At 33.9% G+C, this 144,179-nt stretch overlaps 7 protein-coding genes and 4 pseudogenes across 9 annotated transcripts in view; all 11 read right to left on the reverse strand.

The window, feature by feature from the left end:
- Positions 1–3,296: 3,296 nt before the first annotated feature.
- Positions 3,297–5,410, reverse strand: LOC105780697 (uncharacterized). The gene is made up of 3 exons (XM_012605176.2): positions 5,138–5,410; positions 4,916–5,004; positions 3,297–3,715 (listed from the first exon to the last, which is right to left on the reverse strand). Exons 1-3 carry the CDS (start codon positions 5,298–5,300, stop codon positions 3,587–3,589), a joined length of 381 nt encoding a protein of 126 aa, XP_012460630.1. The 5' UTR covers positions 5,301–5,410; the 3' UTR covers positions 3,297–3,586.
- A 941-nt stretch (positions 5,411–6,351) lies between these two features.
- LOC105780897 (G-type lectin S-receptor-like serine/threonine-protein kinase LECRK1) lies at positions 6,352–8,987 on the reverse strand. Its single transcript, XM_012605427.2, has one exon. The coding sequence runs from the start codon at positions 8,931–8,933 to the stop codon at positions 6,516–6,518; it is 2,418 nt and encodes an 805-aa protein (XP_012460881.2). The 5' UTR covers positions 8,934–8,987; the 3' UTR covers positions 6,352–6,515.
- Positions 8,988–10,912: 1,925 nt separating this feature from the next.
- Positions 10,913–13,598, reverse strand: LOC105779917 (G-type lectin S-receptor-like serine/threonine-protein kinase LECRK1). Its single transcript, XM_012603915.2, has one exon. It carries the CDS (start codon positions 13,439–13,441, stop codon positions 11,066–11,068), a length of 2,376 nt encoding a protein of 791 aa, XP_012459369.2. The 5' UTR covers positions 13,442–13,598; the 3' UTR covers positions 10,913–11,065.
- Positions 13,599–18,042: 4,444 nt separating this feature from the next.
- Positions 18,043–21,791, reverse strand: LOC105779919 (autophagy-related protein 13b-like; annotated as a pseudogene).
- Positions 21,792–22,571: 780 nt separating this feature from the next.
- Positions 22,572–118,593, reverse strand: LOC105779916 (G-type lectin S-receptor-like serine/threonine-protein kinase LECRK1). Of its 3 annotated transcripts, none has more exons than XM_052629736.1 (2): positions 117,276–118,593; positions 22,572–23,900 (listed from the first exon to the last, which is right to left on the reverse strand). In XM_052629736.1, the coding sequence occupies exons 1-2, from the start codon at positions 118,566–118,568 to the stop codon at positions 22,764–22,766; spliced, it is 2,430 nt and encodes an 809-aa protein (XP_052485696.1). In that variant the 5' UTR covers positions 118,569–118,593; the 3' UTR covers positions 22,572–22,763. The 3 variants fall into 3 exon arrangements, with proteins under 3 accessions (XP_052485696.1, XP_012458598.1, XP_012459368.2); XM_012603144.2 differs by having other exon boundaries at positions 22,572–22,732; positions 116,106–118,593; XM_012603914.2 differs by lacking the exon at positions 117,276–118,593 and adding an exon at positions 25,425–25,588 and having other exon boundaries at positions 22,572–25,250.
- On the reverse strand, positions 70,836–73,635 carry LOC105779406 (G-type lectin S-receptor-like serine/threonine-protein kinase LECRK1; annotated as a pseudogene).
- Positions 79,082–81,784, reverse strand: LOC105779410 (G-type lectin S-receptor-like serine/threonine-protein kinase LECRK4; annotated as a pseudogene).
- On the reverse strand, positions 109,599–114,714 carry LOC105779411 (autophagy-related protein 13b-like; annotated as a pseudogene).
- Positions 118,594–119,493: 900 nt separating the features above from the next.
- LOC105779407 (G-type lectin S-receptor-like serine/threonine-protein kinase LECRK1) lies at positions 119,494–122,065 on the reverse strand. Its single transcript, XM_012603145.2, has one exon. The coding sequence runs from the start codon at positions 121,969–121,971 to the stop codon at positions 119,587–119,589; it is 2,385 nt and encodes a 794-aa protein (XP_012458599.1). The 5' UTR covers positions 121,972–122,065; the 3' UTR covers positions 119,494–119,586.
- Positions 122,066–139,455: 17,390 nt separating this feature from the next.
- Positions 139,456–139,902, reverse strand: LOC128040603 (G-type lectin S-receptor-like serine/threonine-protein kinase LECRK2). The gene has a single exon (XM_052629740.1). It carries the CDS (start codon positions 139,895–139,897, stop codon positions 139,490–139,492), a length of 408 nt encoding a protein of 135 aa, XP_052485700.1. The 5' UTR covers positions 139,898–139,902; the 3' UTR covers positions 139,456–139,489.
- Positions 139,903–142,842: 2,940 nt separating this feature from the next.
- The window catches only part of LOC105779408 (G-type lectin S-receptor-like serine/threonine-protein kinase LECRK4), a 3,251-nt gene continuing 1,914 nt past the window's right edge, over positions 142,843–144,179 (reverse strand). Inside the window, exons 1-2 of the mRNA XM_012603146.2 lie at positions 143,388–144,179; positions 142,843–142,907 (exon numbers count right to left, since the gene is read on the reverse strand). The exon at positions 143,388–144,179 is cut by the window's right edge and continues 1,914 nt beyond it. Coding sequence (XP_012458600.2) covers positions 142,843–142,907; positions 143,388–144,179 — 857 coding nt within the window. The remainder of the gene's footprint in view (positions 142,908–143,387) is intronic.

Raw genomic sequence — 144,179 nt, forward strand, 5'->3', positions numbered from 1 at the left:
TTTTCAAAAGAAATTAATCGAATCGAAATATTTTAGTTTTAACTGAAATTTATATGTTTTGTTTTTATTAAAATAAGTATAAAATATATAAAAAATTGATAATATTCATTTGATCGAATTAACCGAATTAGTAATAGCCTAATACATATAATAAATAATATTATTTATTAAATTCGATTAATTCGGTTACCTGAGTTCGAACCGAATTAACCGTTAACTGAATTTTCAAAAAAAATTTAATTGATCTTCAACCGAACTAGATCAATTAACCGATAAATTAATCGAATTAAATTAATTTGATCGATTAATTCGATTTTAACTGAAATTTGAACACCTTTAATCATACCAACACGATCCCATAACTATACCTAAAAAAAATTTCTCCACCCATTTGTCAAAAGAAAAAAAAAGTGGTCCTATCAAAGTAAATTATAAATATTATTTTAATTTATTATCCTTCCAATTACAATTGATTTACTATTCACATATGGTTGATATACTAATAGTATAAATTTATCAATTTTGAATGAAACTTGAAAGTGAATGTTCTCAAAAATTAATAAAAATATTTATAAATTAAAATTTTATTTTATTTTAATAATTTTAAATATAATTATTATTGTCTATTATAATAAAATATGCAACTTCGACTCATATCATATGGTCTTGAGAAAAAATTTTCAAAACAATAAATACTGATAAAATTATATTTTATCTATTTATTCTCAAGTAAAATTAATAAGTGAAGAGAAATTATCAAAATAAGATGAAAAATTCAAAAAAATTGATATATTTCAAAATCTCAAAAAAAACTTTATTTTATTTTACTTTGGAAAATTGTATTTTAATTTTGATTCTAATTTATTTAAAATTTATTTTGACAAATTTTTATTTTTATTTTTTACTTATGTTTTAAATTCTAAAAATATAATTGATTTATGCTTATCCTAAAATTTTTAATTAAAATAATGTTATTAACTAAAAACATTAAAATTTGAGATTAAAAATTATTAACAATAAAATATTTATCATGAACATTTCAAAATAATGTAAATAAGAATAATTATTTTTATCTATTAAAAAGTTTTACTTTTTATGGTTTTATATATTATGAATTAATTAATCTAAATTTATAATAATTGATTATATTTATTTCAAAATTATTTATGATAATTATTACTTTTATAATTAATTTAAACCAATTAAATAACTTATCTAACTTTGATTTAATTTTATTTTAAAATTAATAAATTAGACTTTATTGACTTTAATAATCAACTCTAAATCATGCAAGTAGCTTAATTTTAAACTTATCTAATTCAAAACAAATCCTTATATTAAATGAAAATTGAATGATTAAACAAGAAATAATCATAACCCAATATGACCTAAACCTAAAATGATCCACGAGAATTACTCATTGGTTACAATGGTATTACATTTATACATCGATTGAAATGGTTGTTTGATTAATTGTATAATTCATTAAATTGGATCAATGATTATATAATTGATGTCATAATTATTCAATAATGTTAGTAGTTAGAAGAGTGTATAATTGATCAATACTTTTAAATTAATACAAAATTTGAAATTAAACATCGGTGGTCCAAAGTTTTACTATATTTCACTATATGATAATGAACTTCAAATATGTATACTCAATGTTGTGTTTATATGGACCAATTCAATTATGGATTACTGATTATACAATGAATTGTACAATTGATCAATATTTTAAAAATACTTATACACTACAATGTCATTACCTTCATTCATAGATCCATTCAATTAGATCAATAATTATACAATTAGTGTCATAACTCATTAAATTACGTTACTAATTAGAGAAATGTACAATTGATAAATTCTCTTCAAATTACTACACCTCAATGTTAGTACATTCGTATATAGACCCAGTTTAATTGGTCTAATGTCATAATCATTCCATTACGTTAGTAGTTAGAGTAATGGATAATTGATGTATATTTTAAACTGATCAAAAACTTAAAGTTAAACATCGGAGGTCTGAAGCTTTGATATATTTCACTATATGATATTTCAATATATAATATTGAATTCCAAAGATTGTAGTCAGACTCTAAATTAAATGAATTAAAAATTAATTATAGAAACTCTAAATGATGAGGGACTAAAACAATAATTTTCTAAAACGTTTTAGCGTATCCTAAAACTCATCTTTTCTCCCGGTCGCTCATTCTTCTCTCTCTCTCAACTCTTTGTATTCCTTCAATTTCCTTATTTCATCAAGACTGCCCTACCATCTTATGGCTTCGCCCTTTTATTTTCGTTTTCATTGAAAACTCAACCCATCTCTCAGCAAAAAAGTAGAATTAATTAGAAATTTTAAACAATGTAAAATTCATGCATGTTAGAAGAAAGACTACTTGCGCACCCATGCCTTTCTTTGTCTGCCTACAACAACTAAATTGATAGAAAAGTATTTTTCTTTTATATTTTACATTTTAGGAATAAATATTGAATTGACTGAATTTGTAAAATTGGTGGTTAAATTTGTTAAAAAATTAGAATGAAGACCAAATTAATAAATTTGTAAACATTGAGAAGCTAAATTTGTTATTATGTCAATAAAAAATATTTTCGTTGGTGATTTAATGAATGAGTGATCGAAATATTAAAATTCAATAATGTTTGCGAATAAAATAAAAAATTTAAAACTAGCTGACTAAAATAGACACACACCATAATTAGTTTATTTTTTATTAAACTATTTTTTGTCGAGGATTATCTAAACTACTTTTTCTTTTTGAGTATATCTGTCAATAAATAAGATGTCTTGATTTAATCATATACCAACACATGATAGAAAAATCATAACAACATGATAGAAAAATTTCAAAAACATCCATTTTTTAATCAGATAGTTTACCTTTTTTTTTTTCCTTCTTTTTGGCATTTCCATCCATCAACTATTAACTATCGATAAGGGTTTGAATAGACGGTGAGGTGCAGTGCATTTAATTTATCTTTTGTTTTATGTTACAATATTGTTATAGTATCTAATCTCACCGCCACTACTATTTTTACACTAATCACAAGTAAACGCACCGTCCATTCAAACCTACCCTTAATTATATAAGCAACACATGACAAAAAATCCACGTAAACACCATCTATTGGTCGAATGTTGAGTGAAGTTGATCAAACATTGACCCACGTTGAATGGGCGTTGACCAGCATTCATCGATAAACTTTTAATTGAATTTTCTAAATATATATACTCGAATTATTTGTAGTTTAGCGTAGCCTCAAGATCAAATCAATGATAGATGACTTCTCCTTTTCTTATTCGTAATACATGTACCTCAGTCCCAGTGAAGGTTGTCAACGATTGTGTAGACACAATTTATCATCATGCATCATGATTGCCACTACTATCCTGATTAGATGACTGTTTTACAAGCGAAACGAGCCATAAGGCAACTCCCACTATTTGAGTTTTACGAGAATTCTCAAGTTGAATCAAGGAAGCAACCAAGTATCATCCCTGGCTTGAACTAACCATCTTACAATAACTAGCACTTCACAAGGTGTCTCTCCATCGCTAGCACTTGGATGCTTTGTTCAAAGCATCAAATACACTCTGTAGAGTGATCTCCTCAACAACTACCACCTTATCTCTTGATTTAGAGCCTGAACCTATTGAAACTTGCCTTCTTTTCACCCCTAAAACCTGCCATATGGGAACAATTACAAGTATTAAGAAGAATGAAAAGGGAGACAGTGCATTGAAAAAGAGCAAAATACTTCATGGAGAAATATAATATGAAGTTTTTGGTTAACAGCGTCTAAATGACTCCAGATTTCTATGACAACCATCATCCATGACAAAAAGTTGCACTTCATATGACTATCCACTCCAGTGAAGATGCGTACATATTATTATAAGAATCAGGGATGGAAACATGGGCACATTTTCTAAAACCAGTTAATCATTCAACAAATTCAATTTAAAGAACATAGTGTGTGAACTATTTAGAAGTTAACTGCTATGAGGAAGAAGAAAAGGATGCATACTTTGTATAATCATATAAGCAGTAAAGATGAACATATACAGACTAATTTTCCGAGAAGAATAAAAGCTCACAGTCACAATCATCAATGGCATCCAAGTAAACATATCCTGGGTATTTGGGCAGATTCATGGATCTATATTACCTAATGTAGTTCCGGACCAATATTTTAATCTCATTCGTGGTCTAATTAGTCCAATACTTGTTTCCTCAGTGCTACAAACCTTTTTCCAAGCCAAGATATTTACACACTCTTCTCATCCTGCACTAAATGAACTGTGATGGACACAACGAATGACACATGTGACGCCTACACAAAATGAATGTACACTAAATAATTCAAAAACTAAAAGTTGCTGATCTTTCCTATCATTGATAGGATGATTACAGTGGAAGCCTAATGGAACTGGAAGTTTTAGGTGAAACCCTTGAATTCAGGGATGCAAGCAATATAGCAGGCAAATGCTCCTAGAACAGTAAGCAGATTTTGGTATTAAGCCAATAGAACTTTTTTCTCAGGGAATAGTTCTTTCTCCCTGATATTTTAGCAATAGGAAACTTAGAGAAGGAGGCTGAGTGATTTCTAATTGGGTAGGTACAATTCAAGGTTTCCTAATAAATTGGTTCATTTTCTTAAAATAAGAATTCAATCTCACCAAATTATGACTATAGCAATGTAATGTTAGCTACCTAGTTGGAAAATGAGTTTCATATTTGGAGTCAATAGAGGAGATAAAAAAAAAGTTACAAATTTATATTGATATTTAACAAGATATTCATGCAAAGAAACCGAACTGAATTCCTGGAAAAAAAATCAATGAAGCAAAAAACTTGAGGAAAAAAAGAAGCAAAGAACAGACCGAGCTGATATAATCAAGGAGTGCAGCGTTAGCTTCACCATCTTTGGCAGGCGCATCAATCTGGACCCCTACAGAGTCGTCGCTGAAATCTGGGCTGACCCCAAAGTTTTAAAGAAAAGAAAAGAAAAAACCCATTAAGGTAAAGAATAGGGATCGTGAATGATAACAAACTTAAGGATGTTCAATAGAAAATAGTGGGGAAAAAGAGAGAGAGTAGCGGACCGGTGATGGAGGAAGATTTCGCGCCGGGTTTGGCGTGGATGGTGATGGCAACAGACGAAGGAGGAACCGAGCGGATTGAAGATGGGAACTTGGAGTCATTTTCAGAGGGCTGCGATGATTCAGCTTTCTGGGTTTTGGCTTTTCCCTTCTTTGCTGGAGCCATTGATCTTTTCCTTCAATTCGAGAATAAAGCCATAGATCATAAGCACCAAGGGAAGCAAAGGAGAAGAACGGGTCTCCTCCAACCAAACGGGTGGGTTTGGCGGATTCGGATCGAATTATCTTTGGATTTGTTTTATTTTGGGTTGGGAGCACACCTGTTGATGGGCTGAGGCTTTTTGTATGAATTATTTTGGATTTTATTTGATTTGGGTCAAATAGTTTTGAAATTTTGTAATAATTAATTTTTTTTAATTTTTCAAGGTATCTATCGGATCGAGCTCAGTAATTAATTTTTCACATTTTGTAGACTCATTAAGAGGGTAGGTTCTGGTCACGAGTTTTGAAGTTGCTCTATATCCAAAAGGGTATAATAATTTAATGTTTCCATTGAGTATTAGCTTATTATATTAGTAATTTATCCCTTTTTATTTTAATTTAATTATAATGATTAATTATATTTTAAATAATAAAAAATAAATTTATAAATATAAAAATTAACATATATTTAATTAAATATAAAAGTATATAATAATTTAAAATTTCCTATTGAATATTAATATATTGTATTCATAATTTATTCCATAAGGCCAAACCTTGAGTAGAATTATTTTCTAGCTTAGATGAAACTCAATTAGGCCCAAAAATGTTTTGGTCTATGTATAAAGGCCCAGACTAGAGCCTACCAACTCAAAAGTTTGTTATGTGACAAAATGACCCATTAGTCCAATAGGTCACTATCCAATTATCTGATGGTAGTCCATTAGGCCGGGTTAGGGTCGTAAACCCGCCCTTATATGTGGCCATTAGTGTATATCAATATTGTATTTGCTTTTGTAGTATTTACATGGAGCTACTGTATAAACTTATCTACTGTAGGCAAGTAATAGTTTTACGAATATTACATAAACTCATCAACTGGATACTGCGATACTGCTTCTTACAATTGGATAATCTATTCCTGTAGGTAAATTCTTCATACTTTGTGTTTAATAATCATACTTAAATCACCATTTCATTAATATATGGTTGAGTAATAATAATGCAACTGAATATTCATAATAACAAACATAATGCAACTGAATATTCATACTAAGAAACCAGTACATAATCCCAAGCATATCATAGGAGGACACTACAGGAATCATTTTACATATTTTATTGACAACTTACACATATACTTTGAGTGAAATGATTGATTGTTGGATCATCACTTGAATTAGATGAAGCAAGCAGTTGAACATGGAGGAATACATATATCAGTGATCCCTTCCAGCATCATCACTACAGTCTTGATGGAAGGACAAAGAGCTGGTTCATCTTGAATACACCAAAGTGCCACCATCACCATTCTTTCCAAGCTTCTTTTATCCACTTCTTCACCAACCATTAGCTTATCCAACTCCTTTTCAACCAAACATCCATACACCATAGTTGATAGAAGGATCTCCTCTGGTTTTGATACATTGGGGTCCAAGTTCCGTCGGCAAAACAGAGTCTCCAACAGCACAACTCCGTAACTGTAAATGTCAACCTTCACTGATATTGGAGTATTTTTCTGCCACTCTGGTGCCACGTATCCTCTAGTTCCCCTTGCGCCTGTGAAGGTCCTTGTTTGATCTCCCATCAACAGTTTTGCCATCCCAAAGTCCGAAATTTTAGCTCTCCATAAATCATCCATCAATATGTTTTGCGGCTTTATATCACAGTGAATGATTGGAGTCTCACACTCATCATGCAAATAGAGGATTCCTCTAGCAACATCCAGGGCTATTCTTGTTCTTTCATCCCAATCTGGGGGATTTGTTGACTTGAAAAGTAGATCTGCAAGGGAGCCATTGCCCATGTACTCATACACCAATAGCCTCTTGGAATCCTGAACACAGTATCCCAAAAGTCGAACTAAATTCTTGTGGTGAGCTCTACCAGTTGCTCGCATTTCTGCTTGGAACTCTTTTTCACCTTCTTCCACTAACTTCTCCAGTCGCTTCACTGCAATCAACTGTCTTCCTCTGTTTAAAGACCCTTTGTAGACTGCTCCAAAGGATCCTTTACCCAATTCTTCTTTAAACCCATTTGTTGCTCTCTTTAGTTCTTTGTAAGAAAACAATGTCAACGTAAGCTCTTCCGTTAGGCCCAAATTTCCAAGTTCCAACAGCCTTTTGTATCTTAGAACTCGAAATTTATAAATGTATACACCAGAGATTGTAAGCAAAGCACATGAACATGCAACAAAACTGAGAGTTAAAAGAAGTAGTAGCACCGTCGTATTTTTCCGTTTGATTAGGACTTTGGGTAGCTTTAATTCAGAGAGAACAGTGTCGTCGTCTGCTTCAAGGCTTTTGATTCCCACCTTCAATAAAACTATAGAAATCTCTCCGGCACCAGGATCTCGTAGCAAATACCTGAGTGGAAGCTTTTGTTTCCTGCAAATCCCATTCTCGAACTGTGCTGCCTCACAATTGCAGTCTTCCAAACATGTTCGGCTGCACGCATCCTTGGACAGTTGCTCTTTACTGTAAAATATGCCCGTAGTCCATACAATACCTTGCATTGAAGTCATGTTATAAAAGGGTATATTGGCCTTCCCTCCTTTACAGTGTGCTTCAGAATAATTTCTCTTGCAGCCGAGCTTGTTCTGAAGAGGATCAATAAAATCAGTCCCGGGAAGGCATGCACAGTAGGGTTGATAATCATTAAATGTGCAATAGCTGTTGAAACCACAAAAACCTTTAACTTTACAGGAATTTAACACCGCCCTCAACAGTAGATAAGTGTGAAACCCACCATTTTGCTCAAACAGATGAGCATATAACCGGAAATTCCCATCAACATCAAGGCTTGCACTGAAAACAGTACTGTTGTTGTTGCTGCTGCTTTCGTTGTAGTCATTGTATGTCGGCTCTTTAGAAAAGCAACGATTAATTTTGTCGTAGATGGACGAATTATCGTTGTTGATGAGTTCGAGGAGGCCTGTGGCGTTAAGAAAAAGGCTGAGCGACAAGTTCTTCCCAAAAGTATCTGTGCTCCAATAGGCATTTGGAGGAGAATCTTCGAACTCTAGAGGGTATAGAACGAGATTCCCATCTCTTTGCATGGTAAGATGAAACCTTCCAGGTGAGTGATCATTCTCTGATGAACTGGAGATCAACTTGTGATTAGTTAATAAAGTCTGACCTCCTAAAAGGGTATCAGTAGGATTATCGAAACTCTCCCAAATGGTATGATTGTCTTTGTTGTAGAGCACAAAATTGCCTGAATCTAGCATGGAGGCAGAGAAGACACTGACATCCGAATTGTTTGGATTAGCAATAAATTTCTTTTCTCCGCTCACAGTGATCGAAAGAAGCACACCTTTGCCATTTAATATCAGAGTTGCATTCGAAGTGAGCGGCGGCTCATTACGATTTGCTGTCCATACAACTTTGTTATCGTTCTTTCGTCTGCCGTCTAACCAAACTCCAACAGAAAGGCCACCGTTTTGACTGTAAAAGCCAAATGCAAAGCGACCAGAAGGAGAACGCCACGGGATGGATTGAGTGGCCGAGGAAAGCGAAGATCCCAGCGAAATGATGCTGCTTGACTGCTTCACGCAGAGAGAAGAAAGGAGCAAGAGAAAAGCCCACACCGAAGCCATGGGAAATATGGTGTTTCTCTCTTCTATTTTGCAAGTGATGACGAAATAATAAATGGCTGAAGTCGAAAAGATAATAAAAATTTAAAAATATCAACAAATTATTTAATTGGAATTTGAAAGGCTGAATTTTTAGAAAACAACAAAAAGCAAACGCAAAGGAGGAAATTGAATATAGGCTAAATTAGACAGGGCGAATAGGACTGACCCAAAAAGTTTGGAAAATTTTTGGTAAAAATAAAGGTTTCTAAAATAGGTTTGGACAAAATGATAATGATAAATTTTTAAAAGGATCGGGTCTTAGGTAAGTTTTTCAACTCAGGCCCAATTCGGCCCGAATTTGCATAAGAAAAATTGTTGTTGTTTTATTATTATTTTGCTATAAGTTCGCTATTATATTACTACTATTTTGTTGTTAATATTTAAATATTGTATAAATTTTGTTTCATTGTTAATTTTACTATTTTTTTAAAGGCATTTACTTGTGAAGTTGTATATATCTTAGTGTTATTTAAGCATAAATATTTTTTAATGTATTTTTAATTTGTTGGTAAACAATTATTTTAATATTTTTAAAGTATTTGATGTATTATATTTTTTAAATTTATTTTTATATAAAAATTATATAAAAGATTTTAATATGGGTAGATCGAGCCCAAACCTAGACTTTTTGCCTCGGTTCGGCCCGACCCATGATCAGCTTTAGACTAAATCAATAATTCTAATAGGATTAATTTTAAAAAGACTTAAAAGGATATTATAATTTTTTATGGAAACCAATTTGGTGCTAAATAAAGAGGATGATCATATGAGTATGATTGTACACTTGTCACATGAAAGATGAAAAGTGTGTGTTTCAAACCTCTATTTTTCCACCAACATGCTGATGAGTGTAGGGTTAAGTTTGCAACCCCCAAGTATACGAGACGTATGCAAGAATCTCACCTTTTACAAGTAACCATGAATTTAGGTGATCGGAGACGCTACCAAATTATGTATGATCCCCTCCAAAACACAATCATCCACCTATTTATAATAACAAAAAAATATTTTAAAATATTAAAAAAATTAATTTTAACTTAATTAAAAATAACTAAATTTAAAATTTCGTCTTACCATTATTACTTGAGTGACGGAAATGTGCTTGTTGTCGAAATGAATTAGGGAGGTTGCTATTTCGTGAAAATTTAATCCGAACAAATAAAATACGGAATAATTAAAAAAAACTAAGATTTTTAAATGAGAATATCAAAAAATTTAGAAGAAAAGCTTGAGAAATTTGAGAGAATTAAGAGAATTGAAGGAATAGGATGTGAGTGAAAAAATAAAATAGGGGGTATTTATAGTGAAAAAATTTTATCGTTGCCCTCTTTTAAATTTTCTTACCGTTGCTCGACCAACTTTCAAAAAGTCGTTGGAGTATCTAGTTGGGGGAAAGTGCGCTTAGTTGACACACTTTCTATCCAATTTACAGGAAAGTGCGACCAGTTATGCGAACTTTCCTGCCAACTGTGTAGAAAGTACGCCCAATTGGACACATTTTTCATTCCTCTTTCCAAAAAAATAGTTTATTTTCCTAATTTTTCAAAAATCCAGCTTAAAAGGCCAATTTAAAAAATAAATTAGCATATATGGCTAATTTAGCCCCAATTTTGTTTTGTTGGTTAGGAGAGAGATTTAAACTTTTTAAGTATTCAAGTTTAAGTTTTATCATATACGATTGGACATGTGATCATCAATTTTATCATTTGTTAATTATAATTTTACTTCTATAGTTACACACCAACAATTTGATTGAATTATTTCATAATAATATTTGTTAGCATTTCTTAATAGGAATGACATTTTAATTATTTATTAAAAGTCAATTAGACATCAATTCATTTAAATAAATATGAAATCAAAAGAAAAAATTTTAAGGCAAGAATGAATTTTTTTTCGGTGAAGAGCTGCCCCATATATACAGATTTTGAAGGCAAGAAAATTAACACTATTATTTTTTAACTACTGAAATTTTATTTTTTAGAATTAAACTCTCTTATCTTACATAATTGCATTACATTAAAGAAAAGAAAAATAAGCACATCATCATGCATCACATGAAAAGCAAAATTAAAGTAAATACTAAATCAAAGTTATAACAGAAGTGATGGAGATGGAGGGACTGGTATAGTCATTGTTCCTTCCAGCATAAAGATGACATTTTTCATCAATGGACGCAAATTGGGATCATCTTGAATGCACCAAAGCCCTACCTTCACAAATCTTTCCACCATTTTCATGTCCACTTCTTCTTCACCTTCCACAAGCTTATTCAATTCTCCGCCAATAAAGCAACTGTATACCCATGTAGAAAGCAGTATCTCATCTGCACTACAAACTTGTACTTCTATGTTGCTTCTGCAACATATGATCTCCAATAGTATCACCCCGAAACTGTATACATCAACTTTTACCGACACCAATCCACTGCTTTGCCATTCAGGTGCCGAGTACCATGCAGTCCCTTTGGTCCTAGGGGTACTGCATGTTTGATTAGTCCTCAATAGCTTTGCCAACCCAAAATCTGAAATCTTTGCAGTCAATGAATCATCCAAGAGTATGTTATGGGGCTTGAGGTTGCAATGGATGATACACACCTCACACTCTTCATGTAAATAAAAGATACCTTTAGCTACGTCCAATGCAATTCGGGCTCTCTCTTTCCACACTGGGCGTTTATTCATGTTGAACAGAAAGTTTGCCAGTGAGCCATTGCCCAAGTATTCATAAACGAGGAGCTTCCTTGAACCTTCCACACAAAAACCAAGCAATCGGACTAAGTTCCTGTGATTAGTTCTTCCAATGACTGTCATCTCGGTTCGAATCTGATCTGTTTCTCCTTCGTTAACTTTCGCCAGTCTTTTAATGGCAATAGTTTTACTTTTACCATCCCGCAAAATTCCTTTATAAACTGTTCCAAATGAACCTTTTCCTAACTCATCTTGGAAACCATTTGTTGCTTCATCTAGCTCATCGAAAGTGAATGATCGTAGCGTAAACTGCTCGGTTAATCCTGAACTTTTATTTTCTAAAAGCTTCTCATAATTTTGGACTCGGTGCTTGTATAACAAGAAGCTACCTATTGCAATCACAAAACACAAGCTTGCAACGGAACCCAAACTTAAGCCCATGGTTAAAATGAGGCTTTGGTTTCCTTCGCTTATCAATATTTGACTTGTTTCGGGTGGGTGGCTAATGGTGCTACCCAGAATCAACTTGATGAAGGCTGTGGTTGTTATATTTCCATGTCTTTTACCATATTTGAGCGGTAGCATATACATGCTGCAGCATTTTCGGTTAGAATAGAGAACTCCGCCACAGGAGCAATCCTCCTGGCAAGATTTCTTACAGTCTTCCTTTTCCAAGTTTTGCTTGACAGAATAAGGATCACCAGCCCAATCAATATTGTCTAAGGTAGTGATGTTGTAATGTATCACTAGATCTTTCCTTGCCACGCACTCATCTATAGTGAAATTCTGAGAGCAGCCCAGGGATTTGGTATTCTCGTCGATAAATGTGAAACCAGGATAGCAGTAGCACTCAGTATCCTTACCCCTGCTGGAGCAGTAGCTGTTCAACCCACATTGACCTTTAGCATCACATTCATCATTCAGAATCTGCCACTTGTGTGAGATAGTATTGCGTTCGAGTTGATGCGAGTACAATCTGAAATTTCCATCAGGATCAAGGGTTGCTCTGTAGATAATCATTGTTTCGTTCCCAGTTGCGGAGAGGTTTGCCAAAACTTTTTCTTGGTGGAATTTTGGTGATGAATACATTGCTAGAACGCCTCTCTCATTGAGATTCAACACAGAAAAATACCAACCATTAGTCATAGTGGCCCAGTATGCATCACTAGGATCAAGTTCAGCAGGATTATTTGCATAGGCTACAAGGTTACCATCATCCTGCATTCTCAACAAATATGGCCCAGATGAATGGTTTGACCTTGACACACTGGAAATCAACTGGTTATGAGAACCGCTTAAATTCTGGCCTCCTAATATTGTGTCCGTTGGAAAATTAAAGCTCTCCCAAACAACAGTCCTGTTCTGGTAGAGCATGAAATTCCCGGTGTCCAACATAGAAGCTGAATCAACAGATACCGACCCGGCCAGATTCGCAATTTTTTCCACACCGTCCTCAGTCCGAAGAAGCAAACTGCCTTGTGTTGTGAATTCCAAAGTAGCATTTGAGGAGACAGTCGGATCATCTCGATTTGCAGTCCAGACAATGGTGTTTTCTGGCCGGCCAACAAGCCAGATTCCAACCGCATATCCATTGCCTTGGCGATAGAAACCAAATTGGAAATACCCTGAAGATGAGGGCCATGAACGAGGGTGTTTTCCGGCATAAAGTGAAGAACCTGGTCGGATGATGTTCGACTCGTTTCCTTGAGCTATAATAATAACATGTAAAGAAAGGAGAAGGAATAGAAAGAGAATATCTGACTGTAGTAAATGAGCCATAGTTAGGGTTGGTGATGTAAGGAGACGAGCAAACGAGTTAGAGAGCAAACGGGAACACTGTTGCTAGACGAAACCAAATGTACTCCGACTATTAGAGCTTAGCTCTTTTTTTTTTTTTTTAAATCTTTTTTTTCAAAACAAAAGTATTTTTACTTTTTCTCACTTTCAGACGTATCCAAATGTTTGTCGTAATACGCTTGTCATTGATCGGTTTGTATGAAATCTATACGAGATTAATATATAAATAATTAAGAAGGATTTCTTTTTTTAAATTACCATAAAAACACTTATATTAAAAGTAAAATTGTGTTTTATCATTTTACTCAAAAGAATAAGTAAATTAATTTTATACATTATGTCAAAAATAAATTAGTTAAAATGAAATAATTTACTTACTGTTAGGATCGACCCGATTAAACAACAAGTAAAAAAATAGCGGAATAAATTTAAAATGGAAAAACCCCTCTAAAAGAGGATAAAAAATCACAGGCAAAGATAATTTTACTATAATGGCAAAAGAGTGAAGAGTACAAAAGATGAAGATAAAAATTAAACCACGAAAACTCGAAAAAAAACCCTCAAAATGTAAACAAATAAATGTGTTATGAGGTTCTAATATCTAATGTGTGTATTTCTAATGTTGTAAAAGAGTCTATTTATAGGCTAAATTCATAGGTTAAATAATAATAAAATAATCTAAACTAATCGGTGTTTGATTGAAACAAATAAATGAGTTTAACTAGAAGATTATTTCTCAAATTTGACTAAAATAGGAATCATACTTAACACTTAGTTTTTACAAAAAATAAAAATTGAATCCAACATAAATAAAATAAATGGTTCGTACATTTTCATTTTGAAATTTATAATATATATATATATATATATATATATATATATATATAATATGCACATTTTCATTTTCAATGTGCAATTCAAGCATGAACTTTGATTTAGTATAATTATATATATTAAGTTTTAATTGTAGTCAAAATGTATGATTGTGATTCAATATACATATTTAAAGAAATAAATAATTGTAGTTGTAATTCAAAGTTTGTATGTCACATTTAACCAAAATTTATATGCAATTTAGATCATCACTTGAATTAGATGAAGGAAGCAGTTGGACATGGAGGAATAAATATATCAGTGATCCCTTCCAGCATCATCACTACAGTCTTGATAGAAGGACGAAGAGAATTTGCGGGATTGGTTTGAAGTCATCATTCAACTAATTATAAAAAATAAAAATAAAAATATTTTGATATAAGCTTAAATGATGTACTAAAAAAGCTAGATTATAGTTGTGTTTAATTCAAGTGTTTTTAATTTATAAAATCTATGGTATTTATGAATAAAAAATTCTGGGTTTATTATTTTAAGAATATAGTTGTTAATTTTTGGATTTAAATATTTAAGTTTAGTTGTTATTATTGTTAAAATTTCTTTTATTAAATTCTTTGATGTAATACAAATAAGGTTAGAAATATTGATTAGAATGTTTTTAGAAATATAAAATGATTTTTTGTTGAAATAGTGTTGATCTCAAGGATAAAAATAGAGGAACCAAATTAAATTATGTCAAAAATTAAAATATATAAATTAAATCTCAAATGTTAGTATAGTTTATAATGTCAAAAAAGTAATGTAATCCTAACTAAAATAAGACTTTTAGGATATTCAAATTTACAAATGTTTTAATGATACTAACTGTTATTATAAAATGTACTAACTAAATATGTTATAAATTTAAAAATAGAGATTAAATTTAGAGACTAAGACTAAGATTTAATTATTTTTAAAATGTAAAAAAGAAAAAGGAAGGAAAGAAAGAAAGGTGGACCTTTCTCATCTTCCACTATGTATGCTAGCATGTTCATTACCTTAATGGTTGTGAGCACATAGTCATTTATTTTCTGCAATTTGAAAGTTATAGTTTTTGGTTTTATTATCATGTTCATAAATTGTAAATTGAAAGAAATAAAGCGATATTTTTGTTGATTAAAATAAAAACAATTCCATTGAAGTCTTGGTCAAGTCCTCGCACCTATGCAAGGCTAAATCCGTGGTACACTTGGAACCGCTTTTTTTTTTTTTTTTGGTGAGAATTATTATTTGGTAAATTAACGATAGATTTTTTTTTCTTTTACAAATAGGATCAGGAATTCCTCTATTTATGATTTAGTCACTCAACTTTAAAATGTTACAAAATGATCATTGAACTATTCGAAAGTTTTCATTTAACTCATTAGGTTGCTATATGATCTTCTCTATTTGAATCGTCTACTCTAATCGAAAGCTCTCACTCTTCTTCTCTTTTACAACTTAGTTTCTTTTCATAAAATAACTTTGAATATCACGAATCTGCAAACCGAAATCTAAACAACTTGGTTCTTTGATATTTAACATTGATCATCAAATCGACTTAAATCTAATGTATGTTCTTATACTTAGTAATGGGTACTGACCCACCGTACCAATCGTCAATTTGTCACTTGGAAACTCGCTAGCCGGTCATTTAAAAAAAAAAACTTAACAACCTAGTGACTTAAATAAAAACTTTCGAATAGTTCAATGACAATATTTTTTTAACTTTTTGAAGTTGAGTGACTAAAATATAAACTTACTAAAATAAACTTGGATAAACTATATATATATTCAAATGAATCTAGATATCCTGTTGTCTAAGTTCATTTTAGATGTGTATTTTAATATATTTTTTAAATTCCAAATACTTTTAGAATTTTTAAAATTTCATACTTTAACCACCAAGAGTATGATAGCTTTACGTTAGATAATAGATAAATGGATGCATGGCAACAACTGTGTTGTCCTTGACAAAATTTCATCTTAATGTCTTAAATGAAATCAAGATCTTCTAAAGAGAACTAACAGCAATCATTAAGAGAAAACAAGACTTGTTCGTATAGTACAAAATCTCTTTAGAAATTTATGATTTAAAAAATCGTATGCCTATAATTTTAAAAAGAAAATTATAATTTTAGAAAGTAAATTATAAATTTCAAGATTTATAAAGAAATTTTTGAATTTTTTTTAAATTATTTATAAAATTATTGTTAAGAGTTAATGTGTCACGACATCATTCTAGTGAGGGGTTAATGACCATTATTCACCTTTTAAAAATTAGTTGACCCAAATGTTAATTTACCAAACAAAAAACTATTCCTTTGGCTGGAAGCTTTCATTCCGATGAAATAGAAAGAAACCAACACATTTGGCCTTCTACTCCACTTGCCAAGAAAAGTCTTGGTCAAGTCCACCTACACGCTTTTCAATAGTGACGTTGGTAATTTCCATGAAATAAGACAAGAAGAAATATGTGATCATTATTTCCTTGGAGACTTACGGATTGTGTGTCACCCATTTGGAAAGAAGTGAGGCCGAGCTGGAGCAAGAATAGCACGCGTTGATGGAGGTAAAACAGTGGAGTTGCAAGACGTGCAATTAGGGACAATATTTGTGATCCTTGAGGCATTACGGTGGGAATTTTCAAAGATAATGTTAATATTTTGGCTCATATATTACACGGTGCAAAGAAAAAAAAAACATTTCATTTGGAACTTAAATACGTTTATATAGGATATTAAAGCAAATTAATTGACAAAGAAATGGGATCAATGCAACATGCATTCGGTTAAGGGTTTGATTTTATTCTATTACTTTTCATTCATTACTATCCAATGTATATTTAATCATTAATTATAAGTTTGATTTTTACATTTATCAATGGATCTTACACATTTAAAGAATGGATAAAAACATAACTGCGAATCTTTACCTTTTAAGCAAGTGTCAGAGATGAGCATCAGGTATATATTTACATTTCCTTCTTAATGCCAGCTTGATTCGGTAGACGAAACAAAACAAATTTATAATAATTATTTTAATCAACTTTCAAATTAATTATTATTTCGGAAAAAATTAATTAAATGATAACATATTTGATAAAAACCCAAATTCAAATGTTAAAAAAGATGGAAGGCTAAAATAGATTCTTATTTTTTTTTTTATAATGTTGGAGGATCAAATAAGTGCTGTAGGATTTGGATATGAATTCCATGACTCATTTTCGATTAATGATCCTGCTTAAGTCAATGGTTAAAGGATTTTCTTGAGGGAACATTTTGAGCTAACAATTGCAGTAAAGAGAATGTCAAATGTTCAAATTACCTTTAGAACTTTTGGATTTCTTCACCCATGGTAATTTCATGGAACCTCAAAAACGTGAAGTAGGGGGAATAGATGAACTTAGGGAGAAATAAAGACGAAAAAAATCCAACTCTGATAGCCCACATATGAAAATCTCCATTATCTATAATCCCAACATCTCAATTTCAAAAGCTCCTAGAAACTAAAATAAATATTTAAGTTATTCCCTAAATCTAAATATCATTAGAATACCAAACATAACCCTATATAATAATTATAAATACGAAGCTAACTAGTAGAAATTAGTATATGAATACTTTGTTCATGTGTACATCTGAGTATGCCATAAAATAAATCAAAGTGACAAAATGATGTTTGATCCTTCAAGCAGTTTGTTGTGTCTGGTATTACAGGAAAGCAACACAGACTGATAAAGTTCCATGTTTTAATAAAGGATTATCAGAGTTATTACAAATGCAACTGACACAAGCCATTCGACTACATTTTGTTGTAGTTTTAGAGGTAACTCAAGAAACTGAACAAATCAAATTAGTGACAAGCAAGAAGGATGCATAGAACGTTGCTGCAACCACCATATCCTTTAGTCATTAACAAATCATTCTTAATCAACCATCTTTGTTTTTTGGCCTCCTCTTAATCACCCATCTTTATATTAATTTAATTTACTCACCAATCAAAAGAAAAAAAGTAAGACAGCTGTTGTTTCAGCTGCCTCAAACATAAGGGCCAAGTCATACACAGAAATTGGCCCCAATCCTACCACGTGACCTGAAGACATGTTCCTGCAGTTCTACATTGTTAATAACTATGTTAAAATTGAAGATACCAAAACAACTATGATTCATTCACTGATACTGGTTGCGCATTACAAGAAACAACTGAAGTATGATTAGCAGTTACCACCGCTTGCTGCAAAATTCAACTGGCACAAGAAACTTCAGCATGGTTATACAATCCAACTTCATATCTACTAAACATTTTCAAGTTAACCAGCCAGGCTGTCTTTCTGAAAACTAGAAAACAAATTTTGCAGACTACCTGATATATCTAAATTTATAATGCCGTGAAGTTTCTTACTTTCTTTCACAAAACTGGAAAGCAAAGTTTAATTGGCAACTCTCCATAGATTGATAGACCACTACTTATCCCAATCCCTGAAACAGATATTTCACTACAGGTACTACCTGGACTAGGTATTGAACATGCTTAATGCCAGCCAGGGTGGCTTGCTCAAAAATAGAAAACAAACTTTATTTGGAAACTCTTCATAACTGATATATCCCGATTCTTGAACCAGAAATGCCACTACTTAGACTCCTAGCAGCAAGGTATTGAAGTTTCTAATGCACAATCTCTTTGCTTAAAAATGATTATTCAGTTTCCTAGAAAGTACATCAATTGCTAACATCCAGTCTTATGAGATCAGAACTAGTTCAAGACAAAATTCAAAAAGAAAAGGCAATTATTAGTCTTACCATACACATGATGGCTTGCTTACATGACCTTTAGCAAATTACTCCAGGGTAAGTTAAAGCAACCAAATTAAGTCCTGAGAAAATTATGTTAATACAAAAAAAAAAAAAAAAATGATGCCACATTTTCAAATACACAAGAACAATTAATTAAGTGTCAAATCCTCAAGAAATCTGGATAAAAATAACTTCGAAGTTAAAAAGAAAAATATGTAAATTAATTGTATGAGCTATTGACAAATGATGCAAAAAGGGTTAATCTAAAAAATACAATTTATATGAGGAGTTCTGTGCATTACCTGCTACCAGCGTCCGTATCATCATACTCCACATCAAATGGACAAGGAAACTCAGAGTCATCAAAATCATCTTGTATAGACCTACTGGAGCTTCTGAAAAATGAAATTCTGGGTGAGTTCACTCCAGAATATTTCTGACCGTCTCCTTTCCCGAAAGAGAACAGCTATAAGATACAAAACGATAGTAAATTCCAAGGAGAAAAACAAGATAGGGTTGGAATCACAAATCATACCAATGAGGCATATATGAAATACCTTCTCGATAGTTGCGCCAGGTTTCATGGGACCCATATTATTATCAGTCCAAGAACTATCAGCTCTTGAAACTTTAAGGGGAGGAGATGGTGGCAAATTTTGCTTGCAGGAATGCAGGGGAACCAGCAAGCTTACAGACAGGTATGTTAACATGAGCACTTTCGGAACGTAAAAGAGCTTTTGACAGATGACCCCCAGGAATGCGGATGGGCGGGGATGGGGAAGGGGAAGGGGAAGCAGAAAAATTTGGGGAAGGCCAATACTCATCAAAGTTTGTATTCTTCTTATGAGGTAGAGATGCCCCAGGAGGATGAGGAGGTAAGCTCATAGGTGGCGGCACGCACGGCGAGAGCTTGGGTTAGAAACCAAAGCATGTGATTCTGAATGTGTTGGGGATGGTGAGAGAGAAACTGAAGGCGGTCAATGGGCTGTGACACAGGAAGAGAAGGAAATCTTCTTAGTGGGTCTGTCAATGGGCTTCCAACATAATCTGGTATAAATTGAGGGGACATAGGGGTTGATGACTGGGAGCTTGTATCTGAGATTGATGAACGGTACAAAACTGAAAGGCAAAGCCTTCCACAAGAAGTATCCACAGGGGTGAACCAAAATGGCTGCATTTCAGCCTCGTCTTTCTGAGTGAAAGATTTATCAGAAGAGGATACCCTAGGAAGAAGCTTAAAAGCACGGATTTGACCAGATGAATTGAGATCACGAAAAATCTTGTACGCAGGTAAAAGCCTAAAGGTCACATATAAGGACCTCAACAGCAATAACAATTTCTTATATAATGCACTCAAATTATTACTACTTGACCTTCTACTCCCTGAACTGCAATCCCTACCCTTTCTACTTTCATGCTGCACGAACCACCTTTCTATAACCTTCTCACCTTTTGCCTCACAGCCTGATTCTTCTTGATCAGAATTCCAGAAAAATGAATTCTTATCTTTTGATGAAGAATGCTTAACAAGATCAGGTTTGGGGGAAAAGGTCACAGGATCCCAATCAAGTGGCTTCTGCTCCAAGATAACATCAATCACTACCGGCTCAAAATTACTCTGGCGACAAAGATAAAAATTTTCTAGTTCTGAAGGGCACTCCCTAAATTGAACCATTTATCTCTTGGTCTCACACCTGAGAAAGATGATGGGGACGAAGATGGAGATGACATAATTTGTTCACCAATATAATTTCGCGATGACACATAAGGAGACCTCGATTCAAGTATAATTAGAAGACTCTTATAGAAGAATTCAGTGATGATTTGTTCCATTTTTGCGGCTTCAGTGTGAGTATTGCTATGAGATGATGCCATATTATAAAATTTACAAAAAAAAAAAAAGAAGAAGAAGAAGCTAAAAGTGGAACAATCAAACCCTTTTAAGGGAAACTGAAAATTCGAACTTGAAACACCCGTGCAGATAGTTTCACTGCAAGTAGAAAAGCCATAAATAACAATCAGAAGCTCATTCATAAGGGGAAGAAAAAACCCAGTAAGAAACAACTCAAAAAGAACTAAATTAACCAACGAATAGCAATTCAAGTAGCGAAAAACAGTATCTAAAAGAAGCAGCTATACAAATATTATATTAAATATAAACTATATAAATTACAGGGGAAACCCATTAAATAGAACAGTTCAGACTCTTGCTTCTTCATAACTACCTAGGCAAACACGTTTGGGTGCATACGCATAGGTCTTTTTCATTTCTTTTTCTTATTTTTGCCTTTTGGGTTTTTCTCCTCTTCATCCATCTTACTTTTTCCCATGCAAAAATTGAATAACAGACGAAGGAGGCAACAGACGAAGGAGGAACCGAGCGGATTGAAGATGGGAACTTGAAGTCACTTTCAGAGGGCTGCGATGATTCAGCTTTCTGGGTTTTGACTTTTCCCTTCTTTGCTGGAGCCATTTAACTTTTCCTTCAACTCGAGAATAAAGCCATAGATCAGAAGCACAAAAGGAAGCAATGCAGAAGAACGGGTCTCCTTCAACCAAACGGGTGGGTTTGGCGGATTCGGATCGAATTATCTTTGGATTTATATTGTTCTGGGTTGGGAGCACACCTATTGATGGGCTGAGTTTTTCTGTATGAATTATTTTATCCATTTTGGATATTAATTGATTTGGGTCAAATAGTTAAATAATTTTGAAATTTTGGAATAATTATTTTTAAAATTTCTCATTGTATCTATTAGATCAAGTCTAGTAATTAATTTTTCGTATTTTGTAGGCTCATTAAGAAGATAAATGTTGGTCACGAGTTTTGAACTCACTCCATACCCAAAAGGGTATAATAGTTTAATGTTTCTATTGAGTATTAACTTATTATATTACTAATTTATCCCTTTTATTTTATTTTAATTATAACTATTAATTTTATTTTAAAATAATAAAAATAAATTTTAAAATTTAACGATTAACATTTATTTAATTAAATATAAAAGTATATAATAATTTATATTTTCCTATTGAGTATTAATATATTGTATTTATAATTTATTCCATTTTATAAGGCCAAGCTTTGAGTACTAGCTTAAATGAAACTCAATTAGGCCTGAAAATTGTTGTTCTATGTATAAAGGCCCAGACTAGAGACTACCAACTCAAAAGTTTTTTATGTGACAAAATAACCCATTAGTCCAATTGGTCACTATCCAATTATCTTATGGTAGTACATTAGGCCGGGTTAGGGTCGTAAACCCACCCTTATATGTGGCCATTAGTATATATATCAATATTGTATTTGCTTTTGTACTATTTAAGTCGAGCTACTATATAAACTCATCTACTGTAGGCAAGTAATAGTTTTCCACATATTACATAAACTCATCAACTGGCTACTGCAATACTGCTTCTTACGATTGGATAATCAGTAACTGTAAGTAAATTCTTTATACTTCGTGTTTAATGATCATACTTAAAATCACCATTTCATTAATATATGATTGAGTAATAATAATGCAACTGAATATTCATACTAACAAACCAGTACATAACCCAAGCCTATTATAGGAGGACACTACAGGAAGCATTTTACATATTTTATTGACAACATACACATATACTTTTGAGTGAAATGATTGATTGTTGGATCATCACTTGATGAAGGAAGCAGTTGGACATGGAGGAATACATATATCAGTGATCCCTTCCAGCATCATTACTACAGTCTTGATGGAAGGACGAAGAGCTGGTTCATCTTGAATACACCAAAGTGCCACCATCACCATTCTTTCCAAGCTTCTTTTATCCACTTCTTCACCAAGCATTAGCTTATCCAACTCCTTTTCAACCAAACATCTATACACCATACTTGATAGAATGACCTCCTCTGGTTTTGATACATTGGTTTCCAAGTTCCGTCGGCAAAACACAGTCTCCAACAGCACAACTCCGTAACTGTAAATGTCAGCCTTCACTGATATTGGAGTATTTTTCTGCCACTCTGGTGCCATGTATCCTCTAGTTCCCCTTACGCCTGTGAAGGTCCTTGTTTGATCTCCCATCAACAGTTTTGCCAGCCCAAAGTCCGAAATTTTAGCTCTCCATAAATCATCCATCAATATGTTTTGCGGCTTTATATCACAGTGAATGATTGGAGTCTCACACTCATCATGCAAATAGAGGATTCCTCTAGCAACATCCAGGGCTATTCTTGTTCTTTCATCCCAATCTGGGGGCTTTGTTGACTTGAAAAGTAGATCTGCAAGGGAGCCATTGCCCATGTACTCATACACCAATAGTCTCTTGGAATCCTCAACACAGTATCCCAAAAGTCGAACTAAATTCTTGTGGTGAGCTCTACCAATTGCTCGCATTTCTGCTTGGAACTCTTTTTCACCTTCTTCCACTAACTTCTCGAGTCTCTTCACAGCAATCAACTGTCTTCCTCTGTCTAAAGACCCTTTGTAGACTGCTCCAAAGGATCCTTTACCCAACTCTTCTTTAAACCCATTTGTTGCTCTCTTTAGTTCTTTGTATGAAAACAATGTCAACGTAAGCTCTTCCGTTAGGCCCAAATTTCCAAGTTCCAACAGCCTTTTGTACCTTAGAACTCGAAATTTATAAATGTATACACCAGAGATTGTAAGCAAAGCACATGAACATGCAACAAGACTGAAAGTTAAAAGAAGAATTAGCACCGTCTTATTTTTCCGTTTGATTAGGACTTTGGGTGGCTTTAATTCAGAGGGAACAGTGCCGTTGTCTGCTTCAAGGCTTATGATTCCCACCTTCAATAAAACTGTAGAATTCACTTGGGCATCAGTCTCTCGTAGCAAATACCTGAGTGGAAGCTTTTGTTTCCTGCAAATCCCATTCTCGAACTGTGCTGCCTCACAATTGCAGTCTTCCAAACATGTTCGGCTGCACGCATCCTTGGACAATAGCTCTTTACTGTAAAATCTGCCCGTAGTCCATACAATACCTTGCATTGAAGTGATGTTATAAAAGGGTATGTTGGCCTTCCCTCCTTTACAGTGTGCTTCAGAATAATTTCTCTTGCAGCCGAGGTTGTTCTGAAGAGGATCAATAAAATCAGTCCCGGGAAGGCATGCACAGTAAGGTTGGTTATCATTAAATGTGCAATAGCTGTTGAAACCACAAAAGCCTTTAACTTTACAGGAATTTAACAACGCACTCAACAGTGGATAAGTCTGAAACCCACCATTTCGCTGAAACAGATAAGCATATAACCGGAAATTCCCATCAACATCAAGGCTTGCACTGAAAACAGTACTGTTGTTGTTGTTGATGCTGCTTTCGTTGTAGTCATTGTAGGTTGGCTCTGGAAAAAAGGAACGATTAATTGTGTCGTAGATGGACGAATCATCGTTGTTGATGAGTTCGAGGAGGCCTGTGGCGCTAAGAAAAAGGCGGAGCGACAAGTTCATTCCAAAAGTTTTTGTGCTCCAATAGGCAGTTATAGGGGAATCTTCGGACTGTAGAGGGTATAGAACGAGATTCCCATCTAGTTGCATACTTAGATGAAACCTTCCAGGTGAGTGATCATTCTCTGACGAACTGGAGATCAACTCGTGATTAGTTAATAGAGTCTGACCACCTAAAAGGGTATCTGTAGGATGCTCGAAACTCTCCCAAATGGTATGATTGTCTTTGTCGTAGAGCACAAAATTGCCTGAATCTAGCATGGAGGCAGAGAAGACACTGACAGCCGAATTGTTTGGATTAGCAATAAATTTCTTTTCTCCGCTCACAGCGATCGAAAGAAGCACACCTTTGTCATTTAATATCAGAGTCACATTCGAAGTGAGCGGCGGATCATCACGATTCGCTGTCCATACAACTTTGTTATCGTTCTTTCCTCTGCCATCTAACCAAACTCCAACAGAAAGGCCACCGCCTTGACTGTAAAAGCCAAATGCAAAGCGACCAGAAGGCGAACGCCATGGGATGGATTGAGTGGCCGAGGAAAGCGAAGATCCCAGCGAAATGATGCTGCTTGACTGCTTCACGCAGAGAGAAGAAAGGAGCAAGAGAAGAGCCCACACGCAAGCCATGGGAAATATGGTGTTTCTCTCTTCTATTTTGTGAGTGATGACGAAATAATAAATGGCTGAAGTCTAAAAGATAATAAAAATTTAAAAATATCAATAATTTATTTAATTGGAATTAGAAAGTGAACTTTTAGAAAATAACAAAAAGTAGATGCAAATGGAGAAAATCTGCAATTTTAGTACGATTTAAACAAAATTTTATCAAAAGAAAAGAACATAATATAAGAGAAAAGTATCAACCAGTTTTGGGCATTGAGCTAGGAACCTCAGTAGTCATAACGTTCCTAAAAAATCCTTTATTCGACAGCCATTTTCATAGTTAAACTTGCCGTACCATTTGTAACCCTGTTCTACCTCAAGATATGATTCATACGAAAGTCCTCCATCGGCTGCAAATAATTCTTCACTATTTTCCCTAATAAACTTTGATCCAGAGTTTAACCATTTAAAAAATTAATCATATTTATGCAGTTCATATCAAGGACAACCTTACTAACACCCTTCTCTTATGCTAGCTTAAGGCCCTCAAGAGCCCACCATAGCTCATCTTCAAACACACGACAGACCCCTACCTTGCAAGAGAACCCCTAAGTCATCATCCAACACTATTACTGGCCACTCTTTGATCGTGACAACTGACGAATTATCACACACAATCGCATCAATATTCACCTTGACCCACCTTCCTTCATGCACCTCCCACCTCACTCCCTCGCCTCCTCTGTTTGCATTCACTAACTCCTGTCGATGTGACCACCCAATCGCACTAACATCGTCAGCAAACCAAAAACACTATTGCAACAACTTCTCCTCAAAATCCGGGCTTTTTACAGATATAAGTTAAAAAAAATTTAATATTAAAATAGGTTGTCAGATGAATTAATTATCAAAATGGTATGTTTTTTTTAATGGAGCTTATCTGACAGAAGCCAATAAATATTTTATATTATTTTTTTTTGTTTTGAATAAATATTAATTTTTATTTTTATTAAAAATATTTAAATATAAATACGGGTCAAAATACGGTCAATAGGTCAAAATACGAGTGAGAAATGAGTTTTCGAGTGGCGTCTGTCAGATAGGCGCCACTAATTGCGCCTCATAGGGAGGCGCCAATGGCCATGGCAGTTTACTAAATTATTTAAAAAGTTTAATTAAGATATTGTGATTTTTTTTGTTATTAATTATTAATTATAAATTATTTATGTTTAGCGTTTATAGTTTTGGATTAGTATTTTGTATGAATATTATAATTTTTTTGCTTTTTATAATTATTTTAAAATTAATTTGTTAGTAATTTAGGATTATGTTATAAATTTTTGTGTTTGTAATTATTTTAAAATTAATTTATTAGTAATTTAGGATTAAGTTATAAATTGTGGTTTTTTTTATTTTGGTTTTTAATTATTTAAAAAAAATTATATAATTATGGTTTTTTTTTTTATTTTGCAATTTCAAATTAGATTAACTGCAACAAATTATAGACAAATTTGTGATTCAATCCTCTTAACATGTAATGAACTACATATCAATTTCTACCCGATTGAGACGATTGTCCAACATGGTAGTTTAGGAGCGGGCATTTACTCCGATTATGACTGGCTAATTTGTATACGCCACACAGCTTCCCGTCGGATTTCTCCCTAATGTCTATTTCGTTATGGATTCTGAATGATTGTGGACCACCTTTCAGGTTCCTACGCAATCTTTTGTCTGGGACAAGCTCGAAGGTCATCGGAGGTACCTCCCAAGTAGATAAGTAAGGAAGCACGGGGAACTCGTTTTCCCATACACGCAACGTGCGTTTGATGGTGTACACTTCATCGATAAATTGTTCTACATTGAGCCCAACTTTAGCACAAGCTGCCACGACATGTGCACATGGATAATGAAGTGTTTGAAACCTCTTGCAGTTTCACCGTCTGTTTCAGATATCAACTCGTAGGACCTAGGTGGTATACTGGGTCGACGACCGATGGTCTCTGTAACTCGAAACGTTTCATTATGTCGTGAATATATTTCTACTGTCATCGACCTCGCTATTCGACAGTTTGCAACCATTACATCCCTAACATCTTCGACAAAGACGTGTCCCGCCTCTATCTGGTTGACTTGTTGCTGACCCATTCTTGGCATCAAGGTAGCCAACCTGTAGAACGTAGCTGAGAAGACAGGTGAAATTGGAAGATGCCGTGTTTTTAATAACACAGTGTTGATCCCTTCCACCAAGTTTGTAGTCATTTGAATATAACGAAAGCCGTCGTCAAAACTTTGAGCCCATTGCCACGGCTCCATGGTACCCAACCACTGCCGAAAAGCTGTGTTGGTTTGACCCTTTATGTCACTCTCAAGTCGGGCCATTCTTTGACAAAAAATGTTTGGCTTTAGCTCGTGTGCTGCATATGTATTAAGAAAATATAAGTTACAGTATTGCTCTAAAATATTAAAACTTATATTAAAAAGATAAGGTAATTCTTTACCCATTTTCACAACTTGTCTCTTCCAGTCTGCATTCTTATAATCTTGCTGGAAGTTAGTCACAATGTGCCGAATGTAGTAAACAGATCTTCATGGTACACCGGAACTACTAATGGCTGCAATTAATCATTTCCCTCTATCGGAGATGATGCAAATATTATCGTTGCTAATAACATAATTCTGCAGGTTTGTAAGGAAGAACTCCCACGATTTCATGTTCTCCTTATCGACGATGGCAAATGCTATCGGAATCACATTCCTGTTGCCGTCTTGAGCAACCGCAAGAAGTAGGATCTGTGTGTATTTTCCATATAGCCAGGTTCCATCTACTTGCACAAACGGTTTGCAGTGGGGAAATGCAGGCACACATTTATCAAACGTCCAGAACATCCGATGAAATTTTTTTTCTCGATTATAGTTGGTTATCCGGCCCGTAATAAGGTCATTTTTGTAACTCAATGACAATCCCTGGCACGTGTTCCCTCATAGCGGCTATCCATCGCTGTAACTTATTGTACGATGCATCGAAATCTCCGTACAATTGCTCCATTGCCATCTGTTTAGCTATCCATGCCTTCCGGTATGATACTTGATACTGGAATCGTGCTTGTATTTCGACAATCAGTACCAAAATTTTAATGGTCGGCATGTCTTTCACCATTGGCATGATGCATGCATAGATAGTTTTGGAGTCAAGTTTTTGATAATCTTCTGTCATACGTGTTGAAATGCATGTGTGAGGCCCAACAAATTTTTGTATCTCCCACATCTGCGACTTCTGGATAAATGCAGCTTATATCCGCCAATTGCAGCCTTCTGCCGACCTCCAACATTCTCCAATATATAATGTTGGTTTAGACTCGACGACTTTGTAGTCTATTGATATATTCATGCTATACTGCTTAATGGCAAATATGCATTCTTCCTTACTTTCAAATCTCTGGCCCACGAACAACTCCTTTGGATCAGAATATACGGCCATTTGATGAGCAGGTAGTATTTTAGGGTACTCTGAAAACTCAGCTTCCCGCGCTGCATCGGGTCTATTCGAGACATGTGTGCCCCAGGATTATTGTGTATCACAATACGACGAATCTGGTTTCCAACAGAAGATGCGTTAACGTTTCCATCCTCATTCACACCTTCGTCGTCAATATCATCCGGGACCTCGTCCACGTCGGGATCACTCACACTATCAACTTCGTGATCAACAGGATCACTACTATAGTATACATCATCACCAACCACATCAGTCTTTGGTGCAGCATTAAGATCAATATCGATCCCGTGTATAGTTGATTGACTATCAACATACGATACTGGAACCACCATACATGGCGCTTGAACTCCATTTTCTTCACCTAATGGAGTGGGATCTTCAGTTGCCTCCACACCGGCTAACTTAGCAAATAACTGAATCGGTGCATTTTGGTTGCTCCGAGTCCCACAATAAAGAGCGACCATTGTCTCCACGTCTTCATCGTCTACAAGTTCCATTTCGGTAAATTTTATTGGATCTGTCGAAATTGGAAACTTGTAGAAAAGTTTTGATATCCTTCTCCCACAACGTCTATAAATTTTTCACTAATTTTTTTCCTTCATAACATCAAACGAGATATTTCTATTAAATCTCATTACTACTTGTTTGCGACATTCAAAAATACATCCCACGGTTGTTGTCAAAATTTCTCCATCGAAATAAACACATACAAAAAACTAATTTTCCATCTTCAATACTAGATCTGTTAAAAAATTTTTAAAATTCTTAAAACAGTTTCGAAATGCAAAAAATTTACATAAAATTTCTAATTCAAAAATTTTCATTCAGAAGCTAACAAAATTAATAACCTAACAAAATAACTTTTAAATAATAAAATTACTAACAAGACTCTACATTCTATTTAATAAGAAATAAACCAAAATACCTTATCCTTTTTCTTGTTTTCCTTTCTTTTTTTCTTCTTTCTATCTTCTTATATCCATTCCTTTGCTCAAATTTATGTCTGTGTTTCGGGGGTATATATAAGGAAAAAATAACTAGCTATGGGCCCCCACCATTGGCGCCTCTCAACATGGCACAACTAGTGGCGCCTGTCAGATAGGCTCCACCATTGGCGCCTCTGAGATAGGCGCAACTACTCTATATCTATACGGGTCATGTACTGACCCGGGAAAAATTAATAATATTTTATTAAAAAAATTTAATATAAAATATTAATTGGCGCCTGTCAGATAGACGCCATTAAATATATATATATATATATATATATAATATTTATTAGCGCCTCTCAAATAGGCGCCATTAAAAAAAACAACCTATTTTAATAATTAATCTATCTGACAATCTATTTCAGTATTAAATATTTTTTTTAACTTATATCTGTAAAAAAAACCCTCAAAATCCTCATAAAAAATTCTATTACGTCGATTCCATCGTCCCCAACAACTAACCCCCAAAAGCACTTCCCAATTATCGCTTACCATGGGAAAAGAATCAGGCCTAGACATATTAATAACAATCCAATCCTTTAGATTCAATGTTAGAAACTTAGTAAGTTTTGAAGACTGAACGACAGCCGATCATATGGTGACTGCCCGAAAGCAAAGCCGCAGCCCATGATCCACATCTTCCACCCACCATCAAAAGAATACCATCACTTTTTGTGGAAACCGATTTTAGTCGCTAATATTATCATTGTACTTACATGATTAGACATCGACAATTTGATTGAATCCTGTAATAATATTTATTAAATTTTTAAATAAAAACAACATTTTAGTTATTTACTAAAATTTATTGGACACCAATCCACTTAAATAAATATTAAATCAACAAAAGACACTTTTTTTTAAGACTAGAATGGAAGTTTTTGTGAAGAAACACCTAAATATTTTTGAAGGTAAGAAAATTAACACTACTATTTTTTTAACTACTGAAATTTTATTTTTTAGAATTAAACTCTTTTATCTTACATAATTACATGACATTAAAGAAAAGGAAAATAAGCACATCATCATGCATTACATGGAAAGCAAAATTAAAGTAAATATTAAATCAAAGTTATAACAGAAGTGATGGAGATGGAGGGACAGGTATAGTCATTGTTCCTTCCAGCATCAAGATCACATTTTTCATCAGTGGACGCAAATTGGGATCATCTTGAATGCACCAAAGCCCCACCTTCACAAATCTTTCCACCATTTTCATGTCCACTTCTTCTTCACCTTCCACAAGCTTATTCAATTCTCCCCCAATAAAGCAATTGTATACCCATGTAGAAAGTAGTATCTCATCTGCACTACAAACTTGTACTTCTATGTTGCTTCTGCAACATATGATCTCCAATAGTATCACTCCGAAACTGTATACATCAACTTTTACCGACACCAATCCACTGCTTTGCCATTCAGGTGCCGAGTACCATGCTGCCCCTTTGGTCCCAGGAGTACTGCATGTTTGATTAGGCCTCAATAGCTTTGCCAATCCAAAGTCTGAAATCTTTGCAGTCAATGAATCATCCAAGAGTATGTTATGGGGCTTGAGGTTGCAATGGATGATACACCCCTCACACTCTTCATGTAAATAAAGGATACCTTTAGCTACGTCCAATGCAATTCGGGCTCTCTCTTTCCACACTGGGCGTTTATTCATGTTGAACAGAAAGTATGCCAGTGAGCCATTGCCCAAGTATTCATAAACGAGGAGCTTCCTTGAACCTTCCACACAAAAACCAAGCAATCGGACCAAGTTCCTGTGATTAGTTCTTCCAATGACTGTCATCTCGGTTCGAATCTGATCTGTTTCTCCTGCGTTAACTTTCTTCAGTCTTTTAACGGCAATAGTTTTACTTTTACCATCCCCTGGCAAAATTCCTTTATAAACTGTTCCAAATGAACCTTTACCTAACTCATCTTGAAAACCATGTGTTGCTTCATCTAGCTCATCGAAAGTGAATGATCGTAGCGTAAACTGCTCGGTTAATACTGAACTTTTATTTTCTAAAAGCTTCTCATAATTTTGGACTCGGTGCCTGTATAACAGGAAGCTACATATTGCAATCACAAAACACAAGCTTGTAACGGAACCCAAACTTAAGCCCATAGTTAAAACGAGGCTTTGGTTTCCTTCGCTTATCAATATTTGACTTGTTTCAGGTGGGGGGCTAATGGTGCTACCCAGGATAAACTTGATGAAGGCTGTGGTTGTTATATTTCCATGTCTTTTACCATATTTGAGCGGTAGCCTATACATCCTGCAGCTTTTTGTGTCAGAATAGAGAACTCCGCCACAGGAGCAGTCCTCCTGGCAAGCTTTCTTACAGTCTTCCTTCTCCAAGTTAGGCTTCACAGAATAAGGATCACCAGCCCAATACATATTGTCTAAGGTAGTGATGTTGTAGTGTATCACTAGATCTTTCCTTGCCACGCACCCATCTATTGTGAAATTCTGAGAGCAGCCCAGGGATTTGGTATTCTCGTCGATAAATGTGAAACCAGGATAGCAATAGCACTCAGTATCCTTACCCCTGCTGGAGCAGTAGCTGTTCAACCCACATTGACCTTTAGCATCACATTCATCATTCAGAATCTGCCACTTGTGTGAGATAGTATTGCGTTCGAGTTGATGCGAGTACAATCTGAAATTTCCATCAGGATCAAGGGTTGCTCTGTAGATAATCATTGTTTCGTTCCCAGTTGCGGAGAGGTTTGCCAAAACTTTTTCTTGGTGGAATTTTGGTGATGAATACATTGCTAGAACGCCTCTTTCATTGAGATTCAACACAGAAAAATACCAACCATTAGTCATAGTGGCCCAGTATGCATCACTAGGATCAAGTTCAGCAGGATTATTTGCATAGGCTACAAGGTTACCATCATCCTGCATTCTCAACAAATATGGCCCAGATGAATGGTTTGACCTTGACACATTGGAAATCAACATGTTATGAGAACCGCTTAAATTCTGGCCTCCTAATATTGTGTCCGTTGGAAAATTAAAGCTCTCCCAAACAACAGTCCTGTTCTGGTAGAGCATGAAATTCCCGGTGTCCGACATAGAAGCTGCATCAACAGATACTGACATGGTCAGATTCGCAATGATTTTTTCCATGCCGTCCTCAGTCCGAAGAAGCAACCTGCCTTGTGTTGTGAATTCCAAAGTAGCATTTGAGGAGACAGGCGGATCATCTCGATTTGCGGTCCAGACAGTGGTGTTTTCTGACCGGCCAACAAGCCAGATTCCGACCGAATATCCATTGCCTTGCGGATAGAAACCAAATCGGAAATACCCTGAAGATGAGGGCCATGAACTAGGGTGTTTTCCGGCATAAAGTGAAGAAGCTGGTTGGATGATGCTCGACTCGTTTTCTTGAGCTATAATAATAACATGTAAAGAAAGGAGGAGTACAAGGAGAATATCTGACTTTCGTAAATGAGCCATAGTTACGTTTGGTGATGTAAGGAGATGAGTAAACAAGTTAAAGAGAAAATTGGAAAGCTAAGCTCTAATAGTCACAGAACATTTGGATTCGTCCAGCAACAGTGTTCCAATTTGCTCTTTAACTCGTTTATTCGTCTCCTTACATCACCAAACCTAACTATGACTCATTTACTACAGTCAGATATTCTCTTTCTATTCATTCTCCTTTCTTTACATCACCAAACCTAGCTATGGCTGTTATGCGGCTGTTAACCTGACACAGATTTCACTATGATACCAATATAGCGTGCGTTTGGATGGGTGAACAGTCCAATGCGATGTGTTTAGTTTACTTTTTATCTTTTATTATCGTATATCTAATTTTATTTTATTGTCATTTTAATTTTATACTTAATATAAGTAAATACACCGCCTACTTAAACTTACTCTAAAATCTTGACATGACTTCATTGAATTCACATTTTATTTTTTATATTAAAAATAGTCTTTGGGAACGGGTGAATTTGTAATAAAAAAAAACCCTTTCTTATTAATAAATCCTCCCCTCCAAAAAGAAATTAAACCCTTTCTTAGAGAATGGATCAATTAAGTTTTTTAACTAACAATTTTAAAATAATATATTTCTTAAATAAAGTCTTTAGTTTTGTTGAAAATAATATATTTTTGGGTGACAATTGTACCGAAAAATTATCAATAAAAGCCCCTTTATTTTCAAAATTATCGAAATGGGTCAGCTCCTAAATTAATTACCGGAATGGGCCAATTTTCTCCAAAATGAGTCCACGTCAGCGTTTTGTCAGGGGATAAAGCAGGAAAATGCTTCCTGAAGGAAACACTTTGTCCACATGGATAGAAAACGCGTCCTTGAGGGTGCGCTTTGTGTCCACGTGCACAAAGCGCTTCCTTGAGGAAGCGTTTTCTCCATTTTTTAGGCTTAGGGTTTTCTACAATTAGAGTTAGGGTTTTAAGATTTTGGGGTTTTTAGATTTTACGGTTTTAAGGAAAAAAATTAAATAAATAAGGGTTTAGGGGTTTTTAATTAAAATAATTATAAATTTTAGAAAATTAGTTTATGATTTTTAAGGAAAAAATCAAATAAATTAGGGTTTAGGGTTACTTGAGTAAATTAATTATAAATTTTAAAGAAATCAAATTAGGGTTTAGTGTTTAGGGTTTTAAGAAAAATTAAATAAATTAGGGTTTAGGGTTACTTGAGTAAATTAATTATAAAATTTTAAAAAATTAGATTAGGGTTTAGTGTTTAGAGTTTTTAAGGAAAAATAAAATAAATTAGGATTTGGGGTTTAGGGTTACTTAATTAAATTATTTGTTAATTTAAAAAAGCTTCCACATGGACGCTCTTTTGCTACAGTAGTTCCTAAAAAATAATTTTAAGAAGACGTTTCTGAGCAAATAGTGTCAAAAACGCTTTAAGTAGGATGCATTGTCAACAAAAGTACTGAAAGAAGCTCCCACGTGGACGCTCTTTTGCTACAGTAATTTCTGAAAAAATAATTTTGAGAAGATGTTTCTGAGCAAATAGTGTCAAAAATGCTTCAAGCAGGATGCAATGGCAGCAAAAGTACTGAAAGAAGCTCCCACATGGACGCTCTTTTGCTACAGTAGTTTCTATTTGGCCTGAGGCTATAAATGAGCCAAATTTTTTTCTCAGGTTGCATAGGTTACAGCAAAAAAAAAATAGAGAGGCTAAGAAGGATGGAAATTGAAGATGAGTGAACGTATTAGTGCTGTTATTTACTATGATGGTGAGGTTCGTCACACCGAGAACGGTGTTGTTTTTTTTACCAGATATTACAGTGCGACTGGTTTTAACCAGAACATAGATTTGACAGAACTTCGTAAAATAATTAGGCGTAAAATATTCAGAACGACGCCAATGAAAGTTTTGTCTATTAGGTGTAATAGCCCAATTTTACCCGGGCCCAATACCAAACCAAATAAATAAAATAAGAGTCCAAAATTACAGTCCATTACAAGTCCAATTTTAAAACATCAAGCCCAAATAAAAAAAACCCTAATGGCCCGATAAGCCCAATAGCCTAAACACACTTTCAGGAAAAAAAAAAGAAACCCTAGCCCCCTAGTGCCACCGCTCCTCCCACGTCAGCACGCTGCCACCGCCACATGCGCACCAGGCTCCCTCACGCGTCTGACGCCCTCTGCCACCACCTGCAACATGCAAGCAAAAGAGGACAACGAAAAAAAAAAAGAAATGGAAGCAAACAAAAGAAAAAGAACAAAAACGAATCATGAATTTCGGCTATAAAAGCCCGAGCATCATCTTTGTAATTTTTTCGGTTACACACTAATTCTGAATACAAAAAGGAGTTTGAAACAGAGAAAATCAAGGTCTTTTTATATATATTTATTTTTATTCGAAATAATAAATAATATAAAATATAAAATAAATAAAGGAGCGAGATTTGTTACCTTTGTGGCCGTAGTCGGAGGTTTCCCCGGTGTTGAGGGTGATTGAGCCAGTGGGCTCGCCGAATCCCCACCGGCAGTAATGGGAAACTGAAAAGTCCCTTTTTTTTTTCCTTTTCTCTTCTTTTTTTCGAACTTTAAGGGTCTTTTGGGTTATTTTAACTCTAAATCCGGGCTCTACTCGAAAAGAGGAGCGAAAGGGGCGGCTTTGGCTTTTTTTGGCCACCGCGGATGGTGGTGCCATTGTCGGCGATCGGCGGCCGGCACGGTGGCCGATGGCCAGACCCCTGGCTAGATTTTGGGAAGGGAAAAGGGGCTTGAGAGAATTCTATTTTGTTTTTTTAGAGAGAAGGGAAAAAAGAAGGATTTTTAAAAATATTTGGCCTTTATAGCAACATGAAACGGCGTCGTTTTGAGGAGTGAGCTTAGAGGCCAAAACGACGTCGTTTAGGCTTCAGACCCGAAAACCGACCTGTTTTCCCTCAGGATCTGTGTGTTTCTGCAGTAAAGGGGCTATTTGCGCAATAGGTCCCTCTATTTGTTTGACGTGGTGCAATTTGACCCCATTTGTTCCTTTTATTTTAGCTGCATAATTTTCAGTTTGTTTGATTTTAGTCCGCGCTGAAATACTGCGCATGAGGGCTGGAAATATTGCCCGGTCGATCTTTCATTCCTTAAGCGCGCTCTATTTCAGTCCCTAGTAGCCCATTTTTTTTATTTATTTTCAATTTGAACCCCAAATTCTGGATCGATTTCAGTATCATCCTTAGTATATTTAATTTATTTGTTTATTTTATTTAAAAAAACTCTTTTACTATTATTTGTTTTAAGGTTTTATTTATCATTTATTCTAAACTGTTTTACTTAATATTTGTTTAAAAGTTTTTATTATATTATTTATTTTAAACTATTATATATGTTTTTATTATATTATTTATTTTAAACTATTATTTATTTGTTTTAAGGAAAATTGTTTTATATTTTTTTCTTTTCTTGATTATTTACTTTAAACTATTGTATTATTATTCATTCTAAGTTTTTATATATCATTTATTAGAAATCTTTTATCATTTATTGTTCTCGTAAATTATTTATTTAGACTATTATTTACGTGAAATTGTTTTCTATATTATTTTGCTTCGTTTACTTTGATTATTAATATTGGTATTTTTAAAATGATGCATGTTGTGTGGTTATTATCATTATGTGTACCATAACTTGTTTATTTATTCTCATATTATTGCCACTCATTAGCGTAACATTTTATTCACAAATTGTTATTTTATGTTCTATGTTATCGTTCCATTTCATTGCATCATTTAAAAAGTTTCGTTCGATTTGTAAATACCATAATAAACCGTTCTATTTTGTCACAAATAAAACAAATGCACCTCGTTCAAGTATTGTACTTGCAATTACTCAAAAAAGGAAAAGTTTTAAAATAAGGCAATATTTCGTGTTTTGGAGATTTGAGAAATTATACCCTAACTTACGGGGTTTTAATTTTCTTGTTGAACCTAAATAGAAAAATATCCTTCTAATTTTCAAAGTTTACGAAATTCCAATAAAAGTTAAAGGCTAGCTTATTCTCGAGGGTTCCAAGTGTCGTGTCCTAACTTACAGGATGTGACATTTATTATCTCGAGACGAGAGGTCTTTGACATTCGTTTCGATTTAATTCAAGCGTTTTTAAAATTAACATCATTAAAAAAAGGAATCATATTTTAAAATCTTTTTCAAAATTTTAACTTTCGACATTAAGACATTAAGTAATCAACTAGGTACCAATTTTGGGCGTATCGAGGGTGCTAATCCTTCGTCATGCGTAATCGACTCCCGAACCCGTCTTATGAATTTTGTAGACCAAAAATTATCGTTTTAGTAAATTTAAACTTTTATTAAAATGGTTAAATTATGAGGTGATCCGATCACACCTAAATAAAAAGGATTGGTGGCGACTCCCCTTTTTTCGTTTTCATTTTCAAGATAAAAGTAGACCCTTTTTTACAAAAAAAAATGGTTTCGACACTAGGTATCGATTTTTGATGTTTGATGCTGGAAATACGTACTAGGGAACGGCATCAACTTCTAGTTGTTGGCAATCTACAAACAATTGGGGATGTTATGAAATGCCTAGAAAAAGGGATGATGTATTCCCTACGACGTCCACCGGTGAGGGACCTCGTACGTTGCAGATGATGGTGGGTTAGAAGATGAGTCTGATGTAGATCCACCTCGAGAGCCTAGCCCTGATAGTGCAGAAGTTGTATTATTTTTTGAACCGGAGCATATTCCAACCGAACCTGAAGATGTTGAAAGGTGTTTAGATGAAGAAGAAGATCCACGATTCAGGGCATACTCGCCTCCAGCCCACATGCATAATGTCGATCTATCTGCAGATGATGCGTTGGAGTTTCCAGATCTACAACACAAAATGCGTGATCGTACAAGTTCATTATTGGATTCGGGTGAATTTGAAGTTGGTTAGGAGTTTTCCAATAAGTATAGTTTTCTTGGTGCATTGAAACAACATATCATCAATAATGGCGTTAACTACCACGTGGTTAAATCCAAATCTGATAAGTTTGAGGTGAAGTGTGTAGTGTAAGATGGTACATGTTCATGGAAAATCTATGCCTCGTTGAGGAAAAGGACAAGTTTGTGGGAGATAAAAAAGTACAAAGGTCTACATATATGTGCTACAGGTATAGTATTTAGGGTTTTTGAATAATACTGTTATTATGTAATATTGTATTATTTAATGTACTTCGTTGACAGGTATTTCACAAGATCATCCCAAGATGGATTCAGCTATGTTAGCTAGCTTAATACTACCCACGATGAAGGCAGATCCTAGGACTTCAGTGTCGGTCTTAATTGCCAATATTCGTAGCCAAATGGGGTACACGCCCTCTTACCTCAAGGCTTGGATAGTTAAGCAGAAGGCGTTGGAGAAGATGCATAGTGGGTGGGACGCTTCATATAATGAAATATGGCAGTGGTGTCAAGTGCTAGAGAGATACGTCCCAGGTTGCATAACAGACCTTGAAACGAAACGTGCGTACTACAACGACTGATTGTTCTATTGATGCCAAGTGTTCAAACGTCTGTTATGGACCTTTAAGCAATGCCGAGACGTAATTCTATAGTACAAGCCATTGGTACAAATTGACAGTACCTTTATGTTTGGTAGATATACCCATCGACTATTGCTAGCAGTGGAACAGGATGGTAGTAGGAGAATTCTTCCAATTGCGTTTGCAATAACACCGGGAGAGTCAGCTGATGACTAGAATTTTTTTCTATCTAGGTTAAGGAGACATGTGTGCCCCCAACCTGATATCTGTGTTATTTCAGATCGGGGCACCGAAATACTAGCTGCTATTGAGCGACAGGAAAGCCTATGGCAGCGCACACACCATCGGTATTGCCTAAGGCACGTTGCTTCCAACTACTATAGGCAATATCCATCTAAAAGTGAATAACGACAAGTGACCAACATGGGTATTTAGTCTCTATTAATATAATTATCTTTTGTCATTTTGAATTTATTCTAAATGAAAGAGTGGTATGTAATATTCGCTATAAATTTATATTGGCAGGGTATGAAATAAGTAAAAACCGTTTTCATGAGATGTTGGCAATTTTGCGTTCAGTTAACGACGAAGGCGCAGACTACCTCTGTAACATACCTTTCGAACAATGGAAACAAGCATACGACAGCGGCCTACAATATGGTCATATGACCTCAATCCTAGCTGAATGCATAAATTATGTTCTAAAAAAAATGGGTCATTTACCGATAACATCGATTGTGCGAGAGATATATTTTCGTTTAGCAGTGCTATTTCCAAAGCGAGCAGCGAGTTATGCAAGCCAAATACAGGGAGCCCATGTATGGTGCAGGAAGGGATTGCAAGAAATTAACAAGGCGAATGCGCGAGTGAACACCATGCACACAGTGTGTCACGATCGAGACAACTTATGGTTTCGTTTGACGGAGTTTGACAGACCGCACCAAGGTATTACTAGCGGGCAATATCGTGTACACTTGAAAAATAGGACTTGCGACTATGGGATGTTTGACGCACTTCATTATCCATGCGCTCATGTAATTGCAATTTGTCAGAATCTCCGTCTGGATCCCATGAGCTATGTCGACGAAGTGTACAAATTAGAATACATGTATAACATCTAGAGACACGTATTCCCACCAGTCTCAGATGAACGTAAGTGGCCGTCTGTATCGTTTGCTCCCTTTAAGTTGTTATCGGATAGAGAATTGCATCGCAAACCAAAGGGTCGACCTTGCTCGACTAGAATACGTAACAATATGGATATCCGAGAAACAACCAATCAACAAAACTTGTGCGGATGGTGTAGGAACCCAGACTATACAAGTAGATCATGTCCAAATCGCAATAGTTGATAGTTGTTGTAAAAAACTATGTTGTATTATTTATATTTTATTAAATGAAATAATATAAAAATATTCAAAATATTGCCTTATTTAAAAGAATTTCTATTTTTATTAAAAATATAAAAGTAAATTACAATTACTTTATTCAAAACAACCTTTTATTTTATTACATGAAATAAAATAAAAATATTTAAAATGTTTGTACAAATATATTAAAATAAAAATCAATGTTCGTGCCCACCGAATTCAGTGCCACATGGAGGTCATCAACGGTTACGCGCTGGATTCTTGGATTTAAAGGGCCACGTCGTTCCCTTTGGACACGCAATTGTCGCCGCCTCTCCTCTTCCGACAGTAAATATGGCTTGCCATGGATCCTATACTATGACATGTATTCCAGTAGGTATATAATCATACTGATCTTCCCACATTTGGATATAGTGTGACCAGAATCTCGGCCTGTAACACCCCTTACCCATGTTCCTTACCAAAACAGAGTATGAAGTATTACTAGAACTCAAATACTTATAAATTTTTTTTATAAAAATTTCGGCAGCATTTCTGCTTATTTTTACATAAAACCCCCTGTAAATTTCCAAAGACAACTTCAAATAACTTCAATATTTCCAACCAATTACAATTATATAATCAGACATAATTTATCCATTAATAAACACCAACATATTGAACCGAACATTACTATATATACATATTTATACCACAATACATAAAGTCATCTATACATGCCATGTTTCAAAAGTGTTGATTGCCAAAATACCTCAAAAAGTTGATGACAGTGTGGATGATTTTAAACTTCGTTCAAATTCCGAGCTGGCTGATGTCACTATAATCAGGGGAAAAATAAAGATGAGTAAGCATATAGCTTAGTAAGTAAACATATGACAAATAAATAAATTTCTCACAAGATTACATAGTGACATAATTTTTATCACACATAAATTTCATTGTTTGTTCAATTTCAAGCAAACTGTTTTTCTGCGTCATGGTCACTAATTTATTTTTATCTGGAGTTACAAGGCTCCAAATTGAATTCCGTAAATTTTCCCCAAAACTAGACTCATATATCTTTCCACCATAAAATTTTTAGAATTTTTAGTTTATCCAATTAGTACAGTTTATTCTCTAAATATTACCTTATTTCAGTGCCTAACAATTCTGACCTCTCCTTACTAAAATTCACTTAACTATCTGTAAAAAATTCAAACAATGTTCTTGTTTGTTTCTATTAAAAAAAGAATCACCAAGGAGTTCAAGCATGTAAATTTCAAGCCATAATAAGTTTTTTACAATTTTTGGTGATTTTCCGAAGTTGAAACAGGGGATTTCGAAATCAATCTAATCCTGTCTCAATAAAATTTAAATATCCCCAAATACAGAACTCTTTTGCTTGCTATGTTTCTTTCATACAAAAATAGACTTATTCAGATTCAATTTCATATATTATCCAGCCTCTAATTTTTTTTCCACCATTTATGGTGATTTTTCAAATTTGCCCAACTGTTATTATACAAAACAGTTTTATATTTAAATTTGTTCTTTTGAAGTTTTGGTATTTCCTTTCACCTTACACATGGGTTGATTAAGTATCAAACCCAATATTCCTCACATAACCTTGTCCACCATATATAAATATTCACCTTTCCAGTTTCCCATTGAACACTCGGAATGTTATCCGTTATCGATGGATTCAGCACTTAGCAACCACCAGTGATTCGGGGAATCAGCACTTAGCAACCCCTTTCACATTCAAAAATACGGTGGAATCAGCACTTAGCAACCACCAATGAATCGGGGAATCAACACTTAGCAACCCCTTTCACATTTAAGATACGGTGGGATCAGCACTTAGCAACCACCAATGATTCGGGGAATCAGCACATAGCAACCCCTTTCACATTTAAGATACGGTGGGATCAGCACTTAACAACCACCAATGGTTCGGGGAATCAGCACTTAGCAACCCCTTGGGGGAATCAGCACTCAGCAACCCCCTTTATATTCAATATACTCCGGCTTAATCCGAGTGTTCAACCGGAAACCTCGTTTTTCAATACTTTGCCACCTTTCCCAACTTAACCACATTTTTAGGATCTATGCCAAATATTTATTCTATGTTCAATTAAATCTCAACATATATTAAATCATAACAAAATAATACATTAATTCACATGTTTACTTACCTCGGTGCAAAATATCGTAATTTTGCAATTTACTCCACAACCTTCTCTTTTCCCCGTTTGAGATTATCTTCTCGTATTTCTTGATCTATAATAAAAAATTTAACTCATTTAATGTTCACATTTATTAAAATAGTCCTCCACTCAACTTTTTGAAAAATTACAATTTTACCCCCAAAATTTTGCATATTTCCATTTTCATCCCTAGGCTCGAAAATTAAATTTCACACCTTATTCTTATGTTTTACAACATTCTGAACACTTTTCCCTTCTATGGCAACATCAAATTCTCACTCTAACATACACTTATGAACAATAAATATTTTTACCGATTATGTCAATTTACCCGTTTTTACTTAAAATCGCTTAGCAAAAGTTGTTTAACATAATTTGTAGCTCCATATTCTACCATAAAACAGTAAAATAAACATATTTCACCTATGGGTATTTTTCCAAATATGCACCCTAACATGAATTAATGGTAGAATAAGCTAAACCGAGCTACGAGGATATCAAAAATGAGAAGAACATTAAAAACGGGGCTAGGATGCACTTACTATGAGCTTGAGAAAGTGAAGAAACCCTAGCTATGGTGTCTTCCAAGTTTCGGTAGCAACTTATGGAGAAGATGATGATTTTTTGCCATCTTTTTCCCTTTTTATTCTTTTTATTACCAAATGACTAAAATGCCTCCATTTAAAAAAATCTATTTCACCCATTTCTTATGTCTATTTTTGTCCATCAATTAACTAATGGTCTAAATACCATATAAGGACCCCCAATTTATAATTTCATAACAATTAGACACTTCTAACATGTAGAAATCAACTTTTGCACTTTTTACAATTCAGTCCTTTTGACTAAATTGAGTGCCCAAACGTCGAAATTTTCGAACGAAATTTTTACAAAGTTTTTCTATGAAATTGTAGACCATAAAAATATAATGACAATAATGTTTTCCCTCGTTGGATTTGTGGTCCCGAAACCACTGTTCCGACTAGGCCCAGAATCGGGCTGTTACACGGCCAATCTGCATGCAATTGTCATAAGTCGATTCTGTGATGATCATCCAACACCTCAGGTGCCGCAGGAATCGGTTGTCAAAATCCAAATTATCGTAGTACTCTGTCTGACTGGTGCATCTTCACGACCACAAAGTTGACCAATGAGACATTCACAAGCCAAGCGTTCGGATTTTGCAAGTATTCATCCAAAATTACTACCTGAATTGCCGGATCCTCGTATGGTGTCCATTGAAACTATATGAACATGATGGAAATATTAGTTATATACATAATACTAAATACTAAATACTAAATACTAAATACGAATTGATTATCTCATTATGTATATGTATTTTATTTAATACTTACTTCTGCTTCCGACCATTGGTCTAATAGAAGCCGTATATCTTCAAGAGAGGTAGGTAATCAAACATAACTTGCCGAATGGTTCCACCTAATTAGATAAATTTTTAGCATATGATTATATTTTAAATATACGTAATAATTGTAAAATCTAATATAAAATTTACCTCGTTATGAGTGGGAATGTATAGGGTGGACCACTCGAAGACGTAAAAATAGAAAGTGAAACCGTGTCCATGATTGCAGTAGTGATAGGCAACCTCCGATTTTCTCTTTATTTGGTCACGTCACCCCGTACATCTCTCGGTACAATGTTGCCAACACGACAGACCCCAACTAAATTCACCAGCTGTTCTAAAATCAACGAGTTTCAGCAGCCATCTCAGATGTACAAGGTTTCGTGACAAGTCCGGCACCATATAAACTCCAATTATCTCAAGAATATATGCCTAAGCATATCATATTCTTTCTAGTTCGGTAGAACCATCATTCAGCTCCAGGAATGTGTCTCGTAACCTACCTATCTCGATCCGACCTCCGTTAACATTATCCAGAATAGCACCCAAAACTCGTAGCATACCGTTCCCCAATCACCAGATTGAACAGACCCGGTGACTGCGTACCCGTCCACCTGCAATCCTAATTGCAAATTTACGTCTTCTAACGTGATAGTACACTCTCCACATGGAAGATGGAATGTGTGCGTCTCGGTCTCCACCTCTTTATCAATGCACTAATGAGTTTTGGGTCCAACTTGCACCCTTGGCCTATCGTCGCCACGTGCCAAAAACCCGCTTCCCGCAGGTAATTCTCTATCAACGGTGATGGAGGACCAGGCATATTACGGATATAGCATTGCAATATCCGATCTACAAACTTTTATAAGAAATAATAAAATAAAAATTATTTAAAATTGCATAAATGAAAAAAATCTTAAATAATATTTAAAAATTAAATTTAGCACTTACCATTTTCATTTGTTCGACGGATATGTGTTTATCATCGAGACGATTAATTCTCCGGCCATTGCTAACACGATCAAGTTTTTTTATTTAAAAAAATAAATCCAAAAAAATAAAATTAGAGCTTTTAAAAAAAAATTAAACAGAGCTTTGAGAGGAATTTGAGAGAAATTTGAGAGAAATTTGGGAGAATATTGAAAGATTGAAGATGGAAATGATTTAAGTGTGAAAAAAAAAAGAAAGGGGGGTTTTATAGTTTTTTTTTTTTACCATCGGAGGATTACCAATGGTAAAAAAAATAGCCGTTGGTACTGTAGCAGACACGAGGAAAACGCTTCCTTAAGGAAGTGCTTTGTCCACGTGGACACAAAGCGCGCCCTAAAGGACGCGTTTTCTATCCATGTGGACGCGTTTTCTGTCCACATGGACAAAGCGCTTCCTTGAGGAAGTGTTTTCCTGCTTTATCCCCTGACAACGCGCTGACGTGGACACATTCTTGGGGGAAATGGCCCATTTCGATAATTAATTCAGGACCTGGCCCATTTCGGTAATTTTAAAAATAAAGGGACTTTTATTGGTAATTTGCCCCAATTGCACATAGTAAAAGAGAAAAAAGAGACCGCCATTCTATGTTTGACAGTGACAAAATAATTATAACACTAATTTTATGATAACAAATGAAAATTTAAGGCAAAATACTAATAACAGCCCATGTTTTAAAAAATTACTAAAATGGGCCCGGTAAAAAATTAATTACCGAAATAACCCCGAAAACGCATCTACGTTAGCGCGTTGTCAGGTGACGAGGCAGGAAAACACTTCCTCAAGGAAGCGCTTTGTCCACGTGGACAGAAAGCGCGTCCTTGCCCGCGCGTGATCAATACCAACGGCTACTTTTTGACTGTTGGTGACCCCCCAACGGTAAAAAAAACTATAAAACCCCCTTCTATTTTTTTCACACCTAAATCCTTTCTCTCAATTTCTCTCCAATATTCTCTCAAATTCCTCTAAAAAAAACTTTAATTTTTTAATTATTTTTAAAAAATATTTAGTTTTATTTTTTTTGATTTTTTTTAAATCATAAAAATTTGATCGTGTTAGCAATGGCCAGAAAATTAATTCGTCTCGATAACAATCACATATCCGTTGAACAAATGAAAATGGTAAGTGTTAAATTTAATTTTTAAAAATTATTTAAGATTTTTTTGATTTATGCAATTTTAAATAATTTTTATTTTATTATTTCTTATAAAAGTCTATAGATCGGATATTGCAATGCTATATTCGTAATATGCATGGTCCTCCATCACCGTTGGTAGAGAATTACCTATGGGAAGCAGGTTTTTGGCACGTGGCGACGGTAGACTAGGGATGCAAGTTGGACCCAAAACTTATCAGTGCGTTGATTGAGAGGTAGAGACCCGAGATGCACACATTCAATCTTCCATGTGGAGAGTGTACTATTACTTTGGAAGACGTAAATTTGCAATTGGGATTGCCGGTGATGTGTACGCAACATCGGGTCTGCTCAACTGTGATTGGGGAGCGGACTGACGAGCTTTGGGTGCTATTCCGGATAATATTAACAGAGGTCGGATTGAGATGGGCAGGCTACGAGACACATTTCCGGAGCCGAATGATAATTCTACCGAACTAGAAAGAATCTGATATGCTCGGGCAAACATTCCTCAGATAATTGGAGGTTATCTGATACCGGACTTGTCACGGAGCCTTGTACATCTGAGATGGCTGCTAAAACTCGTTGATTTTAGAGCAGCTGTTGAATTTAGTCGGGGGTCTACCATGTAGGCAACATTGTACCGGAAGATGTGCGGGGTGACGCGACCGAATAAAATGAAAATTGGAGGTTGCCTATCACTACTGCAGTCATGGGCACGGTTTCGCTTTCCACTTTTACGTCCTCAAGTGGACCACCAATATACATTCGCACTCATAACGAGGTAAATTTTATATTATATTTTACAATTATTACGTAGATTTAAAATATAATCGTATGCTAAAAATTTATTTAATTAGGTGGAACTATTCGGCAAGTTATGTTGGATTACCTACCTTTCTTGAAGATATACGGCTTCTATTAGACCAACTGTCGGAAGCACAAGTAAGTATTAAATCAAATAGATATTTCCATCATGAGATAGTCGATTGGTATTTGGTATTTAGTATTTAGTATTATGTATATAACTAATATTTCCATCATGTTCATATAGTTCCAATGGACACCATACAAGGATCCGGCAATTCGAGCTGTAATTCCGGATGAGTATTTCCAAAATCCAAACGCTTGGTATGTAAAAGTCTCATTGGTCAACTTTGCGACCGTGGAGATACACCAGTCGGACAGAGTATTACAACAATTTGGATTATGACAACCGATTCCCGTGGCACCTGAGGTGTTGGATGATCATCACAAAATCGACCTATGGCAATTGCATACGGTTTGACCGAGATTCTGGTCACACTACATCCAAATATAGGAAGATCAATATGATTATATACCTACTTGAGAACCGATCATCCTTCTAGAGTTAGCGTGCGTGCCAGAATACATGCAATGGTTTAGAATCCATGGCAAGCCGTATTTACTGTCGACAGAGGAAAGGCAGCAGAAATTACGTGTTCAAAGGGAACGACGTGGCCCTTTAAATCCAAGAAGAAGGGATGACGACGTAGGTCTATCACAATCACACGGCCCATCACCAGGCCCAGCAACAGCATCCACACAGTCACCAGCCTAACACTTCAACTGACGACACCCACAGCACAACCTTTTCAGATGATGCCAGGTGCGTATCCTAGCCCTTTTATTTATCCTAACCCTTATATGTTTCCTTTTTTTAGTCCTATGACAGGTTAAAGTTCATGGTCCGGTTCATCTCCATTTTCGATTACGCCGAGTGGGCCACCGATGTATAGGCCACCGTCGCACGAGGGATCGTAGGAGGGGCCGTCGGGGAGCTCTTCTTTTTACCAATCCCCATCACCATATGGGTTTCAAACAGCTTTGCCGTTGGTGATGCAAACACCTCCACAATCACTATTCTCTCAAGGTGGCTCATCATCCCAACACCGACAACCATATCCCCTACCGGAGGAACCAGAATCCCCGTGGGAACAACCATAACCCCCACCGGAAGCTAGACAAATGAGGAATCCAGCGCGTAACCATCGATGGCCACCATGTGGCACTGAATTCGGTGGGCACGGAGATTGATTTTTATTTTAATATATTTGTACAAATATTTTGAATATTTTGATATTATTTGATGTAATAAAATAGAAATTCTTCTATATTATTTCATGTAATAAAATAGAAATTTACATTTACATTTTTAATATAATAGAAATTCTTTTAAATAACACAATATTTTGAATATTTCTATATTATTTCATTTAATAAAATAAAACATTGTTTTGAATAAAGTATTTGTAATTTACTTTATTATTTTTAATAAAATAGATTTTCTTTTAAATAAGTCAGTATTCTGAATATTTCTATATTATTTGATTTAAAAAATATAAATAATACAAAGTTTTTTACAATAACGTTCAACTATTGTGATTTGGGCATGATCGGCATGAATGGCCTAGGTTCCTACACCATCCGCACAACGTCTGTTGACTGGCTGTTTCTCGAATATCCATATTGTTACGTATTCTTGTCGAGCAAGATCGACCCTTTGGTTTGCGACGCAATTCTCTATCCGGTAACAGCTTAAAGGGAGCAAGCAATACAGACAGCCACTTACGTTCATCTGGGATCAGTTGGAATACGTGTCTCCAGACGTTGTACATGTTTTCTAATTTGTACACTTCGTCGACATAACTTATCGAATTCAGACGGAGATTATGACAAGCTACAATTACATGAGCGCATGGATAACGAAGTGCGTCAAACATCCCACAGTCGCAAGTCCTATTTCGCAAGTGTACACGATATTGCCTGCCAATAACACCTTGGTGCGGTCTGTCAAACTCTGTCACGCGAAACCATAAGTTGTCTCGATCGCAAACCCCGGGCTCTTGAGGTGGATCCACATTGGAGTCATCTTCTAACCCACCATCATCTGCAACGTACGAGGTCTCCTCACCGGTGGACATCGTAGGGAGTATATTATCCATTCTTCTGGGCATTTCATAACGTCCCCAATTGAATGTAGATTGCCAACCACTAGAAGTTGATGCCGTTCCCCAGTACGTATTTCCAGCATCAAACATCGACCTACCGTGGTGCATGTCCTATCCACTAACAGGGTGTCAAACAAGGGTTGTGTATACCATACCGCTGCCAAACATGGGTTGTTTCGTGTTTTGTAACCCACTAACCGAGTGTCAGGCAGGAGTCGTGTATACCTCTCGAACAGCAGTCGCAAGTGCATCATTTGGCGATGTAAATTGTACATATAACTCAATATAGTGTGCTCCACTAGCGAGATGTGTCTATACCATTGCCTCCAAGCTACGAGCACATTTTATGTCGAACGAGTCATATGTCACCGGATCAACAGAAGAACAAAACCGATACGTAATAGATAAAACTTTCATTGACGTCGTTTCTAATATTTTACGCCTAATTCTTTTATGAAGTTCTATCAAATCTATGTTCTGGTTAAAAACCAGTCGCACTGTATTCTCCGATAAAAAAATAACACCGTTCTCAGTGTGACGAACCTCACCATCATAGTAAATAACAACACTAATACATTCACTCATCTTCAATTTCTATCCTTCTTAGGCTCTCTAATTTTTTTTGCTGTAACTTATGCAATCTGAGAAAAAATTTTGCCTCATTTATAGCCTCAGGCCAAACAGGAGCTACTGTAGCAAAAGCTCGTCCACGGGGGAGCTTCTTTCAATACTTTTGCTGACAAAGCATCCTACTTAAAGCGTTTTTGACACTATTTACTCAGAAACGTCTACTCGAAATTATTTTTTCAGGAGCTACTGTAGTAAAAGCGCGTCCACGTGGGAGCTTTTTTCAATACTTTTGCTGACAATGCATCCTGCTTAAAGCGTTTTTGACACTATTTGCTCAGAAACGTCTCCTCGAATTTATTTTTTCAGGAGCTACTGTAGCAAAAGAGCGTCCACGTGGGAGCTTTTCTCAATTAACAAATAATTTAATTAAGTAATCCTAAACCCCAAACCCTAATTTATTTGAGTTTTTCCTTAAAAACCTTAAACACTAAACCCTAATCTAATTTTTTTAAAATTTATAATTAATTTACTTAAATAACCCTAAACCCTAACTTATTTGATTTTTCCTTAAAACCCTTAACACTAAACCTTAATCTAATTTTTAAAATTTTTTAATTAATTTACTCAAGTAACCCTAAACCCTAATTTAATTGATTTTTCTTTAAAAACCATAAAGCGAAACCCTAATCTAATTTTGAAAAATTTATAATTAATTTAATTAAGAAACCCTAAACCCTAATCCCTTATTTATTTAATTTTTTCTTTAAAAACCTAAACCTAAAAACCCAAAAACCCAAACCCTAAACCCAAAACCCAAAACCCTGACAACGCGTTGACGTGGACGCGTTTTCGGGGAAATAGAGTAATTCCAGTAATTAATTTTTTACCTGACCTATTTTAGTAAATTTTAAAAAAAAGGGCTTTTATTTGTATATTACCCGAAAATTTATACAAGTCAAAGCAACAAAAGAAGAAAAGATAATCAACCACCCCAAGAAAAAAATAAAGGTAAATGGTCCTACAAGTTGAAATTTTCTCTAAAAAATATTAATTATCTTCATTAGGCGTGTTGACTAATTAATCTCACCATTAATTATTACCACATTAATATGGTTGTTAATCAACCATCATGATATTGACATAGCAGTTCAATTTAACAAAAAAATATTAAAATTCAAATTGAAAATGAATATAGATAAATAGACATCTAAATTTATTTAAATATGGACATCTTTTATCCATGTTTCATTATAATTTGTAGGCATAATTCTTTTAAAATATAAAAATAAAAGAAATTATTAGAACATGGTAAAAATTATTTTAAAAATGGAAATGGTGATTCTTGCTTTTTTTTTTCTATCTCACAGTAGATAAATATAAATTTTTATAGTTCTTGCTATAGAAATTTTTTATCTAATTTACTAATTATAGTGTTGGCATTTGATATACTTTTAGGGACATTTTTTCAACCAGTTTGTTAACTCTAATACAAAATGTAAAGATGCAATGTTGAGAACCTAATGTGTTGACTTGATGATCAAAGTGTTTACTGCCGCAGGTATGGTCTGGGTTTGAATCGTGTTAGTCGCGTTGCTATTAGGACTTTACTCTCTTCTTGTAATTCACCAAAATAGAAATATAATGTTGAAAAACACTAACTAAACTAACAACTTAAAAGCCTATCATTCCCATATCTTCCTAAAATATCCCTAAGCTCTGTAGAATTTCCTTTGGACGACTCTAAACTATGTGTCATATTGTACTGTTTTGCCTACTTTATTGAAATCTTAATAATATCCATAAAATTTCAAGATATGCCTTAATGACAACAAGTTACTATTCTTCCAAGATCGTTATTTTAACCTACTGTTAAACTTATGTACGGCGACTTGGCCAAGATTTTGCATACAAAGTGAAAGTCCAAATGAGGTAGGTTTCTTTCTATATCACCTCATAAATTTAAAATCATAAAACTTATTAAAAATTATAATTTTTTAAAAATATTTTTAAAAATTTTAAAAAATAATTAAATGTTAATGTGTTATCCACTTGGTAATCCACATATATGCAATGTCAACAATGTTAAATAAATGTTAACATTTCCATTCATTTTTGGGTGACTTGACAAAAAAAAAAACCGCAAGTTCAAGTGTTAAAAAAGACGAAAAATAAATGAAGAGCTACAATGACTTCTTTTGTAAAGTTGGAAGGCCCAAAAAATTATTATGCCTAAATTTAATTCTCAATGTTTATATATTTTATTAATTTTAGTCTTATTTTTTAGCTAAATTTGGTCATTAATATTTCAAAAAGAGTTAACTCACTTTTTTTAACAAAAATATTGACTAAAACATTAACTTTTGTAACAATATTGGTATGGCAACCTGCATGACAATCCATGTGTACTACATGCTAACATAACAATATTTATCTTATATGTTACATCAACAAATAATTTAAAATTTATAAAATATTAAACAAATTAAAATTAAAGAATATAAAAGTTCATAAAATTTTAAAAATAGTATGAAGTACCGTGAATTGCCATATAATCTACAATGTTTAAAATTTAATGTTTTAGTCAGTTTTTCCATTAAAAAACAATTCAACTCTTTTGAAAGATTGATGGTCAAATTTTACTCTTTTAAAAGGTTGAAGGTCAAATTTAGTTTAAAAATAAAATAAGGGTCAAATTGACAAAAGAAATATAAAATATAAATGTTAAAGGCTAAGTTTTTTTAAGTTCAATACCAATGAAGTTTGGGTAATTGGGTTAATAAATACTTTAAGGTCATGGATTTAATATTGCTTTAAAATATCATTTGGTACCTAAGTTTGAATTTAATATTTAATTTGACACTTGAGGTTTTTTTTTTCAATTTGGTACTAGAATTTGGCTTCAATGTCCAATTTGGTACCTAAGCCAAATATCATGTGGCCCAACTAATATTTGGCATGTGTGCTCTAGTAAAAAAGAAAATAGGCACTTAATTGGGACATAAAAAGCTCAAATACTAAAATGAAAATTGAAGCCAAATTAAGGTACTTAACCAGGACAAAAAAATGTAACATCCCGTACTCAGCCCAATTGTCAAACCCAAGTAACAGGAAGCTACATCAAACATCAAAGCTTTACACATATACCAAGACTGCCTTTGATGTCGCGACACACTACTGGGGCTGAATCAGGAATCGAGCATACTGTCTTCAGTATCGCGACACAAGCACTAGATGTTGCGACACCGACTAAATTACACAGGTATCAATACATATGTCCTAGTTATCGATACCTCTGCATAATTCAACAAAAATAACATCAAACTAGAACATCTAACATACCAACTAATCATGCATTTATAAGCTCAAAGTTTAGCATCAAAATGATCCGGAAATACAACTCAAAGCATCAACAATAGTTTAAGCTAAGTAATACCAATAAACCAATGTCAAACGTCTATAAATTCTGTGAGTAGCAAGTCCAAGTAATCATCCCAAAACATCATGGCAGCATTCAAGCAACAAGTCTACTACATTGCCTTATTCCCACAGTTCAGAATAATACTATAATTCACCTACTCAAATGCTAAACTACTTAGATTAGTCCATTGGAAAATATTTCGCACCGCTCACACCGCAATGCTTAACAGCCTGCAAAGGTTTAAAAAGGAGTGGATGAGCTTAAACAAGCTCAGTGAATGATCAGAATAACTATTACGCAAACATGTCATCATGCATTAACAAAGCATTCATATAGCCCAATTACAACATTTCCAACTTTAGCGTCATATTACTTAATCATGCATTATTCAAATGGTCGTTTACATAGAAGTCACAAACTCATTTAAGCTTATATCACATCACACATAATCACATTTAATGATAATTTGGCACTTGAGCTATGAAACATAAAAGTGGGCTCTATCACCATACATCGGATACATAGATCTCCAACACACCAAATGACTCGTAGAGTTGAACATATCCCAAAAGTGAAGCATATAGCTAAAACTCTCCAACACACCAACATATCCCAGTGAATGGAGCTTAGCTCACATTCCCTTATCTCTTCTAAAATGTCCCAGGCCTTAACACCCCCAAAACACAACATATATAGGTGAGTACTCACAATCCTATGGCATGTCAACTATATCCAACGATCTCAAAAATCACAAGGCCAAAATATTCGTTATTAAACACACATATTACTTACCATTTTTTGCACTTTTCACCACATATTCACATTATAAACACAACATAATCACTGTTATTTGGCACGTATAACATGCCCACAATCAACTCTTTCACAATAACCATCATAAGCTTATTTCACATGTTATAATATCATATCTTAATCCACAAATTCACAACACACAATCACATATTAAATCAATAGTATGAGAAAGCTTACACTCGGAATTTAGAGTAGAGGTTTAGGCTACTTCTAAATTCCCAATTAACGCAATTAATCGTGTCTACAAGTAGCGATTCCAAACACTCACCATTCACGCTTTCACCTAGACGCCGAAAGCTCAAACTATCTTTTCCTTACCTTTCTCTTTACTCGTAGAAGGTCTTAACGATTCCAAAGCTTCAACCAAATAATTCACACAACAACACAATCAACATTCAGCCAAGGACTCACCAAAATTATCTAAAAACATAGGCCTAAGCTAAATTCTCTTGAAATCGAAACTTTCGACATAACAAACTTGAAATTAAAATATCTTAATCTTTACTCATTCACATTACTTATAATCGATTTTAATAATCTAATTATATATTTAAGAATAATTCCCAACCTTCAAACTACTCAAAACTATGCAAATTCATGGATCCAAAATTTTGACATATAATGGAATTTTGGTGTATGACAAAAAAAACTCAAGTATGAAATTAAAAAAAAGTACGTACTAAAGTGAAAATCAAATCCAAACTTAGATACCAAATTGAGACAAAAAAAATTGAGGTGCCAAATTGAACATTGAAGCCAAAATAAAGTATCAAATAGTATATTTATCATTTATGACTTGTTTGGTTTCTCATGTAAGAACATGAGGAAAAGACTCATTTATTCTATATGTATTACAATAGTTAGACATAAAATAAAGAATAGCTAGTGCAAATTTACACTTGAAATTAGAAAGATGAGTAAAAACTCTAGTAAAAAAAATGCATCTTCAAAATAAGCAGAAAATTTTCCTTTTTTCTCGAAACAAGCCATGTGAGTGGCTAAAAATTACCAATTGAAATTAGTCTATCACTAACTCATATAGTAAAACATGGTGAAGTACCCTGGGCTTCCAACGAGTTTCAAATTTGAGAAAGCACTTGGGTATTCCACTTTTTCATAAAAGGGTCACCAAAGATACATTCCGCTTTATTGTTGAGAAAGTTCGTGAGCAGTTAATGGATGGGATGTTAGAGTTATTTCGTTACCGAATTGTGTTATGCTTGCTAAGTCAGTGTTATTCTCAATCTCTTCTTATTACATGCGAATTACTAAGATCCCTATAGACATTTGTATGGAAATCGAGAACATTGTTAGAAGCTTTATTTGAGGGGGTATTGATTCGAAGAAGCCAACTCCTGTGTCTTGGAACCCATGTTGCCAAAACCCTATGAGCATGAGGTTTAGGCATTCGAAAATTGAATGTGAATAACCATTCTTTCCTAATGAAATTAGGCTTCACAATTTTGACCAACAAATAAGCTTTATGGGTTCGAATTTTGCAATCTAAATATAACATGGTGGAAACATGTCCAGCCAGTATTAATCAACCAGTTGCTTCTCATGTTTGGCAGTCCATTGCAAGGGTTTGAGATGATATTATGTGCAACATTCATTCATCAATTGGCAATGGGTGTAGCACTAAATTTTGGAAGGATGTTTAGGGTACTTGTCTATATCATGGGGTTAGAACTTTAGTTTCGCAATCTATGCGACCTTAGGTGATTTCTTTTCTTCAAATTTGCCTAAGTCAACCAATCTCTCACAAAGTGAGAATTCTTGATAAAATTCTCCAACGCACTGAAAATAAAGTGGAAGCAACTCAAAACAAAAAAGTAACAAAAAAATAGAAAAGTCACAAGAAAGAAAAAGCACGTCAAGTGTTTGAGTAAATGCTCTCAATAGTATTCAATTACTATGAAGAATTACAATTGAGTGATTAAAAATGAGGGGGGAGGCCTCTATTTATATTTAAACTCCCCAAAATCCCATGGTACAAATTAAATTACATTGACGATCAAGATTACAGCCTACTTAAAATTGAGATTCTTAAAGGTTTTACACAATCCCTTAATATTACATAATCAAGTTTTATCGAATTACACATCTTATAAGATTACTTGTCATATTTACCAAGGTAACTAATTTTCATTAAGTGTTTCACTAGACTACCAATGCTTCAAGTATATAGGCTTCTCCACGTGTTCTACGAATTGGGCCAGTTCAAATGGGTCGAATGAGCCCTATTTCATCAATTGACCTCCATGGGACGCTATTTGCGCATTCGTCATGGACTTCGTGTAACACCTTATAACACCCTTAACCCGTATTCGACGCCGGAATAGGGTTACAGAGTATTACTAGACTTATAACTCAAACCATCATACATTTCATGTTCAATTCTCAATCCAAACAAGAACTATTCAAAAATACAATCATATAGTCCCTAACACGAGCCCTAGAGGCCCAAAACAATCATTAGAAGTGATTCGAGACTAAACCAATAACTCAAGAAAGTTTTGAGAAAATATTAAAAAGTTTCAAGGTACAAGAGTCACACGCCCGTATACCTCAGTCGTGTCTCTCACAAGGCCAAGAGACATGCCCGTGTCTCAAGCCATATGGGCATTTGAAATGGGATCACATGCCGTGTCCCAGCCCGTTTTCGACCCCGTCTAACTCTCTAACTTGGCTCACACGGCCAGACCACACGCCCGTGTGTCAGGCCGTGTTCCTCATGAAATGGCCACACAGGCCCATGTTCAGGCCGTGCTAAAACTGGAGGGTATACTGACTTGTGCCACATGGCTAACCCACACGGCTGTGTGCTAGACCGTGTGAAGCCATTAACTTGCTTTTTGAATAGTATTAGGGGACACACGGCCGTGTACCACGGCCCTGTGTCACACACGGCCGAGACACATGCCCGTGTGGACAAAAATAGGCTATTTTCCAAGCCATATTCCTCACCCAAAGTGGTGCCAACCTAAACTCAACAATGTACATACAACCATGCCATAAATAGCCACTTCAAGCACACCAATACCAAGTTTATACCATACACAAACCATACATACAACATGATATCCATAAGCACATTCATTTGACCACTTTTAAACATACCAAAGATATTTGTAAAGTATAACTAAATGGTCAATTACATGCTTTAGACCTTATGCCTAACTTAGCATACATGCTCATCTCAATTCCAACCATTTGCTACACAAGATACCAATCCTTAACAAGGCATCCACAAAGCCGCTATACACAACATATCAAAAGGCCATATATATACATACTTACATATCAAAACATATATCATTCTCAAGCCAACTCACTTGGCTAATTATACAACCAACATATAGGCTACCTTAACCAAAACACCTATACGTGCCATTTAACCCAAAATATACAAAGTCTAAAATACCAAAATGTGAGTTTGATAGTGTGACGCGATCTCCGATGACTTCCGAATCAAGTGAGCTTCTGATTCACTATAAAACTCTGAAACATAAACCGAGTAAGCAATTAAGCATAGTAAGTTTGTATGACTACTAAAAAAAACCTTCCAAAGCATCCACAATTTAACTTACCAAAATTAATACACAGAAAATTTACAATTCAGTTCAAAGCTTATCACATAATCGTAATTAGGTTAATGTTGTATAGCTACCTCCACTATGAATTATTTTTTGTAATTCTTGCGAATACCTACACTGATTTACTTTAACTCGAATCACCTCATATTATTAATGAGCTCATTGGATTATTTAAATATCGATGAATGCACTTACCTCATTATTCTGAAACCGAGATTGGCTTACAGATATGAGTACATTGTTTTCCTTGTGCTATAGTCCAACTATGGTCTTTTACGCGAAATGCCATGGCCCTACCATGGTCTTACATTCGTAGTGCCATAACCCAGTTATGGTCTTATCATGAGAATGCCATAGCCCAACTATGGTCTTACATAATAATGTTGCCATGGTCAAACCATAGTCTTATCCGTAAATTCCTCATTTGCATAAAACATTTGTACTAAATCCTGCGATGCACCTGTTTGAACATTTAATTCCATTTCAAAGTTCAACAATAGATATGTACAAGTGCATAATATCATTCATCAATTAAATAAATAAACATTAAATGTTTAATTGTACGAACTAACCTCGTAATTGTACGGATTAAATCGATCGATCAATCTACCACTTTATCTTTGCCTCGATTTATGTCTAAATGTTGCTTTTCTTGATCTATATAATCAAATTTAACTAATTCAATGCTTATTCTATTCAATTCAATCCAATTTCATATTAGTGAAAAATTACCATTTTACCCCTATACTTTTAACTTTTTTACAAATTAGTTCCTAGGCTCGTAAAACAAAATTTATGCAATTTCATCCATATCAAAGCCTAACCGAATTATCTAGGTGCTCATAGAAGCCCATATAAGCCCTAATTTCACACATATAACTCAAAATCTTCATACTTCACAAATTAACCCCTAATTGAATTTTATGTCAAAAATCACTTAACAAAAAGTATTTAACACCCAACCAATTTTCATTTTATTCCATTAAAATTTTAAAAAAACTATCATGCTTTCTTGGAAAAGCCCTAGCGTTTCAACCATTTTTCAAATTAGTCCCCTATTTAGCTAGCTTAAGCTATAAGGGTTCCAAAAACATAACAATCAACAAAAACAAACACCAATTTCACTTACATGCAAGGGACTTTGCGGCTGAAAAATTCAAGCTTTCCAAGCTCTTAGTTTGATGGTATTTTTGGTTGAAAAAGAAAGAAGAAGATGGCCACTTTGTTTTTATTTTATTTACTTTAACATTAGTCAACAATTTACTAACGCCTTACCAACTTTGACTATTTATGATTTCACCCCATGTACATCCACTACCTTCTTTAATGGTCTAATTACTCAATAAGGACCTGTAATTTAACATTCTATATCTATTTAATACCTTTACTAATAGAACACAACTTTCGCACTTTATGCGATTTAGTCCTTTTTCACAAATTGAGCAAACAAACGTTAAAATTTCTTAACGAAATTTTTATACCATACTTGTAGCATGTTGTAGACCACATAAAAAATATTAAATAAAATTTTTGACTCCAAATTTGTGGTCCTAAAACCACTGTTTCGATTTCACTGTAAATAGGCCGTTACAACTCTCCCCCTTAGGACTTTCAAATTTGTGGTCCTAAAACCACTGTTTCGATTTTACTGTAAATGGGCCGTTATAACTCTCCCCCCTTAGGACTTTTCGTCCTCGAAAATTTTACCGAAAAATAGGTTAGGGTATTATTTTCTCAAAGTTTCCTCGGGTTCCCAAGTGGCCTCTTCAATCCCATGACGATGCAAAAGAACTTTCACTAAGGGTATTCTTTTATTTCTCAATTTATTGACCTTATATGCCAAAATTCAGATCGGTTCTTCCATATATGATATGTTTGGTTGAATCTCAACCTCGGTTGGAGAAATTATAAGCGAAGGGTCCAATCAGTACTGTCGTACCATAGATACATGGAATACATTATTAATCTTTTCCAACTTAGACGGTAACTCAAGTTGATAAGCTACTGGCCCAATTCTCTTGATAATCTCATACGGTCCAATAAATCGTGGACTCAACTTTCCTTTGCAACCAAATCGAAGAATTCTTTTCCAAGGAAATACTTTCAAAAACACTTTATTGCCAACCTGAAATTCAATATCTTTATGCTTCAAATTCGCGTAAGATTTCAGTTGATCTGAAGCAGCTTTTAAGCTGTCGCGAATCACTTTCAGCTTCTCTTCGATTTCTCGGATCAAGTCAACCCCGTGTATCTTTTTCTCACCAAGCTCAGTCTAATACAATGGAGTTCGACATTTTCGACCATACAAAGCTTCATACGATGCCATCTTAATACTCGATTGAAAACTATTATTATACGTGAATTCAACCAAAGGTAAATATTTTTCCCAATTACCTTCGAACTCCAAAACACAACAACGAAGCATATCCTCGAGAATTTGAATCACTCTCTCAGACTGACCATCGGTTTGGGGATATTATTATTAGCCCCGAAGGTACTTGGTGTTTAGCTTTGACTTGCTAACAAGTCAATCATTTCGACATAAACTCAGAAATGTCACATTTTATACCCGTCCATCAGTACATTTGTTTCAAATCACTACACATCTTAGTACTTTCCGATGGAACAGACAAGCTACCACTGTGCACTTCTGAAACTCTACCTCGGAATAATAAGCAATCAACGGATTTGATCTGAAACTCTGAATCAAAAATCGACTCACACTGTACTCTTTTAGCTTGCAATTTGCTATCTCATTTTTTATCTTCACAAATTTGTTGTAAGAACATCGGTCTAGCTTTTAATTCAGGTAAAATCGAATCATCATTGGACAAGCTCAATCGCACATTCATTGCTCACAATGCAAATAAAGATTTTCTACTCAAGGTATCTGCTACTACATTCGCTTTCCCCGGGTGATAATCACCAATTCATAATCTTTCAACAACTCGAGCCATCTTCGTTGTCACAAATTCAAAAATTTCTGAGTCATTAAATACTTCAAACTCTTGTGGTCGGTAAAGATATGGCACTTTTCACTGTATAAATGATGTCACCAAATTTTCAATGCGAAAACAATAGCGGCCAACTCTAAGTCGTACGTCAGATAATTCTTTTTGTGCGGTTTCAATTGCTTGGAAACATAAGCTATCACTTTTCCCTCTTCCATCAAAACACAACCTAAACCACTCAATGACGCGTCGCTGAAAATCACAAACTCTTTACCCGACTTAGGTTGAACCAGAACTGGTGCCTCAGTTAACAATGTTTTCAACTGCTCAAAACTCTATTGACATTTTTTAGACCACACGAATTTCACATCTTTTTTGTAATTACCGAGTCATTGGTGTAGCTATAATAGAGAAACCTTTAAAAAATCTCCAACAATAGCCTGCTAAACCCAGAAAGATTCTGACTTCGAATATGTTTCTCCGTGGTTTCCAGTCAACAATTGCTGAAATTTTGCTCGAATCAACTCTAATGCCTTCAGCCGAAACAATGTGTCCCAAAAATCCAACTTCTCGGAGCCAAAACTTGCACTTGCTAGATTTAGCAAATAGTTGCTTATCTTTCAACGTTTGTAACACAATCCTCAAGTGCTCAGCATGTTCAGACTCATCTCGCGAATAGATCAGAATATCTTCAATGAATACAACCATGAATCTGTCTAAATAAGGTCTAAAAATTATATTCATCAAATCCATAAAAACTGCAGGAGCATTAGTTAATCCAAATGGCATAACAAGAAATTCATAATGTCCATACCAAGTCCTAAATGTAGTTTTCGACATATCAGAGTCTTTAACCCTCAACTGATAATAGTCGGATCATAAATCAATCTTTGAAAATACTACTACTCCTTTCAACTGATTGAACAAATCATCAGTCCTCGACAAATGATGCTTATTCTTAATCGTAACCTTATTAAGCTCTCGATAGTAGATACACAATCTCATTGATCCATTTTTCTTTCTTACAAATAATACCAGTGCACCCCAAGGCGAAAAACTCGATCGTGCAAAACCTCTATCTGTTAACTCCTGCAACTGAGCTTTCAATTTTTTCAAGTCGGTCAAAGCCATTCTGGACGGAGCTATCGATATTGGTGATGTTCCCGGTACTAACTCAATAGTGAACTCGACCTCTCTGATCAGTGGTAACCTAGGTAACTCTTCCGGAAACACATCTGGAACCACTGGTACTGATTCAATCTTCGATTCAGGCACTTTTCTATCGAGCACGTACGCAAGGTAAGCATCACAACACTTCCTCACATATTTCTATACTAGCATAGCCAATATCACAATAGGCAAACTATTAAAATTATCGGATTCGATACGAAGAGTATCACCGTTCTAACATTTTAATATAATGGTCTTTCATCTACAATTCACAATCGTATCATGCATTGTCAGCCAATCCATACCGAATATCGCATCAAACTCGTCAAACGGTAAAATCATCAAATCGGCCGAAAAAGTGTAACCCCGAGTCATCAAAGGACAATTCTTGCAGACTTTATCAATTAATACATACTGACATAAGGGGTTCGATACTTTAACCATAAATTCAGTGGACTCGACATGTAAACTCTTACTAGACACTAACTTTGTACATACATAAGAATGAGTTGATCCCGGATCAATCAAAGCAATTACATCAGTGTTACAAAGAGAAAATGTACCAGTGATAACATCTGGTGCCGATGCATCCTCTCGAACGCGAATGGCATAAGCTTTAGTTGGTGCTCATGCCTCAGATCTTACAGTAGAGTCTCTCGTTGTACCTCAACTACCACTCATATTTCAGTATTTTGGGGTGGTCGCCCTCTAGCAAATGTATTGCTCGGTCGAGCGGTCTGAAGTTTGTCTTTCTCAGATAATTCAGGGCAGTCACGAATGAAATGCTCAAGCGAGCCACATCTAAAACAGGCTCTGTCAATCAATTGACATTCTTTAAAATGTCGTCTTCCACATCGCTGACATTCTTGTCTATTGGCTTTAACACTACCAACGCTTGTTATTGAAGTGGCTTCATTTTTTGAACCTACGTATTGTTTACCACGGTCTAGGTTAGAATATCCCACTAAAGCGGTTGAACGATTGTGGAAATCCTTTGATTTCTTTGACAATGAGTGATAAGATTTTCCCGTCTTTCTTGAATCTTTAGCCTCAGAATCGACTATTTTCTTTTCTTTACCAAGCTCTTCAGCTTTGCAAGCTCTATCGACCAAGACAACAAACTCTTTCAATTCTGGAATTTTGACTAAAAGCTTAATGTCTTCATTCAAACTATCTACGAATCGCTTACACATGATTTCTTCAATAGAAACACACTTCCGAGCATACATACTTAATCTTACAAATTCTCTTTCGTACTTTGTCACAGTCAAACGGCCTTGTTTCAATTCTAGAAACTCTTTATGCTTTTGATTTAGAAACCATTGACTTATGTATTTCTTCCTAAACTCAGCTTGAAAGAATTCTCACGTGACTCATTCTCTCGGTACTACCGATATCAAGGTGTTCCACCACTGATAGGCAGTATCTCTCAGAATTGATACAGCACATTTAAGATATTTTGCCGGTGTACAAGACAGATCATCAAAAACTCGAATTGTATTCTTAAGCCAAAACTCGGCTCTCGAGATCATCATCAACTATAGCTCTAAACTCTTCAGCCCCGTACTTTCAAATTTTATCAACATGTGGTCTACTCATACGTAAAGGTTCCAAACCTTGAGGAGCTACGGGAACCTGTTAGGGAATAGGTGGCGGTTGTTGAATAGCCAAGTTCGTCCGTACAAACTTGGTGTACCATTCGCTCATCATTTGGAAGAAGGTTTCCTTAGCTTCTCCTCCATGACTCCCAGACGCATGTAAATAGTCAAATAATGTTACCCCCCAAACTGTGGCTGGCGCGTTATTTTTAACATCATCGAAATTTGCTCAATTTAGATCCATTACTATTAGAAAACACGATTTTAAACTGTTAAGAGATGTCACAATATCAAAGGTTAATAAATGGCATGTATAGCTAGACTCACACACACTGCGTTAGTCCTAGAATCAACTAAACCGTAGCTTTGATACCAATAAATGTAACACCCTTAACCCGTATACGATGCCAAAACAGTGTTACAGAGTATTACTGGACTTATAACTCAAACCATCATACATTTTGTGTTTAATTCTCAATCCAAACAAAAACCATTCAAATACAATCATATAGTCCCTAACACGAGCCCTAGAGGCCCAAAATAAGCATTAGAAGTGATTCGGGACTAAACTGATAACCCAGGAAAGTTTTGAAAAAATATTGAAAATTTTCAAAGTACAGAGGTCATACGTCTGTGTACCCCAACCGTGACTCTCACATGGCCAAGAGACACACCTGTGTCTCAGGCCGTATGCGCATTCGAAATGGGATCACATGGCCATGTCCCAACCCATGTCCGACCCCGTACAACTCTTTGACTTGGCTCACACGGCCAAACCACACTCCCGTGTGTCAAGCCGTGTGCCTCATGAAATGGCCATACACGCCCATATTCAGGTCATGTGCTCGGCTGTGCTAAAATTGGAGGGTATACTGACTTGTGCCACACGGCTAACCCACACGCTAGTGTGCTAGACCGTGTGAAGCCATTAACTTTGATTTTTGAATAGTATCAGGGGACACACGGCCGAGACACATGCCCGTGTCTCTGCCCGTGTGGACAAAAATAGGCTATTTTCCAAGCCATATTCCTCACCCAAAGTGGTGCCAACCTAAACTCAATAATGTACATACAACCATGGCATAAATAGGCACTTTAAGCAAACCAATATCAAGTTTATACCATACACAAACCACACATACAACATGATCTCCACAAGCACATTCATTTGACCACTTTTAAACATACCAAAGATAATTGTAAAGTATAACTAAATGGCCAATTACATGTTTTAAACCTTATGCCTAACTTAGCATACATGCTCATCTCAATTCCAACCATTTGTTACACAAGATACCAATCCACAACAAGGCATTCACAAAGCCACTATACATAACATATCAAAAGGCCATATATATACATACTTACATATCAAAACATATATCATTCTCAAGCCAACTCACTTAGCTAATTATACAACCAACATATAGGCTACCTTAACCAAAACACTTATACGTTCCATTTAACCCAAAATATACAAAGTTTAAAATACCAAAATGAGAGTTTGATAGTGTGACGCGATCTCCGACGACTTCCGAATCGAGTGAGCTTCCAATTCACTATAAAACACTGAAACATAAATCGAGTAAGTAATTAAGCTTAATAAGTTCGTATGAATATTAAAAAAACCTTCCAAAGCATCCACAATTTAACTTATCAAAATTAATACACAGGAAATTTACAATTCGACTCAAAGCTTATCACATAATCGTAATTAGGTTAATGTTGTATAGCTACCTCCACTATGAATTATTTTTTGTAATTCTTGCGAATACCTACACTGATTTACTTTAACTCGACTCAACTCGTATTATTACTGAGCTCATTGGATTATTTAAATATCGATGAATGCATTTACCTCATCATTCTGAATCTGAGATCGGCTTACGGATATGAGTACATTGTTTTCCTTGTGCCATAGTCCAACTATGGTCTTTTACGCGAAATGCCATGACCCTACCATGGTCTTACATTCGTAGTGCCATAACCCAGTTATAGTCTTATCATCAGAATGCCATAGCCCGGCTATGGTCTTACATACTAATGTTGCCATGGTCCAACCATGGTCTTATCCGTAAAATCCTCATTTGCATAAAACATTTATACTCAATCCTGCGATTTACTTGTTTGAACATTTAATTCCATTTCAAAGTTCAACAATAGATATGTACAAGTGCATAATATCATTCATCAATTAAATAAATAAACATTAAATGTTTAATTGTACGAACTTACCTCGTAATTGTACGGATTAAATCGATCGATCAATCTACCACTTTATCTTTGCCTCGATTTATGTCTAAATGTTGCTTTTCTTGATCTATATAATCAAATTTAACTAATTCAATGCTTATTCTATTCAATTCAATCCAGTTTCATATTAGGGAAAAATTACCATTTTACCCCTATACTTTTAACTTTTTTACAAATTAGTCCCTAGGCTCGTAAAACGAAATTTATGCAATTTCATCCACATCAAAGCTTAACTGAATTATCTAGGTGCTCATAGAAGCCCACATAAGCCCTAATTTCACACATATAACTCAAAATCTTCATACTTCACAAATTAACCCCTAATTGAATTTTATGTCAAAAATCACTTAACAAAAAGTGTTTAACACCCAAATTTTCATTTTATTCCATTAAAATTTTAAAAAAACTATCATGCTTTCTTGGAAAAACCCTAGCGTTTCAACCATTTTGCAAATTTGTCCCTATTTAGCTAGCTTAAGCTACAAGGGTTCCACAAAAATAACAATAAACAAAAACAAACACCAATTTCACTTACATGCAAGGGACTTTGCGGCTGAAAAATTCAAGCTTTCCAAGCTCTTAGTTTGATGGTATTTTTGGTTGAAAAAGAAAGAAGAAGATGGCCATTTTGTTTTTCTTTTATTTACTTTAACATTAGTCAACAATTTACTAACCCCTTACCAACTTTGACTATTTATGATTTCACCCCATGTACATCCACTACCTTCTTTAATGGTCTAATTACTCAATAAGGACCTGTAATTTAACATTCTATATCTATTTAATACCTTTAGCTAATAGAACACAACTTTCGCACTTTATGCGATTTAGTCCTTTTTCACAAATTTAGCAAACAAACGGTAAAATTTCTTAACGAAATTTTATACCATACTTCTAACATGTTTTATACCACATAAAAAATATTAAGTAAAACTTTTGACTCTGGATTTGTGGTCCCGAAACCACTATTCTGATTTCACTGAAAATGGGCCATTACACACCTAATTCCTGATCCGCTCACTGAGTCCAGGTTCTGGATGATAGAAATTCTAGATAACTGACTAACATTATTTAAAATTCACTTTCCAACAGATTAACTAAGCACAACAATTGATACTAATACATACATCTTTTAAAATTTCTACTTAACAATCTTATTTACAATTTTGACTGAAAATCTCAAATAATTTATGGTTTGGCTAAAACTCCAAGGCACAGCCTCTAGGAGCACTCCTTTATATGCAACTTTCGTTGTCAGAGCAACACCGACCCAAGTTAACTTTTTTCACATGCTACTAACTACATCACGCTTTCACAATATGTTTTTCAATAATATTCGAGTCTTATACAAGCTTATGAAAGCTCATATGCTAACTTGAGGTCGAATTAGGACCAAAATGAAAAGTTTGCAAACTATCGAGTTGATGTCACGATTGGGGCTTCCAGGTCATGATGCAACTTATTGTTGATTCCTCGTCACCACGTAATTTTTTGTTTCCAAAAGATCTAAAAGGTACCATTTTGCAACACCTAAACAAGCAAACCAATATCTCAATTATGTCATTTCAGCAAAGTTACGAGTTACATATACTCATTTCTAGCCTTTAGTATTACGTAAACATATATATTACACAGTTTACCAATTATACTTTGATACCAAGTCATTTAATCCAACCTATTATCATATTTTTAGAGGGTTTGTTGGTCATGGCATAGATGTACTTATTGGAAAAAGTGGTTTGTTAAGGTCAATGAGTTGTGTCAAGTTGTGTGTCTGTAATGTTGTTATGAAGTTTTATGTTAATTTGCTGCAAAGTATTAAGTAACAAATATAGTAAGTTTCATTAAAAGGTATTTTTATGTGGAGAATAGTATAAAGTTAGCACTTCAATGATAAGGAAGGCCCTGAATTGTTATTGTCTAAATATGATGGGTCCTACTAAGGGGGAGAGGTAATGTTGCTGTTGAGGGGAAGTAATTTTGATATGATGATGTTGAGCAAGAAGAAGCACCTTAGACCCAATAAGTGCCAACTTCTCCAGGCCCCAAGGTTATTCCCTATGACATTCATAAAATGATGATTGAGGATCTTACATCCTTTATTGAAGCCAATGATAGGCACATTACCAGACTCCTTATTGAAGCTAAGACTATGAAGAAGATCATAGATAGGCAAAAGCTTCTTTGTGCTAATCTAATATCCCTTCCTAATGAAAAATAAGTTGGCAATCTTGTTGATCAAAAAGGGGGGAAAAGAGAATAAGGGGAAGCTACTGGTGATAGGGGAGATTCATATTTTGCTTCAAATTCATTGATGTTACTGTTGCTTTTTGAAACTTATGGTTTTTGGAGGTTTGTTTCTTAATTTTGCTACTTCTAATAGTTGGATTTCATTTGGTCAATAAATGATGATTACTTTGGTTGCATATATTTTTCATGATTCATTATTGTTGGATTAAAAGGAAATATAATAAAAGGGAGCAAGTTGTTAATTTATGTTTAAGCTTCCTACTTTGTTTGTGTTTTGTTCAAAAAATTTCCAAATGAGGAGATTGTTGAAAATACAGAAAGACTAAATAAGTGTCTGAGGGAGTGCCCACTCTTTGACCAACTACGACAGATTAGGCTATTTCCATATTTGAGTTGTTGGCAATTTATTGAGCTAGATATTTTGGTTATATTGAGATTGTGGATCGTATCTAGCCCACTAATGAAGATCATATCACTTAAAGAAATGTATAAAGAGGGTTGGATCGAATCGATTCGAATCACACTTATCTAATCCCTTAGATAAGGAAGTTGGATTGGTTTGTAACATTAAAGACTTATATTTTATTTATTATATTTTATTCAACTTATCTACCAACCGTCCTTGTTTACCAATAATTCTTGTTTATCTTGTTTGCTATTATTATATTTTATTCAACTTATATAGTGATTGTTTTATAGAGATTGTTATAGATCTTCTCTATGTTAGCAAGTCTCGAACAACTCTATATAATAGAGAGACTTGTATAGGATTATGTTCGAGAATTGAGAGCACTTAATCTATTCAAGTGAGGAACATTATTTGTAAGAGTGCATTTGATTGTAAAACCTTTGGGTTGTGGTTTTACATGCTTAGTTCACAGGGGTGAATTTAGTGGCAAGGGTTCTAGTCTTTAAAGGCACAAAAGTGAGGAAATTGTCACTTGGGTCTCATAGATTTAGGGTCACTTGCTGTAAGTGTTTGAAGATAGTGGATACTTCTCACTGAATTAGACTCCGTGAGCTGCGTAAGCAAACTTTTTGTTATCTCCTATTATATTTCTGTTATCCCAGAGCTTGAAAAAATATCCACTCATTTAGTCACTTCTTCCAAACACTTTGCCTATGTCTCATAAACTATTTGAAATTTTATAAGTCATGTTTATATTGAAAAATAAATTATTGTGGTTATCAATGGTAAATATGGATGACATAAAGAGTAAAAAATTCCCTAGCCTACCGTCCACGCCATATGGTTAATAATATCATCCACAAGAAAATAAAATATCAGTGTTCAATCTTATATTATTTCACTCCAAGCCAAAAGCATATGTTAAGTTAAACCATAACCAAATAAGTCTCCCACAAAGCCTGCTTTATTCTATCAATATTTCACAAGACTTGACTTGCTTTGTATTATATCTGTCAAATTATGATGATAAAGAAAGCATGTATAATATATAGTGCAAAGGTGGAGAATGATTTATGTTACCTTTCCTCCTAACCCTTTTGTATTAACAATAAACAATATTTTGAAATTAACCTATCATTTAATTTAGGTTTTAGGTAATCTATATAACAGGGTCAAATTTAGAAAAAAAATTAAGGGTTAAAATTAAATTGTAATTTTTATGATAGTAAAAAAATAATTTCACCATTAATTAGTTTATATTTTTATAATTTTTAAAAGATTAAATCAAAATTTTATCATTTTTAAAAAGACTAAAATACAATTTTACATTTACTATTTAAAAACTTTTAAAACCAAGCCCCAGAGGTAAAGAGCCACCCCCAAACTGACCTCCACTATAAAAAGCTTGGGGTGGCAAGCCGGGATGAGGCACATCAAGGAAGCCAAAGCAGAGCATGAGAAACTAGAGAGGGAGGTGGTTGAGGCTGAGATTGGGCGAGAAAGGGAAAGGGTGACTGCAATTTTTTTTCTAGCACTAGAATGAAGGAAATTTTTCCTTAGTTTCACTATTAGCTTAGGTTTAGGCTAAAAGAATTTCAGACGTCGAAATAATTTATTAGTCGGAAATTATTAAATATTAATAAAAATTTTAAAAAAGCTCCACGTGGACATCCATCTTCCATTTTAATGGGAGTGATTAAAATACGAGTGACTAAATTACATACATTTTATTTTTTGTGTCTAAAATGATTTTTTTTTATAGTTGATTATAGTTTGTGTAGTTTACCTTTTAATTTTATACTCGAATGGAGTAAAAAAAAATGCATAATTAATGTGAATGAATCACATTTCATCACCAACTGTTTATTTTTTTTAGAGAGCACTTGCGGTGAGGGAGATTAGTTACGGCTACCAATGGTAAATATTGTGGTTTCGACCAAAAAAATGGAGTAAAACCTTGAAAGTTAAAATATACTCTAAGGTTTTATACACTTCATACATATAAAATCTAGTCCCTCTACTTTTATTTTCAAAAATTTTGTCCCTATACTTTTCGGGTTTAAGCTTTTAGGTCAAGTTGTACCACAATTAAAATTCTTATATTAAATTCATTGGCTTGACATTTCAAATTAAAAAAAACAGTTGGTAGTCGTATAACAATAAAATTAACATTGAAAATGTTTATGTGAATTTTTTCTTAAAAACACCTATTTGAACTCATCATTATAAAATAATACTTTTTTGTTGGCATGGTGTTCTTAAGAAAAATTGATGTAAGCATTCGATTAAAATACTTAATATCGTTAAGTTAACAATATTAAGTATTTAGACTAACTAATGACATTATAAAATAGAATGACCAAATTATGTCAAAATTAAAGTGTGTAAATCAAATATCAAGTTTCAACATACTATAGGAGCTAAAATTGAAGTTTGATCATTGTCTTATAATGTCAAAAAAGAAAGAAGACAAATCCAAAAGAAATGGAAATACATATGTTCGTCTTTGAGACCCTTGGGAAATTTAAATTATATATAAACACATAACATCTTAATTTAAAAGTTAATTATATTAGTTATTTGGACTTATTAATAACATTACAAAAATAAAAGGACCAAAGTATGGAGATTCAATCTCAAATTTAAGCATAGTAGAGGGATTAAATTGAAATTTAACCATTTTTCTAGGTCATTAGTTCCTTATTAGTTATATAGATGGGCTGCCATGGATGGACATTGTTGGTATTGTTTCTGGGCCTTAACCGCAAACTTGTATTGTATATATACTCATATGATCGCAAAAAGAGGAAGATGGCTTCAGCTGTATGGCAGGTAGTAGTAGTTGTCGTCGTCGTCGTCTTTCAAACCATAGCGCTGCACATATGTGCAAATATACCAATATCACCTAAGTTGATAATTCTCATGTACCTTTGCCGGAACATGTTCAACAGTCACAGCCTCTGAGTTCTGGTTTTGCTCTTGGATGCTGTTATTCTAATGCACAATCTCTCTGCTTAAAAATGATTATTCAGTTTCCTAACATCCTGTCTAATGAGATCATAACAAGTCCAAGACAAAAGGACTTATTAGTCTTAGCATACACATGATGGCTTTGCTTACATGACCCTTTTGCAAGTTTTTTACCATTTTGAGCAATCGGAGATTATTAATTAGGAATTACAGTAAAACTCAGTTATTACATACAACTATATGATTAAATAACTCGAACACAATTTTTAAACCTACAAATGATGGGAGAACACTGCTGCAGGAAGCATTTTACAAATTTATTACAAGCCAGAGGAAATACAAACATGACGCAGTCCTTACGTAACATAAACTACACGAACACTCGGAGTGAGATGATTGATTGTTAGGTCGTGACTTGAATTATATGGACGAAGACTTGAATTATATGGAGGAAGACTTGAATTATATGGAGGAAGCAGTTGGACATGGGGGAATGCATATATCAGTAATGCCTTCCAGCATCATCACTACAGTCTTGATGGAAGGACGAAGTGCAGGTTCATCTTGGATACACCAAAGTGCCACCATCACCATTCTTTCCAAGCTTTTCTTATCTACTTCTTCACCAAGCACAAGCTTATCCAACTTTTTTTCAACCAGACATTTATACACCAAAATCGACAGAATGATCTCCTCTGGGTTTGATACAGTGGTGTCCAAGTTTCGTCTGCAAAACACAGTTTCCAATAGCACAATTCCGTAACTGTAAACGTCAGCCTTCGCTGAGATTGGAACATTCTTATGCCATTCTGGGGCCATCTATCCTCTAGTTCCCCTCACTACTGTGAAGGTCCTTGTATGATCCCCCATCAACAGTTTTGCCAGCCCGAAGTCTGAAATTTTAGCTCTCCAATAATCATCCATCAATATGTTTTGCGGCTTTATGTCACAGTGAATGATTGGGGTCTCACACTCCTCATGTAAATAGAGGATTCCTCTAGCTACATCCAGGGCTATTCTTGTTCTTTCATCCCAATCAGGGCGCTGTCTTGACTTGAAAAGTAGATCAGCAAGGGAGCCATTGCCCATGTACTCGTACACCAACACCCTCTTGGAGTCCTCAGCACAGTATCCCAAAAGTCGAACTAAATTCTTGTGGTGAGCTCTGCCAATTGCTCGCATTTCTGCTTGGAACTCTCTTTCTCCTTCTTCCACTAACTTCTCCAATCGCTTTACTGCAATCAAATTTCTTCCTCTGTTTAAGGACCCTTTGTAGACTGCTCCAAAGGATCCCTTACCCAACTCTACTTTAAACCCATTCGTTGCTCTCTTGAGTTCATTGTATGAAAACGACGTCAACGTAAGCTCTCCGGTTAGGCCCAAATTTCCAATTTCCAACAGCCTTTTGTATCTTAGAACTCGAAATTTAAAAATGAATACACCAGAGATTGCAAGCAAAGCACATGAACATGCGACAAGACTGAAAGTTAAAAGAAGAATTTTCAGCGTCGGATCTTTCCGTTTGATTTGGGGCTTTAATTCATGGGAAACAGTACCATCATCTGCTTCTAGGCTTCTGATTCCCATCTTTAAGAAAACCGTGGAACTCACACCTTGTCGTCGTCGCAAATGCCATAGTGGAAGCTTTTGTTTCCTGCAAACTCCATCGCTAAACTTTGCTGCCTCACAATTACAGTCTTCCAAGCATGTTTGGCTGCAGGCACTCATGGACATTACCTCTTCACTGTAAAATATACCTGTAGTCCATTCTATATTTTGCAATTGAGTGATGTTATAAAGGGGTATATTGTCCTTCCCTCCTTTACAATGTGCTTCACTATAATTTCTCTTGCAGCCGAGGGTATTGCGTTGAGGATCGATAAAATCAGTGCCGGGAAGGCATGCACAGTAAGCTCTGTCATCATTAAACGTGCAATAGCTATTGATACCACAAAAGCCTATAATTTCACAGGAATCCTTCAACGCACGCGACACTCGGGAAGTTCGAAATCCACCACTTGGATCAAATTGATGAGTATATAACCGGAAATTTCCATCAACATCAAGGCTTGCACTGTGAACGATACCGTCGTTGCTGGTGGTGGTGGTGTTCTCGTTGTAGCTCACCTCTGTAACAAATCTAGAATTAATTTCTAGGTAGATGGAGGAATCAGTGTTGTTGATAAGTTGTAGGAAGCCTGTCGAGTTAAGAAATAATCGGAGTGAACGATTCACACCATCAGTATTTGTGGCCCAATAGGCAGTTGTAACAGCAAAATTGACGTCTAGAGGGTATAGAACTAGATTCCCATCTGGTTGCATACCTAGAAGAAACCTTCCGGATGAGTGATCATTTTCTGAAGAACAGGAGATCAACGACTGAGTAGTAGCCTGACCACCTAAAAGGGTATCTGTAGGATGCTCGAAACTCTCCCAAATGGTATGATTGACTGTGCTGTAGAGCACAAAATTGCCTGAATCTAGCATGGAGGCAGAGAAGACACTGACAGCCGAGTCATTTGGATAAAAAATAACTTTATTTTCTCCGCTCACACCGCTCGAAAGAAGCAAACCTTTCTCGTTTAGTGTCAGAGTAGCAGTTGCATGGAGCGGCGGGTCATCACGGTTTGCTGTCCATACAACTTTGTTATCTGTCTTTCTATTGCCCTCCAGCCAAACTCCAATTGAAAAGCCATTGCCTTGACTGTAAAAACCAAATGCGAAACTACCAGAAGGCGAAGCCAATGAGGTGGGTGGAGTTAAGGGGGAAAGCGAATATCCCAGCCCAATGGTGCCGTTTGAATGCTTGTCTTCAACTCCTCTAGCCACAAAGAAAGAAGACAGGAGCATGAGAAGAGACCACACTGCTGCCATAGGAATTATTGTATTTATTTCTGTCTTCTATTTTTGGAACCGATGAAGAAATTATTTTACAAGTACCCAAATTAAAAATGGCCGAGGTCTGGAATCAGGGTTTGCGCAGAAAAAGACAGGTAACCTGACTAAATTATTACATAAATCCTTCTCTCCACTTAAACTATACGTCTAATATCATCGTAGACATAAAGCAAGATTTCCAATTCTATAATTACACGTTATTTTATCTCTAAGTTAGATTTTTCTCTTTGACTTTTAATACTTTTAATTGAATTTAAAATTTTTAAGAGAAAAAAATTAAAAATTTAAAAAAAAATGTGTATTACTTCAATTGATTAGACTTATAATTTAGGCGGTGAGAACTCCCAGGCTCCATCTAATAATTTTTCCTTTTCAATGGGAGGGAGGATGTAGTTGCGAATAGGGGTGTGCATAATTCGGGTAAAACCGAAAAAATTCGGTTAACCGACCGAATTTGGTTAATCGGTCGGTTAACCGAATTTTTTCGGTCGGGGGTCGGTTAATTTTTTTATGATTTTTCGGTTAACGGTTAATTCGGTTCGAAACCGGTCGGTTAATCAAAAATTTTCGGTTAACTGAAAAAATTAATAAATAAAATTATCCAACCCAGCCAAAACTCAATTACCCAACCCAATAAAACTAAAACTAAAGTTTACCCGATTACCCAATCCAATAAAACTAAAACTAAAAGACAACCCAATTTACTAAAGTCTAAAACCCAATTTACTTTAATAATTTATAAATTTTTTAAATTTTAAAAATAAAAAATAAAAAAATTCGGGTAATTCGGGTATTTTGCGTTAATTCGGTTAATTCGGTTAATTCGGGTAATTCGGGTAATTTTTAACCAAAAATAAAAAATACATAATTTTCGGTTAATTCGGTTAACCGACCTTATTAACCCAAAAAAATTTCGGTTCGGTTAATTTTTTTTTAAAAAAATCGGTTCGGTTAACGGTTAAAATTTTTGGAAGGTCGGTTAATTCGGTTATAGTAATTTCGGGTCGGTTAACCGGTCGGTTAACCGAATGAACACCCCTAGTTGCAAACACCGCATTTCCTTTTTTAGTTTACTTCTCTCTTTTTCTTTTAGATAATACTAAAAAGTATAATTTTAAAATATTAATAAAATAACATTACCTCATTAAATTTTAAAGATAATAAAATATTATTATATATATTTGTATATCTAATACTTTCTTCAAATTAAATTAAATTAAATTAAATTATTTAAAATAATTAATTTTTAATTATAAACAATCATCTTTTTTTGAAAATTTTAATCTCTTTTTCATAAATTCTTTTTTTTATGCAACCAAATTTTAAAAAAAGAAGTAATTTTTGTGCAATTTTCTCATGTCATTGACACATAATTTTGTTAATTATTTTTCCTTCAATCTTAAATTTTGAACCTTGAGATTCAGGGTTTGGGTTCAAAATTTAAAGTTTGAGGTTCAATTTTGAATTCAGGATTCAAAGTTTAGGTTGATGGTTTAAATATTCGAGGTTTATGATATGAGTTCAAGGTTTAATGATTTTGGGTTTGTGTTTAGAGTTTAAAAATTTGAGGTTATAGGTTCAAGTTTAGGGTTCAGGGTTCAGGGTTCAATATTCTAGAGTTAAGTTCAGAGTAAAAAAATTATCAAAATTATGTGTTTAAAAAATTATCAAAATTATGTGTTAGTGACGTGAAAAAAATTGTTGAAAGGGACCATGAATAATGTGGTGGAAAGGATTAATAAGATAATTTCTCTATAGATGAGAGCATAATAATAATTTAATTTCTTTACATTGTGATGTTGTGGCAAAATTTTATTGGTGCCTAAAACCTTAGTTTTAGGATCATCCTAATATAAGTTATTTCCTTTATTTTAATAGTTAGATTTTAATTATTTTAATTTTATTTATATTATATTGAAATCATTTAAATTAATTATGATTAATTTTTAGTTTTTACATTTAAATTTTATTTTAAGTTATTTATTTAATATAATAAAAAATTAAATTAGTTAATTAATTGAAATATTTAAATAAAATATATTAAATTTATAATACTATTAAAATAAATAAAGATAATTTAATAATATTTATTTCTTATTAATATTCTTAATAGGGTGAGCTTGAACTATCCATAGCCTCTCTCTAACCATAAATAGGAGGATAATGCGTTTAAATACACTCGAACCCTATATTAATAACATTGTGTATGTCAATCGAATAATGACTCAACCGGCCGAAATATTAAAATTTCTAAAAACATATCTTGTTATATCTTGTTATATATCAAAATTTCTAACGGAATATCAATATTTTCATGAAAAATAATTAGGTTTTTTTATATACCAAAATCTCATTCCTAAATCCTGTACTAAAATGTATAATCAAATACCGACATTTCTAATAACATTCTTTTATATTTTGATACATACAGACAACTTTATGGACTGTCAACATTTCTAAGGAAAAATGGTGATAAAATTAATGTAGGTTTCCCAAGCTTTTTCCGAGGTTTTATTTTCATGCGTGAACTAGTTGAAACTGATCTTGCCACTTCTTCTACCACTAATAATTTTTGTTAGAAAATGTCAATTTGGATCCAAAAAATATATATCATTTTAGTTAATAAACATAATCATGGCAATTTAATTTTAAAAAGTTTTTAATATGAAAAAAAAAATTAGAATGACTCAATTACAAAATACCAAAATTTCTAAAGATCCTTAGAAATTGTACTATCGCCTTAGAATTTTGTGTTTATAAATTCTGATATATGTATTTATAAAAAGAAAATGAAGGGATTACGCAAATTAGTATGTTAAAAAAGAAAGGGTGAATGAAAAAGTGCAAAATAAAGAAAATGATAGCTAAATCAAAATTAAGCTCAAAAATGAATATCTTTAGGTTCACAATTATAAATTTTGTGCCATAATACCTTCTAACATTTTGGAAAAATATGGTAGGCAAGAGAATGAGAAATAAGGAGGTGAGCTTGTAAATGAATTTGAAGCAAGTAGGGAACAATGTCATGTGCTCAACCGTTTCTAGTGTTTGAACCCATTTGAATTTTGAACTGTCCTAAGCCTTGTAACATTACAAACTTAGAAGATCTTTGGGATCCGAATTAGGGTTAGTTGCTATAATTTTGAAAAATACTTTTAAAAAGTGTTATGAAAAAATACTTTAGAAATAAAATATTTATTTTAGACATAATATTATAAAGTAACAAATATGCATTTAAGTAATGTTCAAATTAGTTAATATTATTATATTCTAGTAAGAATAAAAACTATTATAACTTATTATTAATATTTTAATATATGAAATATAAATTTTAAATATTTTAAACAATAAATATTATTTATTTATAAAATTTTAGTAGAATATATAAATTATATTTTAAATATTTAAATATAACCATTAAATATTTGTAATTAGATATTAACACATTTGTATTATTTTAAAAATATATTTTATTTTTAATTAATGATTTTAACATTTTGTAATTAAGCACCAGAGAGAAAAAAGAGAAAGTACCATATTATTGGAGAAGTGAAAAATAATTAAGCACTAAAATGTTTTTGGAATAAGAAAAGCTAAAATTTTAGTTTCTCTTTTTTTTTCAAAGTACTTTTGAAAAGCCAAAATTTCAGCAAAAAATATCTTGTTCTTTTTTGCTGCAAAAGTATTTTCATATCAAAAGTACTTCTAAAAGCATTACTTAACATAATCTATGTCACCAATACAATAATTAAGTAAATAGTCTACATTTGTTTGAACGAATATGATCCATTTTTTTAAAATATCTATGAGCAATTCGCATAATTTATTTTGATGGATAACACTTGTACATTTTTTAATTTTCATTGCCTCTACATCTATTAACATTATAACTTAGTGAACTAATTATGTTTGTATTAAGAATAAACAAGTTATCTAGATATCACTCTTAAGTTGCATATGAGGCAGTTCCCGTACGAGTTTGATGTTTTATAGATATATGACTTAATTGTCTGATTTAGTCCAACAGTCGTCTTTCCTTTTGCATGTTTGGTTTGCTTAAGTACAAGCAAAGAGTTATATGTGGGGGAGTTTTATCTACCATAATTTGATATGACAAATTAGACTTTACCAATATACTTAAGGACCTTATTCTCAAGCAAAATAGCATTTTTTTTCATACTTTTTCTTACTTTTTATATTTTAAGTTGATAAGTGTAAATGCCTTATTTTTACTCATTTTATGATCAAATTTGGCCAATAGTACTATTGGGGACCTAACATTTGGTTGAGTGGTGTAGAACGTCTTGAGGTTGAAAAGCAGCGAAAATGACACCAAAAGAAAATGTATCGCTATTTTCATACCTTGAAATCACAATACCTCCAACAAGTATGGAAAGAAGGAGACCACTTTTCGGTGGTATCACGATATCCACCCTCAAAGAAGACCCCAAGGTTGAAACTACTTGAGGAATCGAGATATCCTCTTCTAGGTATCGTGACACCAACATTGTGAGGGGACAAAATTAGATAAAAGAGTAGTCTATTTCTACCGATCCACCAATCATCCAAGGCCCACGTAAGGGCAATTTTGGCAACGAAGTACTATTAGCATTCAGCCTAAAATAACCAAATTTGGTGAGGAGAGGAGACACACATTAGTTTAGTTTTACCTTAGTTTTCTCTAGGTTTTCTCTTAGCTTTTCTTCTTCTTTTTCTAGGGTTTTTTATTTTCATTTCTTTAGTAGTAGATTTTACATTTCCCAACAATTTTCTTTCTTATTTTAGTTGTTCTTAGTTGTTCTTAGTGGTAGTTAAGTTAGTTAGTTATTACTATAGCTTAAGTTTATTTGCACTTCCAATCCCTATACCTTGGTTGTAAGACATTTCTAACTTTAGTTTAATGCATTTTAGTTTCTTTTACTTTAAATTTGTTAAAGTTTATTCCTTTTCTGTTTATTGCTTTAGATTTCCTTGTTGAATGCCTTTAGTTTTATGTTCTTTAAGTTTTCTTGCATAAAAAAATCCAAACTTTCATATTTTTTCTTAAACTTCAATGTTTTGTTTGCTTTTCATTTCCATGTCCATTCTCTTTATTTGCAGCATAAATAGCTAAACCTAAAAAGGATTTGGTTGATGGAAATGTAGGTAAGCTAATTTTTGGAAAAAGGACTAAATTGTATTAAATTGAACTAAATTGAGTAGGCCTAAAAGTTAGGAAGTAATGCCCTAAAGGAATATCTAGGGAAGTGAGACCGAAAGATATTTTTTAAAGATTTTGTTTAGAGCTCTAAAATTATTAGAAAGCTATCCTTTATCAAACAATTTAATCATATACTTAAATTTAACAAACATACCAAATTGATTTTGTAAGTATTTAAGATGTTAACATTTAATTTTTCAACACAACACATAAGTGAAAACAAAGGAAAAACCATGTATACTTTTACTATTATAATTGATGTATAGATTAGAGACCTTTCACTTATCACATGATAATTGATGCATAGAACATAAAATGTCCTTCTTTGTAACAACCAGATAGTTTCCAAAATTTTATTTTAAAAATTACTCCTCTAATTATTATTAATTACATGAAAAACATAATTAAAATAAACCCAACTTCAAAGTTAAGAACACTAATTAGTAACATGGGGAAGTGATGGAAATGGAGGGATCGGTACATTCATTGTTCCTTCTAGCATCAAGATCACATTCTTCACGAGTGGACGCAAATTTGGATCATCTTGAATGCACCAAAGCCCCACCTTCACAAACCTTTCCACCATTTTCATGTCCACTTCTTCTTCACCTTCCACGAGCTTATTCAACTCTCCCCCAACAAAGCAATTGTATACAAATGTTGAAAGCAGTATCTCATCTGCACTGCGACCTTCTACTTCTATGTTGCTTCTGCAACATATGATCTCCAACAGTATCACTCCGAAACTGTATACATCAACTTTTACCGATAACACTGCACTGTTTTGCCATTCAGGTGCCGAGTACCATGCTGCTCCACTTGTACTGCTTCTTTGATTAGGCCTCAATAGCTTTGCCAATCCGAAATCCGAAATCTTTGCAGTCAATGAATCATCCAAGAGTATGTTGCAGGGCTTGATGTTGCAATGGATGATACTCACCTCACACTCTTCATGTAAATAAAGGATACCTTTAGCCACGTCCAACGCTATTCTGGCTCTCTGTTTCCAAACCGGGCGTTCATTCCTGTTGAATAGAAAATCCGCTAGTGAGCCATTGCTCATGTACTCATAAACAAGGAACTTCCTTGAACCTTCCACACAAAATCCAAGCAATCAGACCAAGTTCCTGTGGTTATTTCTTCCAATGGCTGTCATCTCAGTTCGAAACTGATCCCTTTCTCCTTCCTTAACCATTCCTAATCTCTTAACAGCAATACTTTTACCATCCCCTGGCAAAGTTCCTTTATAAACCGCTCCAAATGAGCCTCTACCCAACTCATCTTGGAAACCTTGTGTTGCTTCATCTAGCTCATTGAAAGTGAATGATCGTAGTGTAAATTGCTCGGCAAATCCTGAACTTTTACTGTCTAAAAGCTTCTCATAACTTTGGACTCGATGCCTGTATAACAAGAAGCTACATATTGCAATCACAAAACACAAACTTGCAACGGAACCCAAACTTAATCCCATAGTTAAAATGAGGCTTTCGTTTCCTTCGCTTATCAATATTTGACTTTTTTCAGGTGGGGGGCTAATGGTGCTACCCGGAATCAACTTGATGAAGGCTGTGGTTGTTATATTTACATGTTTTCTACCATATTTAAGCGGTAATGAATACATGCTACAGTGATTTGGGCTATAGAGAGCTCCACCACAGGAGCAATCATCCTCGCAAGCTTTCTTACAGTCTTCCTTCTCCAGATTACGCTTCACAGAATAAAGATTACCAGCCCAAGACACATTGTCTAAGGTAGTGCTATTGTGGTGTATCACTACATCTCTCCTAGCCTCGCACCCATCTACAGTGAAATTCTGAGAGCAACCCAGGGATTTGGCATTCTCGTCGATAAATATGAAACCAGGATAGCAGTAGCACTCAGTATCGTTACCCCTGCTGGTGGAGCAGTAGCTGTTCAACCCACACCGACCTGGAATCTCACATTCATCATCCAAATTCTGCCACTTGTTTGACATAGTATTGCTTTCAAGTTGATGCGAGTACAATCTGAAGACACCGTCATGATCAAGGGTTGCTCTATAGATAATCATTGTTTTGTTCCTAGTTGTCGAGCCGTTTGCCAAAACGTTTTCTTGGCCGAAATTTAGTGATGAATACAGTGCTAGAACGCCACTCTCACTGAGATTCAACGAGTAAGAAAAGCCATTAGGGAAGACCCAGTACTGATAAGCAGCTGCAGAAGAAATATTTAAATTGGCTACAAGCCCAATATCAGACTTCAAGAGCAAATAATAATGGCCAGTTGCGTGGTTTGAACTTGACACACTGGAAATCAACACACTGTCATTTCTTAAATTCTGGCCTCCTAAGATTGTGTCGGTCGGGATATCAAAGCTCTCCCAAACAACAGACCTGTTCTCGTAGAGCACTAGATTCCTGGTGTCCAGCAACGAAGCTGAATCAACGCCGGACTGATTCGCAATGACATTTTCCACCCCGTCCTCAGTCCGAAGAAGCAATACGCCTCGTGTAGTGAATACCAAAGTAGCATTTGAGGAGACAGGCGGGTCATCTCGTTTTGCAGTCCAGACAATGGTGTTTTCTGGTCGACCAACAAGCCATATTCCGGCCGCATATCCTTCTCCTTGCCGGTAGAAACCAAATTCAAAATTCCCCGAAGGTGATGCCCACGAGCTAGGCTGTTTTCCGGCATAAAGTGAAGAACCGGGTTTGATAATTTTTGCCTCATCTTCTTCAGCTATGACATCAACATGGAAAGAAACCAGAAGGAACAGCAAGAGAATAATATTTGACGGTACATGTGCCATAACTAAGGTTGGGGTGTAAGCAAGGAGATAAGGGAGAAGAAGCCCTCCTCTGAATTTGCTTAGCTAAGCCTAAGGGTAAACTAAAAATAGTACATGTCCGGATGAGAAAGTTTTTCGTTTTCTAACATCATTTTCCCTTCTGCAGACTTCCGGCCATATCTCATACACTCTTAAGCATTGACGATATTATTTTGGTCGTTGCTCCTAACATTGCAAGAACGAATAAAAGAAATGCTCATCATATTGGATAAGAATCGGTGTATTGAAGGTGTTGTGTTTTATATGTTTATTTACTTTCATTGAATGTGTCGAAAACATAATTTAGATGATTATGAATGTAAATACTAATAATACCTCCTTTTAAAAAAAATACTATTTTTTTCTTTCATTTTGATTAAAGTTGGGGATTTTATTAAACTGTTATTTAATAAATTAAAATTATTAACTTTTAAGGGTTAAATTTATATTAGATTATTTTTTGTAAATTAGTAATATATATGTATTGAATTTAATTATATTATTCGAGTAAATATTGATTTTGAAAAAATATTTATGTTGTAAATTAGTATTATATTTATAATATTTATTTTACTTTTTAAAATTTTTGCATTGTTTATTATTAAAATTCAATTTACAAAATAATTGTTATCTATTTTCTGTTTATGTCAAGCTTTATAATATATTTTCATAATTTGTTATAATGATATGGAGATTTTAATAAATTTATAATATATTTTGTGTGTATATATATCAAGTAATGTAATTTTTCCCATAATTTTATGAGTTATTGAAGATAAAAAGCAAAAGAAACCTTCAAAAATTACCTATCCTATAATTAAAAGTTTAATATTTTTTTGGGTGAAATAAACTAAGCTTAATTGATTTTGTTACATTAATACAATCGAAAGCACCATTAATTTTATCACTTTCAAGGAATTTTAAAAGATTCGTAAGAGTAAAAGTCAAAACATTAACTCCCTCCACCTCCACAGATACCATCTTCGCAATTCGGTTTGCGACTAAATTAACTTCTCTCGGAACATATTTGATCTCTCAAATGTTCGAAATTTTATAGCTTCTGTTGGATCCGCCTAACTAATGTTGATCTCGAACTAGTTATAAAACTCAGACTATCCTCGTGAATCGATAATTTGCTCAAGCCTTAATCTTGTAAAAGACTCAACCCGTCAAAAATGTCTCATAATTCAACTTCAAAGACTGAACACATCTCCAAAAAGTGATTGAATCCGAAAATCCAATTCCCTTAATGGTTTTGAATCACTCCCCATATAAAAATATTGCCTGTACTCAAATTAACAGCTACGTATGAATATAAAGCAGATATTATTTCATGACCAACGACATTTCATTATGAAGTTGATGCTTTTTGAAAAGAAAAAAAAGTTAATACTTTTGCTTGAAAAAAGAAGAGACATCTAACTAATCCTTGAAATAAAGTTTTGGTCAAGTCGTCGCCCAATTGGAACAGAAGACTTCAATTATAATAAGTCTTCGATTAATTAATTCTGGCGCTCAATTTTCTTTTCAGGAATTTAAAACCATTTTATTATCTGCTAAATTAATGGTAGATCTTTTACTTTCACAAATAAGATCAGGAATTCCTTGGGTGATTTATTTATTTATTAAGGGTAAATTTATTTAAAGTTATTAAATTATTAGTAAATTTATATTTTGGTCACTTAACTTCAAAAAATTACAAAATGATCACCGAACAATTTGAAAATTTTCATTTAAGTCATTGGGTTATTAAAATCGTTGTTATATGTTTTTCAATCGAAAGCTCCCACTCCTCTCCTCTCTTACAATTTAATTTCTTTTCATTAAACAACTTTAAATATCACGAATCTGCGAATCAAAATTCAAACAACGCAATTCTCTGATCTTTGATGTTGAAACCCTTTTTTTTAAATCGACTTTTTATTTTAAAAAATAAAAAATGAGAGTCGTCACCAATCCTTTTTATAAGGTGTGATCGGATCACCTCGTAATTTGATCGTTTTAATAAACGGTTTGATTTACTAAAACAACGATTTTTGGTCCACAAAATTCAGGAAATTGATTCAAGAGACGGTTACGCACGATGAAGGAATAGCACCCTCTTAACGCCCAAAATTGGTACCTAGTTGATTAATTAATGTCTTAGTGTCGTTAATTGAAACTCTGAAAAAAGTTTAAAACATGATCCTTTCTGTATTAAGGCATTATCTAACTAAAGTAATTTTTGCGAAAATAGTTTATTTCAAGTTAACCGAGAAAAATGATCACGTCCCGTAAGTTAGGACATAATGCCTCCTCGAAAACGAGAAATGCCTTAAATCTCGAAAACGAGAATAAACACCAATTGATCGTTACTTATATCTCGTTTTGAAGTCGAAAAACGCAAAAATAGCTGCTCTTTGGCCTTTCAGTTCCCCGAACCCAAATATGGGGTTATTTTTTAAAAAAGTACTCATCAAAATAGCAGAAATCCCTAAAAAAACTTTTGATTTATGGGTTTCGAAGACCCTTTTACTCGAAAGATGTCATCTTTCATCGGAGATAACGGTCCTCGGCCACTCACGGCAGCAGAACACGAAGGGCAAGGTAGGCTTTCGACCCCTTTTTTATTTTATATTTATTTAAAAAATAAATAAAATAGAGTAAAAAAATAGAAGGACCACATTTTAGAATTTTTCTTTCTATTCTGTTTTGATTGCTTCCTGGTAAAAATTACAATATATTTTCATGGCCTTTATAGCCAATATTACACTGTTTATTTCTGTTTCACTATTGTTTTGCGTTTGTTGTCTCTGTCCTTTTTTGCTCTTTTCTTGCAGGTGGCGGAGTCAACGGAGAGGGAGACCCTTGCTATTTTGGTGCAAATGGCAGGAGGGGCGCGCCAGGCCTCGAGACGAGGTGCCTTGGGCGGCGTGCATGCGAAGGGAGGGGGTGCGATGCCAGAAACCCTAGGGTTTCTAAAAAATCTGAAAAATTTTAATTTTTGGGCCGCTGGGCCATTAGGTTACTGATTTGGGCTATTTTGGCCTCTTTTTTTTTTTGTAAATGAACTGGACTTTTTTATTATTTATTTTTGGTTCTATTTATTTTTTATTTTATTGTTTGTAATCTGGGCCCGGGCAAAATTGGGCCCTTACATTTGATATTGACAATCAAATCGATTTGGATCTAAAGTATCATGTTCTTCTACTTAGTGATAGATACTGATCCATCGTACCGATCGTTAAATCATTATTTGTAACTCGCTAGTCAAACTTTTAAAAAAAAATTTAACAACTCAGTGATTTAATAAAAGCTTTCGAATTGTTCAATGACCATTATTTTAGCTTTTTGAAGTTGAGTGACTAAAATGTAAATTTACTAATAATTTAGTGAATTTTTGAAAACCCGTAATGATTTTTTTAAAATTTAGTTGACCCAATGTAATTAAAAAAAAACCATTTGTTTTTTTTTTTTTTTTTTAGGAATCTTTCGTTCCGATAAAATAGTGATGTTGGTATTTTCCATGAAAGAAGACAAAAAGGAATATGTGTGTAGTGTTATCCATTTGCAAGGAAGGGAGCCCAGCTAGAACAGGAATCGCATGCGCGTCGATGGTTCACAACCAAGAGCCCTCACGGTGGGAATTTTCAAGAAAAATGTTAATCTTTTGGCTCAAATAGGAGATGGTAAAGAAAAAAAAATCATTTTCATTTGGAACTTAATGACATTTATAGAGGATATCAAGAGATTTGGGAATGTTAAATTAATTGACAAAGAAATGAGATCAATGCAACATATATTCAGATAAGGGTTTGATTTCATTCTATTACTTTTTAACATTTTTGCATTGTTTATTATTAAAATTCATTTTACAAAATAATTGTTATCTATTTTGTGTTTATGTCCAGCTTTATAATATATTTTTCATAATTTATTATAATGATATGGAGATTTTAATAAATTTATGTAAGTTAAAATGTGATATAACCTTTTATACTCTTACTACATTTTGAATTGAATCCTTTTACTTTTTATTTTAAGGAATTTAGTCTTTTATTTTCCATTTTAAAATACAAGTCTAATTGTTAACATTGCTAATTTCTTTTATTAAATTTAGGTTTATCATAACATCATGGTTTTAGTTACATGGCTATCAAGTGAGTATTTTTTTTTATTTCAAAATGTCACACCAAAAAGTTTAACAAAAAAAACTTTAACAATGTTAACAATTGGACCTGATTTGAAATCTAGAATGTAGATACACGAAATTCCTAAAAATAGCAATACATGAACTAAATTTCAAATTTACAAAGTGTGGGGTATGCCTCATACTTTCGGCCGAATAGACGATGATGTCATGCCGAGAAGCTTCCTAACGTTACGACGTCGTGACGACATGAATGGGGATGTTGCGATGTGGTAAAGTGTTCCCCATATAAATCAGATTTCTTTTTCCAGTTAAACTCTGCTATCTTTTCTTAGTTAAACTCTGATTACTTTAGGGATATTTTAGTATGATTAGACCTCTAATCTTAGCCTATTTAAAGGGGTCTTGTATCCCTGTTTTGGGAGACTAATTAAAAAGACAATTAAAGATGTAGTACTACATGACTTTTCTTTTAGAGGCGACTAGATGTAGTCGTAGATGAGTATTGGTAATAGTTTTCATGGTAACTATGTAGAGAATTTTGTACCCCTTTTTAAGAAGATTCTGTGAGAGTTGGGGGTTTGTTTTCAAGTTTGCTCTATGAGAGTTAGGGTCTTGTTTTCAGGATTTGGGTTTGCACGTTTAGTACATTTAGGTTTATTTTTTTCCATATTATACTCTCGCTTGTTTACTCATTTAGTGAAAAGTCAATACCTCTTTTGCCCATGGTTTTTCCCTCTTTGACAGTTTTCACGTAAAATCTTTGTATTCGTTCTTTATCACTTTTACTATCTTGTTGTTTACACGGGTCGATCCCCAACAAACTGGTATTAAAGCTTGATTCAAATTTTTCAACCAATTCGTTCAGGAATGACTACAACGAATTTCGTTATTGAGAAGTTTGATGGAATCAAAAATTTCAGATTGTAGCAATTTCAGATAAAGTAGAGTGTTTAAAGGGTGACAACCAAGTGGAATGAGTTAATTTGCTCGATGTTTTCTTTCCTGTTCTGAATCACACATTTGTTTGTATATCACTAGTGTAATAGGCCCAATTTGCCCGGGCCCAAAAGCACAAATAAATAAACCAAATCAAAAAATTAAAAGTCCACTTTCAAAGTCCAATATTACAGACCTAAATAAATCAAAATTACTTTAGCCCAAGCCCAATGCAACACAAAACCCACCAGCCTAAATGGTATTACCCAACACCAAGCCCAAACCCGAGCCCAAAATACTCTAACCCAGTTTACATGGCCCGAGTCAAAATGAAACCCTAGCCTTCAACAGCATTCAGCTCCAGCCGCTGCAACAGTAACCTCCATGCGCTGCGCCGAGTCGTGCCACGTCACCGTACGGCCTCGCACCTGCAACGACCTGCAAACAGAGCAAACAACGCAGTAGAAAACAAAAAAAATTGTATTTTCATTTTTCATTTTTTGTTCATTGTTTTCGGCCTATAAAACAAAAGGCGAAAACTTTTGTAAGGGGACACACACACATATTGAAAAATATTCAGAGAAATAAAAAAGAAAAAAGTTCGAAAGGTGAAAAAATTTTCCTTTGCATCTGGTTTCCTTTTCCTTTTTTTCTTTCATTTCTTTGTTCCTATGAGCATTTGGTTCTTTATTTGAGTAGAAGAGGAATAAAAGAAAGAGATTTAGGAGTGTAAACATACCTGGTAGCCGAGCTCTTGTTCTCTCTGCAATCATCGGAGTTGAGACGAGGTTCGAGGGCTCCGGGACGTCTAGTCGAAGCGGTGCAAGTGTGGAGGCCAGGATCTATTTTCAGCAGATTTGTTTTTAGGGTTATGAGGGGCCTTTTATAGCGTGTAAAACGGCACCGTTTAGGGCCTGTTTCAGTGGCCCTTAAACGGTGTCGTGTTGGCCGACTAAACCCCAACTACCCGCGCAATGACCCAACCCGGGGAAGGATCCGCGCGTTTTGGCCTCCGTTGGGCGATTTGCGCAAATGGTCCTTGCCATTTTCACAGCGCATTTAAATCGATCCCTTTTTTATTTTTTTTTCGATTTTGCTCTACATTTTCGTTTCTGTTTCATTTCGGCCCAGCTTGCAACGCCGCGTTTTGAGGAAGCGAGATATTTCCCAATCGGGCCCCCATGTAATACGCGTGTTGCAACATGGTCCCCCTACTTCTCTTTAATCTTAGTTATTCCCTGTTAATTCGATTTTATTTATGATTTAATCCCTTTTGTTATTTAGTTTTTTTTTTATTTAGGAAATCTATTATTATTTTATTATCATACTTATTTTTTTATTGTATTACTGTTATTATTATTTTTAAATTTTTTATATATGTATTTGTTTTTATATATATGATTAACTTTATATATTTATATATATAATTAACTTTATATTTTATAAGAGGTTAATTTATATTTTATATATAATTATATATAATAATACCTTATTAATTTCAAATGATATATTTATGTATGGAAGTCGTATTCCTTCTAAATTTGTCGTTTTACTTTAACTTCCATCTATTATTGTTATGTATATACTATTATTTATACTAGATTTTATTTATATAAATCAAGATGTAGGTATTAATTTTAAGATTATTCAGTTTTATTTCATTTCGTTTTTTATAAACCTTTCATTAAAATTCATTCAAACATTTTATTTGTTTTCTTAGTTCTATTACATTTGTATTATTTATTGTTGTTATTGTCTTTTGTTTTTTAATTGATTGTGAATTCATGGGTTGCTTAAATGTTAATATGGATGTTTGCATAATATGCTTTAAATCGATGTTTGTATTTGCCTATTATTAGTTTAATTGCTTCTAGTTTAAGTTTAAATTATTCTATGTATCGTTATTCAATCATGTTTCATTTGAGTTGAATTTTATTAAAGCCTCATGACCGTCTTATTCCACAAACTTTAAAAAGGGCTTGACGTACATAGGTTCTCGAGGGAATTGAGCCCTAACTTACTGGGCTTCGATTCTTCTCGATGAATTTATATGATCAAGCGCCCATTTTATTAAAGCCACACAAGCATTAAAATAAAGCTCTTAAGGTTTCAAAATGTTTGATCCTAACTTACTGGATACAACATTTTGTTATCTCAATTTCGAAATAAAGGCAATGTTTGATGTTTGAGAACTTCGAGAAATTGAACCTTAACTTACTGGATTACGATTTCTCGACTAACTTAAATAATCAAATATCCTTCTTAAAGCACATGATTTTCTTAAAAAAGGAACGAATCTAATTTCAAAGATTGAATTGTCGCACCCTAACTTACTGAGTGTGGCAATCTATTTCTGTGAAATGGGTGCACCTTATCATTCAATTTAGTTATTCAAGTTTTCTCATCAAAGAATAGTATTTTAAAGTCTTTTCAAAGTTTCGACATTAAGACACCAAACAATCAATGCGGTACCAATTTTGGGCGTTACGAGGGTGCTAACCCTTCCTCGTGCGTAACCGACTCCCGAACTCGTTTTTTCAAATTTCACAGATCAAAACCGTTTTTAATGGTGAACCGATCACACCTCAATAAAAGGTCGGTGGCGACTCCTAATTTTTATTTTTAAAGTCGATCCCATTTTTTCAAAATTAAAAATGTTTTCGACAACTAGTTTTGGTTGCATTATACAACCTTGATTTGAAGATTAAGAGTCTTTCAATTTCCAAGTTTGAGAACGGTTTGAGCTTTGTTGACATTCTGCAAAGATTGAGTTCGGCTCGTGACAGGGTATAGAGAAGAATGTATGGTAAATACAAGTCAAGGTGGAGATTAGTGGGGTATGCCTTATATTTTCGGCCAAACAAATGGCTACGTCACGATGAGAAGCTTCTCGACGTTACGACAATGGACAACATTGTGACGATGCAAATAGGTACGTTGTGACGTGACGATGTTTCCCCCATATAAATCAGGTTTCTTCTCACAGTTAATTTCTGCTATATTTTTCCAATTAAAATCTGATTAATCTAGGGATATTTTAGTATGATTAGACCTATAATCTTAGCCTATTTTAATTGGACTTGCATCTATATTTTTGAAGACCAATTAAAAAGGCAATTAAAGGCTTTTCTTTTGGGGGCGTCAATATGTAGTCGCAAATGAGTTTTGGTGACAGTTTTTGTGGTAAATATGGAGAGAATTCTCTAACCCTTTTTGAGAAAACTCTATGGGATTTAGGTTTTGTTTTCGAGTTTGCTCTATCAGAGTTAGGGCTTTGTTTTCGGGGTTTAGGTTTGTAGATTTAGTACAATTAGATTTATTTTCTCCATATTGTACTCTCATTTGTTTACTCATTTAGTGAAAAGTCGATACATATTTTTTTCGTGGTTTTTTCTTCTTTGACTGTTTTTCACTTAAAATATTTGTGTTCGTTCTTCTCCACTTTTACTCTCTCGTTGTTTACACGAGTCAATCCCAAACAAACTAGTGTGACAGCTTGGTTCAGATTTCGCAATCAACTCATCAAGGATGGCAACAACGAATTTCAATATTGAGAAGGTTGATGGAATCATAGATTTCAGATTGTAGCAATTTTATATAAAGTAGGGTGTTTAAAGCAAGGTTGGTTGCAAAGGGTGGCAATCAAGTGGAGGGAGTTTATTTCCTCGATGTTTTCTTTCTTATTGTGAAGCATACGTCCGTTCGTGTATCACTAGCCCTAGTTGCATTATACAACCTTGATTTGAAGACTAGGAGTCTTTCGGTTTCCAAGTTTGAGAATGGTTTGGGCTTGGTTAACATTCAATAAAGATCGAGTTTGGCCCGTGACGGGGCATGGAGAAGAAGGAATGGTAAATACGAGTCAAGGTGGAGATTTATTAAGTTTGCATCGTATTTTCGGTCGAACAGACGATAGCATTACAACAAGAAACTTCCTAACGTTGGGATGACAGACGACGCGAATGAAAACGTTGCGACATGTTCCTCACATATTTTGGGTTTCTTATCCCAATTAAACTCTACTATGTTTTTTCAGTTAAACTCTGATTACTCCAGGGATATTTTAGTATGATTAGATCTCTAATCTTTGCCTATTTGGAGGGGTCTTATATCCCTGTTTTGGGAGACCAATTAAAAAGACAACTAAAGATGTAGTATTATAATACTTTTCTGTTGAAGGGCGACAAGATGTAGTAGTCGCAGATAAGTTTTGGTGAGAGTTTTAGTGGTAACTATGGAAAGAATTCTGTACCTCTTTTTGAGAAAACTCTGTAAGAGTTAGGGTTTTATTTTCAAGTTTTCTTTATGAGAGTTAGGGCTTAGCTTTTGGGGTTTGGGATTGTACATTTAGTGCAATTAGATTTCTTTTCCCCATATCGTACTCTTTGTTTGTTTACTTGTTTAGTAAAAAGTTGATACCTCTTTTGCTCGTGGTTTTTTTCCTCTTTGACAGTTTTTCAAGTAAAATATTTGTGTTTGTTCTTCTCCACTTTTACTATCCCGTTATTTACATGGGTCAATCCCCAACAAATTTGTATTAGAGTTTAGTTTAGATTCTGCAAGCAACCCGTTCAAAAATGGAGACAACGAAATTCGATATCGAGAAGTTCGGTGGAATCACAGATTTCAGATTGTAGTAGTTTCGGATAAAATAGAGTGTTTAAAGCAAGGTTTTTAGCAATGGGTGACAATCAAGTGGAGGGAGTTGATTTGCTCGATGTTTTCTTTCCTGATGTGAAGCACACATCCGTTCATGTATCACTAGCCCTGGTTGCATTATACAACCTTGAATTGAATATTTAGAGTATTTCGGTTTCCATGTTTGAGAATGTTTTGGGCTTAGTTGACATTCTGCAAAGATCGAGTTATATGTAACCACATAATGTTTTAATAAAAACGTTAACGATATTAACTATTTCAACTAATTAGTAACATTATAAAAATATAAAGACTAATTATGTTAAAAATTTAAAGATAAAAATTAAGATTTAAATTTAAAGATAAAAACTAAGATTTAATTATTATTATTATTATTATTACTATTTAAATATAAAAATAAGAAAAAGCACTTGTAAACAAAAAGGAAAGTGGACATTCCTCATCTTCTACTATGCATGCTACCATGTTCATTACCTTTAATGCCTTAGAGTCTCTGATGGTTGTGGGCACATAGTCATTTATTTTCTTCAATTTGAAAGCTATAGTTTTTGGTTTTATTATCATGTTTAATTTTACACCTATAATTTAAAGCAAATATTTTATATTAAAAGTAAGATAAATATTTGGTACATTAACAATATAAATTTTTTATTTTATAAGAAATTTTAAAATTTTGATATCGTTTTTTTAATTTCTATTTTTAATATTTTACTATATTCATATAAGACATTTGTCAAACCCTAATCTTGTAGAGTATAAAAACTTTACTAACTGTGTACCAAATATTTTCCTTAAATATATATATATATATATAATTATTTCAACAAATGATTATGGGTGGAGTGATAAGAGATTTTTATTTAAATTTATTGGTCTTCTATTTGATTCTTAAATAATTTTTTAGGTTGTTTTATTTTAATTATTATATAAAAGTATGAAATAACAAAAGAACTATTATAATAATATTAATTACATTTTAAAGTAATGATATTTTAATAATTTCATAATTGAGTTGGTGTCGAATTGATTCATATTATTAACTTAGTCGACCATTTTATATATACTATAGATGATATCAAACAATATATATATTTATATATATATATCAAGTCATGTAATTTTTCCCATAGCCGATTGAGTTTTAGCTCGATTGACCTGGACATTGTTGTCAATGCAGGAGGACGGTGGGTTCAAGGACGCTGAAGCTTATTATCCTCCTATTTACAGGTTGAGATGGGCTATGAGTAGTGTTGACACCATATTTTTGATAAAAACGGGGTCGACTTGGAATTTGAAAACGAAAACGAAAACGGGAGTCGCCACCAATCCTTTTTAATAAGGTGTGATTGGATCACCTTGAAAAGTGGTTGTTTTTAATAAACTATTTGATTTTATTAAAACATCGATTTTGGTTCACAAAATTCAGAAAAAAAGGGGTTCGGGAGTCGGTTACGTACAAGGAAGGATTAGCACCCTCGTAACGCCCAAAAAATTGGTACCTAGTTGATTAGTCAATGTCTTAATGTCGAAAATTGAAAATTTTAAAGAGATTTAAAAATACGATCCTTTGTTTTAAAAGACTTATATAAAACAAGTTGCTTGTCTTAAAAAACTCATATGATAAAATTTAAAAAGGATATTCAATTGTTTAAGTCAGATGAGGAAATCGCAGCCCAATACGTTAGAGCACAATTTCTCAACATTCCAAACATTGAATATTGCCTTTGTTATTTTTAATAAAATCCTCATATCGAAAAAACGTGTCATATCCAATGCGTTAGGACACAACATATTGAATTCCCGATAATGAGCTTTTATTCATGTTTTTCGATTGAAAGAGCATTCACGACTATTTAGTCTCAACGAAAGAAATCGGAACCCAATACGTTAGGGCTCGATCCTCTCGAAGATCCCAAATACCGAGTATTGCCTTTATTTTCAAAATTTTCTCTTTTTATGAATTTGGGTAAAATTGATGTGATGTTAAACTCAATATATGAATAAATGCCGCTTTAATAAACGAAAATAATGAATACGATGATATGAACAAGCAACCATAACAAACAAATAATAATAATAATAATAATAATAATAAGACAAATGGATTACATACAACATGTAAATAGACGAATAAAACTAAAACATTTTTCAAAATAATAATTAACATATAAACAAATAAGCATCAAATAAAACAATAATAACAATAACAAAAATATAAAAAATCTAATGTATATATAATAAAATTTGAAACTAAAGGATATAAATGGGTAAAAATAATAATAATAATAATAATAATAATAATAATAATAATGAATAAAGAAATAACAAAAAGAAAATATAAAGAAGACAATAACTAAATTAATTAATAAGAAATACAAAAAGGGTAAAAGAAAGGATTAATTTGAATCTTAAATCAAACATTCGGGGCAAAATCCAAGTAAAATAAAAGGTAAGGACCAATCTGAACATGCGCGCAGCATGAGGGAACTAAAAGGGTAATAATCCCCATGCCCCAAAATGACGTCGTTCAGATAAAGGGTCAAAATGAAAGCGCAACAAATTGTGGGGCATGATTGAAAACGATAAAAATACTTGATTTAAAAAATCGCTAAAAGCAGAAGGACCAAAAGGGTAAATAACCCAATCCTAAAAAACACGCGGATCCCTTAGTCGGGTCGGGTCGGGTCACATGCGGCGCACCTAGGGTTAGGTTCTTTCTTTCTTTCTTTTGTTTATTTTGGGCTACAAGAAATGAATTTGGGGTAATTGGGTTAATTGGTCCAGGCCTAGGCTTATTTGGGTTTAGTTTGTAATGGATTTTGGGTTTAGGTTTAGGTGGGTTTGGGTTTAAGCTTAGGTTTAGGTGGGTTTGGGCCCGGGCAGAATGGGTCTGTACAGCTGCCCATCTTTGCTTGTTGTCGTGTAACGGGAACAGAGCAAAGATTAAGAAAGACCAATTTTGTCTGGCCTTACCGAGTCTCGACTTCTTTTGACGCTTCTCTTCTTCAAGTAGCCTCATTCCAGTCCACTGTGTCTTGTCGCTTGAATCCACTCCACTACACTTCAGGGAAATAAGACTTGTTATGGTAGATTTAATCTGACCTACTACAACTTCGGAGGTATAGGATTCATCTTCAATCTTCTCCACTGCAACTTCAGGGAGATAAGATCTGTGGTTTCAATCCGCTCCACCGCAACTTCAGAGAGATAGGATTGGATTCTTCTGTCTGCTCCACTGCAACTTCAGGGAGATAAGACTGGATGCGATCTGCTCTACTGCAACTTCAGAGAGATAAGATCTGTGGTTTTAATCCGCTCCACTGCAACTTCAGAGATATAGGATTGGCTTCTTCTGTCTGTTTAACTGTAATGTCAGGGCATTAAGATTCGTCGTTGTAGCTTCAATCTATTCCACTGCACCGCCTAGGAAATAAGATTCACCATTGTGACTTCAATCTTTAAATTACAATGTCGGAGAAAACAAGATTTGTCATTGTAGCTTCAATCTGTTTCGCTGCACTGCCTGGGAAGTAAGATTTGCCGTTGTGGCCTCAATCTTTTAATTGCAATGTCGAGAAAGCAAGATTTGCCGTCGTAGCTTCAATATGTTCTACTGCACTGCCTGGAAATAAGATTCACCGTTGTGGCATCAATCTTTTAATTGTAATGTCGGGGAAAATGAAATTCATCGTTGTAGCTTCAATCTGTTCCGCTGCATCGCCTGGGAATAAGATTTGCTGTTGTGGCTTCAATCTTTTAATTGCAATGTCGGGGAAACAAGATTCACCGTTGTAGCTTCAATCTGTTCCGCTGCACTGCTTGCGAAGTAAGATTTGCCGTTGTGGCCTCAATCTTTTAATTGCAATGTCGGGGAAGCAAGATTCGCCGTTGTAGTTTCAATCTGTTCCGCTGCACCGCCTGGGAATAAGATTTGCTGTTGTGGCTTCAATCTTTTAATTGCAATGTCGGGGAAACAAGATTCACCGTTGTAGCTTCAATCTGTTCCGCTGCACCGCTTGGGAAGTAAGATTTGCCGTTGTGGCCTCAATTTTTTAATTGCAATGTCGGGGAAGCAAGATTCGCCGTTGTAGTTTCAATCTGTTCCGCTGTACCGCCTGGGAATAAGATTTGCCGTTGTGGCCTCAATCTTTTAATTGCAATGTCGGGGAATCAAAATTCGCCGTCGTAGCTTCAATCTATTCCACTGCACCTCCTGGGAATAAGATTTACCGTTGTGGCTTCAATTTTTTAATTGCAATATCGGGGAAGTAAGATTTGCCATTGTAGCTTCAATATGTTCCGCTGCACTGCCTGGGAATAAGATTTACCGTTGTGGCCTCAATCTTTTAATTGGAAACTATGGTTTTTTCGATATGCTTCACTGTCAGTTCAGGAAGACCAGATCTGCCATCTTCATTTATCTGTTCTTTGGGTAACATGACCTGTATAATCTATTTTATCAACCTATTTATGCCTACTGATTATGATCGAAATGAATCAAAATATCTTGGCTAAATGTGTATGCATGCATGCAAAATGAAAATGATCCCTCAATGTTTGAGTTGTTATTGCCCGTTGTTCAATAAGGCTTAACTACCAACATGTCAGAATGCTATCTTATCCAGTTGGTAATGCTCATTTCTTACTTGATCGGATTGCCCCCAGTGTAATCCTGGGACATAAAATTCAAAACCATCTTCCTTCCACTGTAATTTAGGAGTATAAGATCTGGCTCTTTCTCAAATCTCTCCCACTGCAAATTGGGGATACAGGATCTGAATCTCTTTGGCCTCGTACACCATTCCCAAGGTGTCGTACCAAGTGTTTATGCACAACTGTAAGACTTTTTCTTCTGAGAAAACCTCTTCTTATCATTCGGTGATCATTGTTTGTTTGTTTAATGAAGCTTTGTCACCAATACGACATCTTGTCGTTTTACTTAATCAATGTTCGGACAGTAAAATCTGAAAGGATAGTCTCAATTTAGACTTTCTCTTCTTAAACATTTCAAACTTTAAACTTGGTGTGTTCTAAACAACAGTCCTGTTTCAGGTTCCTATATTATTTAGAAATTTCTAGAGTAATATGCAAAAACTCTTTTTGCTTGAACATTCAGTCCATCAAGCATTATTTCAAATGTTTGAAAATGATTATCATAATGGACAACCAAAATATTATTGAGAACAAATCTCGAAATGAATAAGTTAATCAAGATAGCAAATTTTGCTAAGATAAGATTAGAAAAACAATGGACAAGATGGAATTTTATTGAGAGCAAAGCTAGAAATGAATATATCAATCAAGATAGTAAATTCTGCTATGATTCAAAATAAATAAGATGACGACAAGTGCCCCAGATATCGCAGCACGAGCTTCCCTACATAAGCTTTCTAAAGACCATTCTGAATTTGATATGTGTTTAGGAAATCAACATTACTTTGTCGACGCCTAAAGATGTCTCCTACCCTTTTCTTGTTGATTCAGGTATAATGGGACCAGCACATGCCCCAGATCTTAATCAAAATTTGAACTGCCCCAATCACTTCATGTCCCATCAAAATTTGAGCCGCCTTTTTTAGGTTTTCAACTCAAATCCCCTTTGGTCTCAAGGCGCCCTTTACAGGTTTTCACCTTGGCCTCTCCCTTTTTTTTTTTAGACTTAAAGTGCCCTTTACAGATTTTCACTTTTAACCCTCTTCCTTCAAGTAAAGTATTTCTTGACTGAATCTGAGTTTACAGGATTCATCTCGCTCAAGATCAAAGCTCCTCCAGAAAAGGCCTTCTTTACTACATAATGACCTTCCCAATTTGGCATCCATTTCCCTCTAAAATCTTTTTGTAGAGGAAGAATCTTTTTCAACACTAGGTCCCCCTCGTGAAATTCTCTGGGACGAACTTTTTTGTTATAGGATCGCATCATTCGTTTCTGATACATCTGACCGTGACGAATAGCTTTTAGCCTCTTTTCTTCTATCAAGTTCAGCTGATCATATCGAGATTGAATCCATTCGGCCTCATCTAACTTTAGTTCAGTTAATACTCGGAGAGAAGGGATTTCAACTTCTATGGGTAAAACTACCTCCATCCCATATACTAAAGAAGATGGTGTTGCTCCAGTAGAAGTTCTAACGGATGTTCGATATGCCAGGAGAGTGAAAGGTAATTTTTTGTGCCAGTCCTTGTAGGTTTCAATCATTTTCCCTACAATTTTCCTGATATTTTTGTTAGTCGCTTCCACAGCACCATTCATTTTTGGGTGGTACGGTGACGAATTATGGTGTCTGATCTTGAACTAACTACATACTTTCACTATTAAGTTATTGTTCAAGTTCAACGTATTGTTAGATATGATCCTTTCAGGCATCCCGTATCGACATATATCTCCTTTTTCAGAAACTTGCTAACTGTTGATTTCGTGACATTAGCATATGAAGCAGCCTCAACCCATTTAGTGAAATAATCAATAACCACAAAGATAAAACGATGTCCATTAGAAGCCTTTGGAAATATTGGCCCGATGACATCCATTCCCCATATGGAGAAATGTCATGGAGAGGTCATAACGTGAAGGGGTGAAGGTGGTGTATGCATTTTGTCACCATAAATTTGACATTTATGGCACTTTTTGACATAATTAATGCAATCCCCTTTCATGGTGGACCAATAGAAATCGAATCTCATAATCTGTTTGGCCATTGTGAAGCCATTGGCATACGTTCCACAGATACCTTCATGGACTTATTCCAAAATTTTCTTAGCCTCCACAGCATCCACACATCTTAATAATACTTGATCATTTCCCTTCTTGTACATAATCTCCCCATCCAAGACATAATTAATAGCCAATCTCCAATGTCCTTTTGTCACTTTCTGTCGAATGGTCGGGGTATTCACGATTCTTTACATATCGTAGTATGTCTTGGTACCATGGATGGTCATCATTTTCCTCTTCTTCAATACTGTAGCAAGAAGCTGGGGTCTCATGAATGCTGATCTGAATATGCTTCATATCTTCTGGTCTGTTCACTCTGATCATAGAGGCTAGAGTGGCCAAAGCATCAGCCATCTGGTTTTCGTCTCGTGGGAGATAACAAAAGGTGACACTTTTAAACTCCTCAATCAATTCCAGAACCAATTTTTGATAGCGGACTAACTTCGGGTCTCTCGTTTCCCATTCCCCTTTGAGCTGGTAAATTATTAATGCAGAGTCTCCGTATACCTCTACTATCTTAATTTTTCACTCTATGGCTGCCCGGATGCCCATGATGCAAGCTTCATATTCAACCATATTATTGGTGCAATCAAAATCTAGTTTACTAGTAAAAGGATAATGATCTCCATCAGGGGACACCAGGACTGCCCTAATTCCATTGCCTACAGCATTCGAAGCTCCGTCAAAATTTAACTTCCAAGGATGATTTTTGTGGGAATCCTCTTCAGCGGTTGCCACATACATCAAGTCTTCATTCGGGAAATCAAAATTCAGAGGTTTGTAGTCTTCTAAAGCTCTGCTGGCCAAGAATTCTGCTATCGCACTCCCTTTGATAGCCTTCTGATTTACATAGACTATATCCAATTCAGAGAGTAGGATCTGCCACCTAGCCATCCTCCCATTCAACGCTGTTGACTCAATCATATACTTTAGATGGTCTAACTTTGAAATTAGCCAAGTCATATGATAGAGCATGTATTGCCTCAATCTTCGTGTCGTCTAGATCAGGGCACAACATAATTTTTCAATAGGCGAATACCTCATTTCACAGTCAGTAAATTTCTTACTAAGATAATAGATCGCCTTCCCCTTTTTTCCCGTCTCATCATGTTGACCTAGAACACATCCCATGGAGTTGTTGAACATTGTTAGATACAGGATCAATGGTTTATCTGGCCTAGGTGGCGACAACACTGGGGTATTGGACAAGTACTGCTTTATCTTGTCAAAAGCCTCCTGACATTATTCATTCCACACATCGGGATTATGTTTCTTTAAAATACGGAATATGGGGTCACATTTCTCAGTTAATTACGCAATGAACCGAGCAATGTAATTCAGTCTTCCTGAGAAACCTCGAACTTCTTTCTAAGTACGTGGTAGAGGTAAATCTCGAATTGGCCTGACTTTGTTTGGGTCGATTTCAATCCCTTTTTCACTGACTACAAACCCCAGAAGTTTTCCTGACCTAGCTCCAAAGATACATTTGGCTGGATTAAGTTTGACTTGGAACTTTCTTAATCTTAAGAACAACTTTCTTAAGACTTGTACATGTTCTCTTTTCGTCTGGGATTTTACGATCATGTCGTCAATATATACTTCAATCTCCTCATGCATCATATCATGGAAAAGGGTCACCATGGCTCTCTGGTATGTGGCTCCCGCTTTTTTCAACCCAAACGACATCACTTTATAACAGAAAGTCTTCCATATGGTTATGAACGTAGTTTTCTTCATATCTTCAGGATGCATTTTGATTTGGTTATATCCCGAGAAACCATTCATAAAAGAAAATAGTGAGTGTCCTGCCGTGTTATCTCCCAGTTTGTCGATGTGAGGTAAGGGAAAATTATCTTTCGGGCTAGCTTTATTCAAATATCTGTAATCTACGCACATTCGTACTTTCCCATCTTTTTTAAGGACGGGTACAATGTTGGCTACCCATTCGGAATATTTGACCACTTGTAAGAATCCAGCATCGAATTGCTTTTGAACATTCTCTTTTATTTTTAGTACAACATCAGGCCTCATTCTTCGGAGTTTTTGCTGAACTGGCTTGCAATCTTCCTTTATAGGAAGATGGTGAACTACAATATCAGTATTTAAGCTAGGCATATCCTGGTACGACCATGCGAAGACGTCTTTAAACTCTCGAAGCAAATCAATAAAGTCTTGTTTTGTTTCTTCAGCTATGCATGTTCCAATCTTCACCACATTTCCCTCTTCCAGGATCACAGTCTCCACCGTCTCCTTATGAGGTAGGATTTGTTTCTTCTCCTGCTCTACCATCCTCAACAAGTCTGGAGATAGGTTGCAATCTATGTTTTCTTCAAAATCATGAGATTTCTCTAAACACATATCCCGTTCAAAAGGATTTTCTGAGTCCATAGTAGAGTCACTCATGTCATTGATATCTTGGGACCTGTTATAGGTACCAAAGAATATACAAGGAATGTATGAATTTAAGAATACTTATTTATAGTATGGTCATGAATTAATGAAAGAATGATTTGGAATAAAAGGATCCAAAATGACTATTCATACGAAAGAATGAAAGAATATATGCTCAAAAAGAAATGGCGAAGATATATTTCATTGAAGTCACAATGTTCAAACATATGCCCATTTTACAAAAAGTTTTCATTGTCTCTAGGCTTAAAACAATTAGTATGTTTTGAATATTACTCTGGAGAAGCTCTAAAAACTTCAGGTATTTCTTCTGCAGTCCAGTTACTTAGAACACTCCCAGGTTCATAGGGACGGATGCCTGATATACTTTCTTCTTCAGAGTCTTCTTTAAATATGGCATTGATGTTCAGGTTTCCTAACATTTCCTTCGTGGTCTCCTTTCTTGGTGTCATCAGTCCAGAATACATGGTTCCCCTTGGTACGAAGGTCCTAGATATGTGGGGGAAAGTCATAGGTTCCTAATCAACTTCTTCTCCACTCAAACGCGCCTTTCTCCTCTCCTGTCTTTTTTCTAACTCTTTCCTTCTTTACCTAGCATTTGGCTTAAATCCTAAACCAAAGTAGTCTTGTTTATCTTTCACCATTGGTGCCTCTATCCTTCCTTGAAGGCATATTCCAAGTCCTCTCCCAGGCACAGCTCATTTCCTAACTGTCATTTGTAGTCTCATCCTTGTGGCTCTAGATATGCTAGGCATCGAGATCTTCTTTCCCTCAACAACAAATGTCACATTTACAAATTCTAATGATGGAAAGGAACATTCAATCGCCTCATCATCCATTCCCAAATATGGTGCGTCATTGGTCACTAATGCAATGATGTCTTCTTCAGTACTTATCGTAATTAATCGGCCTTCAGTTACCAATTTCAACTTCTGGTGCAATGATGAAGGCACCGCTCCTGCTGAATGAATCCAAGTTCTTCCCAACAAGTAATTATACGAGGGCTTGATATCCATCACTAGGAAATCCACCTCGTATGTATTCGAGCCAATCAAGAGGGGTACTTCTATTCTTCCCATCACCCTCCTTTCGGTACCATTGAATGCTCTCACTATATTCTGGCATGATTTCATGTGAGAGCTATCCACCGGTAACCTGTTTAAGGTGGATAAGGGTAAGACATTCAAGGCCGATCCATTATCGATTAGCACCACTGGCAACGTATATTCTCTGCAGCGAGTAGTGATATGTAGGGCTTTGGTGGCTACTCTTCCACCCGGTGGTATTTTATCATCATTAAAGAAAATGAAATTGTCGGCACTTATATTGTTAACCAAACGGTCCAACTTGTTCACCGAGATATCGTTAGCGACATATGTTTCATTTAGTACCTTTATCAATGCATTACAATGTATCTCTAAACTTAGAAGCAACTCAAGCACCGAGATACGAGCCGGTTACTTATGAAGTTGCTCCACCACACTGTACTCGCTATACTTTAAGAATTTTAGAAATTCTCTACCCTTATTTTCAGTTATGGGCTGATTAACATGCGATTCAATCCTGTCCGTTTTTGCTTTCCCTTGCTCAACTGCTAATGCTTTTCCTTTTTCAGATTCCACTCCTGCATTTGCAGGATCATAACGTTTTTCACTTCGCGTATAGAATTCTACATCCTCTTTTGAAGCATTTACCAAGCTCTCTTCTCCATCACCACTGGGTGATTAACCCTTTGGGCTTTCCCTGCAGATCCTTCCTCTGAGGCATAAACTTCTCCCTCTTCTAGTCCCGTAATCTCTTCATAAAACTCCAACTCTTTGTTATCCATTAAGTTTTGCACCATGGTTTTGAACTAGGTGCATTTTTGGATGTCATGGCCTTCTTTCGCATGGAACTCACAAAACTTCCTTGTTCCTTCAGGCCTTTCCGTTAAATCTTGCTTGATGAGGCCTCCTTCTATCATTCATTTCCAAACCCATTCAAGGGGAGTCTTTATCTCTGCTACGTTAGCTTTGACTCTCTTTCCTCCATTCTCAATTATCGCGTTCACCCCTTTATCAACATGATTGGGTAACGGATTCCCTGCCACATTTGGTCCTGATGGGTCACCAAATTTTACAATCCCCATGTTGATAAAATTTTCAACTAACTTCTTGAATGCAGTGTAGTTTTCAATCGAGTGCCTTGTAGTCCCCGCGTGATACTCGCATTGGGCGTTCGCATCGTACCACTTAGGGTATGAAGGTTGCATGGGTTTTAGGTAGTATGGAGTAGACTTGTCCATGGGCCGGGCGGCCCAGCCCGGCCCGACGGCCCGCCCAAAATATGGGAGGGTTTGGGTAAAAATATAGGCCCGAAATACGGGCTTCGACAGAAAACGAGGCCCGTTTAAAAAATGGGCCGAGCCTCGGGCAAGATTTTTTTGGCCCAGGCCCGGCCCGAAAATATATTAAATATATATATTTTTATTTTTAAAATATACTAGTTTTAGTTTTATTTTAAGTTACAAAATGTTAGATTTTGTTACAATAATTAATACAATTAACAATTAATAATTTGATATAATTTGATAATTTTACTAACAATTAATACAATTAACAATTAATAATTTTACTAACAAAATGTTAGTAACACTTAATAATTAATAATTTGATAATTTTAGTAACAATTAATACAATTAATAATTTTACTAACAAAATGATAGATTTTACAAAATGTTGATTGGTACAAAAATATATAATTTGATACAATTTTAATAATAATTAATTTTGATAACAATTAATTTTAATAACAATTAGTTTTAATTTTAATAAAAATATAATTTTAATTTTAATTAAAAAACGGGCCGGGCTCGGGTTCCAACATTTAGATCCGGCTCTACCCAAACTTTTCTCGGTTCACCCCAACATTCCCCCCATACATTTGTTCTTTGAAGCGGTTTTGGATATCAAGCGGACCTCCCGAGCGTAATTTTAATGTGGCGATTTCCCTCCTCTGCAATCGGTTTGAGCAGCCTGTTTGCTCTAGCTAATTGTCCACCCCTTCCAAGTGTGATTTCTATGTTATGTATGGCCGTGCCTAAGGGCATACCGATTGAAGTATATTCTTCTTTTTGATTGATCAATCAAAACCCCTTCCCAAATTGTACAATCTTCTTCCAAAGCATATGACTTTCTGGATGTAGATGATGATATCTATACAAATGGATTCGTATAATTCTTATCATATAATTCTTATATGTATTGTACAATGAAGTACCACGAGTGGATATATAGGAAACCAAATCTGTCGAACCACTCATGTTATGATCTTCTACATCCTAGGTCTTCCCGTTCCGTTATCTGGCTTATGTTCTTCATGTAGCATTCAGACCGAATGACTCTATGAAATTACGTCGATATTTCCACATATTATGGGTAACATAGGAGACATCTCTATTTTCCCCCGGGGAATCTTTCAAATTACCACAGTTTAGCTTTCAATTCACCTTTTACCATCAAATGAAATGTCAATAACCCGTCGTCTTCTCTTTGAAACAAGGGCGCTTACAGTTCATCGATTGCATGAAACAATTTTTCTTCTCCATATTACTATATCTCTAGAGTCAATAATTTTATATGAGGAACTCTTGAACTCAATCACTTCTTGCCGTTACTCTTGGTTTTACGTTGAGGTCTATCCTATAGAGGTACTCAAATTGGATCAGTGATCAATTTTTAGGTTTCATCGTAAACCTAATTGGTTCCTTCCAATTACGTAAATCAATAGTTCAATATATGAGACAAATATATCTCTTCTCACCATCCCTATAGTGTATGAGACAAATGTATGTATTTCGATTAGGGTCATATTCTATGGTTACGATTCTACCATCTATGTCTTTTTCATTTCTTCGAAAATCAATTTTACGGTATAGACGCTTATGACCTCCCCCTCTATGCCTTGCGGTAATGATTCCTCTGGCATTACGACCTTTACCACAACGATGCTGTCCATAGATCAAATTATTTCGTAGATTAGATTTCACTTGATTGTCTACGGCTCCATTGCGTGAGCCCGGGGTAGAAGTTTTGTATAAATGTATCGCCATGCTATTAAGTATTTTGATTTAAGTTCTTTTTGTTCTAAGAGGTGGAATAGAATAACCCGGTTGAAGCGTAATGATCATAAGCCTGTAATGCATTGTATGTCCCATAATAGGTCCCACTTTTCTACCCTTTCTGGGGAGTTGATGACTATCCATAGCTGTTATCTTGACACCAAAGAAGAGTTCAACTCAATGCTTTATTTCTGTCCTTGTTGATCCTGATTTGACATTAGAAGTATATTAATTTTTCACCAATAACCGAATACTTTTGTCTGTAACCACTACTTATTTGATTCTATCCATAAATCTATTTTCTTCCATATGAGTTCGAGTCTCAATAAGAATGCTAGTTTACCCATGTATTAATTAAAGGTAGACAACTTTCTTATGGAAACACGATATGGTTTTTTTTTTTTGAATTTTTTTTGGGTAATTACACAATTGGTCATTAAGCTTTCATAAATTTTCATTTTCGCCATAAAAAAAATTCATTTTGGGTATTGCCATTGAAACCCATTTTTATTTTAGGCATTGCCGTTAAAAATCATTTTCATTTTGGTCACTCGCAATTAATTCAATGTTATTGTACACTACTTTTACTCACCCAACTTTAATAAGTTTTCATTTTGGTCACTAATTTTTTTAAAATAATTTTATTTTTCATAAAAAGAAAAAAAACTTGAGTTTTCACTGGGAATTGAGTTATTCATTTGCGAGATAAGCCCAAGTTTCTCAATATAACTCAATTCATTGTACAAACTCTTATTTTCCCTTGTAAAAACCCTAGTAATTCACTAGAAATATCCCTATTTTTTCTTGTTATTGGAAAAAAAACCTAAAATTAAAAAATAAAATAAATTTCCCTATAAGTTTTTGTTGGGGATTGACCTGATTAAGCAACGAACAAGTAAAAATAGCGGAAGAAATTGAGAAATTAGACACATAAATTTAACGTGAAAAAACCCCTCTAAAGAGGATAAAAAAACCATAGGTAAATATAATTTTACTATAATGGCAAAAGAATGAAGAATTCAAAAGATTGAAATAAAAACTAAACCTGAAAACAAAGAACTCTCAAAATGTAAACATAAAATTCTCCAAAAATGTTATAAGTTCTAATATTTTAATGGGTATATTTTTTAAGGTTGTAATAGAGCCTATTTATAGGCTAAATTCGTAGGTTACCTGATTGAAAGTGTTGCAATTTACCTTATTGAATGAATTAATGTCAGCTACTAAAATTCTTAAGTTTGTTAAATCTACAGATTGCTATCCGAATCTTTTAATCGCTTATAGAATTTTCTTAACGGTCCTTGTGATTGTGGCATCATTTGAAAAAAGTTTTTCAAAGCTAAAGTTAATCAAAACCTACTTGAAGTTGTCAATGTCACAAGAACGATTGAATGGTCTGACAATTTTATCAAGCGAGAAAGATTTTTTGAAAAACACTAATGTTGATGTTATCATTAATGATTTTGCATCTTAGAATGCTTGTAGAATCCATTATTATTATTATTATTATTATTATTTTGTTTTTGTAGTTGATAACATAGGAGTAATGTAACACCCTTACTTACCCAGTTGTCAAACCCGAGTAAACAATGTTACGACAAAGCTCAACAATTGATAATTTCTTTATTATACACAAAACTCTTAAATTTTAAACATAAATCACATATAAACCAATATATATAATTTAATTTTGGACTCAAAGAGGATCTAGTTGTGAACTCAATCATATAATAGGATTAAGTTTCAAAATCATTAAGTTTTAAAATCAATAATGCAAATCCATAGTAGATATTAATACTAAATCAATACCTTTTGAAAATCGATACTAAAATTTAATTATGTTCTTTTTTTTGTAAAATAATAGTATCGATAATTTATTCTTAATTATAATAATATTAATTACCCGTAAAATTATTTTCTTAATTTCATAATTAAATTAGTTGGATTTTTCCCATAATTTTATGAGCTTTGAAGATAAAAATGCAAAAGAAACATTCAAAATGTACCTACCTAATAATTTAATGTTTTTAAAATTTATTATTTCACAACCAGCGGCATTTCTAATAAGTTAAGAAAAGCTGATGCTTTTGTTTGAAAAAAGAAGGTCAAATACAGAGACCTTAAAATTAATAATTTCATTAGTGTCTTGGTCAAGTCGTCGCACCTATGCAAGGCTAAATCCGTGGTTCACTTGGAACCGCGTTTTCTTGTGTGAATTATTATCTGGGATTCTGGTATATTAACGATAGATATTTTAGTTTTACAAATTGGATCAGGAATTCCTCAGGTCTTTTATTTATTTATTTCCGTTTTGATAACTAAATTTTAAAAAAGAATTATAAAAAAATTATTGAATTATTTGAAAATTTTTATTTAAGTCATTGCATTATTAAAATTATTATTGTATGATCTTTTCTTTACATCGTCTACACCAATTGAAACATTTCACTCTTCTTCCCTTTTATAATTTAATTTCTTTTCATGAAATAACTTTAAATATCACAAATCTACGAACTAAAATCTAAACAGTTTGATTCTTTTATATTTGATGCTGACCATCAAATCAACTTGAATTTAAGATATGTTCTTCTACTTAGTGATGAGTATTGACTGATCATCAAATTGTCACTTGAAAACTTGCTAGTCGGATATTTAAAGAAAAAGTTAACAATTCAATGACTTAAATAAAAATTTTTAAATAATTTAATGATTATTATTTTTAACTCTTTAAAATTGAGTGACTTATATATAAATTTACTAATAATTTAATCAGCGTAGTTTACCCATGTATTAATTGAAGATAGACAACTTTCTTATGGAAACTACTTATGGTTTTCTTTTATTTTTATGAAATTTTTTGGGTAATTGCACAATTGGTCATTAAGCTTTCATAAATTTTCATTTTGGCCATCAAAAATTAAAAAAATTGATTTTAGGTATTGCCATTAAAACCATTTTCATTTTAGGCATTGTCATTAAAAACTATTTCATTTTGGTCACCCACAATTAATTCAATGTTATTGTACACTACTTTTACTCACCCAACTTTAATAAGTTTTCATTTTGAACACTAATTTTTTAAAATAATTTATTTTTCATAACAAGGAAAAAGCTTGAGTTTTCACAAGGAATTAAGTTATTCATTTGCGAGATAAGCTCAAGTTTTTCAGTATAACTCAATTCATTATATAAACTCTTATTTTCCCTTGTAAAACCCAAGCAATTCACTAGAAAAATCCTATTTCTTCTTGTTATTGGAAAAAAACTAAAATTAATTTTTTAAAAATAGAGAAAAGGAAATTAAAAATAAAATAATTTTCCTATAAGGTTTTGTTGGGGATCTACGATTAATCAACAAACAAGTAAAAATAAGCGGAAGAAATTAAAAATTAGACACATAAATTTAACGTAAAAAATACCTACAAAGAGTATAAAAAAATGGGCAAATATAATTTTACTATAATAGCAAAAAAGAAAAAACAAAAGATAAGAATAAAAACTAAACCTAAACATAAAATTCTCTAAAATTATTATAAGTTCTAATATTTTATTGGATATATTTTTAAAGTTGTTAACATTATTACATTAACAAGGGGTTAATGAAAATTAATTAACGAGTAATCAAATACGACAATCCATTAACATTATTACATTATTTACCTTTTAAAAATTAGTTGACCCAAATGTTAATTTACCAAAGAAGAAATCATTCCTTTGGTGAGAAGCTTTCATTCCGATGAAATAGAAAGAAACCCAACACTTTTAGCCTTGCACTCCACTTGCGAAGAAAAGTCTTGGTCAAGTCCACCTACACACTTTTCTATGGCGACGTTGGTAATTTCCATGAAATAAGACAACAAGAAATATTTGATCATTATTTCCTTGGGGACTTACGGATTGTGAGACTAGTGTTACCCATTTGGAAAGAAGTGAGGCCGAGCTGGAGCAAGAATAGTACGCGTTGATGGAGGTACAACAGTGGAGTTCCAAGAACAAGGGACATTATTCGTGGTCCACGAGGCATTATCTCATGCAAAAAGGAGAAACCTTACGGTGGGAATTTTCAAAGACAATGTGAATATTTTGGCCCAGATATTAGACGGTACAAAAGAAAAAAAAAAGACATTTGTAGGGGATATCAGGAGATTTGGGAATGGCAGATTAATTGACAAAGGAATGGGATCAATGAAACATACATTCAGACAAGGGCTTCATTTCATGTATAATGATTTTTTTAGCCCTTCAAATTTATAAAAATATTATTTTAATTTTTATTTAATTTTTCATCTCTTTTAATTTCTAAATTTGTTTTTGATTGAATTATCTCAAAATGGATGTAAAATTAATGTTTATTAACTTTACTAATATGACATATACATGAATTGTTACATGGATGACATGTCAACCAAAGCGAAGCCAAAAATTTATTTAGAGAGTCGAAATTAAATTATAATTTTTACAATAATAAAAATACAATTTCACTATTTGAATAACTTATATTTTTATAATTTTTAAATAATTAAATAAAAAAATTATCATTTTTAAGGAGGGCCAAAGTTCACTTTTACCTTTACTAATTTAAAATTTTAAAAGACCTAAATGAACAAATTTCCGTTTTGGGGATTTTAGGGGGACCGAGTCCCTACTAACTCCCCTGGATTCGCCCTTAATGTCAACATTTAGTTAAGTTTTTAAAATTTTTAAAATAATTTATAATTTTTATGAATTTTTAAAAAATTGATTCAATGATAACTTGTCATCCATGTGGCAAACCATGTGTATATTACATCAATAAAATTAACAAACATTAGCTTTTCTAGTTTTGATCCACTTTAAAATGATTTGATAAAAACTTAAAAGTTGAAAAAGATAAAAGTTAAATGGAAGGCTAAAATGTCATTCCCTTTTTCTTTTATAATGTTGAAGGGTCAAATAAATTACTATGTCTATAGAATTATAATCTTCCAAATATATCAGGTTATCATACTTCAAATATAACTTTTAAAATAAACCCTTCTAAAACAGGTAGATATATCCGTATTAAACCCATTTGTATTAGAAACTCGGCATCAGCAAGCCTGTATATCAAAGCATGCGCAACCCTTACCCAACATCTAAAATTATGTGCAATTATGTTATGTAGGATCAGAGACAAAAGTGCTTTTTACAAAGTTTTCGGGGCCAACAGATAACCTTTCTGTTGTTAACATAAATCTTAACCAAAAACACATATATTGTATATATATACTCCTATGATCACAAAAAGAGGAAAATGGCTTCAGCTGTATAGCATGTAGTAGTAGTCTTTCAAACCATAGCGCTCTACATATGTGCAACTATACCAATATCACATAAGTTGATCATTCTCATGTACCTTTGCCAGAATGTTTAGCCCCAGAGGTCAAATTGGCAGATATGCAAGACTTACCACCTTCACTAAGCAACAAGTTTTTCATCTCTTTGTAACTCCGAAGTTCCTCTAATGCATCCGCTGTTGTCATTGATGCGACAAGCCTAGAAGATGTAATAATTGAAGAAACATCATGTTCAACGGTCACAGCCTCTGTGTTCTGGTTTTTCTCTTGGATGTTGTTATTCCACATTTCTGGCCTCGAGGCTTCCGAAAAATTTATCGAACTCGGGATGTCTTGGCGAAGTGGAGGGGCTTTCTTCAGCATCCGTACAAGAGCACCAACCGCAGCATCTTGGGATTTTCTATTCATAAACAACCCTGCCTCGTTTGGATCAGATGGATTTCCTCTTCTATCATAGGAATCGGGTCTACATAGTATGCAAAGCGGGCCAATTCAGTTTACCCAAATAATTCAGGGAAAGAAAAACAGTAATTTCATTTCGTGACAATTAAGATAATGACTGTGACAAAGGGTATAAGGTGTTCTCTCGAATATCAGAAAATCTTAAAATGACTCATTGTGGCTTTGGATATGAATTCCATGACTCATTTTCGTTTAACGATCCTGCTTAAGTCAATGGTTAAAGGATTTTCTTGAGGGAACATTTTGAGCTAACTATTGCAGAAAAGAGAATGTCAAATGTTCAAATTACCTTTAGAACTTTTGGATTTCTTCACCCATGGTAATTTCATGGAACCTCAAAAACGTGAAGGAGAGGAAAGAGAGAAACTGGAGAATCAAATAAAAACAGAAGGGGGGAAATAGATGAACTTAGGGAGAAATAAAGAAGAAAAAATCCAACTCTGATAGCCCACATATGAAAATCTCCATTATCTATAATCCCAACATCTCAATTTCAAAAACTCCTAGAAACTAAAATAAATATTCAAGTTATTCCCTAAATCTAAATATCATAAGAATACCAAATATAACCCTATATAATAATTATAAATACGAAGCTAACTAGTAGAAATTAGTATATGAATACTTTGTTCATGTATACATCTGAGTATGCCATAAAATAAATCGAAGTGACAAAATGATGTTTGATTCTTCAAGCAGTTTGTTGTGTCTGGTATTACAGGAAAGCAACACAGACTGAAAAAGTTCCATGTTTTAATAAAGGATTATCAGAGTTACTGCAAATGCAACTGACAAGCTATTCGACTACATTTTGTTGCAATTTTAGAGGTAACTCAAGAAACTGAACAAATCAAATTACTGACAAGCAAGAACGACGCATAGAACGTTGCTGCAACCACCATATCCTTTAGTCATTAACAAATCATTCTTAATCAACCATCTTTGTTTTTTAGCCTCCTCTTTATCACCCATCTTTACATTAATTTAATTTACTCACCAATCAAAAGATAAAAAGTAAGACAGCTGTTGTTGCAGCTGCCTCAAACATAAGGGCCAAGTCATACACAGAAATCGGCCCCAATCCTACCATGTGACCTAAAGACATGTTCCTGCAGTTAGCAGTTACAAGAGACCAAAACAAATATGATTCATTCACTGATACTGGTTGCGCATTACAAGAAACAACTGAAGTATGATTAGCAGTTAGCACCGCTTGCTGCTAAATTCAACTGGCACAAGAAACTTCAGCATGGTTATGCAATCCAACTTCATATCTATTAAACATTTTAAAGTTAACCAGCCAGGCTGTCTTTCTGAAAACTAGAAAACAAACTTTGCAGACTACCTGATATATCTAAATTTATAATACCGTGAAGTTTCTTACTTTCTTTCACAAAACTGGAAACCAAAGATTAATTGGAAACTCTCCATGGATTGATAGACCACTACTTATCCCAATCCCTGAAACAGACATTTCACTACGGTACTACCTGGACTAGATATTGAAAATGTTTAATGCCAGCCAGGGTGGCTTGCCCAAAAATAGAAAACAAACTTTATTTGGAAACTCTTCATAACTGATATATCCCGATTCTTGAACCAGAAATGCCACTACTTAGACTCCTAGCGGCAAGATATTGTAGTTTCTAATGCACAATCTCTTTGCTTAAAAACACCAGTTTCCTAGAAAGTTCATCAATTGCTAACATCCAGTCTTATGAGATAAGAACTAGTTCAAAGACAAAATTCAAACAGAAAAGGCAATTATTAGTCTTCGCATACACATGATGGCTTGCTTACATAACCTTTAGCAAATTACTCCAGGGTAAGTTAAAGCAACCAAATCAAGTCCTGATCCAATTATGTTAATACAAAAAAAAAAAAAATGATGCCACATTTTCAAATACACAAGAACAATTAATTAAGTGTCAAATCCTCAAAAAATCTGGATAAAAATAACTTCGAAGTTAAAAAGCAAAATATGTAAATTAATTGTATGAGCTATTGACAAGTGATGCAAAAAGGGTTAATATAAAAAATACAATTTATATGAGGAGTTCCGTGCATTACCTGCTACCAGGGTCCATATCATCATACTCCACATCAAATGGACAAGAAAACTCAGAGTCATCAAAATCATCTTGTATAGACCTACTGGAGCTTCTGAAAAATGAAATTCTGGGTGAGTTCACTCCAGAATATTTCTGACCGTCTCCTTTCCCGAAAGAGAACAGCTATAAGATACAAAACGAAAGTAAATTCCAAGGAGAAAAGCAAGATAGGGTTGGAATCACAAATCATACCAATGAGGCATATATGAAATACCTTCTCGATAGTTGCGCCAGATTTCACGGGACCCATATTATTATCAGTCCAAGAAATATCAGCTCTTGAAATTTTAAGGGGAGGAGATGGCAAATTTTGCTTGCAGGACAATGCAGGGGAACCAGCAAGCTTACGGACAGATATGTTAACAGGAGCACTTTCGGAACGTAAAAGAGCTTTTGACAGATGACCCCCAGGAATGTGGATGGGCGGGGATGGGGAAGGGGAAGCAGAAAATTTTGGGGAAGGCCAATACTCATCAAAGTTTGTATTCTTCTTATGAGGTAGAGATGCCCCAGGAGGATGAGGAGGTAAGCTCATAGGTGGCGGCACGCACGGCGAGAGCTTGGGTTAGAAACCAAAGCATGTGATTCTGAATGTGTTGGGGATGGTGAGAGAGAAACTGAAGGCTGTGAAGCCTTGTAACGATCAAAACTCCAACTGTCTTCTTGAGAATGGCAAAGATGATGGAGAGCCCTGTGACACAGGAAGAGAAGGAAATCTTCTCAGTGGGTCTGTCAATGGGCTTCCAACATAATCTGGTATAAATTGAGGGGACATAGGGGTTGATGACACGGAGCTTTTATCTGAGATTGATGAACGGTACAAAACTGAAAGGCAAAGCCTTCCACAAGAAGTATCCACAGGGGTGATCCAAATTCGCTGCATTTCAGCCTCGTCTTTCTGAGTGAAATATTCATCAGAAGAGGATACCCTAGGAACAAGCTTAAAAGCACGGATTTGACCAGATGAATTGAGATCACGAAAAATCTTGTACGCAGGTAAAAGCCTAAAGGTCACATATAAGGACCTCAACAGCAATACCAATTTCTTATATAATGCACTCAAATTATTACTACTTGACCTTCTACTCCCTGAACTGCAATCACTACCCTTTCTACTTTCATGCTGCACGAACCACCTTTCTATAACCTTCTCACCTTTTGCCTCACAGCCTGATTCTTCTTGATCAGAATTCCAGAAAAATGAATTCTTATCTTTTGATGAAGAATGCTTAACAAGATCACGTTTGGGGGAAAAGGTCACAGGATCCCAATCAAGTGGCTTCTGCTCCAAGATAACATCACTCACTACCGGCTCAAAATTACTCTGGCGACAAAGATCAAAATTTTCTAGTTCTGAAGGGCACTCCCTAAGAGCTAAATTGAACCATTTATCTCTTGGTCTCACACCTGAGGAAGATGATGAGGACGAAGATGGAGATGACATAATTTGTTCACCACTACAATTTCGCGATGACACATAAGGAGACCTCGATTCAAGTATAATTAGAAGACTCTTATAGAAGAATTCAGTGATGATTTGTTCCAATTTTGCGGCTTCAGTGTGAGTATTGCTATGAGATGATGCCATATTATAAAATTTACAAAAAAAAAAAAAGAAGAAGAAGAAGCTAAAAGTGGAACAATCAAACCCTTTTAAGGGAAACTGAAAATTCGAACTTGAAACACCTGTGCAGATAGTTTCACTGCAAGTAGAAAAGCCATAAATAACAATCAGAAGCTCATTCATAAGGGGAAGAAAAAACCCAGTAAGAAATAACTCAAAAAGAACTAAATTAACCAACGAATAGCAATTCAAGTAGCGAAAAACAGTATCTAAAAGAAGCAACTATACAAATATTATATTAAATATAAACTATATAAATTACAGGGGAAACCCATTAAATAGAACAGTTCAGACTCTTGCTTCTTCGTAACTACCTAGGCCCGGTTGTGTAAGAAACACGTTTGGGCGCATACGCATAGGTCTTTTTCATTTCTTTTTCTTATTTTTTGCTTTTGGGTTTTTCTTCTCTTCATCTATCTTACTTTTTCCCATGCAAAAATTGAATAACAGACGAAGGAGGCAACAGACGAAGGAGGAACCGAGCGGATTGAAGATGGGAACTTGAAGTCATTTTCAGAGGGCTACGATGATTCAGCTTTCTGGGTTTTGACTTTTCCCTTCTTTGCTGGAGCCATTTAACTTTTCCTTCAACTCGAGAATAAAGCCATAGATCAGAAGCACCAAAGCAAGCAATGCAGAAGAATGGGTCTCCTTCAACCAAACGGGTGGGTTTGGCGGATTCGGATCGAATTATCTTTGGATTTATATTGTTCTGGGTTGGGAGCACACCTGTTGATGGGCTGAGTTTTTTTGTATGAATTATTTTGGATATTAATTGATTTGGGTCAAATAGTTAAATAATTTTGAAATTTTGTAATAATTATTTTTTTTGATTTCTCAATATATCTATCAGATCGAGTTTAGTAATTAATTTGTCGTATTTTATAGGCTCATTAAGAAGATAAATGTTGGTCATGAGTTTTGAACTCACTCCATACTAGACCTGTCCATGGGCCGGGCCGAGTTTTGGCCGGGCCTGGAAAAATTTTTGGCCCGCCTCCTTGGAACGGGCCAGGACCGGCACAAAATATGGGCCTGAAATTTTGCCCAGGCCCGGCCCGAGAAAAATATCATAAGCCCGAGCCCGAGCCGGCCCGGCCCATTTTTAAAATAAACATTAAAAAATTATTTAAAAAAATAAAAAAATTTATTTTAAAAGTATTTTAAAATTAAAAATTTAAAAATAAAAATAAAAAAATATATATTTATTATATTCGGGCCCGGGCCAAAAAAGTGGTGCTCGAGGCCCAACCCGTTTTTTAAACGGGCCTCGTTTTTTGTCTAAGCCCATATTTCGGGCCTATATTTTTACCCGAACCCTCTCATATTTTGAGCAGGCCGGGCCTCCCGGCCCATGGACAGGTCTACTCCATACCCAAAAGGGTATAATAGTTTAATGTTTCTATTGAGTATTAGCTTATTATATTACTAATTTATCCCTGTTTATTTTATTTTAATTATAACGATTAATTCTATTTTAAAATAGTAAAAAATAAATTTTAAAATTTAACAATTAACAATTAACATATATTTAATTAAATATAAAAGTATATAATAATTTAAAATTTTCTATTGAGTATTAATATATTGTATTTATAATTTATTCCATTTTATAAGGCCAAGCTTTGAGTAAAATTATTTTCTAGCCTAAATGAAACTCATTTAGGCCTGAAAATTGTTGTTTTATGTATAAAGGCCCAAACTAGAGACTACCAACTCAAAAGTTTTTTATGTGACAAAATGACCCATTAGTCCAATAGGTCACTATCCAATTATCTTATGGTAGTCCATTAGGCCGGGTTAGGGTCGTAAACCCGCCCTTATATGTGGCCATTATATAAGTAATAGTTTTACACATATTACATAAACTCATCAACTGGCTACTGCAATACTGCTTCTTACGATTGGATAATCAGTTCCTGTAAGTAAATTCTTCATACTTTGTGTTTAATGATATACTTAAATTACATTCAAAATTAATCATTTCATTAATATATGATTGAGTAATAATAACGCAACTGAATATTCATACTAAGCCTATCATAAGAGGACACTACAGGAAGCATTTTACATATTTATTGACAATATACACATATACTTTTGAGTGAAATGATTGATTGTTGGATCATCACTTGAACTAGATGAAGGAAGCAGTTGGACATGGAGGAATACATATATCAGTGATCCCTTCCAGCATCATCACTACAGTCTTGATGGAAGGACGAAGAGCTGGTTCGTCTTGAATACACCAAAGTGCCACCATCACCATTCTTTCCAAGCTTCTTTTATCCACTTCTTCACCAAGCATTAGCTTATCCAACTCCTTTTCAACCAAACATCTATACACCATACTTGATAGAATGACCTCCTCTGGTTTTGATGCATTGATGTCCAAGTTCCGTCGGCAAAACACAGTCTCCAACAGCACAATTCCGTAACTGTAAATGTCAGCCTTCACTGATATTGGAGTGTTTTTCTGCCACTCTGGTGCCATGTATCCTCTAGTTCCCCTTACGACTGTGAAGGTCCTTGTTTGATCTCCCATCAACAGTTTTGCCAGCCCAAAGTCTGAAATTTTAGCTCTCCATAAATCATCCATCAATATGTTTTGCGGCTTTATATCACAGTGAATGATAGGAGTCTCACACTCATCATGCAAATAGAGGATTCCTCTTGCAACATCCAGGGCTATTCTTGTTCTTTCATCCCAATCTAGGGGCTTTGTTGACTTGAAAAGTAGATCTGCAAGGGAGCCATTGCCCATGTACTCATACACCAATAGTCTCTTGGAATCCTCAACACAGTATCCCAAAAGTCGAACTAAATTCTTGTGGTGAGCTCTACCAATTGCACGCATTTCTGCTTGGAACTCTTTTTCACCTTCTTCCACTAACTTCTCCAGTCGCTTCACTGCAATCAACTGTCTTCCCCTGTTTAAAGACCCATTGTAGACTGCTCCAAAGGATCCTTTACCCAACTCTTCTTTAAACCCATTTGTTGCTCTCTTTAGTTCTTTGTATGAAAACAATGTCAACGTAAGCTCTTCCGTTAGGCCCAAATTTCCAAGTTCCAACACCCTTTTGTATCTTAGAACTCGAAATTTATAAATGTATACACCAGAGATTGTAAGCATAGCACATGAACATGCAACAAAACTGAAAGTTAGAAGAATTAGCACCGTCGTATTTTTCCGTTTGATTAGGACTTTCGGTGACTTTAATTCAGAGGGAACAGTGTCGTTGTCTGCTTCAAGGCTTATGATTCCCACCTTCAATAAAACTGTAGAATTCACTTGGGCATCAGGATCTCGTAGCAAATACCTGAGTGGAAGCTTTTGTTTCCTGCAAATCCCATTGTCGAACTGTGCTGCCTCACAATTGCAGTCTTCCAAACATGTTCGGCTGCACGCATCCTTGGACAATCGCTCTTTACCGTAAAAACTGCCCGTAGTCCATTCAATACCTGGCATTGAAGTCATTTTATAAAAGGGTATATTGGCCTTCCCTCCTTTACAGTGTGCTTCAGAATAATTTCTCTTGCAGCCGAGGTTGTTCTGAAGAGGATCAATAAAATCAGTCCCGGGAAGGCATGCACAGTAAGGTCGGTTATCATTAAATGTGCAATAGCTGTTGAGACCACAAAAGCCTCTAACTTTACAGGAATTTAACAACGCCCTCAACAGTGGATAAGTCTGAAACCCACCATTTCGCTCAAACAGATGAGCATATAACCGGAAATTCCCATCAACATCAAGGCTTGCACTGAAAACAGTACTGTTGTTGTTGTTGTTGCTGCTGCTGCTTTCGTTGTAGTCATTGTAGGTCGGCTCTGGAAAAAAGGAAAGATTAATTGTCTCGTAGATGGACGAATCATCGTTGTTGATGAGTTGGAGGAGGCCGGTAGCGTTAAGAAAAAGGCGGAGCGACAAGCCCATCCAAAAAGTATTTGTGCTCCAATAGGCATTTATAGCAGAATCTTCGGACTGTCGAGGGTATAGAACGAGATTCCCATCTCCTTGCATACTTAGATGAAACCTTCCACCTGAGTGATCATTCTCTGATGAACTGGAGATCAACTCGTGATTAGTTAATAGAGTCTGACCACCTAAAAGGGTATCTGTAGGATGCTCGAAACTCTCCCAAATGGTATGATTGTCTTTGTTGTAGAGCACAAAATTGCCTGAATCTAGCATGGAGGCAGAGAAGACACTGACAGCCGAATTGTTTGGATTAGCAATAAATTTCTTTTCTCCGCTCACAGCGATCGAAAGAAGCACACCTTTGTCATTTAATGTCAGAGTAACATTCGAAGTGAGCAGCGGATCATCACGATTCGCTGTCCATACAACTTTGTTATCGTTCTTTCCTCTACCGTCTAACCAAACTCCAACAGAAAGGCCACCGCCTTGACTGTAAAAGCCAAATGCAAAGCGACCAGAAGGGGAACGCCATGGGATGGATTGAGTGGCCGAGGAAAGCGAAGATCCCAGCGAAATGATGCTGCTTGACTGCTTCACGCAGAGAGAAGAAAGGAGCAAGAGAAGAGCCCACACCCAAGCCATGGGAAATATGGTGTTTCTCTCTTCTATTTTTTAAGTGACGACGAAATAATAAATAGCTGAAGTCTAAAAGATAATAAAAGTTAAAAAAATATCAATAAATTATTTAATTGGTATTTGAAAGTGAATTTTTAGAAAATAACAAAAAGTAAATGCAAATGAAAAATTGAAACCAGACAGGCTAAATCAATAATTTTAAGAAGACTTAGGTGGGTTTGGATGGACGATTGAGTGAGGTGCGGTGCGTTTAGCTTACTTTTTATCTCACGCTACAGTATCACTACAGTATCTAATCTCATCGCCACCGCTGTTTTTACACTAACCGTAGATAAACGCACCGCTCATCCAAACTCACTCTTAAAAGAATACCATGACTTTTGGTGGAAACCGATTTTGGTTTGTTGGTTAAGGCAAAGGCTTAAATTCTTTTAAGTATTTATGTTTAAGTTTTACCATACACAATTATACCATATAGTAATAAGGGATGTATAAATTATCGAGAAGAGATGAGCTGTGGTGATTCCCTAGACCGCCCAGATCTCACGAGTGAATAGAAAGTTGAATCTATATTGGATTTCATTTGAATCGCCCCATCTATCCTACTGAGGAAGTATTTGGTTTGAAATCCCGGTTCGAACATGAGCATGCTAATGTGCCTTGGATGATCACCAAGTTCACTATTTATTAATTATATTTACATTTATATTATTAGAAATTGATAATTTGATTCAATCGCTTGCTAATAATATTTATCAGATTTTTTAATAAAAATAATATTTTAATTATTTATTAAAAGTTTATTAGATACCAATACACTTAAATAAATACTAAATCAACAAAAGGTTTTTTTTTGTTTTTTGGTGAATTACTGCCCTAATTAACACTATTTTTTTAACCACTGAAATTTTATTTTTTTAGAATTAAACTCTTTTATCTTACATAATTACATTACATTAAAGAAAAGAAAAATAAGCACATCATCATGCATTACATGAAAAGCATAACTGAAGTAAATACTAAATCAAAGGTATAACAGAAGTGATGGAGATGGAGGGACCGGTATAGTCATTGTTCCTTCCAACATCAAGATCACATTTTTCATCGGTGGACGCAAATTGGGATCATCTTGAATGCACCAAAGCCCCACCTTCACAAATCTTTCCACCATTAACATGTCCACTTCTTCTTCACCTTCCACAAGCTTATTCAATTCTCCCCCAATAAAGCAACTGTATACCCATGTAGAAAGTAGTATCTCATCTGCACTAGAAACTTGTACTTCTATGTTGCTTCTGCAACATATGATCTCCAATAGTATCACTCCGAAACTGTATACATCGACTTTTACTGACACCAATCCACTGCTTTGCCATTCAGGTGCCGAGTACCATGCTGTTCCTTTGGTCCTAGGGGTACTGCATGTTTGATTAGGCCTCAATAGCTTTGCCAATCCAAAATCTGAAATCTTTGCAGTCAATGAATCATCCAAGAGTATGTTATGGGGCTTGAGGTTGCAATGGATGATACACCCCTCACACTCTTCATGTAAATAAAGGATACCTTTAGCTACGTCCAATGCAATTCGGGCTCTCTCTTTCCACACTGGGCGTTTATTCATGTTGAACAGAAAGTTTGCCAGTGAGCCATTGCCCAAGTATTCATAAACGAAGAGCTTCCTTGAACCTTCCACACAAAAACCAAGCAATCGGACCAAGTTCCTGTGATTAGTTCTTCCAATGACTGTCATCTCGGTTCGAATCTGATCTGTTTCTCCTTCGTTAACTTTCTCCAGTCTTTTAACGGCAATAGTTTTACTTTTACCATCCCCTGGCAAAATTCCTTTATAAACTGTCCCAAATGAACCTTTACCTAACTCATCTTGAAAACCATGTGTTGCTTCATCTAGCTCATCGAAAGTGAATGATCGTAGCGTAAACTGCTCGGTTAATACTGAACTTTTATTTTCTAAAAGCTTCTTATAATTTTGGACTCGGTGCCTGTATAATAAGAAGCTACATATTGCAATCACAAAACACAAGCTTGTAACGGAACCCAAACTTAAGCCCATAGTTAAAATGAGGCTTTGGTTTCCTTCGCTTATCAATATTTGACTTGTTTCAGGTGGGGGGCTAATGGTGCTACCCAGGATAAACTTGATGAAGGCTGTGGTTGTTATATTTCCATGTCTTTTACCATATTTGAGCGGTAGCCTATACATCCTGCAGCTTTTTCGGTCAGAATAGAGAACTCCGCCGCAGGAGCAATCCTCCTGGCAAGCTTTCTTACAGTCTTCCTTCTCCAAGTTAGGCTTCACAGAATAAGGATCACCAGCCCAATACATATTGTCTAAGGTAGTGATGTTGTAGTGTATCACTAGATCTTTCCTTGCCACGCACCCATCTATAGTGAAATTCTGAGAGCAGCCCAGGGATTTGGTATTCTCGTCGATAAATGTGAAACCAGGATAGCAATAGCACTCAGTGTCCTTACCCCTGCTGGAGCAGTAGCTGTTCAGCCCACATTGACCTTTAGCATCACATTCATCATTCAGAATCTGCCACTTGTGTGAGATAGTATTGCTTTCGAGTTGATGCGAGTACAATCTGAAATTTCCGTCAGGATCAAGGGTTGCTCTGTAGATAATCATTGTTTCGTTCCCAGTTGCGGAGAGGTTTGCCAAAACGTTTTCTTGGTGGAATTTTGGTGATGAATACATTGCTAGAACTCCTCTCTCATTGAGATTCAACACAGAAAAATACCAACCATTAGTCCCAGTGTCCCAGTATGCATCACTAGGATCAAGTTCAGCAGGATTATTTGCATAGGCTACAAGGTTACCATCATTCTGCATTCTCAACAAATATAGCCCAGATGAATGGTTTGACCTTGACACACTGGAAATCAACTGGTTATGAGAACCGCTTAAATTCTGGCCTCCTAATATTGTGTCCGTTGGAAAATTAAAGCTCTCCCAAACAACAGTCCTATTCTGGTAGAGCATGAAATTCCCGGTGTCCAACATAGAAGCTGCATCAACAGATACTGACATGGTCGGATTCACAATGATTTTTTCCATGCCGTCCTCAGTCCGAAGAAGCAACCTGCCTTGTGTTGTGAATTCCAAGGTAGCATTTGAGGAGACAGGCGGATCGTCTCGATTTGCAGTCCAGACAGTGGTGTTTTCTGACCAGCCAACAAGCCAGATTCCAACCGAATAGCCATTGCCTTGCGGATAGAAACCAAATCGGAAATACCCTGAAGATGAGGGCCATGAACTAGGGTGTTTTCCGGCATAAAGTGAAGAAGCTGGTTGGATGATGCTCGACTCGTTTTCTTGAGCTATAATAATAACATGTAAAGAAAGGAGGAGTAGAAGGAGAATATCTGACTCTAGTAAATTAGCCATAGTTACGTTTGGAAATGTAAGGAGATGAATAAACAAGTTAAAGAGAAAATTGGAAAGCTAAGCATTAATAGTCACAGAACATTTGGATTCGTCCAGCAACAGTGTTCCAATTTGCTTTTTAACTGGTTTATTCGTCTCCTTACATCACTAAACCTAACTATGACTCATTTACTACAGTCAGATATTCTCTTTCTATTCATTCTCCTTTCTTTACATCACCAAACCTAACTATGGCTGTTATGCGGCTGTTAACCTGACACAGATTTCACTATGATACTAATATAGCATGGGTTTGGATGGGGAAACACTGCGATGCAATGCGTTTAGTTTAGTTTATTTTTTATCTCATATTATCGTATCGTATATAATCTTATTTTATTGTCATTATTAATTTTCCACTTAATGTAAATAAATATACCGCCTATTTAAACTCACTCTAAAATCTTGACATGACTTGACTGAATTGACATTTTATTTTTTATATTAAAAATAGTCTTTGGTAACAGGTGAATTTGAAATAAAAAACAACCACCCTTTTTATTAAGAAATCCTCCTCCAAAAAGAAATTAAACCCTTTCTTAGAGAATGTATCAATTAAGTTTTTAACTAACCATTTTTAAATAATATATTTCTTAAATAAAGTCTTTAGTTTTGATGAAAATAATATCTTCGTTAGGCGTTTTGACTAATTAAGCTCACCATTGATTATTACAGTATTAACATAGTCATTAATATCCACCAAATCAACCTTCACTAATATCCTTGAATCAACCATCACGATATTGACATTGTAGTTCAATTTAACAAAAAATATAAAATTATTAAAAATTCAAATTGAAAATGAATATAGATAAATAGACATCTAAATTTATTTAAATCTGGACATTTATTTATCCATGTTCATTATAATTTATAGGCATAATTCTTTTAAAATATAAAAAATAAAAGAAATTATTAGAGCATGGAAAAATTATTTTAAAAATGGAAGTGGTGATTCTTGCTTCTTCTTCTTTTTTTTTCTATCTCACAATAGATAAATATAAATTTTATAGTTCTTGCTATAGATTTTTTTTATCTAATTTGCTAATTATAGTATTGGTATTTGATATATTTTTAGGGACATTTTTCCAACCAGTAGTTAACTCCAATACAAGATATAAAGACGCAATGTTGAAAACCTCATATGTTGCTTGATAGTTAGAGTGTTTATCGCCCTAGGTATAGACTGGGTTTAAGTCGTGTTAGTTACATTGCTATTAAGGCTTTGCTCTCTTAATGTAATTCACCAAAACAAAAATATAATGTTGAAAAACACACTTATTAATTGCGATTAAATATGTCCATAAAATAAAAAAGTGAAACTTACAATAATAAATTTATTTATTGAAATGGTAAAGCATACAATTTTCAGTATTAATGAATATTATAATTTTAAAATTTTATTATAAAAGGATTTACATGTTCCGAGAAAGCAAAATCGCCATTTCTTTTATATAAATATATATATAATTTTAATACCTTACCTTTTGATATATTTTTTATAATTTTAATTTTTATGATTTAAAAATCAGGTCCAAAATAAACCTAAATAAATGGAATAACAAGAAAAGCAAGTATCACTTCATAAATTATGTACGGCGACTTGACCAAGATTTTGCATGCAAAGTGAAAGTCCAAATGAGATAGGTTTCTTTCTATACCACTTCATAAATTAAAAATCATAAAATTATTAAAAATTATAATTTTTAAAACATTTTAAAAATTTTAAAGAAAATAAATGAATGTTAATGTATGGTAATCTACATATATGCAATGTAAACAATGTTAAATAAATGTTAACATTTCTATTCATTTTGAGTGATTTGACACAAAAAAATTTGCAAGTTCAAGTGTTTAAAAAGACGAAAATAAATGAAGGACTAAAATGACTTTTTAGTAAAGTTAGAAGGCCAAAAAATTATTATGCCTAAATTTAATTCTCAACGTTTATCTATTTAACTCTTATTTTTTAACTAAATTTGGTCATTAATATTTCAAAAGATTTAACTCACTTTTTTAACGTAAATATTGACTAAAACATTAACTTTTTGTAATAATATTGGTATGGCAACTTACATGATAATTCATGTGTATTACATGTTAACATAACAATATTTATTTTATATATTACATCAACAAATAATTTAAAAATTATAAAATATTAAAAATTAAAATTAAAGAATATAAAAGTTCAAGAATTTTTAAAAATAGTATAAGTACACGTAAATTGCCATACAATCTGCAATGTTTAAAAATTTAATGTTTTAGTCGGTTTTCCATTAAAAATAATTCAACACTTTTGAAATATTGATGGTCAAATTCTACTCTTTTAAAAGGTTGAAGGTCAAATTTAGTTCAAAAATAAAATAAGGGTCAAATTGACAAAAGGAAATATAAAATATAAAAGTTAAGGGCTAAGTTTTTTAAATGCAATTTTTAAAATTCAATGCCAATGAAGTTTGGGTAATTGGGTTAATAGATATTTTAAGGTCGTGGATTTAATATTGCTTTAAAATATCACTTGGTACCTAAGTTTGACTTTAATATTTAATTTGATACTTGAATTTTTTTAATTTGGTACCTAAGTTTCACTTTAATATTTAATTTGATACCTGAGTTTTCTTTTTTCATTTTGGTACTAGAATTTGACTTCAATGTCCAATTTGGTACCTTAGCCAAATATCATGTGGCCCAACAAATATTTGACATGTGTGCTCTAGTAAAAAAAATAGGAATTTAATTGGGACATAAAAAGCTCAAATACTAAATTGAAAATCGAAACCAAATTAAGGTACTTAACCAGGACAAAAAAATGTAAAATCCTGTACCTGGCCTAGTCGTCAAACCCGAGTAACAGGACGCTTCATCAAACATCAAAGCTTCACACGTATACCAAGACTGTATTTGATGTCGCGACACAGACATTAGATATTGCGACACACCCCTAGAGCTGAACCAGGAATCGAGCATATTGCCTTTGATATCGCGACACAAGCACTAGGTGTTGCAACACCGACTAAATCACGCAAGTATCAATACATATGTCCCGCTTGTCGATACCTCTGCATAATTCAATAAAAATAACATCAAAATAGAACGTTTAACACAACCATACATATACCAACTAATCATGCATTTATAAGCTCAAAGTTTAGCATCAAAATGATCTGGAAATACAGCTCAAAGCATCAATGATAGTTTAAGCTAAGCAATACCAATAAACCAATGTCAAACGACTATAAATTCTCTGAGTAACAAGTCCAAGTAATCATCCCAAAACATTCAAGCAACAAGTCTACTACATTACCTTATTCCCATAGTTCAAAATAATACTATAATTCATCTACTCAAATGCAAAACTACTTGGATCAGTCCCTTGGAAAATATTTCACACCACTCACATCGCAATGCTTAACAGCCTGCAAAGGTTTAAAAAGAAGTGGATAAGCTTAAACAAGCTCAGTGAATGATCAGAATAACTATTACGCAAACATGTCATCATGCATTAATGAAGCATTCATATAGCCCAATTACAACATTTCCAACTTTAGCGTCATATTACTTAATCATGCATTACTTAAATGTTTATTTACATAGTAGTCACATACTCATTTAAGCTTATATCACATCACACATAATCACATTTGATGATAATTTGGCACTTGAGCTATGAAACATAAAAGTGGGCCATATCACCACACATCGGATACATAGATCTCCAACACACGAAATGACTCATAGAGTCGAACAGATCCCAAAAGTGAAACATATCGCTAAAACTCTCCAACACACCAACATATCTTGGTGAATAGAGCTTAGCTCACATTTCCTTATCTCTCCAAAATTGTCCTGGGCCTTAACACCCCCAAAACACAACACATATAGGTGAGTACTCACAATCCTATGGCATGCCAACTATATCCAGCAGTTTCAAAGATCACAAGGCCAAAATATTTGTTATTAAACACACATATTACTTACCTTTTTTGCACTTTTTCACTACATATTCACATTATAAGTACAACATAGTCACTGTCATTTGGCATGTATAACATGCCCACAATCAACTCTTTCACAATAACCATCATAAGCTTATTTCACATGTCACAATATCATATCTTAATCCACAAATTCATAACACATAATCACATATTAAATCAATAGTATGAGAAAGCTTACATTTAGAATTTAGAGTAGGGGTTTAGGCTACTTTTAACTTTCCAATTAACGTAATTAATCATGTCTACAAGCAGCGATTCCAAACACTCATCGTACACGCTTTCACCTAGACACCAAAAGCTCAAACTAGCTTTTTCTTTGTAACAGCCTGATTTCCAGTTGTGCCAAAAATAGTGGTTCAAGGCCACCAAATTCGACGAGTAAGCTCGTAAATTTTATTATTTAGTATTTATGACTCAATGTGGTTTTAGAAAGATTTTGAATTGGCAATTTAAATTTTATAATGAATTATTAGGTTCGAGTGATAAAATCTTAGGTCAAGTGGTTTTAGAAAATGATGTATCAAGACCTTGTTTCTATGAATTGAGCTGTAAATATTTTTATAAATATTTATGGAGTGTCCTTAAGGTAGTATTAAATTTTCGTTAGAAAATTTTAACGTTTGATAGTTTATTAATTAAAAGTACTAAATTGAAAAAGGTGCAAAACTTGTTAATTATAAGAAATAGTGATTAAATGGTTTAATTATTAAAAAAGGAGGAATTAAGGATTAAATATGCCAAGTGGTATAGATGAGGTGGCATAATTAAGAAAATAATAATAAAATAAGCCATTTAATGGCAAATTTGTAAGTAAAGTGAAATTAAAATATCAATTTGAAAATCTAAAAGTTTCTAGACAATTTCTTAATCAATTGTCTATCCAAAATGCCATAGGAGAGTTCCCTTAAGCTGATTTTCATATTTTTTCTTCAAGTGAGTTCAATTCTTGCCTTTTCTTGTAATTTTATGTTTTTGAGACTTTTACAATTAAGTCCAATTTAATATTACATTAGTTTTTGATTTTATTGAAAATTTTGAAAGTTTTCATTGATGAGTGTTAGATTTTTTAGATGAATAATATGGATTTAGAGCTTTAATTTTGTTGTATAATGATTTTATAAAGTGTTTTTGTTAAATATTGATTTTAGGATCAAATTCGATGAATTAAAGAACTAGGGTTTGGTATTAGATTTCTATTTTACCAAGAGTTGTATGATAGCCTAGAATATTTAGATAAATTATTAGTTGAGAAAAATTAGTTAATTTGATAAGATTAATTAGTTAAGGACTAAATTGTAAAAGTTGTGAAAGTTTAGGTAATTGCATAAATTTGAAAAATTGAAGGGTATTAATTGTGAAATGAATTAGAAATGAAATATATTCTAATGAATGAATAATTTTATATTTTAGATTAAGATACCGTAGACACTCGTAAAAAAGTAAAATTAGCGGAATCATCCCTAAACTCCTGTAAATATTACAACTAAACCCAGGTAAGTTCGTACAATTAAACTCTAATATTTATATTGAATTGATGAATGGTATTATGTATTTATTCTATTGTTGAAAATGAAATATTGTTAAAGTTACAAATTTGAATTGGATATTTGGATAAAATGGAACGCGGGATTTGAGTACATTCGTTTTGTGGCGCATGACGGTATTAGAGGAAAACGACGACAAATTACCCAAGTAAACCGAGGTTCAACGTTTGTTGTGAACTCTCATGTTTTACTTTCTGTTTAGCTCTTACAAGCTTCTGTTTAACTCATATGAGCTTTTGTTTAGCTCTTTTGAGCTTCCGTTTAACCCTTATGGATTTCCGTTCAGCTCTTACAAGCTTTCGTTGAACCCTTATAGGTTTTTGTTTAGCTCTCATAAGCTTCTGTTCAGCCTTTGGGCTTCTGAAAACGATGTACTCTTATCCGTAAGCCGTTCTCTAATTTGGGAGGATTTAGTAAGTGACTATGTAATGAAAATTAAAAGGCATATTGTTTGTTATTGGTATTGACTTAAAATAAGTGTATTCATCGATTGAAGTTGTGATTGGCAAGGAGTTTACATTGAATGAATTTATTTAATTGATGTGTTATAGTAGGTCCGGTAAGATTTATGTTTAACCCATCGAACTTTGTAAGCTTCATTAAGCTTACTTGTGTGGTTTAATGTCTAAGCTGTGTGTGACACATGACCTAGCACATGGGCGTGTGGATTAGCTGTGTGTCCCTTGCATCTTTAAAATTGAGAAACAGAATGCTCAAAATATTCACACGGCCTAGCACACGGGCATGTGGCTTGGCTGTGTGACCCCTGCAGTGTAATTTTACAAGTCGGTATGCTCACACGGCCTAGCACACGGGCGTGTGGCTTGGCCATGTGACCCAAGTCAATAAGCACCCTAATTTGGACACGAGCTGGGACACGACTGTGTACCCCAATTTCTGGCCTGAGACACGGACGTGTCTCTTGACTATGTGAGCCACACGGCTTGGCCACATGGGCGTGTGTCCCCTGCTCATTTGAAATTTTTTGATGTTTTTTGAAAAATTCTCTGAGTACCCTATTAAGTCCTGACTTGTTCCTAATGTGTATTTTAAGCATCGAAGGCTCCTATGAGAGACAATATGATTGATTTTGACTTGTAAATTTTGGTAATACTCCGTAACCCTATTTCGGCGACGGGTAAAGGTTAGGGGTGTTACATCCTTGCCTTTCTCTTTACTCGTTGAAGGTCCTAACGATTTCGAAGTTTTAGCCAAATAATTGACACAGCAACACAATCAACATTCAGCCAAGGACTCACCAAAATAATCTAAAAACATAGGCCTCAGCTAAATTCTCTTGAAATCGAAACTTTTGACATAACAAGCTTGAAATTAAAATATCTTAATATTTACTCATTCCCATTACTTATAATCGATTTCAATAATCTAATTATATATTTAAGAATAATTCTCAACCGTTAAACTACTCAAAACTATGCAGGTTCATGGATCCAAAATTTTGACATATAATAGAATTTTCACAAACACTCAATAAAACGTTGGAATTCTTTAACAAAACTTTAATGAATGTTTAGAAACCTTATAATCATGTAAAAACTAATTGAAAAACACTTTGAAACTACGTTTTTACTCAAAATCTCGAAATCCAACATTAATGACCCAATTTTTGGCTTTTATTCAGAACATACGATTTAACAGCTAAAAACTCAGTTTCAAAAGCTTGACAACACTAAAAACTAATAAGAAAATGATTTGTTACCTTTGATGGAAGACAAAACAGATGTTTAGTCGAAATTTTAGAAAACCCACAAACTTGAAAGATGTCAAATTCAATGTTGTTTTAGGTGTTTTCTTAAAATTCTATGGAGATTTATGGCTTGGGTGATGATAGAAATCAAAGAAATGAAGTTTAGGAATCAAAATTGAAAGAATATGGTTTGCGAAAATAATGGGCGGCAACAACAAATAGATGGAGAAGAAGTATCGTGACTAATATATAGATGAAAGGGGAAAATAGGGTATTTTTAAAACTTTAGGATATTTACCGTAATGTTACTCCTAATTCAAACCCTTTTACAAAATAGTCATTATGTTAAAATTAAATATTTTTTCAACCTTATTTTAAAAAATTGACTTGATTTTAAAAAAATAGTAAAAAATACTTTCAGGTTACCACAATTCAAAATCTCTGAACCTATTTCGAGCTAAAATTCCCAATTTACCCTCAAAATTTCTAGGCCCAATTTTGGTGTGTGACAAAAAAACTCAAGTATGAAATTGAAAAAAATTATGTACTAAAGTGAACATCAAATCCAAACTCAGATACTAAATTGAGACAAAAAAATTTGAGGTACCAAATTGAACATTAAAGCCAAAATAAAGTATCAAATATTATATTAATCATTTATTACTTGTTTGGTTTCTCACGTAAGAACATGAGGAAAAGGCTCATTTATTCCATATGTATTACAATAGTTAGACATAAAATAAAGAATAACTAGTGCAAATTTACACTTGAAATTAGAAAGAAGAGTAAAAACTCTAGTAAAAAAAGACATCTTCAAAATAAGCAGAAAGTTTTCCTTTTTTCTCAAAATAGCCATGTGAGTGGCTAAAAATTACCAATTGAAATTAGTCTATTGCTAACTCATATACTAAAACATGGTGAAGTACCCAAGGCTTCCAACAAGTTTCAAATTTGAGAAATTACTTGGGTATTCCACTTTTTCATAAAAGGGTCACCAAAGATATGTTTCGCTTTATTATTAAGAAAGTTCATGAATGGTTAATGGATGGGATATTAGATTTCTTTCATTAGCGGCTTGTGTTACACTTGCTAAGTCAGTGTTATTCTCAATCTCTTCTTATTACCTGCGAATTACTAAGATCCCTATAACCATTTGTATGGAAATTGAGAACATTCTTAGAAGCTTTATTTAAGGGGGTATTGATTCGAAGAAGCCAACTCTTGTGTCTTGGAACCCATGTTGCCAACCCTATGAGCATGGGGTTTAGGTATTCAAAAATTGAATGTGAATAACCATTCCTTTCTAATGAAATTGGGCTTCACAATTTTGATCAGTAAAGAAGCTTTATGGGTTCAAATTTTGCACTCTAAATATAACATGGTGGAAACATGTCTAGCTAGTATTAATCAACCATTTGCTTCTCATGTTTGGTGGTCTATTGCAAGGGTTTGAGATGATATTATGTGCAACATTCATTCATCAATCGGCAATGAGCGTAGCACTAACTTTTGGAAGGATGTTTAGGGTACCTGTCTTTGTCACAATGCTAGAACTTTAGTTTCGCAATCCATGCGACCTTAGGCAATTTTTTTGCTTCAAATTTGCCTAAGTCAGCCAAAATCTCACAAAGTGAGAATTCTCGATAAAATTCTCCAACACGCTGAAAATAAAATAGAAGCAACTCAAAATGAAAAAGCAACAAAAGAATAGAAAAGTCACAAGAAAGAAAAAGCATGTCAAGTGTTTGAGTAAATACTTTCTATAGTATTCAATTACTATGAAGGATTACAACTGAGTGATTACAAATAAATGGGGAGCCTCTATTTATATTTAAACTCCCCTAAATCCTATGGTATAGATTAAATTACATCGACGATCAAAATTACCACCTACCTACAATTGAGATTCTTAAAGGTTTTACACAATCCCTTAATATTAAATAATCAAGTCTTATCGGATTATATATCTTATAAGATTACTTGTCATATTTACCAAGGTAACCCTAATTTTCATTAAGTGTTTCACTAGGCAATCAGGGCTTCAAGTATATATGTTTCTCCACATGTTCTACGAATTGGGCCAGTTCAAATTGGTCGAATGAGCCCAATTTCATCAATTGACCTCCATGGGATGCTATTTTCGCATTCATCACGGACTTTGTGTAACACTTAATTCCTGACCCGCTCACCGAGTCCAGGTTCCGGAAGATACAAATTTTGGATAACTGACTAACATTATTTAAAATTTACTTTCCAGCAGATTAACTAAACACAACAATTGATACTAATACATACATCATTTAAAATTTCTACTTAACAATCTTATTTACAATTTTGACTGTAAATCTCAAATAATTTATGGTTTGGCTAAAACTCCAATTCACAACCTCTAATGTAACAGCCCAATTTTCAGTAGTGTCAGAACAATGATTTGAGATCACTAAATTCGATGAAAAAGTTAGAAATGTTTTTGAATCAGTGAATTTTGTGATTTAAAAGAAATTATTAGGTAAATTGGGTCAAAAACGAGGTATCGAGACCTCGATATCATAAACTGAGCCGTAAATATTTTTATAAATATTTACAGAGTGTCAATAGGATAATATTAAAGTTTCGTTAAGAAATTTTAACGTTTCGATAGTTAATTATGAAAAGGATTAAATTGCAATAGGGATAAAAGTTTAATTATAGATTAAAGAAAAGTTAAAAGGACCAAATAGGCAATTATGCCTTTTCTAAAGTTGAGGCGGCATAAGTATAAAAATCTGAGATTTTATATGTTAAAAAATATTATTATATTATAGTAATGATTATGTTTTTATATTATATTATTATTAATATATTATATTATATTTTATATATATATATATATATATATATATCAAAAGAAAGAATAGAAATGAGAAAGAAAGAAACAGAGAGCAAAACGAAACAGAGAAGGAGAAAGAAGAAAAGAAAGAGAGCGACGGTTCAGGGGTTTCAAAACTTCTAAATTCAATTGGTAAGTCAATTTAGTCCCTTTTTCTTATGGTTTTGATATTTTGGAATCCTAGAACAAAATACTACTTGATTTAAGTTGAAATTTTGGAAGTTAGTAAATTTTTAGATGTTGTTCATGTTGAATTAATTGATGAATTAGAGGTTAAAATGATTGAATTTTAAGTTAGAAGTTAGTAGAAGGTTGATTTGTAAAATAAAACATAAGTTTTGAATTAATAGGGACTAAATTGAGAGAATTTCGAAATTAGGGATTTATGATGAAAATGAAGAATTAAAATGAGTATATAGTGAGAATTAAGAGAGAATATGGAGTTAAATTAGGAAAAATAAAATTAGTATTGATAAGGGATTAAATTAGAGTTTATGTAAAGTTTAGGTATAAATGGAAATATTTTAATGGAATTGTGTATTAATAATTTTTAATTGTTTAATTACGTAGCTAATGTCGTGCAAGAGTCATTGTCCGAGAAATGAAAGGAGAAGGTGGACAAGGATTGACTCGAGAGAAATTTCGGTTAGTATTACTATAATTCAAATTTAATTATTAATTGTTAAAATTTAAATTAATATACATGATAAGCAAATTGAGGTAAGAATCATGATTGAATTAAATGAAAATACGCATTGGTATTGAAATTATAAATAGCAATTGTTGAATTTTGAATAATATGTTTAGTAAATAAAAATAAGGTGAATATTGATATTGAATTGTATGTGAATTGAATGGAAATTACTAGTGATATGATTTGAATTAAAAGAATTAATGCGATATTGAATTGTATGTTGATTGAAAAGTAATTAGTGATTTGAATTTCATTAAATAAATAAATAAATAAAATATAAAATATGAATTGAATAAAAGTGAATTAAAATATGAAAAGTGTGAATATATGTATCAAGTATGATTACATGTGAATGTCGGGAATATCTATTGGTAGATTAGAAAGTGGAAAGTAAATTTGAATTGAAATGTGATTATTGAATATAAATTGAAATGGTTTGAATTGAATTATTGAATTGAACTGGAATATTGAAATTTGTGATTGATATGAATTTTATTAGAATTGAAATTGAGAATGTGGAGATTGATATGTGAAACTGATACTGAATGAATTATGGAATACTTAATATTGTTATGTGTACTGCATTGAACTGTGAAAATACTGAAGCAATGAATTACTGCAATACTATGAAACTGATTGGAATAATGAATTTATAATTGATACTGAACTAATATGGAAATTTCACTGGAAAGTAAATTAAATACCCTATTAACTAGTCGGGCTAGTCGGATATAGTTGGCATGCCATAGGATATGGAAGAGTACGGGTTATTGCCGACTTGATCGATCGAGCACTTATGTGCCGACTCATCTTATCTTATATTCATCGATTCGATACTTTGTGTGTCGAATATTGTTATATTATTATTATGATTCAACACTTTGTGTGTTGAATCTTTATCTTTATCTTATTATCGCTACCGTTATTGTTCTTGATCATGTACTATGTACCGTATTAGGCACTATGTGCCGTATTGGTGTGATTGGTTGGAATCCGTGTATCCGTCAAAGTCCGAGTCAAGTTAATAGGGGTAAATGAATAATTTTGATAATATAAATTTTATTGCATGATCTTGAATATGAATTGAAATAAGACATTAAATTGAGGTATTGAAATGAAATGTATGAACAATGGGTTCAAGAAATAGATAATGATATAGTTCATGAAATAGTTTTGGTAGTATGAGATGATGTAAAAATATAAGCAAAGAGAAGCAAACTGAAATAGCCATTGTTGAGAAATGAGAAATGAAAAAATGAAAATAAAATGATTTGAAATAGTGAAATAATATGTGAATTTAATTGAATACAAGTTATTGAAATTTATTTATGGATTTAATGTATAAATTGAGTGTTAGAAGATTATAAGTGTAAATTGATTATAAATGAACGAATCGAACTGAAAAATAGTTGTTATTATTATTGTTGTTGAAACAAGTTGATTTAATATATTAAATGTTTATTAAAAGATTAAAAGTATAAATTGAATATAAATAGAAATGATAATGAATGAGTTGATAAATTGATTGGATTTGTATGAACTGGAATGAGTTATTAGAATGAGATGTGGAAAAATCTAATAAATTTTTTTATAGTGAAATAAGTTCGAATACACTTAAATATAAGACTGAAATATTGCTTATTGTTATTAATGATCAAGTTGATTTAAAGTATGGGATAATTAATGAATAATTGTAGACATAAATTAAATGTATATAATTTATCCATTAATGTTATTAATTTGAATTATGGTAATACCTTGAGTATTCCCATACTCGTGTCTGATTGTTTCCGCATGCGAGTTAGTAGGAAGCCGTTGCTCGGTCCAAAGATTGAGTAATCCCGACCTCAGAGAAATTTTGGTGATGTACTTTTGTTTTGATAATGTGGCATGTACCTAAGTGATATATAAGTTAAGTATAAGAGTTTTGTGATTGTGGTTTTAGAACGATGTTTAAATTGGTTATAAGTATGAAATGGAACTAATATGACATATTTGATTAAAGTATGCTATGTCTGTTATTTATTTGTGAATTAGTTATAAGTTATCCAATATGTCCGGTAATACTCTATAACCCTGTTCCGGTGACGGTTTGGGGTTAGGGGGTGTTACATCTAAGAGCACCCCTCTATATGCCATTTTTGTTGTCAGAGCAGCACCGATCCAATTTAACCTTTTTCACATGCTACTAACTACATTACGCTTTCACAATATGTTTTTCAATAATATTCAAGTCTTATACAAGCTTACGAAAGCTCATATGCTAACTTGAGGTCGAATTAGGCCCAAAATGTAAAGTTTGCAAACTATTGGGTTGACGTCACGATTGGGGTTTCCAAGTCATGACCCAACTTATTATTGATTCCTCGTCGCGACGTAATTTTCTGTTTCCAAAAGATCCAAAAGATACCATTTTGCAACACCTATCTCAATTATGTTATTTCAGCAAAGTTACGAGTTACGTATACTCATTTCTAGCCTTTAGTATTACGTAAACATATACATTACACAATTTACCAATTATACTTTGATACCAAATCATTTCATCCAACTTATTATCATATTTTTGAAGGGTCTGTTGGTCACGAAATAGATGTACTTATTGGAAAAAGTGGTTTGTTAAGGTCAATGAGTTATGTCAAGTTGTGTGTTTGTAATGTTGTTATGAAGTTTTATGTTAATTTGCTGCAAAGTATTAAGTAACAATTAAAAGGTATTTATATGTGGAGAATGGTATCATCATAGATATGCAAAAGGCTCTTTGTGCTAATCTAATATCCCTTCCTAACGAAGAATAAGTTGGCAATCTTGTTGATCAAAAAGAGGGAGAAAGAGAGTAAGGCGAAGCTACTGGTGATAGGGGAGATTCATATTTTGCTTCAAATTTATTGATGTTACTGTTGTTTTTTGGAACTTATGGTTTTTGGAGGTTTGTTTCTTGATTTTACTACTTCTAATAATTGGATTTCATTTGGTGAATAAATGATGATTACTTTGGTTGCATATATTTTTCCTGATTCATTATTGTTGGATTAAAAGGAAATATAATAAGAGGGAGCCAGTTATTAATTTATGTTTAAGCTTCCTACTTTGTTTGTATTTTATTCAAAAAAATTCCAAAAGAGGAGATTGTTGAAAATATATAAAGACTAAAGAAGTGTCTGAGAGAGTGCCCACTCCTTGGCCAATTACAACATATTAGGCTATTTCCATATTTGAGTTGTTGGCAATTTACTGAGCTAGATATTTTGGTTATATTGAGATTGTGGATCTTATCTAGCCCACCAATAAAGATTATATCACTTGAGGAAATGTATAAAGAGGGTTGGATCGAATCGAATTGAATCATACTTATCTAATCCCTTAAAGGCTTATATTTTATTCAACTTATCTACCAACAGTCCTTGTTTACCAACAGTTCTTGTTTACCTTGTTTGCTATTATTATATTTTATTCAACTTATGTAGTGATTGTTTTATAGAGATTGTTATAGATCTTTCTCTATGTTAGCAAGTCTCGAACAACTCTATATAATTGAGAGACTTGTATAGAATTATGTTCGAGAATCGAGAGCACTTAATCTGTTCAAGTGAGGGACATTATTTGTAAGAGTGCATTTGATTGTAAATCCTTTGGGTTGTGGTTTTACATGCTTAGCTTTGGGGTGAATTTAGTGGCGAGGGTTCTAGTATTCAAAGGTGCAAAAGTGAGGAAATTGTCACTTGGGTGTGATAAATTTAGGGTCATTTGCTATAAGTGTTTGGAGATAGTGGATACTTCTCACTGAGCTAGGCTCTGCGAGCTGTGTAAGCAAACTTTTTGTTATCTCCTATTATATTTCTGTAATCCCAGAACTTAAAAAAATATCCCCTTATTTAGTCACTTATTCCAAACATTGCTTATGTCTCATAACCTATTCAAACCAACACTATCTTTTAATTCTTATTTGAATATATAACATCTTTTAATCTTTAAATTACCACAGATTTATTTTAATGAGAAGTGGTTGGAATTTTATAAGCCATGTTTATATTAAAAAATAAATTATTGTGGTTATCAATGGCAAATATGGATGACATAAAGAGTAAAAAAATTCCCTAGCCTGCCGTCCACGCCATATGGTTAATAATATCATTCACAAGAAAACAAAATATCAGTATTCAATCTTATATTATTTCACTCCAAGCCAAAAGCATATGTTAAGCTAAACCATAACCAAATAATAAGTCTCCCACAAAGCCTGCTTTATTCTATCAATATTTCACAAGACTTGACTTGCTTTGTATTTTATCTGTCAAATTATGATGATAAAGAAAGCATGTATAATATATAGTGCAAAGGTGGAGTATGATTTATGTTACCTTTCCTCCTAACCCTTTTGTATTAACAATAAACAATATTTTAAAATTAACCTATCATTTAAAATTAACTATATAACAGGGTCAAATTTAGAAAAAAAAATTAAGGGTTAAAATTAAATTGTAATTTTTATTATAGTAAAAATAATTTCACCATTAATTAGTTTATATTTTTATAATTTTTAAAAGATTAAATCAAAATTTTATCATTTTTAGAAAGACTAAATTACAATTTTACCTTCACTATTTTAAAAATTTTAAAACCGAGCCCCCGGAGGTAAAGAGCCACCCCCAAACTGACCTCCACTATAAAAAGCTTGGGGTGGCAAGCCGGGATGAGGCACATCAAGGAAGCCAAAGTAGAGCATGAGAAACTAGAGAGGGAGGTGGTTGAGGCTGAGATTGGGCGAGAAAGGGAAAGGATGACTGCAATTCTTTTTCTAGCACTAGAATGAAGAAAATTTTTCCTTGGTTTCACTATTAGCTTAGGTTTAGGCTAAAAGAATTTCAGACGTGGAAAAAATTTATTAGTCGGAAATTATTAAATATTAATATAATTTTTTTAAAAATCCACGTGGACGTCCATCTTCCATTTTAATGGGAGTGATTAAAATACGAGTGACTAAATTACGTACTTTTTATTTTTTGTGTCTAAAATAATTTTTTTTTATAGTTGATTGATCGTTTGTGTAGTTTACCTTTTAATTTTATACTCGAATGGAGTAAAAAAAACATGCATAATTAATGTGAATGAATCACATTTCATCACCAACTGTTTATTTTTTTAGAGAGCACTTGCGGTGAAGGAGATTAGTTATGGCTACTAATTGTAAATATTTTGGTTTCGACCAAAAGAAATGGAGTAAAACCTTGAAAGTTAAAATATACTCTAAGTTCTTATACACTTCATACATTTGGAATTTAATCCCTCTACTTTTATTTTTAAAAATTTTGTCCCTATACTTTTCGGGTTTAAGCTTTTAGGTCAACTTGTACCACAATTAAAATTCTTATATTAAATTCATTGGCTTGACATTTTGAAATTTAAAAAAATCACTTGGTAGTCGTATAACAATAAAAATTAACATTGAAAATGTTTATGTGAATTTTTTCGTAAAATCACCTATTTGAACTCATCATTATAAAATAGTACTTTTTTGTTGGCATGGTGTTCTTAAGAAAAATTGATGTAAGATTTCGATTAAAATACTTAATATCGTTAAGTTAACAATATTAAGTATTTAGACTAACTAATGACATTATAAAAATAGAAGTACCAAATTATGTCTAAAATTAAAGTGTGTAAATCAAATATCAAGTTTCAACATACTATAGGAGGTAAAATTGAAGTCTGATCATTGCCTTATTATATCAAAAAGGAAAGAAGACAAATCCAAAAAAATGGAAAGACGTGTTCGTCTTTGAGACCCTTAGGACATTTAAATTATATATAAACACATAACATTTTAATTGAAAAGTTAATTATATTAGTTATTTGGACTTATTAATAATATTATAAAAATAAAAGGACCAAAGTATGGAGATTCAATGTCAAATTTAAGCATAGTAGAGGGATTAAATTGAAATTTAACCATTTTTCTAGGTCATTAGTTCCTTCCTAGTTGTATAGATGGGCTGCCATGAATGGGCATTGTTGGTACTGTTTCTGGGCCTTAACCCAAAACTTTGTATTGTGTATATACTCATATGATCACAAAAAGAGGAAGATGGCTTCAGCTGTATGGCATGTAGTAGTAGTAGTCGTCGTCGTCTTTCAAACCATAGGCGCTGCACATATGTGCAAATATACCAATATCACCTAAGTTGATAATTCTCATGTACCTTTACCGGAACATGTTCTACAGTCACAGCCTCTGAGTTCTGGTTTTGCTCTTGGATGCTGTTATTCTAATGCAATCTCTCTGCTTAAAAATGATTATTCAGTTTCCTAACATCCTGTCTAATGAGATCATAACAAGTCCAAGACAAAAGGACTTATTAGTCTTAGCATACACATGATGGCTTTGCTTACATGACCCTTTTGCAAGTTTTTTACCATTTTGAGCAATAGGAGATTATTAATTAGAAATTACAGTAAAACTCAGTTATTACATACAACTACTATATGATTAGATAACTCGAACACAATTTTTAAACCTACAAATGAAGGGAGAACACTGCTGCAGGAAGCATTTTACAAATTTATTACAAGCCAGAGGAAATACAAACATGACGCAGTCTTTGCGTAACATAAACTACACGAACACTCCGAGTGAGATGATTGATTGTTAGGTCGTGACTTGAATTATATGGAGGAAGCAGTTGGACATGGGGGAATGCATATATCAGTAATGCCTTCCAGCATCATCACTACAGTCTTGATGGAAGGACGAAGTGCTGGTTCATCTTGGATACACCAAAGTGCCACCATCACCATTCTTTCCAAGCTTTTCTTATCTACTTCTTCACCAAGCACAAGCTTATCCAACTTTTTTTCAACCAGACATTTATACACCAAAATCGACAGAATGATCTCCTCTGGGTTTGATACAGTGGTGTCCAAGTTTCGTCTGCAAAACACAGTTTCCAATAGCACAATTCCATAACTGTAAACGTCAGCCTTCGCTGATATTGGAATGTTCTTATGCCATTCTGGGGCCATGTATCCTCTAGTTCCCCTCACTACTGTGAAGGTCCTTGTATGATCCCCCATCAACAGTTTTGCCAGCCCGAACTATCCATAGCCTCTCTCTAACCATAAATAGGAGGATAATGCGTTTAAATACACTCGAACCCTATATTAATAACATTGTGTATGTCAATCGAATAATGACTCAACCGGCCGAAATATTAAAATTTCTAAAAACATATCTTGTTATATCTTGTTATATATCAAAATTTCTAACGGAATATCAATATTTTCATGAAAAATAATTAGGTTTTTTTATATACCAAAATCTCATTCCTAAATCCTGTACTAAAATGTATAATCAAATACCGACATTTCTAATAACATTCTTTTATATTTTGATACATACAGACAACTTTATGGACTGTCAACATTTCTAAGGAAAATGGTGATAAAATTAATGTAGGTTTCCCAAGCTTTTTCCGAGGTTTTATTTTCATGCGTGAACTAGTTGAAACCGATCTTGCCACTTCTTCTACCACTAATAATTTTGTTAGAAAATGTCAATTTGGATCCAAAAATATATATCATTTTAGTTAATAAACATAATCATGGCAATTTAATTTTAAAAGTTTTAATATGAAAAAAAATTAGAATGACTCAATTACAAAATACCAAAATTTCTAAAGATCCTTAGAAATTGTACTATCGCTTTAGAATTTTGTGTTTATAAATTCGATATATGTATTTATAAAAAGAAAATGAAGGGATTACATAAATTAGTATGTTAAAAAGAAAGGGTGAATGAAAAGTGCAAAATAAAGAAAATGATAGCTAAATCAAAATTAAGCTCAAAATGAATATCTTTAGGTTCACAATTATAAATTTTGTGCCATAATACCTTCTAACATTTTGGAAAAATATGGTAGGCAAGAGAATGAGAAATAAGGAGGTGAGCTTGTAAATGAATTTGAAGCAAGTAGGGAACAATGTCATGTGCTCAACCGTTTCTAGTGTTTGAACCCATTTGAATTTTGAACTGTCCTAAGCCTTGTAACATTACAAACTTAGAAGATCTTTGGGATCCGAATTAGGGTTAGTTGCTATAATTTTGAAAAATACTTTTAAAAAGTGTTATGAAAAAATACTTTCGAGAAATAAAATATTTATTTTAGACATAATATTATAAAGTAACAAATATGCATTTAAGTAATGTTCAAATTAGTTAATATTATTATATTCTAGTAAGAATAAAAAACTATTATAACTTATTATTAATATTTTAATATATGAAATATAAATTTTAAATATTTTAAACAATAAATATTATTTATTTATAAAATTTTAGTAGAATATATAAATTATATTTTAAATATTTAAATATAACCATTAAATATTTGTAATTAGATATTAACACATTTGTATTATTTTAAAATATATTTTTATTTTTAATTAATGATTTTAACATTTTGTAATTAAGCACCAGAGAAAAAAGAGAGAAAGTACCATATTATTGGAGAAGTGAAAAATAATTAAGCACTAAAATGTTTTTGGAATAAGAAAAGCTAAAATTTTAGTTTCTCTTTTTTTTTCAAAGTACTTTTGAAAAGCCAAAATTTCAAAGAAAAATATCTTGTTCTTTTTGCTGCAAAAGTATTTTCATATCAAAAGTACTTCTAAAAGCATTACTTAACATAATCTATGTCACCAATACAATAATTAGTAAATAGTCTACATTTGTTTGAACGAATATGATCCATTTTTTAAAATATCTATGAGCAATTCGCATAATTTATTTTGATGGATAACACTTGTACATTTTTAATTTTCATTGCCTCTACATCTATTAACATTATAACTTAGTGAACTAATTATGTTTGTATTAAGAATAAACAAGTTATCTAGATATCACTCTTAAGTTGCATATGAGGCAGTTCCCGTACGAGTTTGATGTTTTATAGATATATGACTTAATTGTCTGATTTAGTCCAACAGTCGTCTTTCCTTTTGCATGTTTGGTTTGCTTAAGTACAAGCAAAGAGTTATATGTGGGGGAGTTTTATCTACCATAATTTGATATGACAAATTAGACTTTACCAATATACTTAAGGACCTTATTCTCAAGCAAAATAGCATTTTTTTTCATACTTTTTCTTACTTTTTATATTTTAAGTTGATAAGTGTAAATGCCTTATTTTTACTCATTTTATGATCAAATTTGGCCAATAGTACTATTGGGGGACCTAACATTTGGTTGAGTGGTGTAAGAACGTGCTGAGGTTGAAAACGAGCGAAAATGACACCAAAAGAAAATGTATCGCTATTTTCATACCTTGAAATCACAATACCTCCAACAGTATGGAAAGAAGGGAGACCACTTTTCAGTGGTATCACGATATCCACCCTCAAAGAAGACCCCAAGGTTCGAAACTACTTGAGGAATCGAGATATCCTCTTCTAGGTATCGTGACACCAACATTGTGAGGGGGACAAAATTAGATAAAAAGAGTAGTCTATTTCTACCCGATCCACCAATCATCCAAGGCCCACGTAAGGGCAATTTTGGCAACGAAGTACTATTAGCATTCAGCCTAAAATAACCAAATTTGGCTGAGGAGAGGAGACACACATTAGTTTAGTTTTACCTTAGTTTTCTCTAGGTTTTCTCTTAGCTTTTCTTCTTCTTTTTCTAGGGTTTTTTTTATTTTCATTTCTTTAGTAGTAGATTTTACATTTCCCAACAATTTTCTTTCTTATTTTAGTTGTTCTTAGTTGTTCTTAGTGGTAGTTAAGTTAGTTAGTTATTACTATAGCTTAAGTTTATTTGCACTTCCAATCCCTATACCTTGGTTGTAAGACATTTCTAACTTTAGTTTAATGCATTTTAGTTTCTTTTACTTTAAATTTGTTAAAGTTTATTCCTTTTCTGTTTATTGCTTTAGATTTCCTTGTTGAATGCCTTTAGTTTTATGTTCTTTAAGTTTTCTTGCATAAAAAAAATCCAAACTTTCATATTTTTTTCTTAAACTTCAATGTTTTGTTTGCTTTTCATTTCCATGTCCATTCTCTTTATTTGCAGCATAAATAGCTAAACCTAAAAAAGGATTTGGTTGATGGAAATGTAGGTAAGCTAATTTTTGGAAAAAAGGACTAAATTGTATTAAATTGAACTAAATTGAGTAGGCCTAAAAAGTTAGGAAGTAATGCCCCTAAAGGAATATCTAGGGAAGTGAGACCGAAAGATATTTTTTTAAAGATTTTGTTTAGAGCTCTAAAATTATTAGAAAGCTATCCTTTATCAAACAATTTAATCATATACTTAAATTTAACAAACATACCAAATTGATTTTGTAAGTATTTAAGATGTTAACATTTAATTTTTCAACACAACACATAAGTGAAAACAAAGGAAAAACCATGTATACTTTTACTATTATAATTGATGTATAGATTAGAGACCTTTCACTTATCACATGATAATTGATGCATAGAACATAAAATGTCCTTCTTTGTAACAACCAGATAGTTTCCAAAATTTTATTTTAAAATTACTCCTCTAATTATTATTAATTACATGAAAACATAATTAAAATAAACCCAACTTCAAAGTTAAGAACACTAATTAGTAACATGGGGAAGTGATGGAAATGGAGGATCGGTACATTCATTGTTCCTTCTAGCATCAAGATCACATTCTTCACGAGTGGACGCAAATTTGGATCATCTTGAATGCACCAAAGCCCCACCTTCACAAACCTTTCCACCATTTTCATGTCCACTTCTTCTTCACCTTCCACGAGCTTATTCAACTCTCCCCCAACAAAGCAATTGTATACAAATGTTGAAAGCAGTATCTCATCTGCACTGCGACCTTCTACTTCTATGTTGCTTCTGCAACATATGATCTCCAACAGTATCACTCCGAAACTGTATACATCAACTTTTACCGATAACACTGCACTGTTTTGCCATTCAGGTGCCGAGTACCATGCTGCTCCACTTGTACTGCTTCTTTGATTAGGCCTCAATAGCTTTGCCAATCCGAAATCCGAAATCTTTGCAGTCAATGAATCATCCAAGAGTATGTTGCAGGGCTTGATGTTGCAATGGATGATACTCACCTCACACTCTTCATGTAAATAAAGGATACCTTTAGCCACGTCCAACGCTATTCTGGCTCTCTGTTTCCAAACCGGGCGTTCATTCCTGTTGAATAGAAAATCCGCTAGTGAGCCATTGCTCATGTACTCATAAACAAGGAACTTCCTTGAACCTTCCACACAAAATCCAAGCAATCGGACCAAGTTCCTGTGGTTATTTCTTCCAATGGCTGTCATCTCAGTTCGAAACTGATCCCTTTCTCCTT

Source organism: Gossypium raimondii, chromosome 4, assembly GCF_025698545.1.
Source record: "Gossypium raimondii isolate GPD5lz chromosome 4, ASM2569854v1, whole genome shotgun sequence".
Taxonomy (NCBI): domain Eukaryota; kingdom Viridiplantae; phylum Streptophyta; class Magnoliopsida; order Malvales; family Malvaceae; genus Gossypium; species Gossypium raimondii.

Excerpts from the sequence above, each read along its gene's own strand:
- LOC105779916 (XM_052629736.1), bottom strand. The coding sequence starts at position 118,568 with ATGGCTTGGGTGTGGGCTCTTCTCTTGCTCCTTTCTTCTCTCTGCGTG. Across the intron at positions 23,901-117,275 it reads ATTCTACAGTTTTATTGAAG|GTGGGAATCATAAGCCTTGA; the intron begins GTGGGAATCATA and ends GTTTTATTGAAG.
- LOC105779917 (XM_012603915.2), bottom strand. The coding sequence starts at position 13,441 with ATGGCTCATTTACTACAGTCAGATATTCTCTTTCTATTCCTTCTCCTT.
- LOC105780697 (XM_012605176.2), bottom strand. The coding sequence starts at position 5,300 with ATGGCTCCAGCAAAGAAGGGAAAAGCCAAAACCCAGAAAGCTGAATCA. Across the intron at positions 5,005-5,137 it reads GAAATCTTCCTCCATCACCG|ATTTCAGCGACGACTCTGTA; the intron begins GTCCGCTACTCT and ends GGGTCAGCCCAG. Across the intron at positions 3,716-4,915 it reads TCCTTGATTATATCAGCTCG|GTTTTAGGGGTGAAAAGAAG; the intron begins GTCTGTTCTTTG and ends CCCATATGGCAG.
- LOC105780897 (XM_012605427.2), bottom strand. The coding sequence starts at position 8,933 with ATGGCTTCGGTGTGGGCTTTTCTCTTGCTCCTTTCTTCTCTCTGCGTG.
- LOC128040603 (XM_052629740.1), bottom strand. The coding sequence starts at position 139,897 with ATGGGGGATCATACAAGGACCTTCACAGTAGTGAGGGGAACTAGAGGA.
- LOC105779407 (XM_012603145.2), bottom strand. The coding sequence starts at position 121,971 with ATGGCTAATTTACTAGAGTCAGATATTCTCCTTCTACTCCTCCTTTCT.